This window comes from Calypte anna, chromosome 12 (genome assembly GCF_003957555.1).
Source record: "Calypte anna isolate BGI_N300 chromosome 12, bCalAnn1_v1.p, whole genome shotgun sequence".
Classification (NCBI taxonomy): Eukaryota; Metazoa; Chordata; class Aves; order Apodiformes; family Trochilidae; genus Calypte; species Calypte anna.
In genome coordinates, this window is record NC_044258.1 from 18,296,652 (window position 1) to 18,440,830 (window position 144,179).

At 40.8% G+C, this 144,179-nt stretch overlaps 1 protein-coding gene across 1 annotated transcript; it reads right to left on the minus strand.

Annotated features, from left to right (window-relative positions):
• Window positions 1-24,300: 24,300 nt before the first annotated feature.
• Window positions 24,301-76,690, minus strand: LOC103535134 (contactin-3). Its single transcript, XM_030458670.1, has 20 exons — window positions 76,678-76,690; window positions 73,953-74,048; window positions 60,837-61,040; window positions 60,429-60,531; window positions 59,294-59,478; window positions 51,642-51,778; window positions 49,368-49,497; window positions 48,016-48,166; window positions 38,866-38,993; window positions 37,272-37,447; window positions 34,152-34,269; window positions 33,369-33,527; window positions 33,120-33,269; window positions 32,362-32,432; window positions 31,282-31,516; window positions 31,009-31,124; window positions 30,233-30,419; window positions 26,901-27,013; window positions 24,970-25,138; window positions 24,301-24,401 (listed from the first exon to the last, which is right to left on the minus strand). The coding sequence occupies exons 1-20, from the start codon at window positions 76,688-76,690 to the stop codon at window positions 24,301-24,303; spliced, it is 2,742 nt and encodes a 913-aa protein (XP_030314530.1).
• Window positions 76,691-144,179: the final 67,489 nt, after the last annotated feature.

A 144,179-nucleotide genomic window follows, 5' to 3' on the forward strand; every position in this document is an offset into this window, starting at 1 on the left:
CATTATTGCAAGGATTTTCCTTGGAGAAGAAGCTGAAGAACAACTTCTTTCAACTTTTGGCAGCCAGATAGGTTCCCACATGCAGAGTTCTTCAATAACAGTAAATTATTATAATTAAAAATCCTACAAGAAATTAAGTTGGTATAAAATATGGATGAATATTCTTTTATTTTTAACTCTTTTTTAGGCTAGGTAAGGAAGAGGCTACCACCTGGATCTGCAAGTTAACATTATTTTCATATATATTTTTCGTGGTGAACTTTAATTGCTGTTTCCTTTCTAGAGTAATGCTTTCACATCTTCTCCACCCCCATATCTGCATTTGTATTTGATTTCCCAGGGCCAGCTGCCCCAGCCACATCCCAGACCTTTCTTCCATGGGTCTTGCAGAACAGAGCTTCAGTTCCTGAACTGGCCCATCCATTCCACAGAGGGAGTTTAAAAGGAATCATGGCAAGAAAATTCTGTATTTTTACTGTCCATCCAGTTACCTATCTGAAGAGAACAGCTTTTTTCCCAAAAGCTTTCAAAATAAATTAGTGTAATACTTTAGTTCATTTTTTTGTTTTTAAAGCTTTAAGATTTATAAAGCAACCCAGAGCTGATTCTTTTCCAACAAATTGTCCAACAAATAACCAGCAGTTACAGCCCATACTGAATGAATCATGGACAAAGTCTCAGTGCTTGTGTGTGTGGTAAATACAAAGTTTAATGGCTCGATTGCTGAAAATTATTTGTGGGGCCACAGAGCCATTGCAGTGGCACCAGGGATTGCCATGGATCTATATGGATCTATATGGATCTATAGGTGCTTGCAGAATCAGCTGCCTGCTCTTAGGTGCTGGACACCAAGGCTGATGTTCTCTTTGCTTTCATCTGTCTTTATTTCAGCACATTTATTCCTGATTGACACCATCCTATGGTTATTTCTGACTGACACCAGGCATTGGCTGTAGACCCAGGATTTTTTCCTGCTGCTGTCTGGAGTCAGGGTTCCTCAAGCCTCATGCTCCACATCTCCAAACACCAACTTGAAGGGGATGGTGAGGGCATTTCATGAGCCCTTGAGCTGCCTGGCTGGGAGGTTAAATACCATGTGCTTGCCTCTGCTTCAAGGTGCTTTTCTGTAAGGGCACTGGGAGGTGATTTAGAAAGGTGCCTCTGACCACCCCTTGGTGAGGAGTTGACACTTTGCAATGGTCTTGGTGCCTGAGGGATGCAGTAGCCAGCAGCAGGCAGTGGTAGCCCAGGCAGTAGCCCAGGCAAAGTGCTTCTACAGTTCACCTGAACTGTTCACACCAAGTGGCTGTTCAAAAGCAATTAACATCCCTGACAGGTTTGGTACCACCAGGGAGGTGACAGCTCTGCCCTTCTGTGACTACCACACGGTCACCAGGCTCACAGGAAGGAGCAGTGCCCAGTGCCACCCTCCCCAGCTAACCAGAGCTCCTGGTGTGCTCCATCCCAGCACTGCTGCACATGCAGGTATCAGGGATGTCTCCCTCTCCCTTGCCAGGAATGGGAAAGTGGCCAAGAGGAGCAGAGAATCAGGGAGAGATTTGACAGCCCGTGACTTCCCAGCCACCAACGTGACTGCTCCCCAGTCTCCAAATCAGTGTCATTTCTGGCAGTCCATCCAAAGAAGTGTCTGCCCAAAGAGGAGCTCTGGGTCAGTGGTACCATCTGGTGAGAAAGGATCTTAGCTCCAGTTCCTTGCCCTCCTGCCTGGTTGTCCCAGGTGACCCGGTGACCCAGTGGCACAGGCGCTACTGCGGGTGAGGCTCTGCCTTCAGCTTGCTGAAAATGAAGCCACAAACGGCCTCCAGTTTTGATGGTTCTCCAAAAGACATGCTCTCTCCTTGCTCCTGGGACTGGGGAGCACTGAGGGTTCAAGGGGAGCATTGGTGCCACAGCCTCCTTGCTGTGCAGGGGCTCCTGCCCTTCACGCCCGACCTGGGATTCTTGGTAAAAGCAATGTCAATCAAAGCTGCTTGTCCTGCTGGGACACCTGCAGCTCTATTTGGAAATAATCCACTGACGTGCAAGTCTAGGTTTCTATCTCAGAAGGGAGCAAAAGAAGGAAAAGAAAATTACCTTTGTGCTGGGTTTAATATTTAGATCTCAGACTTTGCCAAATGGGTTTGTTATTTATAGCGAGAGCAGCGCTAATATTCATCAGTTGCCATGGACATTCTAAGCTCACCAAATGCAACAATGAACCACAATCTGCACTGGGGTAATTTTAAAATGCTTTCATGCTGAGTGAAATAGTTTGTATTAAATTTAAGAGTAAAATGCTAGGTTTCTCTAGTGCCATTTCTGGGATTTCAGATATAAAAATGGAAATGCTTTATTGGAAATTGTAGCGGGAAGAGCAGTGTTGTATACAAGAACCCAAAAGAACCTTAGGCAGTATTCAGGATCACAATTTACTGTGCTTAAAAAGCAGAATATATAATGACAACATCTAGAATTCTATTAATAGCGATAGAAGAGCTGAAAAAATAAACGGAAAAAAAATTTTTAGTTAACTCTTAATGGAAACACAATCCTTGTTGCTGAAATATTGAAGAAAGATCTTCAAAATATTGCTAGAGGTGCAAATTTTTCTTTGTTGGAATAATTTTCAGAAAGAAAAGACAGAGCAATTATCCAAGGTCTTATAGAGAGAGCCTGTGAAAAGGGTTAAGTCTGGGCAGGGAGATCTCAGCAGCTATTTAGTGGTTATCCACTGAACTTGGCCTTCCCCAGCCCAAAGAACAAATTCAGCAGTAAAAGAGCAGCTGAAAGCTGTCAAGCTTTAATACCTACAGATAAGGTCACTCCTTAGGGGAGACTTGCTCAAATGCATAATAATATTACCAGGAACTGCAAAAGACATTGAGACAAGTTAGGAGATAAAGCAGAAAAAATTCTAAGCTCTTAGATGGTGAAAGGTGAAGCATTTCCACAGAAAAGTAGAGGCACTTGGGGGAGGAATTGTTAGAAAGAGCTGGGAGGCTGGTTAAATCCTTGGGGATGAGAGTTTGAAGACTTCAGTGATATAGCTGATGGAAGATTTGAGTAGTCAGAGAGGACTCTGGAGGTGAGATGTCACCTTCAGGAGTGGCTCTGAAGTTCAAGTCCTCTGCTGCAGTGGCTGTGGGGTCTGGAAGGGCAGGAGGGACCAAAGCTTTGACCAAGTGGAGGGGCTGTAGGTAACTGGGGAGCTCCCCAAGAGCAACCCTAAAAAAAAAAGCAGCCTTCTATTAAAGGAGAGGCAGGATGCAGGTTGCTTACATTCCTATCCCAGCCCTTTTCCTGCTGCCAAAACAACCCAGGAACTTCTCCTTCTGTAATTGTTTTCTCTTTTCTTCTTCCTTTCCTGAATGGAGGCTTGACAGATCTCAAGCAGACTTACATATACTGCAGAGATTTTATAGTTGTAGCATGTATTATTGTGCAAAATGTATAATTGTATTTACTTGCTGGCAATCAAGAAGCTGTGGGAAGGAGAAAAAAAAACCCACAGCACTTCTGTCTTCTCTTCCTTTTCATTCAGTGGGGTGTTGGAGAGATGATTTTTCCTGAGATAAAACTGCAACAGATGAAATCCCATCCTGAGCACTTCAATGCAATATTTTTACAGGGAAAACAAAACTGAACAAGCAGGAGAACAAAACTCACTGGTGCTTTGGTTCAATGTGGGACGTTTGGGACACCTTTGTTGGCATTGGGCTGGGGGAATCTCCTGGGTTTTCTGCTCTGCCTTTGCATTTGAATGGCAACCAGCATTCCCTGCTCACTAATGTGCATCATCACTCTTTCAAAGATGCTTGATTTCTGTTTGATTCTTAATTATTATAATAGTTAAGGCACTTAACATGCTTTAGTGATTTACTTCATTTAATTGGATGTAGTGATTAGAATATCTTTTATATTACTCTCACTGCAGTTTTAATTTAAGATTATAATCTCATGGTTCTTTTCAGCTCCTCTAGCTTTCATTTAGATACTGGGTTTTCTTTTCTGGTTTCATTTATTTGTTTTCCTGCTGATTCAGTAAACATGCTACTAGGGTGGTTTCTCAGGAAACCTGAGTATAGTTATAAATTCTTTCATTTAGTGCAGACACTAATGAATTAAAAAAAAAAAAAAAAAAAAGTGAAAATAATGCATGAGACCTTACCAAGCCCCTGGAGTTGTCTGTTGATTTTTGCAGTCATTTATTAGAATTAGAAGGAAAAAAAAAAAAGAAATTATTCTTTTGATGGGGCCTAAAGGAGATGTGTGAAATAAGGAGATGTGAAACGATGGTGTAAGATCCAATTTGTGTTCCATGGCCTGGCTTAGTAGATGGGTGATGTACAGATTAAAATTTTAGTGAGGCAGTGTGTGAGATTTTGTTTTTTTCAGCCAGGGGAGGGATTGCTTTGGTGCAGGGAATTGAAGCTGAGGCTGTAGGTTGAGTCCCATTGCCCTGTGCTGAAGGCACCAGGACAGGCACTGGGGAGGAGGGTGGAGAGGAGAGGGTGCTGGGAGCTGGGCTGAGAAACATAATTCTGGGTAATTTGAGCAATGAACATGTACTTCTCCAAATGAGTCTGAAATGGAGAGCATCATGATCTCTTTTCCTCCTGGTGATGCACAGAGTCACACAGATAACCCAGCTGCCTTGTGGCTCTGGATATATCTGTATTTTGTCTCCTTTATAGTGCCAGGTCCTAAGTGTCCCCTTCACTATCAGTGCTCCTTTCAAAGGCACAAGGCCAACACAGATCCAAGCACACTGATGGCACTTGGAGGATTTACAGGTCCTGGAGGAGAGAAGTGGCTGCTTTGCAAGGAATTCCCATTTGCAATTAGGCTAAGAAAGCCCAGAGATCCATTTTACAGGGCACCTGAAATACACATTTTGGCCACCTGAAATACCCAGAGGCAGTGACGTTCTTGATCTTTCTCTTCTCTCCAGCAGCACTGATGTGGTTGCTGCAACCCCAGGCAAGTGGTTTGTGTGAGTTCTGACAAAGAAGTGCCATTCAAATAAATAAAATCCTTAGAGTTAAAATATGAGTGATCCTCTCTAAACAGAATAAAGGGTTATTAAGGTGCAGTGCTCCTGATCCTGCCCCAAAGTGGCTGCTCAGAGAAGAGAAATGGGGCTCATCATAGCACCCCCCGTTTCCTGGGTCAGCAGTGCTGGGGCTGGAGAACAACCTGGACACAAAGTGCCTCTGCCTTCTTCTGCCCAAGGAATGAGCCACAGGTAAATGCAGAGCTTCAGAAACACTCTGGGGTGCCTTATTTCACCATTCTTATTTTATGGGGTGAGTTATTTCATCTCTCCCACTGCACATTTTGTGCTGCTCAGCTCCATCACCTTCCCAGACTGTGCCAAAGCACCAGCCCAGCCAGATCCTGGTGGCTTTAATCCCCAGGAATTGCAATTTTTTTCTGGGAAGTGTCCCAGTGAAATCAATTAAGTTTTGTGCAGAGCAAGGCACTGCTGAACAGGACTACAGGTACCAGAGTCTGGCCCTGGATTACCAAGGATCTGCTCTGACTGGATGAGCATCAATAACATGAAATATTAAGATAGCTCCAGTGTTAGGAGGTGCCAAGTGTGGGGCTGTAAGAGATGTCCTAAACCAGGCAGACTGCTGGTACAGTGTCAGAGAATGTCAGGGGTTGGAAAGGACCTCTGAAGATCATTGAGTCCAACCCCCCCTTCCAGAGCAGGATCAAAACTAGGGCAGATCACTCAGAAATGCATCCAGGTGGGTCTTGAGAGTCTCCAGAGAAGGAGACTCCACAACCTCTCTGGTAAGAGTGCAAAAAATATTATTAAATCATTGGTTATTTAAGTTTAATCATTTAGGACTCATGTGGCTAAATGAGAGAGGAGAAACTGAACAGAAGACTTCTCAGTTTTATGGAGACTCATGGCATCAGCTCCTCATGGGAAGCTCTCAGTGTACAGACCTCGTTAGCTCCCTTGTGCAAAATTCCTTATCTGCCTCTTATTAGTCTTTCATTAATATAAGCAACAGAATTCAAGAATTCAGTATTTTTTGTTAGCTGTTCTCTCAGCATGAAATTTGGCTCATTCTTCTCTTATTGGAAACAAAGCTCAAAGATTGAAGTTTACTCTGTTATGTTCTTGCAGTTATTTATTTCAGATTGCTGTCATGCATGGATGAATTTATATGATGCTCTGATGACCTTTAGAAATTCTTCTGATTAAATGCTGTGCTACTTCATTATGACATTTCTGTACTTGTACTACCAGATTTGATGTGTACAGCTTAATAACACAACCAGACATGAATGCTAATAACTTTACAATTCAGTGCACTGCTATTTTTTTTAACGTAGATGAATTTTAAAACAAGTTTCCCTTGCTGCAGGCTTACATGAATCATATAAATTAGAAGGTAACAAAAGAACATATTAGCATTTGTTAGCCTGAATGCACAAATTTTGTAGTAACCATTTTAATATGTACTACAACTTTTCCAGCCCCAAGTTTAATATGTACTACAACTTTTCGCCCTTGATTTTTCAGCCGACATCGTAATTGAATTGGTTTTCTTCTTGCCTAAGGATAATGATTTTACACTGATGGAATTGTTATTAGATTCTAAGGATTATACTGATGTTGCCTGTTTTACACTGAGCCAAGAAAAAACAAACCCAAAAATCAAAGTTATCCAACTGTAAAACACTTTTACACACAGACCACTGCAAGTCTGAGATAGATGAACTGATTATTATGTTTAGAGTTGCTCTCCATATCCAGCATCCATAACTGGAGGAGATTTCTCCAAGTAGCTCTGTGTGGTGTGTGTAGAGCACTTCTGAGCCAGCCCCATTGCACGTCCTTGAAGTCTGGCAGGTGGTACCTTGCTGTTGTGGAGCTGATGCTGTGAGAGCATGTGTTCATCCAGGTGGGAGGTGGCATCCTACAGACAGGCACAGAAATTAGTTGGATTACAGGCACATCCTCTGGTAGTGGCCTGAAAAGCAGAGGAAAGGTGGAAGAAGGAGAGGAAAAAAGGCATTACCTAAGGGACAAGTGTCTGCTGGTAGGGATCTGGTTGTCTTTTGGGTTTGTGTTTGGAAGATCTGCCTGTGCTCCACCACACCTTCCAAAGGGTTAAAACAATGAGAACCAACTCACCAGCAGCTGCTGTTTTCTGAAAAGAGAGTCCAGGTTAAGGATAAAGTATGAATTTCTGTTATCCTGAAAAAACATCAACATTTCATGGGTAATTACACTTTAGGCTGCAGAAATAGCTGTTGAATTAATTGATTTTTCAATTGCTTCCTGATGTGCTGAGTGGTGGTGGTCGTAAATGTGTCAAAATAACATCTTTCAAGATTTTGGTGATAAAAAGACCTTTTTCCTATTTCCACTGAGCAGTCAACAAGTAGAACACAATGTAATTCCCTGCAAGCTTTACTCAGATAAAAGAGGAAGAAAAAGTTTGTGTTGCCTTTAGAGATCTTAAACATTTTTGCAGTTTTGACTTATCAAGTGTAGGAGTGTCTGGAACTGATATTAAGCATGTAGTCACTTTTTCTCTGACTTTCTTCAAGCTGGAGGCTATTAATTAATATCAATTAAAAAAAGGAAAAAATTAAACCCATGTTTCTTTAAGCATGATTTTAAAATCAGAGGTGAGAATAATTCCAGTGGATTGCTCTTCTTGTGTGATTTTAAACAGGCTTCATGCTCCAGTACTGGGGGAGGATGTCACTTCTAAGGTCAAGAACCATGATTGCTTTCCCTATGCTTTGCTCAGTTTTATTCACTGCATTTCATAGGATTAAGGAGCAGCACCAGTTGCAAACTTGGCTTTACCCAACTAATTGTATGCAGAATGATCAGTCTATAAAATCAAATGCTGTGGTGCATTAAGATATCATCAAACTAGGAAGTTTCTTGGCTGCTTTAATATACCTCAAGGTATAGCACTCCACTCCAGCTCTATGTGGTTCAACAGTTTCCTTAAGATGAGGTATAAAGATGTCTTTAAAAAAAAAAACAACAAAGAAAGCAGCTGACCTAAAGCTAATAGAGCTGCACTGAATTAATCTCAAATACATGTTGGCATTATTACTCTTTTCCTTTAGAAACTTCAGAAAGTTCTTGGCTAATAATGAAAACAAACAACAAATTTTGTAAGGACAAGTCAAGAAAACTCAGTGGCTCATCTGCTTTTCAACCTTTTGTTCCTTGTCCTGGGTATTTGCAGCAAAGGAGACACAATATCCCATCAGGTTTTCTTTTCACCATTGCATGGGGCTTTCTGTTACCTCCTATGCTCAAGGTTTTGCCTGTAACGACAAAACAAAGTAATTAAAGTGGTTCTGAGCAAAGTTAAATCAAGTGAATAGTAGGAGACAAGATCTTTGGATTCCAACCCAGGTTCTGCCACCGATTTATTGAACAACCTGTGCTAAATTGTTTAACATATTTGCTGCTGATTCCCTGGCTTTGAAGTGAAGACTTTAAGCCTTACCTACCCGTAGCACCACGTTTGATAGAGTTGATGTAGACCTGGCTCATCCTCTGTCACAGAGTGACACCGTGGCACCAAATCACTGGGGAGGCACCAGAGGGCTTCAGCAGGCTGTGAATTCACTCACTGGTTTTAAGGTTTAAATCCAGGATGATGCTGGGTGCAGAGCATGGCCCCACTGCCCTGACATCTCTGCTGCTTATAGCAGAAAAAAAAAACAAAAAACAAAACACCAACCAAAAATTTGGTAACTGTTTATCTTCAGGAAACTGGGACAAAAAAAAAAAAAACCAAAAAAAACCCAACCCAAAATTTGGTAACTGTTTATCTTCAGGAAACTTGGACCACACTTGGAGGTGTCCTGGACTTGGGCACAGGTTGTCCCAGTGGGGAGAGGTATCAAGTACTCTGATGGACAGAGATGTTCCTCAGGACACAGGTCAGCATTTGGGAAGCTCTGAAGGTTTTGCTGTGTGCTCTGGCTGGGGTTTCAAGATGCACCAGCTCTGCAGGAGCTGCAGGGACCCTGCTGGGGAGGATCCTGCAGCAGGGCTGAGCTGAAGGCCATTGCAAAGTCCATCTGAGAAGCTGAGAATATCAGGGGTGTTTTAGCAGTTTCTCTGTGCCTGGGCAGGGAGAGGTTTTGCTGCCCACAGGCAATGGGGAGCTGTGTGGAGCTGACACAGATTGATCTCAGGAGTGACTGCAAGACAGATGCATCCTCTGGCTCCCTCCCCACCAGCTCAAACCATGCCTTGAATAATTCGGATGCATTCCACTGGAGCTGGTGGTCTCTTTCCAAAGAGTAGGAATAGGGATCAGCAGTTACAAATAACTACAAGAAAAGGTTTTATTTTTTTTTTCCCTTCATTTTCTCCCTAAACATTTCCTTTGGTGCAAGTATTAATATTGACAAGTGCATTTTATAATTTGCACATGCACATCAGGCTGAGATGGTGCATTGGTTTTTAATGTTTAATGCCCATTGTTAAGATGAAATGCATTAATCATATTCCTATTGCCTTTATTATGGTAATGGGAGGAATACTCTTGGTTTGTTTGGGGGTTTATTTAAAAAAAAGAAAACTGGTTAGATGATTTTAAAGATGCATTCTATACCAGCAGCTAATGAAGAGGAAATAATGATGACTCTGCACTGTAATATGTATTAGAACACTAATTAGACTATTGCAGAATGCTTACAGATGTCTTTTAAGCACCTGCTTGGTAATTTTTAGCCCCATGTGTTACTCCATTTAGCATGGTGAGAAGACAGGGTTAATAGAAAGGTGGGCTTTCTATTGCCAGGCAAAGGGAAAGGAGACAGAAATCTTGTCTTCTAAATTCTTTTTGACCAGACATTGTGGGTTTTAGGACAAGAATCCCTGATTCAGACCATTGTCTTGCCTGGATATTATGTCAGAATGTCATTTATTGCCTCTCCAGCATTTGCTTATCATTGTTTAGTTCTGAGTGTCTCTTTTTGAGACCATTAAAAGCTGTAAATTTATCAAAAGATGTTGGCCCTCATTTTTAAAGCTCTGTTTTGAAGTCTCCTAATAAGAAACCAGAGATATTTCTACTCTGCATTTTACTTGCTTTTATATTCTTGTCCATTATGTAAATAATTGAATTATAACTATGAATTGCATATGTGGACCTGATAGCCTACAATGGGAATAATAAAAGATCCTCATTATAAAAGCAATTCTCATTTTTCTGTGAAGGGCCAAGGCTTCAGCTGGGAGCTTTGAACTTTGCACTAAAAGAATATATACAGAATTTAAGAACAGATAGAAGAATATATGCATAATTTAAGAATATATGAAAGTGTATAAGCCCATATGGAGTTCCTTCCAACCTAAGGCTTAGTGGGTCCTTTGTTAAAGGTTATCAATTTTTTTGGTTTTCATTCCAAATGATAAATGGTGTTTTAATTGATGATTCAGAATTGCCACACAAAATCCATGATGTGCAAATATTTCAGTGGTTTCAGGCTAATGTAGAAGAGCACCTGTTCAGTTTGGGAGTTGTTGGTTTTTTTAAGCTTTTCTAATTGATTAATGGCTCCTGGTGAAGTGTTTTTTTTTTGCTGGTTATGCAGTGTTGAGTTGTACTGAGAGGGACTCCTCAGTATTCCCAAATCTTGAGCCTTTGTGGTGATTCAGTTTCTTTTTTTTTCTCTCTGCTCTTCCCCAAGGCAATCTTCCTGCCCATGCTGTTCATCTGCTGCAAGACACAGAGCTGGTTGTGCCTGAAAGCCTGAGAAGCCTTCAGATGAGGATGCTGAAGGTGAGCCCTTCAGATTCAAAGCTTTTTTAATATATATGTATATATATATTTTTTTTTTATCTCGACCATGAAAATTTTCAAGTGCTGCACTAACTCCTTAGAGAGTTACACATTTAAATGCAGTATGACCACATTTCTCATAAAATAACCCATTTAAAAGCAATAGGGGATATTTCCATTTTATAAGTGTGTCAACGAGAATTTTTTTTTTCCCTGCTTTGAATTTTTTGGTACTACCTCCAGTTTTCTGAAGCCTCATTTCAGGAGGTCCTTGTGAGCTACAAATGTTTCCATCCTGTAGATAAGTTGGAGTTTGCTTTACACACTGAGATCCTGGGGCTTTCTGTGCAGTGAAGCTGGGGGTGACTTCATGCAGCACACACAGAGAGGGCAGAGGTGACAAGGAGCAGAGTGCTGGGGCTGTTCAGGGGGACAGGTTGGTGGCATTTGTGTCCCAGAGTGGTCACAGATCTATGATGTGAGGTAGGAGGTGGATGGCAAAGTAGCATCAGGTGCCATAAACCAGCAGGATAACCAGGGGTGGATTTGTTAAAGGGAGAGAGGAATCTCACAGGGTCCCCAGATGCCCTGAGGATGTGATGCTGGAAGAAGGTGCCTTTGGGTAGGAGGTTTACAGGCAGAAAGGAACAGGAAACTTACTCCAAGTGTGAGACAAAGAAGTTGCCTTGAGACAGACAAAGCAGCAGCTAAAAAAACCCCAAAACCCCAAGCAATTTTGTCATGTTCATCACCAGGGTAAGCAGCAGTCTCAGCACAGCAGCTGCCTCAGCACCATCAGCACTCAAGGAGGCAACAGAGCAAAGCACAAATGCAGCTGTGGAAGCCAGAACCTGAATCTTCCCAAGCCCCAGGTGGGTGTCCTGCTGTGCTGGGTGACTGCCTCCCTGGTGACCCTGTCTCTATCTGCCACTGCCCCCACGTGATGCTGGGGGTACCAGCATCTTCATTCTTCTAAGGTCAGGAGCTGATTTCCTTCAGTTATCTGAGAAATCATCCTTCAGACCCATGAAAGAAGGATGAGGGAGAGTAAGAAAGGCATCTGGAAACAGGACTTTTGAAGTCCCCCCCCTTTGTGCAGCTGTGATAGGAAGTCTGAAGGTTGGGGGGTGTGTGAGAGATGAGCTTCTCCTACCCTTCCTTGGGGCTTCAGAAGTTGGGCTCCCCCTCCAGAGGAGGTGACACCATGTGGCATCTTGTCAGTGTGGGTGAGACAAGTGAGCAGTCCAGAGACACTGAAATACTGGCTGTCTGGAAGGTATCCTCTCCTTTCTGGGATTAAATCAGTCTCTCTCCAAAGGTTCTTCCCTACCAGCTCCCCAGTGCATTTCAGGTGAATCCAAAGATCTTGGCTTCTCTTGCTATTTAATTGCTCAGCTCAATCAGCAGTATACTTAGGCATAGCCCATATCAGTCTAATCACAGACCCAAACAAACCAGCCAGCAATCACTTGAGTCCTTTATAGATTGGCAGGTAAAAGCAAACCTTCACTTTCTACCCATTCTGCATACTTAAATTTTTTCTCCAGCCTTCATCAGCACCAGGAATTCAATAGCTGAGACCAATCCAGTGCGTAGATTTTCCTACATTTTCAACTGGGTGGCCACACCAGTGCTTCTCATTTGCAAGATGATGACAAGAGTCATCATTTTGTTCTTTATCTCCCCCTTCAGCTGGTCCTGAAGGCTGAAGAAAGGGAAGGAAACAGCATCCTAGGAAGCTGGGTGGTGTTGATGACAACCTTGCAATGCTCAACTCTTCAGCAGGGTGTGTTGGGAGGATGAGGAGGAGTGAGAGGCAGAGCTGAGCATCTCTCCTATAGCCTTGGGTGGCCAAGGGTGGGTGCTGCCCATGGGGAAGGTGTAAGTGGGTGTTAGCAAGGCCAGAATTGCCAGGTTGGGTGGGATCCCTTCAGGCTGGTCAAAAAAAAGTTTGATTGCTGCAGATGGGACCTTCTGAGTAAGGTTCAAATGGTGTTGAAAAGGGCCTTGTTTTGTGAAAAGGACAGTGGGCTTCCTGCAGTCCTCTCGCACCACATTTACATGGTTAAAAAGATTCAGCTGTCATAGCCCTGACAAGTGCTAAAAAGCTGTTGTTAAGGTCACTGATATCAGAGAAGTGTCACTTGTACAACATCCCTGTGCATTGGGGCTGATGTCAGACACTGTTTGCTACAGCCAGACCGGTGACCCCGACGTCCCGGCATGGCTGAGCTGGAGCTTCTCCCCCTGCTCTTCCTAAGGATGCAAAAAGCTTTAAACATCCACGACCTTTCCATTCAGGCTTAAGCTAAAAGATCTGCTGCTGACTAAAATCCTGGGCTTGCTATCATGTCTCTGAGCACTGGGGGAATTGCTGCAGCTCACCTGCAAACACGGAGCTGTTCCGCAGCTTTGCAGAGCTCTGGTTTCATGCTGTCACCCTGCCATGTCCAGCAAAAGGAGGGAAGGGTTCCCAGAGTCAGAAATGCAGCTGCTGTGGTTAAAAAAAAAAAACCAACCCTCAACTAGCCAATAATATAGATTTTAATTTTTAAAATATGGGGTGACCAGACCCCACAATCAGCATCTTCTCTGCCGCTCCTGCTTAGGAAACAGCCCCTCCTCCCTCTCTCAGTTTTCTCTGGATATACATTGGATATTTGTCCTCATCTATTTCTGTGGATCCTGAAGTTGGGAGCCAGGAGTCCTGTCCAGCTTTAGTTCTGCAGAGGAAGATTTTCCCTCTGTGAACAGGGATGCTCCAGCACTGTGGCATGTTCAGTTGTGTGTTTGATTTCTCTGTGTCACTGGGTACTTGGCACATAGAGAAATAGATATCCATATCTCTATGTATACATATATACGTATACAAAAGCTTTTTTTATTTTCTTTTCATTGATGAAAAATGCCTGTAAAGCCCATCTACAGCAGCTGTCTGGCAGGTCCCTTCCTAGGAGGTTAGAGGTGGGACACACCACCAGTAGAGCCTGCTTGCTGCAGTGATGCTTATTTGGCTCTTCAAATATCATCCTTAAGCCACCTGGATGTCATCATCCTCTGTCTTTAAAGCAATGTATGATGCATTCTTTTGATGTGTGAAATACAGGAACTGTCTGGTGTTTCTCTGCTACCTTATGTTTTTATTCTCTTCTAATTTCAAGTAGTTCCCATTCTGCGCCACTACCATATAAATCAACATTTCAAGCATATTATTCCTTGCAGTGTCTGCTTATATTTTTGAGTTTGTCTGCCTATTTTGACTAGAGGAGACATCATAAATTATGTACACAATTCCTCTCCTTACAAGCTGGCCCCAGCCCTGTGCTGCCCTGATAAGAACAGTGAGACAGAAGCTGCTTTAGTATCAGCAGGACTCGTGTCCCTGCACTTCAGCTGAGCTGTGATCAGAGCACAGAGCACATGGAGTGGTGGAAATTAATTGAAGCTACACAGAACAGGGGAGAACAAACCAGGTCCCAGGCTGGCAGAGGTCTGAGTCTCCTTTCAGATTTGGGAAGTGTCATTTGTGGCAGCTGAGTCTTGAAGCTGTGGCTGTGGACGTGCCATGGATGCAATGGAGCCAAGTTAGGATGTCAGTCTGGGTCTGGGTCTAGAAACTGGGGTACTTTCATCTCTAAAAACATCCTAGATGTGGAGCTCAGGCAGCTGTGGGCAGTGGTGGGTGTAAGACATGGCTTTAATGCACAAAGCTTCAAGAAAGTCAGGGATGTTGAGTTAAAACCCCTTGGGCAGGGGGGGACCTGAAGCTGTCCCACACTTTCTGGCACATTCCCCAATTAAACAGAGAAGTGGCCACAAGCAGCAGCAGCTTGGTTCTTATTTGAACTCTCAGAGAGCAACAGTCCTTGACGGAAAGGAAAGTGATGTCCCACTTTTCATCTTGGTTCCTGGGCTTTTATTTGTCCCTCTCCATGCTGTTCATATTCAGAGGTCTCAGCCAGCGTGAGGGATCAGCTCCTGACCCTTCAGTCACCTTTTCCATACAAACAATCATCATGGACTAATTGATAATCTTGAGGACTGGCAGCAGTTACTCCAGACAGATGGCCTCTGCTGGGAAGCCTCTGCCTCTGAGAGCTCCAAAACATGACATAAGTCTCATCTTTTCAAGAAAACCTTTACCAGATGGGTCTAATTTAAAGCATCGCCTTTCTCATTTCTTCCTAGAGGATTGCTAATTAACCACAGGACAGATAGCTCTGCTGCTCTGAGGCCAGGCACAAGTGGGTGTTTGATAGCAAAATGCTCCCAGCTTCAGTTCCAGCACATCAGTGAGGAAGGATGATGAACTCGTTAGAATAAATATCAATAAGTGTATTGAACTTCCAATTATTTTGAATTTACCAGAGCTGGTGGACAAAAAAAAAAAACAAAACAACCCAAAGAGGCCAATTCTAGAAAAATATGTTGTGAAATAATGTCTCTTTTATCTCATTTTTATTGTTGCTCTGCAATGACCAACCTTAGGGCAATTTGTATTATTTCTCATCAGTCCTGTTAGCAGGCTGCTGCCAAAAGCTGTGGTCACAGCTGAGGAGCTCAGCGAGCAGCTTAGAAGAGGAAGCTGAAATAAAGCTCTGGTGTTGCTTTCTGAGAGCTGCCTGCATCAATCTGATTGTTTCTGGCAGACATTTCCCAATCAATAGCCAGCTTTGTCATCTGATGTTTGAACCTTTGGCTTCTTCAGCTGAGCTCCTCACATGTCCTTGGGTTGCTGCTTGGAGGAGGCCTCAGCCCAAGCTGTTCTGGGACACTTTGTTCTCTTTTTCTTCTTGTGCAGAAAGAAAGGCCCTGAGAGATTCTTCTCCTGCAGGCAGGAAACCCGGAGAACTCTGGATCTTTTCAATTAGATGTATTAGAAACTGTGCTGCTTGCCAGCCTTGTCTCTCTCTCACATGAGCTATAAAATACCTCCCCAACTGACCTAAAAATGCCCTATTTTTGTATGCTTGTTACAAGCTTGTCTACAGGGTAGAAATGAGGAGTTCTAGCTTATCTTGTGGTATAGAAATACTTCTGTGCTTCTAGAATGAAGTTTTTCTTTCTCTTTGATCTGGCTTTCTTGCAGTCAGTTCAGCCCTCAGAAAAGAGTCAGAAGAGATTCATGGAGATTGCCAGGAGCATTATTCCTGAGGAAAGCTGGAGAGAGAAAAGAAAACTCAAAATTATCCCCATAAACAGCTCATTTAGAAACGGTTTGCTAACTGAAAGGAAAAGGTTGACTTGTGGTGTATTTTTAAGCTTTTTTTTTTTTTTCCTAAAATAGCTTGAGACCAAATGTAAAAATAGCATTTGCTGTGTCTACATAGTGTTAGAAGATGAAAGTGGTGCTGGTGTCCCAGCAGCTGGGAGGTGGCTGTACCCCTAATCCCATCCCCTGGGCTGAGCTGGAGAGATGGGATATCCATGGGACATCCATGGGATTGGATCTGCAGCTTCACCTATGAGCTGGTGGGGACCATCACCAGGCTCTAAAATGATTCTGTTCACCTCCAGTTGTCAACAGAGAAAGGGAACAGCTTGAATCTGGTTGTAAGTGATTTGCTCAACTAAAAGGATGTTCCTGGTGGGTTAAAATGTAAATTGTGCTGCTTTTGAAGTGTGCTGAGAGGTGAAGTGGCTCAGGTGGAGAGAGACCCAGGAGAAGGTGAGGTCTCCAGCATGTTTTGCTCAGTGATGGGGGGGGGCAGTTGGAGATGCTGCTCATGGCACTGAAATGGGTCTTGAACTTCATATTTGGGACTGCCAGTGGGGAGAGCATCTCAGAGGGGTGGCTGCATATGATGGGAAAACTGTGGGTATGGCTGGAGCTAAACAAATCAGGCTCCTGGGGTTGAGTGCTGAAGCTGGCCTTGGTTTGGGCCTGAACTCTGCCCCTTTTTAGTATTAACCCCACTGAAGGTGAGGCTGGAGCTGAGATGTGCCCATGGAGACATGAAGGGATGGGTGTGTTTGGAGGGGTCCAGGTGTCCATCCCACCATTGCAGGGAGCTGTGGGACTGCTCTGAGGTCCTGGGTGTTGGGTTTGTGCTGGCTGTGCCATGGGGACACCATGTGCTGGAGTTTCCAGCTGGATTTTTCCCCAGCTTGCTGCCATGTGGCCACCTCTGAGCAGGGTGGGTGGCACAGGGGGCTTCACCCCATCCCTGTGCCTATTTACAGAAATACTTGGAGTGGTTAAACCCAGCCCAAATCCCAGACAGGATGATCAAAGCTGTGTAGAGATGATGGTCAACCTTGTGAATATGGATGAGAGGGAAATAGTCTGAAATTGAGCTGGAGTTGACAGGCAGAGATTAATATTTCTTGTAAATGAAAGAAAAGGGACACGTTGCAGAGTTCATAAAATGAGAAGGATTCCTGGAGAAAATTAAGAAGATTTTACTGGAAATATTTTTATCCTTCTGCACCTTTGTGGCTGGAGTTTTAGCTGATTGCTTTGGGCTGTGCTGGCAGGGGCAGAGAACAGTCTTTCCAAAAGAAAATGGTTGGACTTCAAACTCCCACAAGGCAAAGCTGATTCCAGGCTTCACCTATTCATTGAGATTTATAGTTAGGACCAAAGAACCACTACTAATGGGAGGAAAAGAAGCAAGCAGTCTGTTGTTAAAAAAAAAATAAAAACTGGTGAACAATTAAAATGATTATACAGAAGACAGAATAGTGGAGACTTTGTTTCTGGCAGTATTTTGAGCAGAAAGAATGGTAGCAGAAGCTCTGGCTGAACTCAAGCTTCTGTCTCAATGGTTGGGAATATTAGCAGGATTCCCTGCCTGGAGAATATGTATATTTGGGATTTCTATAGATGGGGTATATGTGTTTGCATGGATGTTTCTCAGGTCAGCTGCTAGTACTTCTTTGAAAAAGGAAGGCATAGGTTAAAAAAACCCAAAAACCAAAAGATTACAGATTAACAAAGTTCTGGATGTGAAGTCAAGGAGGAACCAACTGCAACCCAGCACTTTGGGTGTCTGCCTAAAGCCTTCTGGTAACTGTTTTGGTAACATGGTCAGAAGTGAAACTTGGGTTCTGCCTGGGTCCTCTCCTTGTGTAGAGAGGCTGAGGGGTCACTCAGAGCCTGCTGAAATTGGGGGGTGGGCTTTGTTGGCCTTGGATCAGACCCTTGGATACTTTGGTTGCTTGAAAATAAGTAATTAATGGCCCTTTATTTTTCCTGTTTCCAAGGTAACACAACCCCCCTAGACATTGTTCTCCATTTCATGAGTAAAAGCTTTTGGCTGTTGCAGGAGAGTTCCACTCTCTCATACGAAGCTGCCACAAAGGTACCCCAGCCATATTTTCTGTCATTACAGTCAATTTACATCCTATCTCCAAAAAGTGATGACAGTTGGATGCAGCTGATGAAATGATCTGTTCTCAGTGCAGAGGAACTCGTTCAATCATCTGAGAGCTCTGCTGTTCAAACAGATAATTAGTGTTGTGACAAGTGTAACTTTTAATGCCTCAGTTTGCGAGCAATGTTAGGAAATGTGACAAAAATTAAATTATTTGTCTGCTTTACCCATGGCCCTCCTTGGATTGCTAATGAGAGGAGTTCTTGTTAAACACTTGTCCTTTTAGAAAGACTCCTTTGCAGGTCTTGGGTTGGGAACATTATTTGTATCATAAAGGTCATGAGAGAGAGGGCTTTCCCTTATTTTCTCTGCCTCGTTTCTTTTATGTCTTTAGCTGATGTAACAGGTCATTGCTTATGTTCCAGCAGAAAAAGCAAAGATCCCCTAAAATGAGCTCGCCAGGGAGAGCAGATCCCCAGGAACACCTTTTCTGCCTGGCAAAATTCCTTTTAAATTAATGAGCACCAAGGGGCTCACAGGGGAGTGTTGGCAGCACCTTCCCTGGAGGTGACAAAAATAAAGAAATCAATTTCCACTTCTTTTGCAGGCTGCAGAGCAATGAATCCAAGGTGCCTAAAAATAAATCCCTATGTGTGCTTTGGGGTATCTGCTTTGGGGGGAGACTACAGAAGGACTGGGGGACCACAGAGGGCCCTTGAGGATGAGTTGGGCTGCAAGGAGCTGGGATCTCTCCTAAGTTGCTCTTTCCTGATAGAAAATTCTGGGATGTTACTCTGTCTCAGGAGTTGCTTTGAGTTTCAATTATCATGAGCTGAATTAATGAACATCTCGAAGTTGCATCCCTTGTCTTGGCTCCTTAATGGGGTGCTTTTGCTTTTCCCTTTTTCAGCAGTTGCCAATGCCTTGATGTTCTCCTCCCCAAAGGAATAATTGCCAAGATGGAATGAAGAGCACAGCACAGAGAGCAGGCATGGTCCAGTCCTCACAGGACTAATTATGCTTTTAAAGGGTAAGAAAATAATCTTAAGTACACTGGGAAGAAAGTAAAGTGTCTGAGTAATGCTCCATAGGGCTACTGGCCCATCTCCTGTATCTGTCCATTAAAAAAACAGTTTCAAAGATATTTCTTGACCTCAAAAAGATCAACAAGGAGCTCAAGAAAAGAAAATTAATATTAAATCAGTTTATCAAGTTTTCTTGATGCGTAGAGGTGGAGGGAAAAAAAAACCAACAAAAGAATGATGCACATGAAGGTCTTCTTAACATCTAATACTAAAACACTCTCATGCACAAATGGGAAAGTCTCAAAACAGAGTTCAAACCCGAAGTAAATGAAGAGCATGGTATGAATGACAATAAGCAGCACGGCAGGCACTGCAACATGGCAGCTCAAGCTGCTGAAGAGGAGTTTTGAAAGGAAAGGTGTTTCTGTGTATTGGAATACAGAACTTTTGGGTAGGAGCCCTGTTTTAATGCACCTAAGGAAAGGAAGGACTGAGTCTGAGGACTGGTACCACACAGCAAGAGGGGGAACATGAAAAAATATTCAAAATTGGTGAGAGGCTGGGGTTATTTTAGACTGCCAGCTGTCTGTCTCAGTGGAAAGTGTACCTGAACACCTAGGGATGCCCAAATTCTGCTGCCAAGGATGAGAAGAGCCTTGGGCAGCAGAGCAGAGCTCCTGGGAGCATTCAGGTCTGTCCCAGGGAGATGTCCCCTGCCAAGGGCAGCCTGGGGGGATGTGCTGGGCTTTGGGAGAGCTGCCAAGGCAGTGTCTGTCTGCATCTCCTTGCCCTGCAGCCAGCTAGTTCTGCTGGACTGGTGGTAAGAGTCCCAGGGATGCTAACAAGGTGTCCTGACCTTGGGAAAGACTTGAAGCCCAAGGCAAGACATTAATAGCACCTCTGAGATATGCACAGGGGTGCAGGGCAACCTCTGCTTGCTGAGGCAAGACAAATGTCTCTCCATTTCTATATTTTTTTTCCACAGGCTGTGCATCCTGCTTCCCAGAGAGAACCAAACTGTTCAGCCACCAGGAAAGCAGGGACCACGTGTGGAAAGGCTTTGCCCAAAAGCTCTTTTCTAGGAGACTGAGAAGCCAGGTAAGTGCTGCTCCATCATGTTGCAGCTTGCACTAGGTAGGCATCAGCTATGAAGCAGTGGCTCTTTTTATCAAGCAGGCTTGATAAAACAAATAGAACATACGTTCAGTTATGCCTCTGCTAAACATATCCTTTTTTATTGCTTTTCAGGAGTTCAGAGCATTAGCATAAAGCAATCGAGGAGGTTGTTTTCCCTAAGAGTGCCTGTTTACAAACTCATTTTATTTTCACAATTTTCCATTGTTATTTATTTCAGACAGAAAGCTGTCAGAGTAATGCACTCCCTCACACAGGACAGCTTGCTGTATTGCCTCTTATTACGATATAACATATAGAACCTGACAGGCACTGCCCATGTCTGCATTCCACCAGTGAAAGGCAAATTAAGTAGAAAATAGAGATCTCCTATATTTCTTAGGACTAAAGGGATGCTAGATTTTTTTTAACTTGTTTTGTATTCATAGAGGATCCTGCATGTGCAAAATGTATCCAACAGAGTGAACTCTCCAAAATAATAAGGTGGGGTTTTAATTCATATACTGGCTGCCTCTGAGAAATTCTGAATTTAGAAGCACAGAAGTCACCAAGTCCCCTCCTCTGAACAGGGCCACGAGAAAACCCCTAGAAAAGAAATCTGGGGGTGGGGGTAGTGGTGCAGGGAGAGACATTTCAAACTCATGCTTAAAATTACCCAGCAAGCAGCCCTCAGCATCCTGACCTCCAAATCCAACCCCCCAGCCTGAGAAGCTCTGGTATTAGCACAGCTTCCAGAGCAGGTCCATGCAGTGCCAACAATCATTTTTTTTTTTAAGCTGTATCAAATTTCTTGATTCTTTGATGTGCTTATCCAGCTGGTGACAGCACTCTCTGATCCTTCCTCCTTTTCACAGTGATATTTTGAGTCATCATCCAAAAAAAAACCAACAAATCACCCCACAGCAAGTCACACAGTGTTGGGTTGCAGACAGAATTTCCAGAGAAATTCCTTGGAAAACTCCATGAAGATGCCACCTGCAGCACCCACCTCTTCCCCTAAATACTGTAGGGAGACAGGGAAGGGGCTGGCTCGTGTCTTGCTCCCCCTACTCCTCCTCTGCTATCTACAGTTCCAGTCACACAAGTGATGCTACTCATATTTTTCATTATCATTGATTTTTTTTTAATATTTAACTTTTTTCTCCCCAGGACTGAGCTGCTAATTCTTCAGCTAGTCACAGAAGCTGGTCTGGAAAATCCTGCAAAAGGTAGGCTGGCTCAAGGACCTCTCACCTTAGCTCTTCCTGGCTCTTCAGCTTTTTCCTCCTGTATTTTCCAACTTTTTTTTTTTCCCCCTTTTTTTTCCCCCTTTTTTTTTTTTTTCCTACTCTTTCTAGTGAATTGTCAGGTTCATTACTGCCAATAACCACTGACTAAATTAACAGCAGACAAGGAACAGAGGTCAGTTCAAAGGAAGAATAAGACTGAACACGGGGAGAAGCAGGGGCCAAGGCAGGAGCTCATCAGCAGCCATGTGAAAAGGCAAAGCTGACTTGTGTGTTGTAACCCTTATTGCTTGAAAAGCTGCAAACACAGAGTTCTGGTTTGCCTGTGTTCCCAACAGGGTGGGTTTAGTGCTAGGAAGTCTCTGTCTTTCTGGGAAGATGCAGTTTGTAAGGAGCAGGTAAGTTGAGGGGGAGGATTTAATGCTACAGGATGATACACTAAATAAATTGCTATGCAGCACTAACTCTTTGTCAACATAGGTTTGGTTTCTTTTTTCTTTTCAGAGGAGAGAAAACAGCCTAACTGGATAGACAGGAGACAAAACCAGAGAGAGAGAAGTGGCTTTTTTTTTCCCCATCATGCTGCACACCTGTGAGTAAAGGTAAGAGTTCATAAACTCAAGCTTATTCTCAGGCTCCTGCCCCATGCACCTCTCCAGGGAAAGACTGAGATGTATTTACAAGCTTATTCCTTTTCTCCCTCCTGCCCTGCTTGCTGGGGATATGAGTTGGGATTTTAGTCTTTTGGCAGCAAAAATACTGTGAGGGAAACTGCTCCTATCCTGGCAAGAAGTGCCACTTAGCAGAAATATTATGAAGAATTTTTAGATGCACTAAATTCCCATGTGTGGAAATATATATATATATATGCAGACAAGCAATATACTACTCTGAAATATTCCAGTATCCCTCAATGTAATAAATATTTTATTAGAGTAATAGAAAAAAATGCATACAGATAACCATAGGATACACACACAACTGGAAGTTTAAGGATAAATTTCAAACTTTTCAATATGAAACAAGGTACTTGGGACATATCTCATGGAGATATATAACTAGAAATTAAATAATACAATTAAATTGCATGAAAATGGCAATACAGGAACATGGACTAGATTTTTGTGAAACAAGAATAGAAAGATTCACCCTTTGTTGCATGAAAGATAACTATATAATTACTAGTAACACTTGTTTTCCACCCTCCCCCCATCTGCAAGTGTCTGAAAACATCACTGGTTAGCCACATTGAAAAGCAACTAGCCATTTATATCTATGTATGTACAGTATATACAGATCTTACTTTCTTCAACAGCAGATATTTTCATCTGGATGTGATACTAATAAGGTAATTTGCTATCTGAATGCATATCAAAGTTTGTTTTTTTTTTTTTTCTACAGTGCTTCTACAGATTAATTTCATTAATCCTGGTTCTCTCCCTTTATATTTCTGTGTTGTAAGAATACAGTGAGATTTTAAACCCCCAAATCAATCTCTTTAAAGAATATGCTTTATTTATGGCACATGGACACTTGCTCTGTGTGGGCAGCTCTTGAAAAGGTGTCTGAAAGGCTGATTTTGTTCAACTCACAACTGTAGAAGTCAAATGTACCAAGTTTAATGGATCTTTTTTCTCTGAATCAGCAAGCCTGAAGTGTCTTCTGTGTAATTTCTTATTCTAATTTATAGTATTGCCATAAACAGCAGTTTATCTAAGAGCAATGGGGTGCATCAGAGAGCCAGACCAGGTGGAATAGTTGTGAATTGGTTAAAGAGGAGCAGGAAGGAGAGTTAGGAATGTAACACTGAATTAAGGATGAGTTTACAGTGCAGAGTGGCAGACAAAAGAGCAAGATAATCTGGGGCTGCATATTTCCAAGCACCACATCACAAGGTAGGGAGATGGTAGGAATCCCTTTTCATAAGGCCATGGTGCAACTGCATTTCAAGTGGGCACTTTTGTTAGTGAAACACACTGAGAGGAGTTCAGAGAAGGACAATAAAAAGCATCCTTGAAGTGGTAAAACTTGGTTGTGAATAAAGGACCTGGTTAAGAAACAGAAGGTGAGGTTATAAGCAAATTAACTTTGGTGGAGAGGAAGGTGCTTGAAAAGGTAAGGGAAAGGTTTGGCTGCAATAAAACAGAGCCATCCTTGAAACACAGCTGTAAATAATTTAAGAGCAGCAGTGGAAGGCCCCTCCTTGGGCATCCTGACATGGGCACAAGTAATTCCCCCACTGTGATTTTTTTCCCTAGCTTTCAACTTTGATTTCTTGCTAGATTTGGAGTAATTTATATAAAGGGCAGTAAGAAAACTGATCCAAACCCACTGGTTTCTGACACTGGCTTAAGAACAGCTGCTTGGTTGATGTGTTCTCATCCACCTGAATTATCACAGCTGGGATTTCATCTTTCATGTATAGAATGATGTTATCCTAACAAGGCAGAACAGACCCATAAAAATTCAGTGTCACAACTCTGATCACAGTGCCATTACTTTGCCTTTTGCTCTTACATTTTATCCTAAGTATGTAATATGTAAACTCCTTTGGTTCAAGTATTAAGGCATTTTAGTTTCCTTTTTAAAGGATTTGCTAAATTGTACATCCTATTTTTTTTTTTACTTCACCCTACAGTGAAATATAAAGAATTTAAAAACACATCAGGATAAAAGAAAACCATGCATTAACACTGCAGTTGTTTTTTTGTTTTTTTAAAAAAAAAAAAAAAAAAAAAAAAAAAAGCACTTTTCTGAAGTAACCAATTAATTTTTTTTTCCCCCAGCAAATGAGAACATATAATCACAACACTGAATTAAGAGCCAAGGAAAATATTGTTGCTAAGAAGCTGGATACACTGAAGACACTGGAGACTGATGGAGCAGAACCTCTTGCATCCATACCTGTGGCAAATGAAAAAGGTAAGGATTAAAGGAAAGCAAGAATATCTGCTCTGTCAAATTATATTCCTCTTCCTAGATGCTAAGCAAAACTTACTGTAAATTTTTATTTCTGACCAGCAATTAAAATTTACAAAATTCACTACTTTTAAACTCCAGAAATGTATTGCAAAATGCTGACACTATATAGACAGGCAGTCCATACGTTCAGGGTTATAATAAAAAAAGAAAGAGGGAAGTAAAAAAAGAATCTAATGTTTTTAATAGCAATTTACATGGTAATTTACCAGTTCAACAGAATGAAGCTTGTCATGCATAAGGGCATGAAGACTCTTAATTGCTTTTCTTTTTATTACCTTATTACCATACAATATACAAGGCTTAATTCTTTTTTTCTCCCCATCAATAAGGACTCAATTCTTGCAAAGACAAGCTGTGACAACTGCTGGGTGTCATCTGCAAATTTAGCAGTGATTCACTGCAGTCAGGTGGCTCTAAAGGAGATGCTGATATTGCTTGGGGACTCTCCATAAAGCCATGACAAAATAATAGGGATTCAGCTTCAACCTACTGGCTAGTCTGGGAATCAAGATCTGCTCACTGCTGGTGCCATCCCCACCATCAGTTGTTGCTTTTACTTCTATAATATAATCTTCATTAAACTGGAGCACTAGTTCAGCAGTTGTCTTGTCCGTGTTCAGCACGTTCATGCTGGGCTGACTGCTGGTCCTGTACAAAACCTGCAACACAAGCAAAGAGCTGCAGTGAGTCATTTCTTCCCCTAGGACCTGCATTATTGTTTGTGTTTCTTAGAAACAAGGTCTCAGCCTTTTAAAGGTTGGGTTGAGAGCAAAAATCTGATTCTTGGTTAATATCATAGGGCAGAATGACATTGAAAGACAAAAGAGAACATCAAGCTCTTTTATTCCAGCTCTAATCTAAAATGGCACAATGTATAATGATAACAGATGAATAATATATTCTGCTTAGTATCTTAATAATGTCATTCTATAAATTATCCCATCATTTGCAATCTGCCATTATCTGGATCAGCTTCTTATGCCAATACGTAGTTTGGGAAGGAGAGAGCTGATCGACATCACAGGCTGTGTTGGGAAATGTTCTGCAAGTGCTGAGTGATTATTCTATCACAAAACTTAATTGCATTCTGTGTTTTCTGTTTTAAAGTATGGGAGTTACACCTGCAGGCCACATCCTGCTGCTCAGCATCATCAGGCAAGAGGGATTTAAGACCACCATGAAGCTCCGCTGTCCTGAAAACCTGATGAGCCTGAAGGGTCCCTGGTGCCAGTGCTGAAGCTTGGCACAGAGAGAGGTACAGCCTGGCAGAGTTTAAAAAGAACAAATGGATCCAAAGCACCCACCTGGCAGAGCTTCACAAATATGGTAAGGTAAGGCAGGTAAGCTTGGGAGTCTCCCAGTGCAAAATCCCAAAATAATGGCCATAATGATGAAATAAGAAAAAAAAATCACTGATTTAAATACACACTGCTACCCTGGAGACACAGTCCCTAAAGCCATGCCTGGCTATGAGGTTCACAGGCTGACTTCCACAGCCCCTGCATTATGGCTGCTCTGCTCTTTTTAATGTCATTTGTTGGCTCTTCCCTTGCTGGCAAACCAGCTTTAGTTACTTGCACTGCTTTTCCCTTCTGGGATCAAACCACTTGCTCCAAAGTGCTTGGCTTCAGTAGAATTAATCAGCATTATTGAGATGCAGTTTATCCTTGTGTGCTTTGCAATGTTTGTTATCCACAGGGGAACCTGAAACTGTAGTGGGAGACAGAGTGTGCAGTTTGAAGCTCTGCTGGGTTTGTTTTTAGGTCAGACACAGTCTTTTGCAACCAGGTGTCTTATCTAAGCTCTAAACACATACTTTTTGCCAATAGAAGCATAAATCTTTTATGCAGGAATATTTAATGTGGGATCCAGCTTGTCATGAACATCCCCAGCTATTCTCTTAAACATACTCAAGATACCTGATACATTTAATACCTGTAACTTGTGAGTAGATGGAGTTATGTGATTTCTATCAAGATAATGAGCATGTCCCACAGGAGGTAAGAAGGTGGTTTAAGAAATATCACTTTGATGTATGTGGCACTTATAAATATACCTGGCCAGCAATGGAAGCTACACCCATCAGCTAAGCCTTTGATTGTATGTTATGCTCTTGGGTGTTATATAGTAGTTTATAGTAGGTGTTTAGAGTAGTGTTATATAGTTTATAGTAGGTGTTTTGCATACTGACAGGTGTTACTCATGTTGTAACACCCAAGTGTTACACGTTTGAGTAAAGTTGTTTTAGAGTTTATGAGGCACTGTTAGAATATGATTTAAATCTATAAAATGGAGACACTACTAAAATGGTTTAGATGTGGTATTACTGTGAATCCTCCAAGCCTTTTTGCCTTGTAAAAAGACAAGAAAAAGCAAACTGTGAGTTGCTTGCAGGCATTCTTCTGGTCTGGTTCCACTTACCTTGTACCCAGTCACCTCAGACTCGTTCTCCATAGCTCTGACTTCCTCCCAGCTGAGGATTACTCTGGAGTTGCTGACATTCCACATAACATTTCCTGGTGGTTGACTGGGTGCTTCAAATACATAATAAAAGCATGACTTTAATTTAATTGGCATTAGTGATTTATTCTACAATAGGAAATAATAGTTCAGGTAATTGACTGCCATTATGGATCGGATACAAAAGCAACTCAAAGGCTGCCTTGTTGTTTGTACACTTAATGGTTCAGAAACTAAATTGGAAAAACAGAAGGCAGGAGAAATGGAATGGCACATAAATGTTATTTCTGAAGTTGCATTAGCTGTTGATGGTCCTTCATTAAATACAGCCCAACAAAAACACATGTCTTAGGACACGGGTGATCAATTAGAACCAACCCTAATGAAACCAGTGATGGGAACAGACAATTTCTGGTCCTAGTATATTGCCAAGAATAAGCAAATACTTTGTTAGAAAAATGGAGTCTTGATGATTATTCAAATCAATGTGCTATGCTGATTTAATTTAACATGTTTCTAAGGTGAAAATATTTGATTTTGTTGTTGTTCTTTTAACTTGGGGCATGATTTTTGAATCACAGTCTGTCCCTTTTCTATGTCTGAACCAAAGGTGGGCTTTGGTTTGGCCAAGGAAATCTATTGGAGTTTGTTTGTTCATCTGATATTGGTATTTTCAAAAAAGAACATTTCTGCTTTAGGCTGTACACTTTAATAGATCTTGAAGCTGCCAAGCTTTCAGGGGAGGTGAAGGTAAGAACAAAACCTCTTAAGATGCCTCACGTTGGTTTCCCAGAAAATGGGCCATGCAGTGACACAATCAACGATTAAAACTTTTTCTAAATTTGTTAAAAGAAAACAATTTACTTTTGCTGTCACCTAGTGGAGGCAACTGCTGCTTAGGTGGATGGACCTACAATTTGATGCTCAGAGTTCCAGTATTAAACAAACACAGACAGAAGCTTTAAACACTCCTAAACAATGTGCTTATGGTGTGAGTTTTTTTCCTTTTTTTTTTTCCCCCTCTTATTTTTTTTACCTGTCTTTCACACAGGTAGCTCCCTACCTTATTTCCATGAGCAGTCAGATCAAAACCCACCTGATCATACTTCTCAACACAAATTAGACACAAAAATTCCAGAGTGAGACTTCAAAGTATTATTCTAAAGTCAAACAACCACTCACAGATGCTTTTTTTGCAGTATTTGCCTTGTTCTATATATTAATATGATTTAACCTGGTGCACTAATAGCTGCTTTTTTAAACCTAAGAGGAGACTCTTGTACTCCTGAGAATCAAGTATTACAGCATGTATGATAGTTTTCACACTGAGATATTAAAGCTGAATTCTAAAAGAAATGAGTCATTCTTTAAAAAGCAACAAAATAATATGACATATGAAAAAAATGAAGAGTAATTATATGTAAAAACTGTAAGCCTTCTACACTTGAGTTACAGAGGTGATTCAGAAGGCTCCAGTTTATTTTGGATACCAAAATCTCCACTAAACTTCAGCGTTTAGAGTTGCAGAACTTAACATTTTGTAATAGGTGAGATCCTGACCCACCACCTCCTGATAAGTAGGTCACATTCACTGGTGTTTCTCTGAATTAGAAGAGAGGACAGAACATTTTATAGCATTTTAAGAAGACCTTCTCAATATGAAATAATTGTAACATCTTGTCTTCTAGGCTTAGGTAAGTCCCAGTTACTTCCCATTTTATCTAGCAATGTTTTATAAAACAAAGCTACTTTGTTTTGAGCTAAGAACATGAATATTTATTTCAGATATAAAATCAAAGGTACTCTAATGGTTAAGGACAAGCACTGAGTTTTCAATCTTGAAATACACTGCCAACTGAAGTAAAGTATTTGTTTCTTGACGTGGTTAGTAAGTACTAAGAAGCACCTTGTAGGTGATGTGTTGAATGTAAATGTAATGTGCATGGACATCCTTCACAGTGGAAAAGATCAATCACAAATACTCAAGTTAAGGTAGAAATTGGGACTGATCAAAATTCACACATTTGAATGAAAAACCAGTTTCTACTGCCACAGTACAGAGAAATATCTGTCTTGGTTAATTCACTTAGAAATGAGCAAAATTCTTCAAAATGCCATTATCCTGTACTGCCATGTTTTTATTCTTTTTTTTTCACCAGCAAGATACACAGACATAATGTAAGTAGTTTTTCTTTTTAACTACTTCAGCAAAGTGATCTTGCCTAAGGGCCTGATCCAGATCCAGTTCAAACCAGGTGCTTGTCCAGTTCTCCTTTAGCCATTGCAAGGACAGTTATCCACTAAAAAAAACAACAGGATTGAAAAGTCACAGCTGACTGACCAGGCTGGCACAACTTCCTCCAGTAAGCAGCCAGGTGCCCCGTAGAAGATTAATTAGAGAAAACTCTTCAGTATCTCATGTCAGGTACAGGCAATGGGTTCCCTCAGTCAGTTCATGGTAACTCTACACATAATATAATTAGACTCTAGCAAAGATGTTAATCTGAGTTGGATTAGTCCTCAGTGACAGTGAATAACACTTGTTTTTGCATATAATAATTTCTGATAAACTACTTTATTTCATAGCACTGATGATGTGACTGCTTTTGGTTGAAGGATGTTAATGACCACTGCAGGGCATCTGACCTTTCAGACAGATTTAATTGAGAATTCTTGTGAGTCTGACAGAAATACTTAAAGATTGATGACCCTGATTCTGAGTTGTATTACAATACAGGAGAATACCAAAAATATTTCCATTTGTAGGAAAATTAGTGAAGCTTTTGACAGCCTGTTCTGCAGCTTAATTTCTCCGTTTATTAGTGAAGTGGCCTCTTGTGTCATTTGTTCAAGGGGAAACAATGGACATGAAGGATTATTTTGCATGAATTCTATGAGGATCATTGCATTTCAAAAGCCATGCCTAGAGAACTTATAAATATGTTATAAAACCCTGAAAAATTCAACAAGTTGCTTTTTTTTTTTTTCCCTTCCAAGAGTAATTTTTCTTCTAAATTTCTTCCAGTCACTAGAAAAATAATAAAGCTTCTATGCAGGAATTATGCATCTTACTTCAGCTCTGCTGGCATAGCTGCCTTTTATTTCCCCATCCCTCTAAAGCAGCAGAGGGTAGAAAATGGAGGAGCTCTGCTTGGTTTAACTGTGGAACTCCTCAAAAATCTCTATGAAAATTTAAATCATTGGTGTGTATTGCAATTCCCTATATTTTCCTTTCCCTCCAAGTGCTAACACCCCCCTATTTCTTGTCTCCACTTTAAATTCAAGTTACTCACGTGTCTTCTTTGTGGTGGCATTGACTGTGGCACTGAAGGGCCCTGCCCCAGCACTGTTGTAGGCACGGACAGCTGTGTAGTAAGCCAAGTTGCTCTTCAAACCTGTTATTCTTATTGATGTCTCATTCCCTGCAGCTTTTACTCTGTTTGAAGAATCTTCTTTCCCACCATTATTCCAGTACCTAACCTAGTAGAGACAGAACAAAACCACTTAAAATCTCTCATTCCATCTCTCTTCAGCCACAGCCCCTCATTTGATTCCTTCAAGCGCAGCTGAAAAAGGGGGAAATAAAAGTTTCAAAAATGTGTTTACTTTGTAAAAAAGAAAAAACCAAAACATTCTTATCTTTTCACACGTGCTGCTCATTTTACTGTGACTGTAGGGAAAAGGAAACTGAAATATTAGATCTTGCTTGAATTAAAAATGGCAAGAGGAAAACCCACTACTTCATCTAAAAAAGTAAAACAAGTTAAACTCAGAAAACTGCATCTTACAAAATAGTTTCTTTGGAAGTAAATGTAATCCTGGAAAGATAATGTCAGTTTGAGAATACTGTTAGACACATGACTTATCAGCACAAGAAGCAAACAGCCATTTCATTCTGTGCTCTTTTCAGAGCTACTTAGAAGAAAATATCCTTCTTTTTGGTGTTGGGAGGGCAGAAAGCAGGACACATGGTGACCTGTTGTAAATGTCCACTGCTGTCCTGCAGCCTGCATGACCCTGCTGGCTCGTGGACCTTTGCAAATAGGAATATATCTCAAATGCACTGTACCTCATAGCCCAGTAACCTTCCACTACTCATCTTCCAGGGAATGGGTGTCCAGGAGACCTCGATGACTGAGGATGACAAACTGGTTGCAGATACCCCAGAGGGTGCTATGCTGGGCTCTGTGTGCAGAAATAATTAAATGAATCAGCAGCCTGAGTGTGGAAATAGAGATGTCCACATTTAAAGTGATCTCATTTTTATGAACTGTGGCAGTTGATGAACATCTTGTGTAAAATATCTGGAGATAACTCAATCAGCCTGGAGATAACCACGTACCTTCTTCAGCTGAAAAAACTGTGGTTACTGAACTAAATGGTCCCTCTCCTTTATTGTTATAGACACCAACTTTGACTTCATATGGTGAAAAGGGCAAGATGCTTTCATTCCTGAAGACATATCTTGGTGTGTCAGGAGAGGTGACCACAGTCTGTATCCAGGTGGTGGTGCCGAAGGGGCGGAAAGCAACAACATAGCCAAATCCTTCTCCATTTTGTAATTCTTCAGGGATGGGCTGTGAGGAAAGGACAAGAGAAGCCTGTGATGCCACATACAGAACTGGGCACATTTTGGAACAAGAAAGTATTAACACACGTGATTCTAAGCAAGTTCTGGTACTGAATTTGGGATCATTAAATCAGCAAATTAACTTTGGTACAGCAGAGCAAAATGTCTTCCATTTGGCCAATTTTTTAAGGTTTGCACTTCAAGAAGAGAACAACTTTCAATATACTCCTCGTTTTCCACCAAGTCTACTGTTTTGAATCACTCTTTGGTAAATACAATTTTTTTCAATTTCAGAATCAATAGTTCATAAAAAATTAATAATTGCTTAGTCAAGCAGTACAGAATCCGATACTCCACCCATGTACCTTCCACAGATGTGATTATAATTAGATAACCACACAAAGTAGTCAATGTTAGTACCAGCCTGCTAACATGTTTTAAACTCATTAAAAAGGGGATAATACAAACTCTGATTCTTTGCACTGCTGAGCACATGCACCCAGAGTTAATGGCAGGAAAGCAAGAACTTTACATGGAAAAGCGTAATTCTTAGGCTGAAACTTGGAGCAACACCCTTTGCTTTCCCCTCCTCTCCCCATCCTCTTGCCCCCTAACATTTGTTTGAGAATAGAAGCAATTTCAGACAAATAAATGTCCTGCTGATTGCTGTCTAGCACAGTAACACATGAAAGCAGAGGGGAAGGGGAATGTGCAGAGCTCAGGGTGTTACCCAGCACAGATCCAGCCTGGAGGAGAAGCTGCTGCAGCCAGGGAAAATTCCTCTTTTTAAGAAGAGTTTTTGCATGAAAACCAATCATCTCTCTGAAGAAAACTGCTTGCCAGAATACTTACATCCCATGTTATGACCAGTTCAGACCTGCTGCCTCCTCCCCCACTGACTTCAGAGGGGGGGATTTCGGGAGCTGTGAAAAGGAAAGGTAGAGCTGTCTGCAGAGGGTAGAGACCAGAGACCACATCATACCATGTTAACCTCACAAGCTCACCCAATTGCATTCATCTTGCTTTTGTAAATCAAGGTAAAGCCTTTTGAGCCAGGCAGATGTTTTTCTGAGCACCTGCAGAACCTCCCGAGCTCACAGGCTGAACCCTGTCTGCTAATACTGAGGACCTTGGGAAGTGTCACATTTTTTAATAAGTAGGGTTAACTTATGCATAGGTATTGGCAATGGCCTTATCCCAGGTAAACTCCTGGGGGTTTAATTGTTGTGTTCTTCTAAGCCACATGCTTGTTATACAGGGAAGGTGTACACTGATCAAACACAAGGAGAAGAAAAAAAACAAACAACTGTTAAAATTAACCTCTTTCCATCTATTAATACCTTCAGACTCTGCAGCACTGCCTGAACTGACAGACTTTGGCATTCTCAATGCAGTTTGAATGTATTTAGATGTTATGCTTCTGTGATGTTCAGTAATGCAACACAAACTTTCTCAAAGCTAAATGGAAAAATCATAACCAAACTCTTACAGCCTTTTATATTTGGTGGCAATTCCAAGCTTGTTTGCAAAGGGCCAAGGGTATGACTGCTCCTTTTTTTTGTTAATATTCAAGACTCTTACATGAAAAACAAATAGAAGAACCCACTAACCTGCCTCTTCAGTTCTTACTTTTTCTGAGGGTAAACTAGGTTCTCCACCTCCTATTTTGTTACTGGCAACTACACGAAATTCATATTCAACCCAAGGATTTAAATCCACTACTGTGGTTGTGAAGGTTTTTCCATCGATCACATCTGGAACTATTAAAAACAAAAATGAGAGAAACAATGGAAAATAAGAACATCATGTCCCTGGTTGAAAAGATTCCAACAGAACCTGGAACAAAAACTGTGTCTTACCTGTGGTAACTCGCTGCCAGCCAACTGAAAAAGGTGTCCTGGCTTGTATGGTGTAAGTGGTTACTGGGCTGTGATTATCTGTCCCTTCTTGCCAGGAGATCTGAGCTGTGGTATCAGTTATTTCATCCACTTTCACGTGTTCTGGGGGCCCAGGTGAGCCTGGAACCAAATTGAAAAAGACTCAATATTTTGTAAAGCCAGGAACCAGATTGCAAAAGACTATTATGTTTTGTAAAGCCAGGACCCTGGCACTCACAGTGTATGGATTCTTGCTTTGTAAGTGCTATGGGAGGAAGAAAACAACCCAGCTTGGCATAAGAACACTTGTAATTTTTGTTTTACCTTCACTAAACTTAAGTCTGGTCCCTCTCTCTTGCCAATGCCTTACTTTAGTCCTTTTTCAATCTACAAGTACATCTCTGTAGTGTGTATCTACAGCTGTTTCACTGTACAATCACTGCAGTGATTTTTCAGCCCAACATCTGATCAGCACCCTGAGCAGCAATTCAGTCAGGGAAGCTTTCTGCTGCCTCCTGAAAAAGCCTGATTCTGGGCATCCTGGTAAAAATGCTGAGTTTTGTCTCATTTACACCAGCAAAGGGGGTTGAAGCAACTCTCATTCCCTCTCAACAGTGACTTGTAGGACTGTCAGAGAGAAAAGATGTGAAGCCAAGATTTTTTTTTTTTTTTTTGGGTCTTGTAATCTACAGCATAATTGATTTTGTAATCTATATACACAAAAGTTAAAAACCATGATTGATGGTAACTGAAGCTGGAATTTACCTCGGACAATGAGGTCAGCTGCAGATGCTACACTGTCTACTTCTGTCTTCACCATGCAAACATATTTGCCACTGTGTTTCAGCTGGATGTTTCTAATCATTAAATCTCCTGAAGAACTCTGTAGAAATACAAAGGTGTTATTAGCACACATGCCATGTGAAAGCAAAGAGGCAGCTGTAAATGGAAAAGGAATCAGTCAAAAATGTTGAAGATAAAGTTGCTCAATAACTGCACTGGCAGCCAGCTTGGAGGATTGCAAGTTATTACTGCAAATTTATTGCAAATTTCTCTTTTGTTTTTTAATTGACTGGAGAATTCAACATCAACTTGTCTTGTGGGTACTTCCAGCTACTCTGACCACGGGACTGATTCTTGAGCACACAGTAGTTGGGATAAAGGGGAAGATTCTGGAGTTTATTTTAATCTCGGTGAAAAAAAAAAAACGTTTCCAACCATTTTATTCTTTTTCTTTTTTTTTTTTTTTTGTGCTCACACCCATTCTTTCAGCATTATGTCTCACTTCTTTCTTCAACACAAGCTGAAAACAGCTCTGTCTGATTCCCTGTGTGTGTAAACACAAAGCCTGGTCTTTTATGAGACCACCACTGTTAGCATTTGCAGGCCAATTCAGCCCTGATTGCCCACAATACCTTAGAAGTTGTGTCTAAGGCAATCTAAAATCCATCTTCTTGATGGGAAGTGGATATTCAGGGAATGACCCACAGCAGCACTGCCTGCTCACAAGGAAATGCTGAATACTCACAAGGAAATGCTGAATTTGTTTTAACAGACTGAAACATCTCAACAAACGCATCTCAACATCTCCAGCAAGGAGAGTAACTGGATGCTAAATAAAAACCACCTAAAAATTAACACTGCATTGAAATGATTTGTGGATATTTTGGGAAAGAAGCCCAAAGAAACACAGAAACTTGCAGCAGAAAAAAGCTACAACACACAAGGGACCCTCAGCAGTATCCACAACTTTTGCCTACCCAGATTAAGTCTTTGTCAGCATGGACAGTGCCAGGTGACAGGAAGGTCACCTCCTTTTTTTTCTCAGCTGCTGAAGTGGTTTTTGCCTCTCCTGACTCTGTAACCACCTCAGCCATTGCTGGCCTCTAGAAGCAGGTGATACCCAGAGCATTTGAGAGGCAATCTGTTCAAAATTTTGGGATCTGCCTGGTTTGCCATACTCTTTATATAAATCATCTGTCTAACAGAAAAATAAAAAGAGCAGTAAGGCAGTGTTACATCCTATATTTTTCTAACCATCTGGAAGTCCAGGTGGTGGTCCCTGTAACATTCCCACTAGTGCTACATGTTGGAGACCTCAGGCATGCATGGCAGGGACTTCCTAAGACATCATTACACAGAACTCCATCCATTCAAAAAATTATTTTCCTTCTGCCCCGTTTCCTACCAAGAAAGCCAAAGTTATTTTTGCACAAATGTTTTCATTTAACAAACACACACTGCAACTGTTGGAAGGCTCAGAACATATTTATGCTTATTAACTTACCATGACCTGCATAGAAGGGCAGATAAAGTTATTTCACTGACCTTAAAGGGATACAAAGCCCATAATATATTTTTGGTGATCTCATGGTAACCTATGAAGTCATCTACTAATGAGCTTCAATCCCTCTTTACATGAATAAGAAGACTTTTATGTCTATATTCCATAAGGCTCCCAAATTTTGTCCTTTATGACAAATTTCCAAGTAAAATGGTCAATATTCAGAGCTCTGAGTTAGCAAGTACTCACTTGGATTCTTCCTCACCACTGACTGAGAATTTCTTGTTAAAAAAACTTGTTGATTTTTATTTTTCTTTCTTTTTTTTTTTTTTTTCCATCACAGGAAAAAAAAAGACACCTAACCATGGCTTTGATTTGGAATTATGCCTGTTGTTTCTTTCATGAAAAAGCTGGAATTTTTAGTGAGAAAAATTACTGCATTTTCCAGTCATCTTATGAAATCTTAATTGAGCCAGTAAAACTGTCAGGTTCAGGTTTTGGTATGTTTTTAACCTTTCCTTTCTAATACTACTATTTGCCTATACAACCAGAGTACAGCTGGGGGAAATAATCCTAAATAAATAAAGTCCATGTAGCAATACTGGAAGGTAACAGGCTATGAAATCAGAGCTCTCCCATTACAGCATGACAGATGGTCAGTTCCTAATTCTCCAAACATTTCTGTGCAAATGTACATGATATATGAATATCTTATGGCCCCTACAAGGAAACCTCATCATCTCCACATGCACTTGTATTTAATCAATTGCAAACTGCAGAACAGGCTGTGTGTTTGGTGCCTACTGATTAAATGCTAAATCTTTCAAGGCTTCAGAGGCAAAAAAAGAAAAAAGGTGCTGAAATGTCTGTTCCACAGGCAGTAGTGTCTAACCCTCTCCTACGCCTCTAAAGCAGGAAATCTGGCAAGAATATGTTAAAATGAAACTTTATGAAGGCATATAATGGCCAGTTTCCTGCTGATGCTCAGCTGTTTGTTTTGTTACCACTTGGCCTTGGCTTGCACTATAATAAAGGCCGTTTGCTGTAATTGATTTCATTCTCTTGATACAGCCTTCATCTGTCTGAATGCTTTGCTTTTCATGTTTGGATTAGAAGGCTAAACTCTGAAAAGCATTAATGTCACCACCCCCCCAGGCAGCATCTCTGCAGAGGAAATATTTAATGAGAGAGATGGTTTGTCACCCAAGGAGGCACAGACAGAACGTTGAGGAATACAAGTGCAGGGAGTGTGAGGAAAGATGGGAGGATTTTGTACAGATTTAGGCTGAAGCTCACAAAGTCTGCATCAAGATAACCTTTTATCACTGGTGTTTTTGGGTTTTTTTAATGAGATCTTGGGGGAAATCATGCTGAACCAGATGCACAGATGGAGGTAGGAACTTCCAGTACTTCAAGTCTAAAATACAAGGTGCCTGCACAGTGGTTCCAGGCAGCAACTGGTTCAATGGCTGATTTCCCTCCAAGAAAATCTTACTCAAAAGAGAAGGAACATCTCATTTTTACCATGGTGAAAAAGAAAAAAAAGAGTAAGGCTGTCTGTGCTGCATAAGGCAAGTGAAGGGAAGGTGTCTGCTACTTACCCCTCCCACCTTCTCAAAGTGAGAAGCATCTCTCTTGAAGTCTGTGAGTGTTCCATTGAAATACCAGGTGAAGCTGATGTCCAGGATGGGGTCATGCTGAACCTGGCAAGGCAAGACAACACTTTCTCCAACAGTGACATCCATGTTGGAAGGTGCCAAAATGATCCTGGTTGGTTCTGTGGAGAGCAAAAATATCAGTAACAGGATTCCAGTACTGCTGTGATTTCCTTGCTGCTAATGTTCTACCAAGTTTTTCAACTCTGATTGATGATGACCACTTCAAATTATGCAGTTGGACTAGAAATGCCCAACCCCTCTGGTGGGAGCACATTGTGTCCTTGCACATTTCCCAGTGGGAGCTCCTCAGCTCTGAAAAGGTAGATGTGAACCTGCTGTGTGCAGGCAAATAGGCTGCACACAGCTAAAGGCAGTGCAGCAAGGAAATTACTCTTCTAGCAATAACCCCTGTGTTTTTGGAGCAGGAAACTGCAGTAGCAGCCACTGGGAAGATTAAGAGGTGGGAGTGAGAAAAAGAGCTGGTAAATCTGGAAACTAGAAGAAATTCACAGAGGGTAGGATAGGATAAGTTGGGTATTTGCGTCCGTGTATCACAGAGAACATAAATTGTGGCTTTAGCTGCTTATTCCAGAATTATTCTGGATTCCAGAATCAGGCTAATAGAGAAAAAATTCTAGTACTGTAAATACTGTAAAAGTAAATTTTCATTCTAGAAATCCTTTGTCTATAATTCAATTATTTGTATGTAGAAGGGCCATGAGTCACCTAGGAGCAGAGGCTGAAAATGCAAAGCTGTTAATTCACTGAACAAAGTAATTCTGTTTGGGTCCATGAGATACAGAGGGTATGCATCCCAGTATGAGATTAGATAACTCTTAAGTTTGGAAAACCTTTCAGATAGTCTTTAAAAAGAGAATATCAAGAGAAAAGAGTTTTCAGCTACACTTCACAGACCACTTGTCCTTTTAATCCAGTATCTTCCATTGCAGCTAGGAATGGATGGCTTAGAGGAGGGACAAGAACCCTTTTAACAGCAATTATGTACACAATTCCCTTTTGAAACACTTTATATTTTACTGCTTGTGAGTCCCTCAATGCTCCTGCAGCTGGAGTTTCTGCCATATCTTTTTTCCATAAGCAAAGTTAGTTCCTTAGGGCAAAACAGACTGGATTGAAATATAAGAATACCTCAAGGATTTTTAATTCCCACAATTTTTTTCTCCCACAAATTTAAAAAAAGCAAAAAAAACCCAACCCTAAACAACAACTTAAAAGCCTAATTGGATTATTTAGTATTTAGATAAGTGAAAGAGGGGAGGTAAGTGTTCATCAGCACTCCCTCACATCAGAGGATTATCTCGGTCAAAGAGACAAAAACCCCCTGGGTTTTCTTCATCTACTGAAAGATCTACAACACATATCCTTTTATCTTCAAATATTATTAAATATGTAACTTCTCAAGCTTTTTCCTTTCCCCACACATGGTGGTACATTATTTTTCAATAAGAAACTCAGAGCTTGCACTTCAATGTGTGTGGACTCCCTGGTGCTCCTTCCTTCCTTCCACCCCACCTACCTGTAACTATTAAATTTGTTGAGCCACTGGCTGTCCCAAACTGGTTTGTTGCCAGGCACGTGTAGCTTCCAGCATCAGCTTTGGTCACATTGGCTATCCTTAGTCCTCCATCCTTTAAGAACATGATTCTAAAAATATTAAAAAAAAGATTTCAAAAGTTGCAGAATTGCTTGGTGGACAAAAAGCTTTACTTACTCATCCTGTGACCTCAGAAAATCCATCAGTTACCAACCTGTCTGAAAATCATCTGGCCACATACTGACAATATCCAAATTTCAACCCACCCACAATATTACTCCCCATTTGGGACACCTATGTGTGGAGCTAATGTTCAAGATAAGTACATGTGCACATGTATGTTTGTGTGTGTTGTGAGAAATCCCATCTTAGCTCCATCTTTTCCAGCTGCACTAATTGAAATTAGAGTGATTTTCAACTGGAATATGTTGTTTACCTCATGCAGTCTTGCATGGTGACTTTGGAATAGGAGTTGATCATTATTAGGACAATGCAATGGGGGTTTCCAGGAGCAATCCACATTTTGCACTTCCCAGGGCTGGTGTGCAGAAGCCCAACACTGAGCCAGCAGCTCACTTGCACAACTGACTCTCTGGAGCAGGATTCAGCCCATCCAAGTGTCAGCTCAGGGCTTGTTCAGCAAGCAAACAGAGCCCTAATGCTGTCACTGCCTTCTGTCTGCATTTATCACCTACAGTGAGCAGGAGTGACCTGGTGGAAGGGCTTGGAGGCAAGAAAACTCCCTCCCATCCCACACAAACCCCACCAGTGAGAGTTACATCTAATGGCCAGGTAGCAGGGAACAAAGCAGAAAGGTGTCTGTAAAAAGTGTGGACAAAACCCAAGTTGCATTACTGATGGAGACAGCCTGACCCCTGCATCCCAGCAGCAGGGATGACAGCCTATAAGGCAGCTCTGGTGAGATGGAAAGGTAAGGCAGACCTGACTCCCTTCTTTCTGGTTCTCCCATCTGTCATACCCTGAGATGCAGGACCTTCTGCCAGGTCCTAAGATAACCTGGGGCAGCCCTAGAAGATAACCAGCTCCCCTAGGATAACCTGGAGTAACCATTCAACTCCAACTCACTGTGTAAGCAGGGTGCTTGCTTGAAAAAGAAAAAAAGTTTCTTCTTGTTTTTGGCATTCACAGGCTGCATCCACAGCTGGGTGTGTGAAAGCCCTGATGAAGGACATTGCAAGCTGAAACCACAGCACTGGCTGCAGGAGAAGTCCTGGGAAGACTTTTAGGACTGCAGGCAGGAATGGCTGAGACACACCTGGTGAAGGCACCATCTTTAATTGCATTGCTGGACCTGAAGTTGGCCCATAAAAGGTATATGCTTCAGTAAGTAACTGTCATTAATTATTTATATTGATTAGACTATAAATAATACAGTGCTGCTATAGCTTGTTGGTTGGTTGGTTGGTTTGGGTTTTTTAAGCCAGTTTATCTGAGTCCATATTTCAGAGAATAATTCAGCTGGCAAAGAAGGGCAGCAAAACCTAAGTCTGGCATTGGGTTGGATGGGTTCACTGATCTTAATCTTCACCTTTAACTCCTCTGATCCTCCCAAACCACGTTCCCTGCCCACAGACCATGGTGGTGTCTACCATGGCTCTGCAGTTATGTTGCTCTTAGCAGCAAATTCACCTCATCCACATGGAGATTCCATTGAAATGCCTGAAAGCAGGAGTCTGGATTCCTTCCACAGCCCCACTGGGATCACACAGCTCTTTACAATGAAACATACTCAAAAAACAAGCACAACTTTTGATTATTTTCCTTAATTATTCTCAATTGCATTTTATATTTCCTTAAAGGAAGTGTTGCAACACTCAGTGCTGCCTCCACAATCCATTTCCTTTGGGTAAAGGTGATGCAACCACCAAATGAACAGGTAAATTAGAACAAGTCACCTTGTTAGGATGACAAAAACATCTTATATTTGGGGGATAAAATGAGTTATAAAGAGAAATACATCTGGAAGTAACCATCTCTGGTTACTCTTTAGTTGCCCTCTTCCAGAGCCTGAGCCAAAGGGGTTCATCCATGGGTTCTGTCAGTGCTGACCCTCCTGAGGTTTAGGAACTTGATCTGGAAAATCCAGAAGGAGTATTTGGCTGTACTTCATATTAGAGGGAACATTTATAATTAAATCTGACCGTGTGGTTTGTAAGTATTTTAAATGTCTTATGGACATGACTAATACATTTTATAGGTAATTAAATGACATCAATAAAAGGTGTAAAAATAAATCAGTTCTGGTTGTTGGCAAGCTACTGAGTTGTTGGACTCTCTGGCTGTGTATTTTGAAAGGTTTGTACTGCATCATCTACTTTGAAGCAGTTTCCAGTAGAAAAAATGAAATACCAAATAAATACCCTGCAGTGCTGACAATGCCAGAGATCAAAACAAGGAAAAAATAGGATTGGGGTTTAAACCATTAAATGTCTATTGTTTAATTACAATAAATCATCTTTTGAGTGCTCTGAGCTACCTGTAATTCTAGCTTGCTTAAAATAATTAAGCAGTAGGCTTCCTAAAACCCAGATATAATTAAGAATGAGGGTTTTTTTTTTTCAGAATTCAAAACAACAACAAAAAAAAAAAAAAAAAAAAAAAAAAAAAAAAAAGTATTGTCAAAATAAAAGCTTTACTGGTAAATTAAAAAGAGAAACCCTTTAATTTTTCAATTATAAAACAGTAAATGCAGCACAGCCTATGAAAACACTAAAGCCAGAAATAGCTATACCCCTTCCTGATGAAACATCAGGCAAAGTAAAGCTTTTAGTATACTTTAAATGATTAGATACTCACTGACTGTGATAAAACAAATGTCCTGAGGCTGATCCATTGCCAGGAAGGGATCTGGATCTCTGACACAAAAGAAAACCCCACATCCTTGGGCACACAAGAGCTTTTCCAATACATTTTGCTGAAGGCTGACAATTTTCAAAGTGAGTTCTGCACACTTCTGATGCACTGGCAAATGGCAGAAACTTGTAGCCCCATCAAAATAGAGAGAATGGGTGGAATAATGCTTTGGCACATACCCATTTACACAGCTGAGGAGTGGTTTAGGAGCTATTTGGTCATTAGATCAAAACATCATTGATAAAATCATCATCTCTTGAGCACAGAGGGATTCACTGACTTCAGGGTTCCTGTCTTGAGAAGTCCATAAAGGCAAAGCTGAGAATCTTCCTGTGCCACCCAAAGCAGGAGGGTGCATTTGGCATTACAGAGCTCCCAGGCAGCTGAGACACTTCAGTGGGGTCACAGCTTCCATTAATTCTGCCCAGTATGTCAGGTTTTATAATGCCAGCCAATTTTGCTATTAGTTATCAGAGTCATCACTGACCATGGAGAAACCCAAGTGTGAAACGAGCACAGGTACTTCTTACACTGATCAGTTCTTTTACTGCACCAAATTTACATATTTACAAGGATTGAAACAAAGATCACCTGGACAAGTGCTGCTCCAGGATGCCCATCTGAGATCTGTCAACTTCAGTATCTGTGGTGTAGAATATCCCAGCTATTCTGCATTCACTGTCCCTGTACCTCCTTGCTCAGAAAACTGGGATAGAATTATCTGGAGGTTTTCAGAGTTTTACCTTGCTGACCAGGATCTTGTTAAATTGTAAAGTTGGTGCTGAACAATCACACCCAGGACTAAGGACCAGAAAATGCCTGAGGATGCTGCCTCTTGAAATTTAGAGTCATTAATGCAACTGTTAATGAATGCAAATTTGCTCTTCTCCCTGTAACAATACTTGATTACTAAAATAATAGAAATAATCAAAGTAATCACTGCCTTTTATATTTGTTAGATTACTCAGCAGAAAAGCCAGCTATTTCAGATCCTTATAGATATGATAATAACCAGACACACACTGCTTTCCAGTTCACATCATTTCAGTACAAAGAACAGTGGAAAAGTGCCTCAAACCTGCCTCTTAAAATATCAATCAAATTCCAACTAAACCTAGATTAATTAACAGGAAAGTCAGTGGAAAAAAAAAACACAAAACCAAAACTCCTACTGAATACTTATAAGTAGATTTGCTTCTTTACACATCATGGCATTTCTAACTGCAATGTAAAATGAAATAAAAATACTTAAATCAAATTGTAGTGAAGACAAAACCAGTACTGCTACTTCTCAGAATCTTGCAACATTTCATCAGGAATTATTTCTCCTCTTTCCTCATGAATCTGACATCACTTTGCCACGGTTAAAGATGCTGAAACTGGAGACTTTCAAGAGAATTGCACTGGAATGTCTTTTAGGGAGGATAAGGTTTGCAGGATTTTTTCTAGTCTGGGTGAATCTAGAAGCATCCAGGAATAAAGGTGGATTTGCAGGTGAAGCCCCACTCCATGTGATCTCAAAATCCCTGGCATTGATTTGTTTCCAGGCTGTTTCTCAGCCAGCAGCACAGGACCCAACCTGCAGCAACTCTCTAGTACTCTATATCAATTAAAAATCATATTGATATATACACCTCATAAACAAATCTTTAAAGGGGTTATTATCTCATTTGCAGCATATTTTGGTAGGTCTTCTAGCTTTGCTGAGTTAAACTAGTATCAAGTATATTTAACCTTGGTTTAAATACTGAATTTTGCTTTTTTTTTTGAGGACAAAAGAGAAGTAAAAGCTCATCTGATCTGCCAGTCTTTAAAGACAAGGATTCTTGCTGATTCTTTATTATTATACTCATTGTATCACCCAAAATTATTACTTTCAAAGATCCAACACTGCATTCTGGTAGGAAGCATTTCTTCCTTTTGTACATAAAGAATTTCATTCCTATTTTCTGTCTCCTGCATATTTGACAGTGCAATGTGCTTTCCTCTCTGCTTTCCACAGCTCTTTCCTGTCTTTCCTTACTTAAGATTTTCTAATAATAAAAAGCACACATTTTGCAAAACTATCAGGAAGCAAGATTGCATTCTTCAGCAAGGGATTTCCCAGTCCAGAGCTCATGAATCCATTTTGAATTATATTTTCTTCCCTCCACAAGACAAATCATATTCAGCTCATTTGATTAAAATTTACTGAGTCATTATCCAATACTGAAAATGCAGCACCATTTAAAAATAAATTCTGAATACAGTGCCATCAAAATGAAAATCTTTCAGGCTTTACTAAAGTGATGTGGTCAGTGCCTCCAGAGAAACATAAGTTGTGTTAGCAGGAATACACTGAAATAATGGAGTATTTGTGCTTCATTTTCACTATTCAAGTTTGAGTCCTTTTTAAAACATTGACTTTATCCATGGTGCTGCATTTCTGTGATGTTTTCACTTTTAGAGCTGACATTAACAACGACTTCCACCCTCAAGGAAAAGCCTCTGAGGTTTCCAGAAACCTTCCCAGTTCAGGTCCAGCCCAAACCAGCATAACCTTACTCTGGAATCTCTAAGAGAGTGCTGGAGCAATGTGCTGGCACACCCCAAAAAGAGGACACATTCCAACATTTATGGATATTTACATGAAAAAAATAAAACCAAACTACAACATAATGCTGTTCCCCTTCTCTACCAACACTGAGTAACCCCACCACACCAAAGAAAAACCTACCAAAATCATCATGACCATGGATTTAACTGTGAGCCTGAACCCTGCTGGAGCTCTGGAATCCCCCACCACTCCAAGAGGCAAAGAGGATGCTGGATCCCTCTGGCCAGCATCACCTCTTTTGGGGAGCTCATTCCTTCCTTTTTCTGCAATTCAGACACCCTCCTCCCCACCATTAGAAATGGTTGAAAAAATGTCCTGCTAATTGGAAACCCCTTCCTGAATTGCAACAATTGTACAACTGCAAGAAATTAATGAATTGCAATTATTCATAGCAGACAGTAATGAACTCCAGAGCTTTCTGCAAAGAATTGCATTTCTGCTTTTCTCTGAGGGTGAGTGTACTTCATTTAGATAAATTCAGGATTATTGGCTTGTTATTGTGCTGCTTCTGAAAGCCATGCACAGTGTGCTGTCACTGTGTAGTAGGAAAGACTTTGGGTCACATTTTGGAAATCCCTGCACTTTGCAGAACTAAAAGCCATAATTTATGTCCATAAATCCAGGCAGGCAGCACTGTGCATGCTCAGTGCATTTTTCAAAAATTAACCATTGCTTCCTTTGTCCTGATACCATCACCACAAATGAAATATCTGGGTGCTGCTTCTGAAGGGCAACCCAAAGCAACCAGTAAGAGCTGATCTGATCCCTACCCAGAGGGAAGCTCCCAAAGAAGGGCACGAGTGGTGGTGGGAATGCTCTTCTCCTGGATCTGTGTGGAGCCCTTCAAGGTCCAGACATACCTGGCAGCTTTGAATATGATGAATCAAACCTTCAGGGTTTTGGTTTTTGTTTTGAAGGCTGATGACAGGCAGCTCCAACAGGCAGGAATGGGAAGGATGCCATTCTTCCTGCCTGATTTTTTATAAAAATGGCATGTGGACGAAAAAAAAAAAAAAAAGAGGAATTTTCCAAAAAGGAGAAAATCAGGTGCTATGAACTCCTGTAGATGCTTTACCAAAAGCAAGGACAAAAAGAATCATCAAAAAGAAACAGGTTTCACAAAAGCTTGAGAGATCCCTGTGTTACACACTTATTTATCAGTTTGATGATGTCAGATGATGGGAGGTTTCATGTATAAAGAAAACTGAACTTTGTTCTTTTGAGAGGGGTTTTTCTTGCTTGCAGATGCACAGCCAGTGAGCCAGGCTGTGGTACCACGTCAAGCTCTATAATGACAGATGCCTCATCTTCTGCCAAAATGCTGCATTTGACAATACTTAACACTTGAACACATGAAAAACACTGTGTTCCCTGGGAAGAAAGAGCCAGAGATGTACAAATCAAGATGACAGCAAGTGCCCAAACCTTTTGGGTACCAGGAGAGAGCTCCAGTGTTAGGATGGAGTGAGTAATGGTCTCAATCAAAGCCTCTCAAAATTTCACTTGTATTTGGTAGCATCTTCTGTGTTTAGAAATGTCCAAAGAAAAGCACAAGGTGATGCTTTACAGGAACAGGACTAGAAGAGTTTCACCTGGTTCACACACTCAGCTTCCTAATGATAGACTCAGCTTTGTACCAGCTAACCCAAAGTCCCAGAGAAGGAGGGATAGATCCATGAATCACAGCACACTGAGTTGGGAATCCACCTTCAGAAACAAAGGTTCAGTTTCCTCAGTCTCATGTCTGGACTTTTGGATGCATCTGTGGTGCCACTGTCCCTCTTGTCACTAGAAGGTGACACCAGCACTGCCAGAGGAGAGCCCAGCAGCCACCTTGCCCTCACTGCTCTGCAGCTCTTGCTGGGACTGCAGTCTGGATCTAACTCAAGATATTCCAGCAAGCAGCTGCAGAAAGCCTGACCTCAGGGCACACTAAAATCCCCAATAGTTACTCTGCTCCTCAAAGCTTTTACAGCCTGTACTGACTGCTGCAGTGCTGCAGCTGGAATGTCCAAAATACCACCCTGCCCACTTTCATGCCAAACCAGATCTGTCACTGCCTGTATTACACCTTTCACCCAAGGTTGGTTTTTTTCCCCCTTTTTCCAGTTCATCACCTGCAACCCCCAGTCTATGCACATACTGGCATGGGAAACAAAAAGGTGGAAAAGGCAGTAATCCCTAATGCTGGAGGGATGCAAAGCAAGAGAGGGGGTAGAACACTCCTGTACATTTCAATTATACAATTTAATCAGTAGCCTTGTGCAAGTTTAGCTTATGACTAATTCAATAATGCTTTAATGGGTACTGCTGGAAAAGATGTTTACATGTTGCTGGAAGTGAAGAGGTGAGAACAGAGGTGATTCACAAACTCTCCACTGAGAATTACCAACACCAAGACACCATCAGGTAAGCACTAAAGAAACTGCAACCTGCATTAACTGGTAGATGAACTTCATGGTGCTTGAAAAGAACCTAAAAGTGTGTTTTAATTTTCTTTTCCTGTTTTAATCTCAACAACAGGCACATAAAATTAAGTTTATGTATGAAGAATACATTAATAATAAGTACATATCTCTCACTCTTTTGCACACCTCTTGGTTTTTCCTGAACTCATACAATCATAATCTTTTCAGTTGCTGCATATATTCCAGATATATTGGACTCCAGATATATTGGACACCCCTCTAAATACTTTCACCCCCATCCCTCACATTTACCTCTACTACATGTTTCTGACTGGAGATGATCAGTGCTTGATACAATATCCCAGGCAATTAATTTTTGTAATGGCATAACAAAATTTTACAAGGTATTTTCTGTTCTGTCCCATCCATATCACCACTCTATTATTTAATCTGCACACCAAGCAGATGTTTCATTGAGCCCCCTGTGCTCAGTGATGCTCCTGCCACCTCCCAAAGTGTTCACAGTTAATTTGCAACACTTGGATACAAGCAGTTGTACAGTTTTGCTTTTTCTTTCCTAGGTGTATTACACATTTGTATTGATTTTTCACCTGTCATCATTCAGCTCAAGTGTTTGGGTTTATGAGGTCCATTTTGCAGTCCCTTGGAAAACCTTTTTTTTTTTTTTTTAATGTGCATGTGTCACCTATGATTTTGAATCATCTTTTTAATAACTTTTCTCATAAACTCAGTAATAGAACAGTAAAAATCAAAGTATTAGAATAGTAAAAGTGCTCCTCTGGACCTCCCAATTATTAACTTTGGCCAACTGCAATTTTTTTTTCTTTTTAAATCTCCTGTTTTCTCTCAGGGCCATTATCACCATGGCTTTACCATGGCTCATCTGCCTCCTTGCCAGCATCTTCAGAAGATTTTGTTGAAGTATTGTTTTATAAGCTTTACATTTCCAGTTCTTTATGAGTACCTGCTTCTCTCTAAAGCAGGCCAAACTCTACATTAAGCTGAAAATAAAAGCTGGCCCTTGACCTTAAGGAAAGATAATATGCATGCAGTCTCAGCGCTCAGACACAATGACAATTAAAAAGCAATCAAATAACCCCCTTCAGCTAGACAGATGTCAGAGGGACTTTACAACTCTTTGAATTTACAGACCAGACTATTACATAAAAGGACATACATAAAAGGAAGATTTTCTTTAGAGATGTAAACAAATAAACCAATAGAACTTGGTACCTTTCATTTTCGCGTAGCTGCTCACCTCCCTTCTTCCAGAAGCATTTGGCCTTAGGGGAAGCTTTGGGTTTGCACTCAAAATCAACTGTGCTGCCTATTTGTACCTGGATCAGTTTCTTCATTGGATTCTTGGAAAAATCTGGTGCAGAAGCTGTAACAGAAGGGATAGTAATAGTTAAATGAAGCACCTTCAACTAGATCAATTATACTGCTATTTACCACTGACATGATGCTTCTCAGCTTCCAAACATAATTAGGGACATGAATTTGTTAATTCAACCAGATCATCTATTGGACAATTGTGTGTTTTTCCTCCTTACACTGGCAGGGAAGTGAAGGCTCAGTTGTGCAGAGCACATCACCTAATGAAGCATACACAGAAGATGACAGTGACTTCACCTGAGCTGAAGCTCAGTGAACCCAAGGGGCGTTCAGCAGATGCCTGACTTGGAGCTTTGCTGAGATGTGTGCACATGAGTGGCCCAAGCCCAGGGAGGGCAGTCAGCACAAGCAGCCTCATTAAAACTCAAGGAACTGCTTGGCTTCTAGTTTTGTGTGAGAGTGCAATGTCAGCTCAGATTTAGGTGACAGCATTACAGCCCAACTCATTCTGAACGGGCACGGTTCACATCAGGTAACCACGTGGCTTCCATCCATATTAAAACTGAGCTTCTTTGGGAGGAAATTCAGTATTTTAGGAGAGGAAGGTTGAAGGAACAGTCTGCTCAGCGACTGTAACCTTAGCTATAGAAAGAAAACAAAACTCATGTCCTCAAAAGTGTTCTCAGAGGCTTTGTCTGGAGTCTCTTTGCCAGAGGTAGAAATCACACAAGCGTATGAGCTCACAAGACAGTCATGAGTTCAGTGCTTCCCTCAAACAGTTCTCACTATTTCAGACTCCATCAGAAGCTGTTCAAATGGCTGAATGACAATTCCTTGTCCCCTCCATCAAGAGAGACTGCTCACAAGAGCAGCCCATTGCTTTTAAATGACTTGGCTCCCCTGGGTGCAGGAGGTGAGAGCACCTGAATGATGTGCTGAGCCAGGGCTGCCTCCAGCCCCTGTGAGCACTTTTATCTTTGGGCCTGTGTCCAAGCCCCCATCTCTGCTCTCCCTCTAATTAATAATTTAGCTGTGTACTGTTTTAAAGCAATAAATGACTGGGCTGCAAATCCTCTGGAAGAAAATGTGGCAATTCCTTGGCACTGCAGGTAAAGATGTGAGGTCGACAAAAATGTTTGGTTTGGTGACAGCAGCTGAATGACTTAAATTTGAGATCACAGTGAGGGGAAAGGGGTGTGGAGAGGGAGAGTAAGGTTTGTGTTTTAGTGACAAAAAAAGGAAAATCTTACCTACAACCCTGAGCTCTGCACTCGAATAGATGACACCATGTTTATTTTCAGCTATGCATTGGTATCTGCCAGAATCTGTCAGATTTAGATTTGATATTGTGAGTGCACCATTTTCAATTTGGATCCTTCCCTGAATATTAAGAAAAATATCTTTATTGATGATATATTTCCTGTGAAAAATTTAAAATAAGTAAGAAATAGAAATAGGACAGCATAAACACAAAAATGGGGTAAATGTAGCAGCATAGTCATGAGAACAGTTCTAAAATAAGTGGCAAGACTGCATCAGGGTATGGCAACAGTGATCAGATATGGAGCCTTGTCAACACCACGTATGAAATCTATTCTCCAAACTTGCTCTGTTTCACAGAGGCTTTATAATCTCAAAAATCTTTGCATTTCCCCAGAAAAATGAACAAAATTGTCTGAGGCTGCTCATGGCAGAGGAGAGAATCCAAACTCTACAGATGGCACTGGCATTTCACACGAGGCAGAGATTTCACAAATGCCATTTGCTAATGAGCTCTCTGTAATACTATGCAGAAAAAATTCCAAGAGTCATTAAGTGGAAGACACACATTTAAGTGCTTTAGAGCTGACAAAACTACTGGAGTACAGGGATCTTCCCACTTAGCCTATTTTTGGAAAGCTCCAGGAATGCAGGAAGAAGTGACTAATTTGAAGGATGGAGTGGCAGGAACTTGTGAGAAAAGAAACCTGGAGAGAGATTAACAAACCAAAAGAACAAACTATTTGCTCAGAAACATTTTCTATTCTTTTTTTTCAGCAGAAGTGTTTAACAAACCAGTGGGACATGGCTCAGTACCCTTTTCTTAAGGCTATTTAGGGGCATCCAGGACAGTTTAGCTTCTTCCTTGGTAAGTCCCTTCCCAGTTTATTGCAAGGTGCTCAACAAGTTAAACAAAGCACAAAATCCCAAAAAGGAACCAACCTAAATCTTGATTTTCTCTCTCTAGCATCCCAAGCTGCTCTTCTTACTCCTCCTAACAAAAGATGCATTTCTGGAGAAGGCATCTAAGGGAGGAGAAGGGGAACTAAGCAGATTTTGGGGGGGATTTTTTGCTGGAAGATTTTCTTCTTCCAGCATGAAGAAGAATTATTGCAGGGAAGGAGCTGAAGGCACTGATCATAACAGACAGAGAACTCCTGTTGTCTCCTCAGCACTGGCTTTCATAGAGTAAGTCCTACCATTTACAGCCCTTCTGTGTTTCCAGAGTAAGTCACCCTTGTGCTGTACATCATGCCAGGAGGCAGGACACCAATGCTCAGAAGTGGAGAAATGGGCTGACTGAATGAGAGAAGGTATTTTTGTAGTTACTGAGCTAGAAAAGAGTATTACCTGAGTGACATTGTGTGATATGGTAACAATGCTCTTAAATCACTGAGATGAGATCTTGGACTCCCTCACTTAACCTGTCCACAAAACAAGGCCATTCCTTTTAGTGAGCACATAACTATAGCCCTCTGAACACTAAGAAATGGTTTGCAGTGCTTTGATCATTTCTCATTGCCATTCACTTCAGCACTCACTCTTTCTTCTCCAACTCTGGGTGCCAACAAGGCATTGGCCAAGGGGAAAACCCCTTCCTGCAAGGAGGTAGTGCCCAGGGTTTACATTGCTGATAACCTCAGGTGTCAGTTTTCCCAATGAAGCAGTGAGAATTCAAATCAAACTGGGTTTCAGATGCCTTTCTGAAGGCATCTGCATTTCTGGTCTAGAGGACAAAAAATCTCACCTTTTTTCCTCTTTTTCCTGTCACCAAATCCATTACTTTCCATTGAAGCAAATACTTATGATGCATTGCTGCTCATATTTCACTCTTTGCACCAAGTAATGGTGTCCTGTGAAGATTTAGGATTTTTGTCTTTCTTCCTTTAGAAGTTCAAAAATGTTTTCTTATTGCCAGTAATGAAATGCCAGTAGCAAGTATAACAGAATAGTTTTAAGTTCTCTCTCATTTATAGATGTTAATGTATGACTTCCTTCTCCAGTATTTCCTTATATATATACTTATTGTGTGGTTCTATCACTGCTTTTAAATCTCCTTTTAGCTGGGGTATTTTTGGTCAACCTGATTTCTCTCTGTATTTCTGGTGTTGCAGCTTTTGAAGTTTCCTTCTGGGTGCTCTTGACAAGCATGTGAAAAACATACCAAAGATTCCTCATGACTAATTACATGGATTTTTATGAACTGCCATAGTTATATACTGTTGATTTTATATAGCATCATGTTTCCCAGACTGGAACATTACCTCTATTGACAGCTGGTCTCCATTCTTCAGCCACCTATATGATGGTTTGGGCTTCCCACTTGCTCTGCAATCCCAGTATAAGGTGTCTTCTACAGCAATCTCAACATCTTTTATTGTCTGGATCCAGTGAGGTTTTGCTGTGGATAAAACAAGCATCAACAACTCAGATTCCAACATCTTCTTGCTCCACATGAGGATCTAAGGGTTAATTCCTGTGGCACAGAGATTCTCCCTGGTTCTGCATCACATCCCCTGATGAAAGAAATTCCTCACTCATCCTTCTAAACATGTTTATTACAAGCAGTAAACCAAAAGAGAATTGAGAGTAGAGATCACTAAAGCTGAACTAGTGAAACCAGGATGGAAATCAGCAGTGATTAAACACAGCTCTGAACAGGAGGGAGATGTGAGATAAAGAAATTAGTGGTGATGCTGGAAATTAAACAGTTCATGCAGCTACATAATCAAATTAATACAGAAATGAATCATTTTAAGTCCTAAAAAAACATAGTTTTTTTGTCAGCCTTAGTTCTGAATACCACTTGAACTGTTCTGTAATTCTAGGCAATACTTCACCCAAGGAACACCTGGGGATGAGACTGGTTTGAAAGCTTTAGTCTTACCATTTGAAAGATGCAAATTAGAATACAGCTTTAAGAAAGTCCATAAAAATAACTATATTTTGATGTATTAACACCTTCTATACTTCAGAATTATCGAAAATACAATTTAAACTGTAAAAAGAGAGTTTTTAACAGCTGTTACAGCTTTCAGAGGGTAAAAAAAGAATAGCTCACTTGGCAAATAAACATCACTGCATGAAGACAATGGCAGTTAATTCCTTTTGTGCTATTTCACACAACAGCTTTACAGCTTATTTGTGTGAATTTTCTTTGCATTTGTTCAATTTGCTATAAAGTTTTAAATCTTAATATAAGCTGTTTCTCCAAGAAAAGAGAGATTCTGGGCATTGCATGTGAAGAAAACAGATAAAAAGTAAACTTGGTTGAAAATATATAGCTAAGGCAAAGGAATTTTCCAGGGCTGACTCCCTTAAAGATATTCCTAAATCCATAATTTAGGAAACTCCCCTAAGACACTCAGATCAAAACAAGTAGATTAGAAAAGAAACCCCAAAAAAAACCTGCCGTGGTGATATGGGCAATTATTATTACTTAATAGATGAGTTCTGGAAGCACAGAATCTGAATTCCTATTGAATTCCTCCTACAATGGAGTTACACCAACCATTAATTCAGAGCAGGGAAATGAATAACTTGGTGGCCACAAGGGAAGAGTGTGGGACAGCCAAGAGCTGAGCCCATTCCACAGCCACGGGCACAGGACCAGCACATCAAGGGTTGGATGAGAGCTGCTCTTCATTCCATTAAAAAAGAAGCTTTCTTTTCTAGCATCCAGATTTGCTCTCCATCACAGCTTCTGCAGTACAGCAGAGGATCAGCACAATAAAGTACAGCACCAAATCTTTTATGAGAGCAAGAATTAATACTAATTATGACTTCTTTATAAATACTGAGGATTAGCTTCTCGCAGGAGAGCTTTACTACTGTGTATTCATTGAGGTATTAGTGTAGGAGGTCTTGGAATTCAACCAGTATTTGCTAACAGCAAAACCTTGTGTTACTCCTTTGGTTTTGCACATCCCTTATACCCCACGAGGATTAACACCTTTCCCATCTGGGGATCATAGAATTTTTACACTCTCTTTATGAAGCTCAGCTCTAAAAGATGGGATAACCTGATCTTCGTGTCAGACAGATGTCCTGTCTTACTGATTCTCATTTTGGTTGCATCTTGAGAGTTCACGTTGTAACACTGGGGTGAAGGAAGAGCCATTGCTTTCTCTCACATTGGCATTTGGCACAATTGCTCCACGTGTGTCAAGGGGAGGAAAGCTCAGGACTCCACCTCCATGTGCTTCCTGCACTTCACACACCTAAATATTTATGCAGCAAGAACAGGCATTGAATTATTGATGGATCCACACATGTGCAATATTTCACATCTGCTGCCTGTCTCCCCTTGAAAGGAGGTTAAATACAGACTATTTTCAAGTTCAAGATCTTGCATTCAATTCCATTAATGAAAAAAACCAATATTGTCTACACCATAGATCTTAATTTTAGGACTTGTTATGTCAGACATTTTTTACAGAAGGGTTTCCCAAGTCTCCACAGTTAGATATGATGAAGTGGGTCTCTTTGGAAAGCATGGGAGCAAGACATCCACTCCAAACAGAAATGAACTGAATAGAGCTTCCTAACCCTCAGTGTGAGAAAATCATGGTGCTTCTTCATTGGCAGGAGATGTAATTTTCTATAAGATAGCTCCTATTTTCCTTAAATTACTGAAGAAGAAATTCAGCAAGAAAGAAAACCACCCTTCTCAATCTGCCATGTCTCAAAGTTTTTTAAAAAAAGGCTATAAAAAAAAAAAAACCTGTCTGAAAATGAAGAGTTCAACCAACCAGTTCAGAATTAAAAAGACATCTAAACAGGGGCTATTTCCAGCTGGAAATATTCCTCTTAATACTCTGAATTTTGGCCAAGGTAAAGATAAACCACCCTACAGCATCTGCAGACAGCAGGCCCTGTATCAGGAGATCCAAACACCCTCAGCATCATGTCCCAAGCCCAACACTGCCCTTTTTATGGAGCTGTGCCTGGCTGGACCTAAATGATTCAATATATGGCTTGGTTCCTCTGAAGGTCTCATCACTATTAGGCAAAAATACCTGCTTAGAACATCTGGTGCCACCAGCTCTGCCATCTCTGTGCTTCTGAAGAAGGACTGGTGATGATGATGAGAACAAAGCCTCATCTCTCCTGGGTCTATTGGCATAGTGGGTAACTTAGATCTTGCCAAGGAGACACCATTCCTTCCTCCTTAAGCAAGGAATAGGCAACTTATGTTAATTAAAATGAAAAGAAAAAAAAAAAAAGGTGATGTCCCTGTAAGGTGAGGAGCTGGAAGTTAATTTTAATGGAGTCTGTATTGCAGGGTTTGAGGCTGTGACAGGAATCTACATTGTGTGATCACATTTACAATTCTCAGGAACTTGCTTCATGAAAGATTCATCTGAAACTCCCTCAGGACAAGATACTTGTAGGTGAGTGATTTTCTGAAGAAGGTCATCTGTCAGCCTCCTGGTCAGTCACTTGGAAAAGCACCAGCCTGTATTTTGCTCCACTTGCTTTGGCCTAAAATCTTCCTTGCAATACTCATGGTCCCACAGGCAAGTGTGTAACTTCAGAAAACTCTTTATCCCAGTGAGAAGACTCAGTTATATTTTTATTTTCTTTTTTTTTTAGTGGCTACAATCACCCTTTTCTTCCAGCTAATTAGGCCAGGCAGAACTTCCTGAAGAAAAGAAGAAAACAACTAAGGCACCATTCTAAGAAAACATTCCAGGAGACCTCTGTAGGTCTCAAGGAAAGGAAGAACCTTTTTTTTAGGCTAAGAAACCCTTCACTATGGGTTCTGGGGGTTGAAGTGAAGAAATCCAACTGCAGTGGGATGAACTGGGGGAACTGGGATGAAGATCTTGGAAGCAGTGGCTTCTACTCTGGATCTTCCAGAACAGTTCCCATCTGGAGCTTGCATGGTAAGATCCAGTCTGATCACAGCCCTGTCTTTGAAAATTACTGTAAGAAAACTGGGTTGGAAATCTCCTTTGAAAATACCTGGGAAATAAATCAGAGCCAAAATAAATTTTTTTGAACTATGGAAGCTGGGGTTAAAAAAAAACCAAACAAACCAAAACCAAGCAGGAAATGTAACCTTCATTTTTCTAGGTAGTGCATCTGGGAGTCAGGCTATGACATTCATACTGATGCTTACAGCAATGATGAACCTTATTTTGTCTCAAAACTCCAAATGACTTTAACCATGATTTATTTTTTTTCTGATAAAACAACTGGACCTATAAAAGCACCTAACACATCCCTGAAGATGTCCATGACTGATTTCCATTCAAAAATAAAAATGCTCACAAGCAAGAGGCAAATGCTGCATCACAGGGAAAGTTTTAGTATGTGAAGAAAGATGAAAAAATTGTCTTTGAAGCAAGGCAATTAAATTATTAGACAGAATCAACAATTAAACTCTAGGTTGATCAAATTCAGCAGCTCCTTGGTATTATTTAGTCATGTATAGTTTTATAGTTAATGAAGACATCTCCAGGATAGAGTCAGGATATCAGGCAAAAGCTTTAAACAGTGAATGTCTTCCATGTAGATGAATAATGGAGTTTTTGGAAAAAAATGGGTGGTACATGATTACCAAAATAATTAACCAAATATCCAAATATTTTTTTAAGCACTTATGTAGACTGCATGTATTATTAGCAGGAGATTTGCTTTTCTGGGACAGACCACCACTGCACAAGAAAAGGTTCATTTTACCATGGTACCACCAAGCAATGAGCTCCATAAAATCAGCATGTGCTAATTAAAAATATATTTTTTCCAAGTAATCTTTAACTACTTCCTTAGTGTCTGTCTACCATGCTACATGTTTAATTGCATCTTAAAATACAAAAATTGAATTTTTTCCTCTCTTCTCATTTTTCCACACCATGAAAAACCTGCATGAATCCTTTCTTATCCTATTTTCTCCTTATGGAAAGGGCCAATAGTGATGATGAATGAATATAAAGTGAAAGAAGTTATTTATATATTCATGTTTTATATTAAATCAAAGTTAGATAATCTTGTCCTATTTTTAGCACATTCTGAAATTCCCTGAGGAGAAAAACAAATGCTGGAACTGTACAAATGACAATAAACTGAGCATTTGATGTTGGGCTTTTTCTGAGAAAATCCATCATGGGGAAAAAGGAAGATTAATAGTCTGTTAGTAATGCTAGGAAAGAACCCAGAATAGCTGGTTTAGAGTATCTATTTTAATTATCAACTTCAGCTAGGGGTTGAGAGTTATATATCAAACCCACAGTGAATTTTTTTTTAAAAACAGACCAATTTTATTTTTCATTAAAAGAGTTACATCTGTGCACAGAATTTCTACACCAACCATTTCCAAGCATTCTTGAGCAAGTGACTATGGACATGGTTCAAGTTCCAGTGCTTTGTGGTTCCAAGATAGCATAGAAAATATGTTTGTTTGGTGGTTGTGGGGTTTTTTTTTTTGGTTGGTTGGTTGGTTTTGGATTTTTTTATTAAACCATTTATGCACTGAAAAGCAAATTTCAGATTTAAGAGTTTCAGCTCATGAAACAAATCAGGAGAGTGAGAATGCTTTGCTTCAGAGCAGAGCTATGAAATGGTTCACACTTTTGTTTAGGGCTGGCTTTATGCTTCACTTCCAAAGAATCTTGAAAATCTGCTAAGGAAAACCTGTTTTTCAGTGACAGGGAAATTTTTAATCTATTTTTCATCCTCTGAAGGTTTAAGTTTCTCACTGTTTCACTATGACAACGTGGCAAATGTTAACCCCAATTACTCTTTTTTTTGGCTAAGCCTGAAAAATGCTTTGTTCTACTAAGGAGAAGGGGAAAAAAAAATATATATATATATAGTTATTTGTCCATTTGTAATGCTTATATTTTTCTGGAGTAGCAGACACACCTTACACTCTACCAATAAAGTTCTTTAAACAGCACCCAAGATCTCCCAACATTACCCCTGGTACTTCCAGGCAGATGGGTATTTTTAATTCTAAGTCTTGAGTATGTTGCATAAATTTCCTCCAAATCCTCATCTGCTTTTAGAACAACTTCCTTAAATATTGATCTTTTATTGGAAGACTGAGTGGCATATGGTTCCATTTCTTTTCCAGACAGATTTCTGAGCCTTGATACCAGGCCCAGCAGTGAGCCACGAGAAGATATTCCAGTTACAGAACATTATTAAAACCACAAACAGAATTAAAATCCTCCAAATTATCAAAAAGTGTTAAAATGATCCTATCTGGAACGCAAACTTGTTGACATTCTCTCTGCAACAACAAAGCAAGTGACAAAATAAGAAAAATTGCTTAAATCTCCTTAATTCTGCAGAATGGGTTTCATTAAGCAGAGCAAATGAAATGGAACAGCTGGAGTGCCATTAATGCCATTACAGGTCTCATTATTCTTCTTAGGCTAAACATCCATATTAAGGATGACTCTAATATGGGCAGACTTTTATACTGGAATATGAACTCTATTTGAGGCTTCCAATCCCTCTCAGGATGTGTAATGGAAATGTTTACACTGATTTACTTGTCAGAAAACTTTACCTTGCTTTTATTGATTAGCAACATCTTTTTTTTTTTTTTTTTTTTCAGCTCTGTGTCATTTAATGAGCAAAACAAAACTTGGGAAGCAGGTCAAATATGTCAAGGTTACCCACTATTGTAATTACATTACAAGGACTAATGAACACATCTTTATTTTGTATGTAGTTTACATTGATCTGCTTTACAACTGCCCTGATTTAAAACTGGAGTAAGAATCCTGAGCCAAAGCAACGGAGAAACCACAGCTTGTTCCAAACTTCCAAGAAAAGAATAAAAATCCCTTTAGGAAATCAGAGGCATAGGGCTGAGTTTGGGATGACAGAAGACACTGCCAGATGGAGCATCTTAGATCTTTTGCCCCACATTATTCATAGGATTTCTCAAAAAGTCCTAATTACAATCACCATATGGGGAATTCAGGTTGCTCAAAGCCCCTCATCCAAGCTGGAGTATTTCTAGTGGTGGGGTATAATAATTTTGAAGTGGAGAAGTCTCTTTTTTCTCCTCATAAAATCTGTTGTGCCTTAAACTAAAAATCTTCATAGCCTAAAATCTACCTTGCAGCTTCTTGTACAGGAGTAGTAACTGGAAAGGTCCCTTGCCCAGAGTTGCAGAGTAGCTGTGCTCTGTGGGGTTTTTTATACAACTTGAAAAAAAAAAAAAAAAAAAAAAATCTCTGCTCAGTTATTACTGCATGAGAAATAGCATTCCAAAGCTGTCTGCAACACTCTTTAAATTGCCATTTACCTAAAGAAAATTATATTTGCTGAGATCTGGCTTTAACAAAAATTGTCAATTACCACTTTGTTGCAAATCACTCCAGCTTTAAACCACCACCAATGTGCTTTGCTGATATTCATTTCACTCTACAGCCTTAAATTCACAAGAGACTCTGTCTGTTTTCCAGCTATTAAATTTCATATTATTTCATTTCCCATGCTAGATTATATTGTCTCATTTATTTACTCATTTAAAAATAAAATTGGCTGTTTTGAAAGAAAAGGATTGACAATATCCATCAGTAATCTTTTCCTAAAGCAAGACAAAATTTGCATTTCCTGTAAATGTGAGGCCTAAATGATCCCTCAAATAAATCCAATTGACTGAAAAATCTAAGGTTTCACCAGTGGACCAATAAGAACTGTAAAAAAAAAAAAAAAAAAAAAGGTCTTTCCATCATAGGAAAATAAGCACAAGCACTTTCTGCAGCACTCTTAGCAACCCTTTTGAGCCTGGACATTTATTAGAAGTGTTATGCAAAAAACCTGGCACACAAGTTCTCATTCTCTGCAAGCAGTTAAGATGCCATGGATTTTTAAACACAAGCTGTAAATCCCAAAGTACCCTTGAGCAGTTTATATTTCATGAGTAAAGAAAGGAGAGGAAGTTTCCTACCATAGTAAGTGAGACGTCCTCTTGCAATGTTTTTCCCTCTGGAGTTTTCAGTAATGCATTCATACAGCCCTGCATCCTCTTGCTGGAAATTTGGTATTTCAATCAATCCATTGGATTTCCTCAGCTTGATTTTACTTGGGAATGGCATACCATCAGTTCTTCTCCAGTTAATCTGAGGTACGGGGCTAAAAAAAGAAAATAATGTGATTTTAACAAGTTTTGCCTGAAATACTGGATTGGCAAAGTTAGATATTTAACTAACATACAATAAAACACAGAATTGACTAAAAGCTTGTGTGGAAGGGGTATTCATAGTGTGTGTGACATGCTCAGACACTGTGACAACTGATCTGCATGTCCCATTCTGTTCCATACACTATGAAATTTCCCATTACCTGTCTGAATGCCCAGTGACTGTAAAAATTCCTGTAAATCACCCCTGGCTTTCCTTGAAGATGAGTGAGATTTACCAGTGACTTCCATGCAAGCCTTTTGGAAATTCCCATCCTGGAACAGTCCTTTATCCTCCAATTTTAAATCTTTCCCCCTCACCTAGCTGGGAAACCACAGCAAGAGGATGTGATAAACTTATCAATCTGGCACTTCAAATTATGAACAGCTGACACAGCTCTCTGCAAGTAAACTGCAAAGTGGTGAGTAAATACATTTACAGAAATGTAAATGGTTTGGGAGATCGTTTTTGAAAGAGGAAATACATCAGTGGCGTGTGAAATATCCTTCAGAAGAGCAATGTGGTTTAATCCTTAATTCAGCTATAAAGGGAGAGCAAACTATGAAAGCTTCAGGTACATTCACCAGCACAATTCAGACAAAATTCTCTCTGACTTCAACCACAGTTCCTTCCACACAGAGAAAGCAAAGCCAGGTTAAAGGATATGTGCAAAACTGCACTAATCTAATTCAGGATAATTGGAAATGCAAACTAAATTCCTATGCTGCTGAGATACATCAATTCTAAACAAACACCCAAAATTACTCCAAGACCCTTTGCCCTCTTATTATTCCAAGGCAATAATTGTGATGATGATGAAAACAGGGTCTTTGGAAAACAAGTGCCAGGACAATGAACCCTCCTGGACTTCAACTTTCAGCACAGGGGAAGCAAAAAACTTACTTTCCTAGAGCAAAGCATTCGAGCTTCACAGTGGAGCCTTTAGCTGCAGGAAGTGTCTCAGGAAACTGAACTTCTATTTTGGGTTCATATTCTCCCATCACACCTACAGGAGGCAATTAGAAACAGCTCATTTTTTTTAAGCCTTGTTTATTTCTTTAGCACTAAATCACATTAAGTCCAAACCTTTTATATATATATATATATTTTAATCTCATCTCTGACATTGCATTTAGCAAAAGAAGGATCTGCCAGTGAAATCACTGCCAGCAGGAGAGGAAGAGGAGAACACAACACAGAATTTTTTGTCCTCTTGCAAAGCAACCAATATTCTGAAGGTTTTGGTATAAGAGATAAAAATGGCCAAGTAAAGGTGTTATTTTTTTTCCCAATGCAGAAGGGAGGTGATACCATCTGTCCGGAGCACCAGAGGAGTTGGAGACCCAAGAACTTGGGTGTTGGTGAGGGTGCTGGTTACAACACAGGTGTAGTTTCCAACATCTGAGGGCTCCACCTTGGCTATGTAGAGGTGCCCAGTCTCTTGGGAGACAAAACGCCGCCTGTCCTCTTGTACAAAGGATGGGTACTCGTTGAAGATCCAAGCAAATGACAGATCTAAGGGGTAATAAAGAAAAGTGAAACTGTTTGAGAGGAATTTGCACGTTTTTCTGTCTTCAAAGAGCAGTTTATTTCATGATTACATTTGTGTTTTCAACACTGTATTGGATACGATGCTGCAGAAGCAGAGAGCCAACGGTGGAGGGAAATAAAGTGAAAAAGGTGACAGAAATAAGTAAAACAAACAAAAAAAGCAAAACTAACCATTTTCCTACCAGTCAGATCTCCTACAGCAGAAAGGTGAAAGGGATGCAAAGCAGTTTATCCAAGGATAATTTTAACTACCTTTTTTTTTAAGACTTAATATGCACGGGAAGAGGATTAGACAGCAAAAATGAGACCAAACTTTGCCAAAATGGAAACAATATTCATAAACTCAGCTATATACTTAGCAGATAGAAACAACACAGGTGTATGTAAGAGAAAAGAATATCAAAAGCAACATAAACCCCCAGCAGGGCTCACCCCACAGCAAAACCATGGTTTTCATTTAAATTTCCAATAAAGCTCCATTAAAAAAAGCTCTGTATGGACTCATAAAATCCCCTTCCCTACCATTCAGTGTGGTCACTTGAAAGGAAAACTACACTTCCACAGGTAGAGATTTGGCATAAATTGTATTTATTTTTTTTTTCTGAGCTCTGTGTGTCCTATTTTAATTGGCAAAATCCCCTTTCTGTGTGAGGCCAGGTGCATGTCTCATTCATATCCTACAGAACCAAAGGAAATTAATTTTTAATGGCTTTCCAGGCAAGAAATAATTTTTCGCCCTAGTGCTGCTTAGCTGAAAGTTTATAAAAAGATTACAGCTCCTGCAAGTGCTAATTAGAGACAATTATAACTTGATTGACCTGCCTTCATGTCACAATATCTTGTAGAATTTGCAGTGCCCCTACAAAGTGGAGAGCAGCCCTTTTTGCAGAGGTTTAATTGAGAAGTGGATAAATTTGGATGCAGCCATGAAGGGGAGAGCAGGAGAGCATCTCCACATCCCTCCTCCTGGAGCTTCAATACACACCCAGGGGAGTAACTTAACACAAGGGTTAAATTTAACACCCAGGGATGATTTAGCACAAGGTAAGATTGTGCAGATTAAAAAAAAAATAAAATCCTAATAAATGAAATTATTAAAATATTTATGGACTGGTTAATGCAAAGAGGGCATCAAATTAAACGGCTGATCATCATTGAGTTTTATTTTATTCTATTAATATTTAAGCTCCTTCCATTAACATAATCTTGCAGTGTATGAACAATTAACAATTTCAGGGCTTTTCTCAAGTGTGAAACCTTTGGTATATCTGGAAATATTTTATTGTTGAAAACAGCCATCTCTGCTTCTGGACTCACAGTGTCTCCTCATGGGAAACCACAGCTTAGAGGTGCTTTTAGCATGAGGTGTCATTAATTTATGATAAGAAATACCCAGATTTGCCAAGATAAAACAGTCAGTGCAGAGGCAAGGACAACCCCATGATCTGTCTTGACCTCAGCAAGACTTTTGAGATGTGCCATAACAACCTCATCAGACTGAGAATATCCATAGAATCTTCAAAAAAAATCTCTGTAGAGTCTTCAAAAAAAGGTTTTTACAATAAAAGCACCAAGATGAGAGGCACTGGGTTGCTGGAGAATTGGGCTCATTGCTCACCAGCACTGGAGAGGAAAGGAGGTGGGCAGCATTCTGGTTGTGTTCTGGTCACCGCTAAACCAAAAATAATGTTTCTAAATGGGAATGACCAGAAAATAAAGTATAATTCCTTTCTGACAAAGCAGCTGGATGAAGGCAGTGACCACCAGGCTGAGGGAAAGGCTGTAGATTGACTTAAGAATCAACTCAGGAACTGGAAGAAAATGAAAATTTACATTTTTTGCTCTACATCAAACTCAGACATCCACAAGGCAGAAAGGTGTGGGAAGCCAGGCTTTATTGGTTCTGGTATTTATTGAGCTACTCATTTCCTGTACTTCAATTTTATTCCTAAAGAAAAATAGCAACGAAGACAATAAGGAGAAAAAAATACATTATTCAAAACATTCAAAGGAGATGGACAGATTTGGATACACAGCAGGGAAATAAGCAGCTTGATTTCATTCTTATTATATTGGGTTAAACTCATAGAAATCAGTCATTATAATTATGGGATCCACACAAAGTGTATTCCAGTTTAATTGGCTCCTTCAGCAGCCTATGCACAAGCACTCCTGGAAACCCAGTTCCCCCTTCACCAGATATTTTCATCAACTCTCTTAAAAAAGGGAGCAGGGCGGTTTTATACCAGTGCCCAACAGCCATATCTCATTTTATATTTATTATACTTTAGGAAATTGTATTCTTATTTTAAGAAAAAAAAAAAAAATCATGTTGAACAACTTGTTCTGTGATTTATTATGTTTACACCATTTGCCTGGTGCTGATCCTAGGGCACCTCCAGGGACATAAACTCACTCCCTTTCTGTCAATTACAAGTTCTCACTTGATTTTCTGTTATAAATGGAAGTAATATATCTCTCCTGGGCTTCCTTGGAGATCTAAGCCTTTGCTTTCCAATGCATTTTCTTCCTCACTTGGCAACCTTACATGGATAAGGTATTGGAAATTACAGTTATTACTCAATTTTTATTTGTTTCCTGCATCTCAGTTGGTTTGTCCTCTTTATTTTGCATTATTTGATTATTATTTACCACGCAGCCTACAAGCCCCAACACACAGCACACTTCTATTCTTCCAGGCACTTTGTGCCTCTTAAGAGTTCAATTAAAAATTGATTATAGAAATTGCCTGTTGGTTTATAACTTAAATTTTTACAAGATTCAACAATTAAATCAGTAGGGACTTGGATGACAGCCTCAGAAACTGCATCATCAGTTCCTGGGTAAATTCAGTGTTGCTAAAGGAATATGAGGGGATTTAACCCCACAGTTTTAGTGGGTTTTAATTGGGGTCAAATTAACACTTTAGCTCCTTTACATGGGTGTGAAATTGTGGTTTTCAATCATGCTGCACATTTCCTCTAAGAGAGGCTGCAACGTAGCAGTGGGAGACCAAAGAATAGGATCAGGACTATTTTATTTCTTGCAAACAGAAGTTAAGGGAAAAGAGGAGTGGTGGGAAGCCAGGGTGATGCAGGAAGCCAGCAAAAATTTGAAGAAATAAAAAGGGCATGTAGATCTATGAGAGAAAGGAAAAGGATAGTTTATAAAGTTTATTTTGTGCAGAAATTTTGAAGGTCTCTTGTGCTCATCATCCCCCAGCAACTCTGGCTGCTTTTGTTCTAGACCACTGCTCCTACAGACCTGCTTAATATGTACCTGCAAGCCCTGTAATGCACACCTCAATTTCTAAATTTAGATTTCTAAAACATCCAAAAGCAAATGAAGTCAATGACATTGTCCTGAAACAGATTTAGAGTTCTTATGTTCCAAAATGAGTGGATTTCAGCAAGTGAAGTGGAATGGAAACAGCTGGGGCTGAGTGCATCAAGTTGACTGAACAATGTCTTACCCATTTTATTAAAAAAAAAAAGATTAACTTCAGTAATTAATACCCAAAACTGTATTATTTCTTATTAGTTCTCTAATTTCTATTATTAGTTCTCTAATTCAGATTATTTTCTCTGGTATTTTCTCTTCCACTGGCACTCCACCTAACCCAGAGGATGGGATATGGCTCTTAAAAACTTGTTTGCAAGAAAGTAATCAAGCAGAATTTAGCAATGACAGAAACTGCAATTAAAATACTTGGAAATTCCTACCAACCAGCTATTTTGAATTATCTACCTTAGAGTTACAAGCGATGGAAAAGTAACACTGATTTGGAGAGGATAATGACAGGTTCTATAATTAAGGAAGGAACCAATTAGCTCATCATTTGGCCCAGTTTCAGCTCAAACTGTGCAGAAATGACAGAAAATGGAGAAAAAGCATCACTCAGGAAGGAATAAGCTCTTACAGCACAGACCCAAGGAGATTCTGTGGTTTTGTGGGGCAGACAGAAAGGTGAGTCTGTCCCTACACACAGGTCAGCTCTGTCCCAGCTCTCCCTGGGAACCCCAAATTTCTTGGAATTAGGAATTGAGTCTGCTTGAGGTGAAGTGCATTAAAATCCCAGAGCCATAAAGCATCCTGAGGTCACTGCAGCTTCATCCCAGAGGATTCCACTGGGATGGGTTCAGGTTTGCTGCCCTGAGTGCCCCCAGGGCTAGAACACATTTTACCTTCCATCCACTGCCTTCAAACTTCTCATCCCTGCTTTGCTATCCTCACTTGGGGAAATTCCTACTCAAGTTTTGGTTTTTTGTGTGCAAACCAGCACAACTATCTGCAAGGGTATTCTTGGGGCAAGGCATTTATCTGCCATAAAATAAAAAGCAAATTTCAGGTTTTTTTGTGTGTGTTTTTTGGGTTTTTTTCCACCAAATGTTAAAGGTTTTATTATAAATAAAAATCTTACATACTGCAGTCCTAAAATAAGGTGTTTACCTAGTGGGAGGTGTCCAAAGGGGTTGGAACTAGATGATCTTTAAGATCCCTTCCAACCCAAACCAGTCTGGGATCCTTTGATTCTATGTACCCCAGAATGGGATCCCCCAGCATAGACATAAATAGGATATTATAATGTCTTTAGGTGCCACTATCAAAAATTGTATCAATTTGGCAAAGAAAATAGAATATTACTGGAAACACTGAAATACTGTGAAATACTGAAATACATCTCAGGGGCTTCGGGTATAATTTTGAGCACATTAAATGCCCAGAAACTGAAAAACTGTATTTAGTGAGCTCAGCTGGGAAAAACAAAATCCAACTCAGGCTGTATTTCCAAAGGGATCTTGAATGGTTTGCATGGAAGTGGTTATAGCACTAATAATGCAAAAGCCTTGAGCTGCAGTCCCACCTCAGTCTCTGTATAAATTGTAAGGTAGCAAGTTCACTCCTTAAAATGTTTCTTACCTAAAGGTTAGTTTTGTAATTGTCATTATTTCTATAACAGAGCTTGAATTGTGGTCACCAGGCGTAAGGAATGAATAATTGGTTTAAATACATGTAAACCTATTTATTTCCCCAACTTGGAGAAAAAAAAAAGTGTGGGCATCTATAAATGCTTCTAAATTTCCCTCCATCCCCCAAACTCTTTAGAAAAACTCCTTCCCTTTGCAAGAAGCTATTTTGTACAAAATGTAAATTACATGACAGAAATTTGAGTCAGCTACAAAAATAAAAAAAAAAAAAAAAAAAAAGAAAAAAGAAAAGAGAACATATCCTGAAGAAACTCAGGGCATTCCAGAGTATAATGGAAACACTCTGATTTGAAACTAATGCATACCATTAATCGTCCTGGCATACAAGGTGAATTACTTTGGAGATAAGATATAAAGGATCAATTTTCAGCATGCTGTGCAGGTAATTAGGCATGCAACTTCTGTGGGGGGAATAGCTCAAAACAACAAGAGCAGGGTGAGAGAGACCTGTGTAATATCTTGCAATTTCAATCTACACCTTTAATGAGAATATTGAAATGTTTTAGGCTTAAGTAGGAACCTTGCAGTTTCAGCTAACACCCAATTTTCAGTTTAAGTGGAATATGGTTAAGAGTCCCCCTGTTCTAGTGAGAGTTTCAGTGAGCCAGAATGATGCAAGAAATAAATAAAATTTGCAATTCCTTTGCCATAGTTGCAGCATAAATTATATTTTTCTCTTAGTTCTCCTGCCCCAAAAATGCAGTGGCCAAGTAGCAGCTGCACACAGCAGTTGGTCCCCTTTTAGTGAGCCAGAATGATGCAAGAAGTAAATAAATAAAATTTGCAATTCCTTTGCCATAGTTGCAGCATAAATTGTATTTTTCTCTAGTTCTCCTGCCCCAAAAATGCAGTGGCCAAGTAGTAGCTGCACACAGCAGTTGGTCCCCAGCTGTCCCAGGTGATAAAGCTCCAGAGATGCAAACCACCCCACTCAAGGTCATCTGTAGGATGTTTCTAAGTCTCTCCAAACTGTATTAAAAGCAAAGCACTCCATTGTAATTAAAATGTAAACACTTCTAAGCTTATCCTTGGGAAACACAGATGTTCAAGGCTGGCAGCATTATTTCCTTATTAATACCACAAAAAACCCTCAAGTTAACTACATTTCCAAGCAGCACATCTGCTGGAGCAGCAGCTCAGCATCACAGCTCTGCCTCCTCCCTGCCTTTTTACCCCCTTTTTTTCTCCTGTCACACATGGGCTTTGACCATTAAGTGTTCAGTTTCAAACCCACCATGACCCTGGAAGATCCCAGTGCTGCTGAACTGGCAGGTTAAATCTTCCCTGGTGCTCCACAGGAAGCCCAGATGCTAATGGGGGCAAGGCTAGCAAAATGCTTTTCTACATTTGGGTTCCAGTGCTGAATAAAAACCCAATTACCTTCCCCCTGTAGCTGTGCAGGATGATGGATTAGTTTCTCTTTATCACATTTCAAACTAATTGTTTCAGACTAGCTGTGTCATTCAAACTCTACCAGCTCCCATCAAATTGCTCCTGCTCCAGAACTGTGCAGAAAAGTAAGAAACTGCTTTAGGAAGCAATATTTAAATACATAACCATTAGGCACATCCATTTCAAATGACAAATTGTTCTTTTAATCACCTCCTCAGAACTTTCTATGTAATTGCTCAGAGCATTTCTAACAACTCTGTTGTGCTTTTTCAATAGTTGAAACTATTTTAAATTGCTTCCTGCCTATAATAATTTTGAGGATAGTTTAAGATGATAGTTTTCAGCTTATTTTCAGCTCAACCATATCTGATTTTGATCTGAATGTTAACTATTAGTGAGATAAACTCAAGGAAACTCATGGAATCACCCAAATCTAAATTTTAAGAGGAATGTACTAATGTTTCTAGGCAGAAGGAGTAATTAATGACAAATTTCACTTGGTAGTCTTGGGCTCATTTAGAAGACACTCAATAAAACCCTGTAAAAAACCAAAAAGTGTTTCCAGGACTCCTGTTAAGAGTGTAATGATCAGCTCTGACTGTGGGCTGGGACTGCAGCCATCTCCCTCCTGTCTCCTCCTGATCAATTACCCTCTTTCTTAGGAAAAACTCAAATATTTTAGTACAGAAGATAATAAAGAGCTGGAGGAGAAAAACCCCACAGTAACAATTTAGGGATAAAAATAATCTTGGTAAAGGGCCAAAGCCAGTTGGCCCATTTTCTCCTCTTTTTCCCAGGGCATATCTGAGTTGGGGCTGGGGAAGTGAAAAGGCTCAACCTGAACTTTTTTTCTACCTGATTTTGTTCTACCTAATTTATCTCCCTCATTCTTTCCCTCCCCTTTTTCCAACACATTCCCAGCAGGCAGAGTCCCATTAATACAATCCTGTCCCATATTGCTTCCTCTTTCAGTTTCTTTAGGTTCAGGATAAAGGGCTCACATCCCATCATCTTTCCAGGTATCAGCACATCCCATCATCTCTCCAGGTCTTCTGGGGTGCTCACATACATTTCACTGATGAAGCCTTTATCTAGCATTGGTCCCAGCAAAGTCTGCTTTGCTCTTTGCTCTCTCCAGCACCAGCCCATGATATATATGCTTGTACTACAGGTCCTAAAATCTCTGTGTAGCTTTAGTGGAAACCAAGAGTACTGCAGCCAGCAGGAGCTGATCTTGAGCAAAACTCCTTGGGCTTTAGGTGAAATTGCATCCCTCAGTGCACAGAGGTTCTGACATGCTCTCTCACCTCACTAATGGAAAATAATTAACTAGCTTTAAAATACTGAGATTTAAAAACCCTGGTTTGTTCCCTGATTTGTATACTTAAAAAAAAACCCCAAAAAAACCCCAAATACATGTGGAGGGTTGAAGGCTAGAATCTTTCCCTAAATAGAATGATAAAAAGCTACAATCTTTCCCTAATCATTTAGCAATGGGTATTCAAGATGTAGAGCAGGATTTACAAGAGCCAATATTCTCATAAATATCACAGCTCCCAGATGTTTCCAGGCTTTATGGTCTGCTGACTCCCTGGCTCTGCTAAGCCTTCCTTCACCATCTAGATACCTCTCTTAGAAATTAAGAAAAGGAAGACAAAACCAAATATCTAAGAAATAATAAGAGAAATACTGATACATTGCTATGTTTGGTGTCACTGGTGTACAAAATCAAATATGGAATTTACTGAGTTCAGAAGAATTTGGAAGAGTGATAACTCACTGGTCCATCTTCCCCCTTCCCAAATCATGAATCTCATTAAAAATTTTCTTAGGGCAGTTCTACACCTCTATTCCAGCTTTAAAACATGGTAGCTGCAAATGTTGCACAAATATATAAATAAGGAGATAGTCATTTTATAGTCTGGTTTACTTCAGCCTGGAACACAGCTTTGTCAAAAGAAGAAGTGCTTTAGAAAGACAGAATTTGATAAAGTGCAGGACAGACAGTGCAAAACTTTTTTTTTTTTTTTCCTGCCAGTGAAAATAATGCTTTGACAGATAGAAATCACTGTAAAATCCAGCTGTGAAGATGTACTATTGTCCCTCCCATGGACAAATCTAAGTGTCTCTGGGGTACCATTTGATTTCAAACTGTCAGCTGAAATTTGTGCAGATGATGATGATGGCACCAGCAGGACTACTGAGAAATATATTTTTAAATAAAAATACCATTTCTCCTTGGCAGATTGAGAACACTATGGAACCATTTTTAAGGTCATTGCTTTTGCAATACTCAAAATGCTGTTCTCCTTAGAATGCATTTTTCTGCAAAAAGCTCAGAACGTGGCTACTGCAAGGATGAGTTATTGCTCGTGCCTAGATGAGCACAATCTGCAACAAAAGCAAAAGGTAGAGATGCAAAACCAGGATGCTTTCCACCTCCTGAAAACACACTGAAGGGCAGCAGAAAAGAAACTGTATTCTTGAGGCCTATCAGGTTGGGTTTTGATTTGTTTTAAGGCTATGAAATGCCCTCAAAGCCAAATAAAAGTAAAGTCAACTCAATTTACAGTTCCCTGAAAACCAGCACGTTAGTATTCAAGAGCTGTGGAAAAGAAATAATCAAAGCATCAAAAGAATTCTGGCATCTGAGATCCTTCCCATGCCACGTTATTCATGAAGCACATGCTGGAACTTGCAGGTCTCCAAGTGGCAATGCAAGAGACACGAGCAGAAATCTGCAAGTCTAAATACTAATTTGCAACAGACATGACATTATTCACTGAAACATTTGTCATACCAAGCAGTGAGCAATAAATTGGAATCTATTTTTCCATGATCTAATGTAATTTCCTATCAGCCTGTCACAACTTTAAAATAATAAGCTGTAAGCTAAATTGATCCCTATCCTTCAAACACAGTCTCATTTATTGATTAAGTCTACATCTATCAGGGCAAGGCAGCAAGATGAAGGACATTCTTGCTCCTCTATTTATGTCAAAATAATCTTGGCATACTGCATGAAATTGAAACACATCTCACAGGAGGCTAATCATGAGTATAAGTAGAATTTCCTTGCAATTTCCAAAGCAAGAGCAAGGTTCTTGCCATTTGCTTTAGTTCTCATGGGTTATGGTCACATCCCACACAGTAACAAGATAACAAGGAATGTATCTGTCAATAATAAGATAATAAAATAATAAATAAAATAATAAAAAAATATGCCTAGTTTTTCCAGGCAAGCCTAGATTCTTTGAAAAATCTGGAAAAAAAAAAAATGAAGCAAATCTTTACTTCTACCATTAAAAATCATCTTTTTCCTCTGCTTAGGAAGCAGTCCTGAAACCACCAGAGGCAACGTAACCTCATTGCTTCCTCCTCTCTCAAAGAACAAAATATACTTCATAAATTAGTAACACCTTCTGACATCCCAAAATCAGTGTCAGATTAGTAAAACCACCTGCACTAAACAAATAAAACCCCCAGTGATCTAACAAACAGGACTGAGAGCTGAAGACAATCAAGATATGATAATCAAGATACACATTAAGTAATATCACAATTTAAAACCCTCAAGGAATGTGCAGATTTGCTTTACTTGAGGCTTTATCCCTCTTTAGGTACTTTAGGTTTTTGGAACAAAAACAATAGTAGAGAAAAATCACTTTTAGATCTCCATATGTCTGGTCTTTTCCATTCTGCCAAGAATGGCAAGAAAAAAATCAGCATTGCATGAATGTTTTTCAGCCAGCTGAGTGTGTCCAATATCAAGTTTTGTTTTGAAATGCTGGTTATATTGACAGCCTTAAAACAACACCCCTAACAGTAGCATCATAACAAGTTATAATGGCTGGAGAGAGGTCAGGAGAATTTCCTGGTTATAACAACTGAAAGAGAGAGCAGGAGATCTACATAAATCAATTTTAGATGTAATTTTTAGCCCTTGAGTATGTGGGGGAGATGATTTACCAATCTGTGCTAGAAACAAGGTATTTTAACAGGTTCCCTGCAACAGAATTAAAATTATATACAGAAGCAGAATGATGACAGATAACATCTTAATTATCAAAACAATCACTGCTCAATTATAATACAGCTTACATTATAAAACATTACACTATAAAACAGATGAATTAATAAAATATTAGAGGGAAAGTCTTCATACACAAAGCCAGTCATTCAATCAATCTCCCTTTCAGTAAATCTCAAGCAAGATTGCTAAAAAAGGGCATGGCAAAAAAGGGAAAATGTGCTAACTCTGAAGAAAATACTGGGGTGGTTTGGCAATCCAGCTCATTTGATGACAGAAACACAGAACTGATCTGTGCACCCTCAACTGGAAATACTGAGATAAAAGAGAAGCTCAGTAGATGAGCCAGTGCATGGAGTTAAATGGAATTCCATTGTTGGATTAAATTGCAGATGTCCATAACCTGATGGAACTGGAATTGCAAACTGCAAAAGGACAAAAGTACTGTTAAATTCATGAATAATTTGCTCCCCATTGAAAGGGGAGTTGCATATTATTTATGTAAATATCTGTGGTTAAGATAAGCAAAGAAAAAAATAATCTAACAAATAGAAGAGAAGCAATTTCCTTTTTCCATACTATGGGAACTGGTTTTTCTTTTGGGATGAACATTGGTTTCTATTGTAACTGGGATGCTCTATATGGAGGAATAATCACAATTTAATCAAGTCTTTTTCTTGAAGGCTTCTCAGAGAGAATTTAAGAAATAAAAGCAACTCTCCATCAAGCCAGCAAGAACTTAAACATTGCACAACATGGCAGAACACAAAAGAAGAGTATTTTGGGGGCTAAAAAGGGGAAAAGAAAACAAGGTATTCGAGAAGATTTTTAGCATTAGTGTTGTCTGAAATTGACAGCTCAGTGCAACAAATAAAGAATCAAATTAAAAAAAAAAATAGTTAGATCACTGATCTGGAAAGGGCTGAGTAACCCTCAGAAGCCTCAGCCCAGGTCAGCTGTTCCTAAACCATCTCTGCTATCCCCAGCTCCTTCTGCTGAAAGGACAGATATTTTATCTAAGGCTTCCTGGCCATCTCTGCAGACACTGTGCCCTTGGTGCCACTCTGCTGTATCTTTATTCTAGTGATGAAAGAACCATCATTTCCACCTTGCTCCATGATGCCTCCTGAAAACTTGAACAGTTAATTCCCCAACTCTCAAACAAACCCAAGGATTTTAAATAATTCTGCTACCAATTCACAGTTCTATTTGATAATTCAGGGAACACTCAGCTCTCTTTTTTTTTTTCTTTTTCAAGAATATCACAATTAGTGTGTGGGATGCCAACCACATCCCATCTGCTGACTGCAAAAGGAATTCTCACCTTGTCCACGTCTTGATTTTTACCACCATTCTCAGCAGCATGAGCCTGCTTTGCAACACCTCAAAGTTAAACACTGCAAAGTTGTAGTGTTTGGCAACCAAAGCACCTCTGGCTCTACAGCCATGCTCAGGATGCAAGTATAGGGAATGTTTGGAGTAATTCAGACTTTAGACTGCATATAGAAGCAGAATTTAATCATTCTAATTCTTATAGATAGCTGGGAGGATGACCTATTTTCTCTGCAGTTGAAAAGACAAAGCTGTTGTAAGGCTATAAAGATGATTTAAGAGTGTGTATCAGTTTAGAGAGAGAAAAATTCTGCAAGCTCAGACAGTTGTAAAATTGCCACTTTATGGCTGTGTCTGCTTGTACTCTGCCAAATCTAAGAGTCCACAATACCTATATTATTGTAGCAAATTTTCAGCTTGTATTACCTTGTCTTTGCAATCAAATCTAATGTTGAACATCACAGCCCTTTAATAACGAGACTCCATATCAATTAAAAACAAATAAACCCATTTATTGCCCAATATTACTTGAGGCTCAATAGCAATTAGTCAAAGACTGAAGATGCAGAATAAAACATGCAACTCTTGGCTCACCAAGAACCCACAGATCCAGTTTTCTCCCTCCCCTTGAGACAGTATTTTAAACTATGCCAGCATCATTACATCATGTGCTGTCAAATGCCCTGATTGCAAGAAAACAGATATTACAATAATTAAAGACAAAACTCTACTCTTTTATTGCCTAGTCATAGAGAAACCTTGATTCATCGAGGCTCAGCAATTGTGAAATTGGGCAGAATTTAACTCCAAAAGATACTCAATTAATTACTGGAAATATCATAAAAATCAGACATATTAAGTGCACAGAAATTGCTAGGCACTAGAAAGGCATTTAAAGATAGAAGTAAATCCTCTCAAGCACTTCCCTGCCCCCTCTTTTGGTTTTTCTCCCTCTCTCTCCGTATTAACTTTGGAAAGCAGAGTTTATTCCCACTCTTCCTCAAGGATCCCTTCTCTCTATTAACTTCAGAAAGCAGAGCTTATTCCCACTCTTCCTGAAGGATCCCTCCTCCTCCTCCCATATCCAGGGAGACCCTCCCAGGGGCTGAGCTTGGGATGGATCAGGTCCCTTACCTCCTGCCCGGGGGGTTGATCCGCAGAGCAGCACCACTCCCTGGCCCTCTCGAACCGACACGGCGCTCCTCATTTTTGTCCTGGAGTTTTCAACATCTGTTTTGGGGTTTTTTTTTAAGAAAAAAAAAAGAAAGAAAGAGGAGTTGGGTATTAGGAAATGGGCAAAATGGAAAGGTTAAATACACAGTGAGTTTTGAGGTCTCAAAGCCTGGAATCACATCTCTCAGCGATGTGATGCGCAAAGTTCAGCGAGTTGAGTGGGTCTCTTGTGAAAGAAGTGGCTGCTCCACGTGAGGGAGGAGGACAGAATTAGGACTGAAGTGAACTCATTTGCAAGAATATAATTAAACAGATCCTACAGCTAATTTATGCTGGGTTTATGCTACCCTAAATTTTCATAACCAAAAAGGAGCCATAAGCACGACTTAAAAATAGGTCCTTAAGCCGCTGTTTCTGCTGAAATGAAAGCTCTGATGAAAACAGCAACATGATCCTAGTGACTTCCTTTAACCAACCTTAAAATAATGCTAACACCACAACTATTCAGGAAACAGAATTCTTTTCAGATAGAAAGAAACCCCTCAGTGCCATCACTAAGCTCCAGCACAAGGCAAGAACTTGGTACCTTGGGGTGCTGACCCACTGCCCTGCTGTGCCTGGCTGTAGCTCTTTCTCTCTTTGAGGTGTGAAAGAGGGGAAAGAAATGCTACCAAAATAAGAGTTTTAATTAACTTTCCCTCTTAACTGGTGACTTGAGTATGGTCTCATTACATCCTGGCATTAACCTACATATAACGTGCAATACAAAGATTGATGTACTTAGGAAAAAAAAAAAATCTTCCATGAGCAAATTAGGAAATGTTCCTTAATAAAAGCAACCAGAAGACAACTTAAAAAAAACCCCATTTGTTTATAACCTTGTGAGGACACCAACAGTCTTTAAAAGAAGGCTGTCTTTATGATCCAGCATAAGAGTAGCAAGTTGATCAACAGCAGCTATTTCCCAAAATTGAGTATTTTTTAATATTTGTAAGCAACAGTGTTTACACACAGAGCACTGAACAAGTGACTAGAATTTCAATGCTTCATTAACAAAAAAAATACATTTAATAACAATAAATTATTGCACTGTTCTTTGTTACTGCACCTTAAGCTCATAAAGGGATTTCTTGAAAGGGCTTTGAAGCCTTACAACTGAATTTTATGTGGGTACATTTCAGGGCCTACATTTTCACACAGAATAAGTTTGGAACTTCCAGATGGACACATTGGGGAGGTCACCTGCAACCACAGCCAAACCAGTTTCACTGTGAAATGCAAATGGGGTGTCCTGCAATTAGTTTCAAGCCTTTTAAGCATCTCCCTCCTCCCCTCATAACAATTAAAGGTTCATCAGCCACAGTCACCCCCCTAATACAAGTCCCCAGAGTCATGAAAGGACTGTTCTGTATTAAGATGAAAACAGCTTTGCAATTAGGACTTTAAAATACACATTCTCCACTCCCCAAATATCTCTTTTGCATATTAAGAGAATTTAGGTCAAATTTTGCCTTCTTGCACCACAATCACTGCGAGTCATAAATCTTGGGCACTATGCATAATTTCTGTAATTAAAATCTACTGGTTCATGCCTGCTCTCTAAGCACATAATGTCATTTATTGCCAATTCAGAACCTGGGCTGCCTTTTATGCTGGCCAACACACCATGGGGCAGCTTGGTACCCAGCAGGTTCCCACCTCAGCTCTATAGCTTGGTCTGTAGCAATGCTGAGCTGCACAAGGTATTCAGCACTGATTGCAGGTGAAGTCTGCTCTCCCAGGGGAATAGTTTGGTTTTTTGGGGGGAACAGTGCAGAATCCATCAGAAAATGAGGAATAGGAGCCGTACTACAATGAAAGAATAATTTTTCACTAATTAGCAGGAAGCCCTCCATCCCACCTTCTAGAGTGGCTGAAGGAGCACACTAATCACACAGCTGCAGAAATCTCACCACTTCATTCACTTCTATATTCTCTTTACACATTGTATGGCACCACTTTGAAAAGAATTAAAAATCACTGTACAAAACAGTAAAAGATTTCTTTAGCAGCTTTCTACAATTCCAAGCCTTTAACCTTGGAAATTATTCCCTGCTTACAGACCACAGACTTGCAGGTAATCTCTGTAGCATTTTCAGACTATTAAAGGTCAAAGCTAGTCCTGTTCCATGGAACATCAAGACAGATTGGTTTGCATTGGGTTTTTTTGGCTTGTTTGGGGTTTTTTTTGTGGTATTATTTTTTGTTTGGTTAGTTGGCTGGTTATGGAGTTAGTACACTAGGGAAAAGTGCTGTGTCTTCTAACAAAACTTTATTGAGAAGACTTTTTATTCTGCCCAGAAAGAACAACGAAATGTGTTCTTTCATATAAAACCAGCAAGGATATGAAAACTGTTTATTCCCCTGGGTTCTCTCCTGCCATTTAAGAAGCTGTTTTAAGGACTAAGATTTCAAAATATGGAGTAACAATAACATGGGCATCATCCCCTTGAACAACTGTTTGATGCACTTGCAACAGAATCATTTAGAAGCTCATGTGATAGTCATGACAATTAAAAGCCATGGCTTTGTGATTTCATGAGGGGAAGAAAATACACTGCCTCAAGCATCTGTAGAAGGTAAAACAGGCCTTGTTCTCATCTGGTGGCAGCACAAAGAGTAAAAAAAAAAAATCTTAAATCTTTACCTGCAGAATGCATCCCTGTTGACTGCACTGATTGCAGTTCCCTGCAAGTGCTTTCTAAAATACTTCTGGTTTCTATGATGTTGCATGCTTAAAGGAGGTAAGCAAAGAGATCATTCTGCTGTTACACCTGTGCTTTGAAATGCTACAGAACATGTTGTTAAAAAAAAACAACACCAACTTCCAGAGAATTTTTTATGTTAAAGCTTCTCCAGAAACACAATTCCCTGCTTACAGCAACACTGTTATATGAGACTGTGCCCAAAACCTGGTTGATGCTTCACCCCCAGTCACACAAATCTGTACAAAAGTTCTTCATAATATTGGCATGATTTTTAGTAGACTCTAATTCATATATATATGTAACTTTTAATTAAAAAATAACAACAACAAGCAAAAAGAAAACAACAAGGGATACATGCACTCTTTCTTGAGAGGAACAAGATTCAGTAGCTTCTACCTCCAAGCCCAAGCATTAATATCTTATTACACTTAAATCAAAATGTATGCACTGCCAACACAGGTTTATTAGCAATGTTACCATGTTTTGATCACTGCAGGACAAGGCTTCCTGTTCTACAAACATAATTGTCCCTTAATATCCAAAAAAACTATCCCATTACTTCATTAGACTCTTCATTAATCCCAGCAGAACTTTACATATAAATCTGTACTAGTAGGATGTTCAAGCACCTAAATTAGCTGTCAATATAACCAAATCTTAGCTGTTTCCTTGAATAGGCTGTTTTGCAGTGGGGACTGTGCTCGATGGGAGCACTTAATGAAGAACTAATTCACAACCTGCTCGCCCTGCTAAAAGTCATATTATTAAAAGGAAATGAAACACCAGTCTCTCAGCTCTTAAGGAAAAATAACACCCTCAGCCTGCTGTAATAGCTATATTGGTAATGACACCTTTTGGAGAAAACAGAATATGACAAATTTCTTTCTTCAAAATGAAAAAAAAAAAAGGTAACAAACAGAACCCTGCCACCTAAAATGCCTGTGTGCATAAAAAAACCCCACCTTTCCCACTCCTCTACACCCCAAAATTGCTATACTGAGACATTTCCACAACCATTTTGTACTTCTTTAGGTAAATTCTAGAAACTGAATGTATAACTTGCTAGAATTTTATGCTTCTTAAAAATATTTGCATCTGCTCAACAGAAGAGCTGGGATACACAGCCTGTGAACACACACACTGCCTGAAGACATCCAGGACTTGGAAAAAGTACAACAGAGCTGCACATGGAGAAAGTGAGACCTTCTGCTGACTTCCTCAGGCTTTGCATCAAACCTGGGAGACTCATGGTGGGGTAGAAGGGAAGGAGAAGACCAAAAGTTACTGCTGGAATCATCTATTATTGTTGGAGATAGAAAGGAGAGATGGAAAACATTAACAGGGCACAAGTGAACATTACTCAGAGCATACAGAGAATCAGGACCATTTGTCACTCCAGAAGACATTCCCTGGCTGGGGGGAACCATCTCCACAGTTCCATTTTTGTCAGGCTGATATTGCAGGGAAATCACATTATTCCCCACAGCAACCTCTGCTGAATCTCTTCATGCTGTGACACACTGCTGACCTGTCAGTTCATAACAGGACGTTTACCTGCTTGAAGGTAACAGTACAGTGGGTCACACACACCCTAGAGAGAATTTTTCAAAGCCAAAAGGAGCAGCTGGGACCCCCCCAAAGGAAGGGCAGAAGCATCACTCGACCAGCCAGTGGTACCCTGGGCACTAAACATCCTAAAGGCTGCAGGAAAGGGCAAGCAAAAGCCACCTCCCACCCTCAAAGCAATTTTTAATTCCAATTCAAAACACTACTTAGACAATTTTAAGGTTTTTTTTTAGTTTCCAGTCCTGCTCCTGCCTCATTCAGTCCATTTGAGTTGCTAATATCCATAGAAATCCTGCTAATAAAATGCAAACTTCTGCAGAGAGAGAACAGCTCAGAGAAAAGACCCTGGAAGTAGTTCTGTTGCAAGGAAAGTAAAATATCTAGTGACAGAGTCCTGCAGGGATTTACAGGCTGTGGGAATAAACAGCATCAAAATCAAGCTTACAAATCTCTCAAACTCTTCCTCACCCTGTAAGTCACTTGGGGTGCAGCAAAAAAATGCAACAGAAAAGAACTGAATGTTCCTACCACAATTAAAGGAGAATAATTTAGAAGTGATGCTAAAAAGAAATTGGCAGGAACATATTTGAGTGTGGCATGGAAAGAGGCAGAAGAGTCTGAAGTAACAGGGGAAAAGGAGGGAGAGACACGAGATGCTCCTGTGGGCTGTGTAGAACAGAAGGCACAGATCAGAGACAGCAGGATAAAAAAAAATAAAAAAGCATTAGAGGAACATTAATAGCATGGAAGTTGAGTCAGCATCTAATGAGGAGGTGTTTGTTTTTTTTTAAATAAGCTTTGCATTGGTAAATATGCACTGAAAGAGCTGGAAAAATAGTGCTGTAAGGGAAATGCATGCTTTGAAGGAAAGACATTCTCCAATAAATATTTTAAAAAACATGCCTTCCATGAATTCATATTATCTAGGAACTACCACTGAACTCAAGGCAAACACAGCACTGAACAAAGCATTTCAAGTAATTTAAGCAGTATCTCAGGAGGGAAGACTGTTTGCTCAAGAAAATTATCCTACAGCTGAGCTCAGATGCAACACAGATTTTGTCCCCTTAATGCTTTCTCAAAACAAAGCCTAAGAATATCCCATCAGTCTATAAAGCACTTCCATCACCAACTGCTCCTATCAAAGCAGGTGTAGCTGTGAAGAGCACCAGGATATTCACATTTAATTACCAGCTGGCTAAATGCTTTGCCAGATTTAGGTCTAATTACCTGAAAGTTTGTTTATTAAATTAGTGCGAGTGCTTCCAAGAAGACTTTCTTTAAATAAATCTATGAAAACCATCCTACAGCAGCTCTGTTTTGAGACACTGGGAGCATGCTGATGAAAACAGGTTGGGGTTTTTTTATTTATTTTTTTTCTGCTGCTGACTTGACTCCCCAAGACAGTCACCTTCCTTAAGGAAATGGACTCATCCTCCTGGACATATCACAAAATAGAGCTGGGTTCTCACCAGGGCATATTGCCAAGATACAGGTAGCCTAAAATCAGTCCTTTTCCCCATCTCACTTGGTATGAAGCACCTGGCAAAAATCCCCCCAGCTTTGGTGAGGCCACATGGACTCCAGCAGCTGTAACCATGACAAAGAAGAGATGCTGCAGATGAGTCCTTGTCCCATCACCAGACGTCTGATCCCAGCTGCTGCTTCCCACCTAAAAATACACTAACTTGTTAATCAACATTAAAATCCAATTGTCACAGACCTCCCAAATATTGGCAATTCTTATCAAAACTCACAGGTTCAGCAAATTAATATGAAATGAGCAACTTTATACAGAGCTGCAAACATCAGGGATGCCATGAACTCCAACACAGATAATTAAAAACATAGACCCTGGAGGAGACAGTAATGTCTTCATGGAGCTGCTCCAACTTTCCAGAAAAAGCCTCCAGCTTCCAGAGCCTGTGTCCCACCTCTTTGAGAGAGGGTGATGCTGCAGAGAAGCTGGGAAGCTTCAGAGAGCAGCACCTGAGAGAAACCTTTCTTAAACAGCAAAGGAAGAATCAAATCAAGCAAAACAGCCCAAAGGCCATATCAAGGCTATCTGGTCTCATTTTGGAGCTGCTTGATGGCTCCTACCAGTTTCCTGCTATTAAAGCAGGGAGTTTCTTGTCTTCTCTGGAAATATCTGCTTTCCAGAAGTGCTGCCCAGGATATTTAATTAGTTTTTGAGTGGCTGAATGCTCAGTGGAAGGTGTCAAATTATTTTGCACCTAGGGCAAGCTGCAGCAGGCATGAAGTCCATGGCAGCTCCTGCTGAGCACCAACTTGATGCTCCTGGGAGGATGTTGAAGGGAAGTGATGAGCAGGGACCCTTCTGCTGTTGCACCAATACCCACACTCAGACTCAGTGCAGCTCTGCTTATCCACCCTGAAATGTGTTCTCACTCTAAGCAACTTTTTTATGCTCGTACCCTCCCATCAGGAGTTTCTCAGCAGTCAATAGATCAATGGTTTGCATTGGGACCAACTGAAGGCTGGAGCCAGATAAATTAGAATTAAAACTGGGGGCAGTTCAGAAGCTGCACAGGGGATAAGGGTTTGAGGCAAAGGTTACTGAGTAAAACTGTGATGTCAAATCCAGGAGATCAAAACAAGGTCACCTGGCAGCTCCTTCTTATCTTGCATCTTAGAAACAAGTGAATAATCTCTGGCACAGCTTTATTTTTATAGTTCTTAAGTACTAAACCCACTACTTTTTACCCCAGCAAAACACTGCTGTTGCTCCCAGCTCCTCAAACACTCATCAGCCTGACTGCAACTTCCAGACAAAATCCATCCACTGCAAGTAAGCCAAAATTCCATTTCCTTTGTCACTCCCTAACCTCTGTCCCTCCTATTTTAGTGCATATGTCAGAGCTTCAGTCGAGTTACGAACCCTCTTTCCTGGTATTAATTGTTGCTCTGACCCAGATATAATGAGACATTAAAAAAAAAAAATACAAGCAGAGTAATCCCCAAGCAGATAAAAAAAAAAAAATCCCTGTTTTGGTTTATAAAAGCAGGAACAATGATTGTTATGCAATTAAACAAAGGGATAAACAGATGATAAAATTGCATTTGGCCTCACTCAGAATGAATCTGTATCCAATACCAGCTGTCTGGAGGAAGAGCAGGAGACTCTTGCAAGCATGACTTGGAATAAATTAAATTCATTACACAAAGCAATGATCTGTAATAAGAACTCACTCTAACTTGATCTACTGTGACACCTTATCCAGTGACAAATCAGTGTGATTCAGGGTGGATGGACAAAAAAGCCCACAGTGTACCCACAGTTTAGACACAAGGATGAGAACTGGAAACTCTGGTCAATTTTTTTTCAGTAAAGAAGGATTTCTTACGAGGCAAAAAGGCTTCTAACAGAAACACAACAGCAATTCCACTGAATCCCCATTAGAAAAGTTTAAGGAAAGACATATAAATGATGGGTAAGATATTAGTGGCTTAGGAAAAGGCTACAATTACTTTAAATGAAATCAAACAAAAGAGTTAAACACAAAGAAAAGGGTAAACAACAGCAGCATATGTTAAGATCTGAAGTTAGGAAATATTAAGGAGGAAAATGCTAGGTTTCTTCTGAAAAATACTCTTAAATAAACCCAGAAAAAGGTATGTATTAGGAAGTCAGAAAGTGAAAAACAGCTGAATGCAAAGGAATGTGATCAAGAGGGAAACTCCAATGATAACTTAATATATTATTAATAATAGTCAAAAAGATCATGATGAACACTCAGCTTTGGTACCTGGGGAATGAGTGAGGAAACTTTCTGGGAAATCATGGACAAGAGTTTAGAAAGCAGCTGAGAGGCTGTGTGGAGCCTCTAAACCAAGACACTCAGTAAATCAATGACTTATTTGGTTGTTAACTCCATTCCTGGGTAAAATACTGGCACATCCAGGAGGAGTAATAACTTTACAAGCACTAGGAAGATACAAATCATTAGACATTACAATAAGTTCATGAAGGGAAACCCCAATGACATGACAAGTGCCTCCTTACACACCAAGGTTTCAGTTTTAAGTCTCCAGACTCCAGTTTCAGCCCATCAGCTCTGCAAGATCAAAAGGCTCTCCATATGTCCTCAAAGTACTCATTTAATGCAAACATTAATAGGAAATTGAGAAGGGAAGGTTGTTTGGTTTTTTTAAATGATCCAGCTCATACATGACAAGCATTTATGGACAAAACACCAATTAAACCCAAGTTATTCCCACGTGTCATTAAAATTTAAACGTGGTTTGGCTGGTTCTGGGTGATGTTTTGCCTTGGTTATTTCCATGGTAAGGAGTATGAGAGAAACTTCTGTATAACCTTTTAATAAAAAGCTACAAAAATAAAAGGAAACAAAGGAAGGTATTTGAAATTGGAGTGGTAAAGAGTCCTTCCACCTAACTGGTAGAAAGCAAATTCCCCCTTTGCTTCATCCTCAAAACCCAAATGCAAACACATTACACAGAGCACTTTCTTCTTGCAGCAAGATAGGGAATAAAGAAAATGCAGGGATCATTTGAGCACATTAACCTCCTTGGAAGGAGAGGGAACAAGACAAGATCTTTAGAGAATTGCATTCTGTCTGCCTCTGCTGTAATGGCATTACACTTGAATGAAAGCAAAATTATGTGGCAGACTGTTAGTTTACTGAAGGGTCAAAGAGATGACAGCTGTGGCAGGCAGCAGTAAACCTTTAATATGCCATGATGTACCAATGTGCACATCCTTCAGTGGATGAATATTTGTGGCTGAAGGAGGGATCACACCTGAACAAGCAACTGCATAGATTAACAAATTCAGCACAGTTTGACAACAGAAGCTGTGGGAGTGGAGAGAAAGAACTGCCCAGAAATACCTACCTGCTCCTCTGCTACTCCATTTATAAAAATAAATACAAACCCAGTGCTACAGAGTTTAGTAGATTGAGACATGTATATAAGGAAGAAATCCCTAAACCCCAGTGGGACCTATAATCTTTTTTGTTGGTATCTAAACTGAATGGTTAAGTGACAGATGCTCTACGTGCAGATTTATCTCCTACATCAAATTGCTCCACGTAGAGTGATGTAATCCTCAAAAGTATATTGTTAACTACAGCTTAATGAAAAGCCATGGGCTAAAAACATAGAGATTCATGAAAAAGAAAGATCTCTCACTGCACAGGGCTGAGAGAGGTAATAAGAGGAAAATGAAAAGCAGGTATTGCACCTCTTCTTGTAAGTAGAGAGAATATCTTTGGTTATTAAATGAGACTCCCCACATTTCACAGCTTTTGTTCTCTGTCAGCACTCACTACCAGATTCTCCCAGAGACACATAAACACATTACCAATACAAAAACAGAGAGGGAAGGAAAGAAGCATGATAGGAGTAATGCTGCAAGTACCATTGCTTTGGTGCTCAGATTCCTTTGCTTAGCAAATAGCTGACACTAAACACCAGCAAGCAGAGCAGGCTGGCAGCAAATCAGAGGATATTTCAAGTAAGATACGCAGTGAAGACATTTAAATAGTTCCTCTCAATCCCTCCTAAATCTGACATTTATTGTCCTGCAGCCCTGGGTGACTTACAGTGAAAACTTACTGTATATACTCACTATATATTTACCTATCCAAGGAGTAGCAGTGTAGTTTGCTACACCACAAGGCAACTCTGCTTCTTACACACCTTTTAGCAACTTAATGTTTTCCAACTTGTTGCTGTAAAAGGCATTTAGAATTATTTTAATTATTAACTTCAGTTTAAGGAGGCTCTCGATCCAGCAGTGTTATTACCCATGAAGGGTGAAGTACACCACAGATAACACAGAAGTGTTTATGGCAACCAAAACATTTTTTAATGTCTGATTTTCTAAGTTGTAAAATTGCAGCTTGAAAGATCAAAGCATTAAATGTCTACTGAACATTCTTATCAACTTCAATGGGCTTTAGATAAGGCCCTTAATGTGGTATTAATGTTATACAATGTCTAAGTATTATCTTAATATTATCTGTAGTATGCTAAAGAGGCTGACAAGACCCCTTTGGGGTAGTTCTGACAAATAAAACAAGGGCTGAAATTCTCTCCCTAGCAATGACTTGCTTTGATTTTTTCAGTGAACATGAGGCTGTTTTCCTTTCCATTTAAGTCATAGTTCAGAGGTTTAACAACATCCCTGAAGTGCAAAAATTCTAAGGAAAGGCAAAAAAAAAAAAAAGGAAAAAGGATAAAAATGAAGAACCCCACCAGAAGTAAAATTAAAGCATTTCTTGTTTAGTGTTTTACTTGGCAGGGAGAGGTGCGACAAGAAATGCCAAAATTGTTGTTTATAAATATTCTTACATCTACAAAAACTGAAGCTGGCACTTCAAAAGTGGTGCTTGGTAAAAATAATGCAGAATTTAGGCAAAAAGACTAACTAAAAACATGATGGATCATACTGGTTTAAGCCTTATGTACATTTTGTGATTAAAAAAAGTTTTGTTCCAAAAGGCTTAAAAAAAAGCCAAGCAAACACAACTTCCACCCCTTCCACCCCCCAAAAAAAAAACCAACAAACAACCCACAAAAGACCAAACCTGCCCTTACTCACCACAAAAATCAGCAAGAAAATTTATACTGCAAGATCTAGACACTACATATGCTAAATAATTTCTGCACACTAATTACTGCCCCCCAAAGAATATGTAAGTTAACATAATTAATGCTTAAGTCCAAAATAATTATTGCCAAAACGTAGATAGCCAACAGAGAAATGAACAAGAGGGATTAAAAGGATGAGACATGAACAGGCTTAGAAATAAAATGCCCATTCTTCCCCCACAAATAAGGTTTGAATCCATATAGAAAGTTTGGGAGCAAAGCTGCTCTCTGCAGGAGACTCTGGCAGTAGCTAAAAAAAGGTGGTGGAACCCCAAAACCATGTCAAGACCACAGGGCATGGGAAATTACAGTTCCAAAAAAGCCTTTTTTTCTTTTTGTCCCCACAGCTCTGCCACAAGCAGGCTCCAGCTCCGAGCAAGCTGTGCCCACCAGGGCTGAGTGAAAAACCCTTCCTCTTACAGATACACAAGAAAAAAAATTGACTCCTATCAATTTACAGAACTATCACTGCAGTGGAGTTCAGACAGTTATTATCCTAAGCAAGTCCAATCGAGTGAAATAACTAATATGGGGAAAAGATGTACAGAGATGAAGCAACAGCTGCTTTTTTCAGCCTCATTTAATGCCTTAAAATGGCAAAAAAAAAGATGCAGCCAAGAGTGGAGAGGAGCTCTGCTGCAGAAAACTGGTTTTACACTCTGACCTTGGGGCTCATCCCTGCAGTTTTGAGGATTCAGAGTCTTTTCCCATGGGGAATTCCCAGCTGGGGGTCAGGGGCCAAGGGAAAGCGTCCCTATGGTTAGGAAATCTAGTAAGGGAGCTAGGAGACCAGCATGGTTAAAAAAGGAACTGCTGGGAAAACTTAAGTGGAAAAGGAAAATCTACAGATCATGGAAGGGGGGGCTGGTCACTTGGGAGGAATATAGGCCTGTTGTCAGAGGATGTAGGGAGGCAATTAGGAAAGCTAAGGCCTCCTTGGAACTTAACCTTGCAAGTCAGGTTAAGGATAATAGAAAGGGCTTTTTCAAATACATAGCTAACAAAACTAACACTAGAGGCAATATTGGCCCACTAAGGAATGAGCTGGGAGCCCTGGTGACAGAGGATATAAAGAAGGCAGAGGTGCTGAATGCCTTCTTTGCCTCTGTCTTTACTCCTGCAGGGTTTCCGCATGAGCCCCAGATTCATTTAGCCCCAGAAGTAGTCGAGATAGATGAGGAGTTAGACATAGTAGATGAGGATTGGGTTAGGGATCAGCTGAGTAATCTGGACATCCATAAGTCGATGGGTCCAGATGGAATGCATCCAAGGGTGCTGAGGGAGCTGGCGGAGGTCATTGCTAGACCACTCTCCATCATCTTCAGTAAGTCATGGGTAACAGGAGAGGTGCCTGAGGACTGGAGGATAGCAAATGTCACTCCAGTCTACAAGAAGGGCAAGAAGGAGGACCCGGGTAACTATAGACCGGTCAGCCTCACCTCCATCCATGGAAAGGTGATGGAACAACTTGTTCTTGTCACTATCTCCAGACATATCAAGGACATGGGGGTCATCAAGAGCAGTCAGCATGGTTTTATCAAGGGTAAATCATGTTTGACTAACCTCATAGCCTTCTATGAGGAAATTAGTAGGTGGATAGATGATGGAAGAGCAGTAGATGTGGTTTATCTTGATTTCAGTAAAGCATTTGACACCGTCTCTCACAGCATCCTTGTAGATAAGTTGATCAAATATGGGTTTGGTGATCAGGTAGTGAGGTGGATCAGGAACTGGTTGAAAGGAAGGAGTCAGAGAGTTGTAGTCAATGGGGCAGAATCTGGTTGGAGGTGTGTGACTAGTGGAGTCCCTCAGGGGTCGGTGCTGGGACCGGTGTTGTTTAATATCTTCATCAACGACTTGGATGAGGGTATAGAATGTACCCTCAGCAAGTTTGCTGATGACACTAAGCTGGGAGGAGTGGCTGACACACCAGAAGGCTGTGCTGCCATTCAGAGAGACTTGGACAGGCTGGAGAGTTGGGCAGAGAGAAACATGATGAAATTCAACAAGGGGAAGTGTAGAGTTTTGCATTTGGGGAAGAACAACACAATGTCCCAGTATAGGTTGGGGGCTGACCTGCTGGGGAGCAGTGTAGATGAAAGAGACCTGGGGGTCCTGGTTGACAAGAAGATGACCATGAGCCAGCAATGTGCCCTTGTGGCCAAGAAGGCCAATGGCATCCTGGGGTGCATTAGAAAGGGTGTGGTTAGTAGGTCAAGAGAGGTTCTCCTCCCCCTCTATTCTGCATTGGTGAGGCCGCACCTGGAGTATTGTGTCCAGTTCTGGGCCCCTCAGTTCAAGAAGGACAGGGAAGTGCTTGAAAGAGTCCAGCACAGAGCTACTAAGATGATTAAGGGAGTGGAACATCTCCCTTATGAGGAAAGGCTGAGGGAGCTGGGTCTCTTTAGTTTGGAGAAAAGGAGACTGAGGGGTGACCTCATCAATGTTTTCAAATATGTAAGGGGTGAGTGTCAGGGAGATGGAGTTAGGCTTTTCTCAGTGGTGACGAGTGATAGGACAAGGGGTAATGGGTGTAAATTGGAGCACAGGAGGTTCAAGTTGAATATCCGGAAAAATTTTTTTCCTGTAAGGGTGACAGAGCCCTGGAACAGGCTGCCCAGGGGGGTCGTGGAGTCTCCTTCACTGGAGACATTCAAAACCCGCCTGGACACGTTCCTATGTGATGTACTCTAGGTGGACCTGCTCTGGCAGGGGGGGTTGGACTAGATGATCTTTCGAGGTCCCTTCCAACCCCTAGGATTCTGTGATTCTGTGAAAGAAAGGACCCAGCTACACCTCTGCTTGCACCCACCCAGCTCTGAAGAGATTCCAAGTTACAGAGGGAACAAAATGACAGCAAATTAAGACTCATCTCTATTGGAAGTGACACTTAAGTTGTAGAGGCCACAGAGTTGCAGGTCATGAAGTTTGGATTTTTGGCTGGGCGTGTGGGCTGGCCTTCAACTGGCTGAAAGAGTTTTGCCCAGATTATCTATTAGAGCAGTGGGAAAACTGTAGAAAAAGCTCCACTGAAAACAATAAAATAAATAGCTTTAGGTAAAAATATGATGTTTATATTTATGCCTCCAAAATACTCTTTCCCCTCATTTCCTATGACAAAATCTCTGCTATCTCTCCTCATCACAGCCCCCTCCTTTACAAGCTATTCATGTGCAGGCTTTGAAAGACAGCAAGAGACAAACAGATTTACATCAAAAAAAGAAGAAAAAGATAAGGTTGCTATGGGAATAAGAAGACAAAAACTGTTACTTAATCCAACATAAAAAGGATGAGAACTGGAGAGAACTCAAATGGAATTCAATCTGTCACCCCCAGTGATAAGGTTATGATCTGCAACAACTCCTTTTTCTCCCTCATTTACTCTTTGCTTTCATGTAATTTCATTTTCTCTTCAGATACTATATACAGAATATAATAATTCAAGTTAAGATAAAAAACTTTAAAGAAGAGGCAATATGTTCCACTCTGCAGTTGCTCACTTGTAAACTCTTATAAAAGTTAAATATTCCTGTTCTGCATCAGTGCTGTGGATGGAGATCTGGAATTTGAGATGAATCTTCACATTTTACGAAACATATTTTCAAAAAACAGAAAATTACAAGGCTGATTCTATTCTTTAAACTCCAGTCTGTGGTCTGCAGCAAAGTTTTGCATAGGCTAGTGAGCAAAATTCAGATTTAGTTTTTCCCCCACAGCTGCAAAAGGCAATTATTTTAAATTTTAAAAGCAGGAAGAAATGCCACACCACCCTCTCCCCCTAAAAAGCCAAGGAACCATCTATGTCAGTAGTTTATCTCCAGAGACACAGTCCTCTTCTCAGAGCTTGCTGGAATTGCTTCCCAGCTATTGCAAAACCTCTCAGGAAGGAATGAATCTGCCCCATTTTGAAGCTGTTGATATCAAATAAATGTTTCCTCACATTTTGGAAAATGTAGAGAAAATGTATTTCCTTCCACTACCTTCCCCCACAGCTGCCTTGAGCCATTAAATCACCTGACATGAGACCTTCCTGCACAGTGAACCTTAAAAAAAAAAGAAAATGAGAAATGTGATGAAACCTTAAAAGGCCCAATTCATAAAGTCTCTACCACTGGCTGACCTCTGGCAGCACCAAGACCAGAAAGTTATCTAGAATATACAAGCAAAATGAACTAAAATGAACTAAAAAATTTCTGTAGCACACAGTAGAGTTCCTAACCAGTTCTTACTTGCACTTTAACCATTCCAACCTGTGCAAGAGCATCCTAAAGTGACCAAGGAGCTGATCTGAAGTTCCTTTAAGGTTCCATTGCATGATTTATATTGGGGTACATTTGCATCAGTGTGGATTGAATCCCACGGCAGGTTCTCAGGGAAGGTACCTTCCCTGGTACCTTCAATGTCAGCAAATTCGCCATTCAGTTCTTTCCCAATGGCAAAACCTTTATCTGCAGCCTCTGAAGCAGGAGAGAATCTTCCCAGAGTCCAACACTGAACTATTTGGGGATTTTACAGAGAGCTATAAATAGCTGCATGAGGAACCAGGATGAAATAGACAGTAATTACCCTCAACTATGCAAATTAAGCTGCTTTTAATTCAGGTTTAAAACATTTTGAAGTTCTCATTGCACAACAACCCCCAAAGGCAAATGAACACTCCATTTTTCTTTGCAGTCCTTTGCTGCAGAGCACCCAAGGATGCACTGAATGATTCTGCAAAGCATTTCAAGCTGCAGGGACAAGGTGGCCTTGGGAACCTCTCAGATCTGCCATGCTGGAGGAGTGGCACAGGAAGGGGGAAATTTTCTTTTCATTTAAAATAAATTCCTGACACAGCCCACTGCCCCTTCCCAACCCACCAGTTTCTCACTCTTGGCACTTAAAATGACAGAAGATGGGACCAAATTCAGAACAAAGCAGAAAGTCTCTGGTTTGTGACTCTTTTCACATAGATCCTTGCAAGAATCATGAAGCTTTTTCTTGGCCATCTGAAGGGAAGCTGCTAAGACACCTAGACAAGGTCAAAGCCATCGAAATGCAAAACCACGTCTCCCTATAACCCCCAGCCCTTTGTGTCACTGTTCTGGGTTTCTTCTTTAACACCACAAGGCAACATCCACTTGGCTTCAGTGCACATGTACATCACTGCATAGTTCCTCCAAACCTTCCCTTCTTCACCCAGGCTTGCTCTGTTCCCCCCAGTTGGGTTAAAATACTCCAAATACTTCCTGTGACTGGTTCAAATAAAGTGGTTTCTCCACCCAAAGGTTTCTACTCTGACTTCACAGCACCTGAACACCCAACCCTCACCTGTACAGGAGTAAGAAGTAACCAAACCCAAACACCTACAAGTTATCTCCTTTCTCTTCCAAGAGACACCAAAATCCTTGCCTAGCAAAAGGACATTCCTGTCTAAAGGCATGAGCTTGAAATGCTTCAGACTCCATTACAAGGCTGCTAAAAAGTCAACAAAGTTATAAATATTTGTTCCAACCAAGAAGGAAAATATATCAATGCTATATTAAACAGCTGTATTTTAATATTCTGTTTATAGTTATGGAAATCTGGTTCATTTTAGCATCAATAAGTTCTGATTGTGCTAACCAGACAAGAATATAAATGAGCTTTTATTTGCTTAGGTTTTCAAACATTCAGCAATAAGGCTGAAGTTAAGCTTCTGCTTTACAACTTTGTAATTTTTTTTTATTGAAAAGCAAGTGTGAAAATTGTGTTCTAGTCCCTGATAAATGCTGACCCCTGAAATCTCATCACTGATTATGTACATCCAAGTACTGGAAAAGTTAAAGGGTAATATTATCTCCTTTGTTATTAAACAAGAAACTGAAAGGTTAATTATGGCAAAAATGAAGCTTTTGTCCAAGAGGCTAGGAGCAGCATATTTAATATTATCAAAATAAAAAATCTAAAGCATTCCTTTAGAACATCATCTTGAACAACAACATCAGAACAGTTTCTTCTGGAGGGCATTTTAAAATGCAAAACAAAGTATTTATTCTCAGTTCTGTTGTCTTCACTGAACATCTGCCAAATTATTCAGCTTTAGTTTGCAACCACAGTGTCACCTCCCCTTTTCTTCAAATGCCATTCACAACCCCTTTCACATCCATCTTTCCCCCTGCTGTGTCCTGAGATTCCCAAATAAGGAGCTGATCCACCTTCTGTTCTGCACAGCAAACTTCTCCCAAAGTCCTTTCCCCTCGTGTTCCCCCATCCCAAAGTATTTTATCTTTCTCCTTGCAAAGAAAAGGGTTTTCCCTCCTGCTGCCCTTGGTATTTCTGTAGCAGGAGTCATCTGCAGAGCTCCTTCGTACAGCAATGAGGTTTATTTTGCAGGGAAGAAATAGAAGATTAAAGGTACTAACCAAGACCTAGGGATTTATCACCCCATATGAGATAACTCATCCATCTTGGTCATCATTTGGTCAGCATTAGCAAAGGACAGAGACTCCAGAAGGTATTTTAATCAATGAAATGGCTGAAGAGAAGCCTGGAATGGTTCTGTCTGGTTTGCTATCAAAAGGCAGAAAGAACAGGAGGGTGGCTTTTCAGTAAGATGGCTATTCAGGTAATGAGTGAAAGCTTTATCTTCATTTCATTACACCAACCAGCAGAAGAAAGGCAAACCAGTCCAGCTCTAAGCTTTTATCTCTTCAGCAGGGACAGCCTGGGAAATAAAGAATGACTTTTAATAGCTGCTGCCAGGGGACAGGGATGAAGGGATAAGGGAATGGTTGGAGAAGTAATCCCAAGTTGCCAACTGTCCTGAGACAACTTCAAGACCTCACTTCTTCTGAAACTCTGCATTGCCAACACTGGATCATTCTAACCCAAAAAGCAGCTGGGGAGAGGCTTCTGTTCAACCCACAGCACATGGCAGGAATGGCTGAGAACCTTCCAAAGCAACTTCCCCAGGCACAGGAGACTGCAGCCATGCAGGAAATACCCAGATTCTAAATACCTGGAATCGAGCTACCTCTGAAGAAACTTAGCAAAGAGAAGCCCCAAGACACTGGGAGTTACCATCATTCTTTATTAAGTATTTAGACTGTAAATTTAAGCATTCTGTTAGGGGTTACTATTAAATGCATCCAAGCTCTGCAACCCTTTGGAAAGAAAAAAAAAAAAATCGGAATTACTTGCTCTATTCTACCATCTTTTAAACTGCACTAGACAGAACTGTACAAATAGAGGTGTGCAGCCTTGGTGCTCATTAATATTTCCAAAATTTTAATGCAGGATAAAGCACTTGAAAATTTCTTCTTGGTAATTTATGTAAAAATCAGAATTGCCGCTGGCCACAACTTCTCCTTCAGATGTAATAAAATCTGTGATGAGTTTAATTAATAACAAAAACCCCAGCGTTTGTCTTGCTGAAATGAAGCATTAATTGTCTAGAGGTGAGGCTTCAGCTTTAATGTTAGAAAAAGCAGCTGCTTTCCAATGAAAGGTTTTCTGCAGCTTGGAAGACAAAGAAGAAACTGAGGAGACTCCTTAAAGATATTTAAGCTCTCCCTTCAAGAAGAGTTTCAATATCATGGCATTTTCCACAATTAACTAATTAAAAATTGTAACTGACAAGAATATGCCCACCATCAAAACACAGACTGCTGCAAAGCCACGGAGCTCAGAGAAAATCTGTTAAACCAACACCACTCTTTTTACCTTTTCATATTTACAAGAGTGATTTGTCACCAGAAGCCCCCATGACATCAAACAAGTCGCAGAAAAGCAGGACTCGAGGACTGGTTCCTCATTTTGCAAGTAATTTGATAAGCAAATAAGATTTTCTATCAGTGTAATGAATCTTGTTAGCAATACACAAGCAATCCAAGCTAAACAATCCTGACAGGCACTGTTGGCATAAGATGCATTTTAAAATCCTGGGCATCCATTTATAATGTACAAAAAGGATATTACTGTTAAAATGCAAACCCATCCTGCTTTATGATACAGACTGCTCCTGTCTGAATGCTGTAACTCTTAATGAAAACTGAATTTTAACAAGAGCAGCCTCATACTCTGTGATGATAGCCATTTTCTTCCCCACAGCAAATGGATCCTCACCCTTATGAAACCTCCAAAGAGCAAAGCAAATCACTGCAAGTTTCCCAGATCTGTTTTCCACAGGAGAAGGTGCTGGTGGCATTCTGCCAACATCCAAGAAACCTACGCTAAGAAATATTTTTATGACTGCAAACTTATTCCTACATGGGATTAGTTCCAGGAGAAGAACTCACCAGGAACAGATGAGTCATTTCCTCATCTACATCAAATCAACCTGTTGATGTTTAGTACATCCCTTGTTTTTAAGAAATACTGAAGGAGTCTTGTGCCTTCAAAAGATGTTTAGCTACAAGGAAGCAGCTTTTTGCCACAGATGCACATAACAAGAAGAGAAGCATCCCTGGATATTGGGTGGGAGATTGTACATGGAAATGCAAGGCAGCATAGGATGAAACCACATCCATTGCTTTGGTCAGATCCTACAGCAGCACTCAAAAAAGAAATCAGATGCCCCAGACTGATGGGAAAGCATCTGTTCTGGTACAGATCCGCCCCTAGGCACAGGAGCAAGGTACTGGCTTTCCAGATTAGTTGCCCAGTAAGGATTTGACAAAGGCTCAAGCCCATCTCCAGTGACACTGGATGCTAGAATGGACAGGAATATTGTTTACATCTCATTGGTCTTCCAAAATCCCTATATTTGGGATCTATGGCAAGTACAATGGTATTAAAAAGTGACCATATCCCACTGTTTGCAGCAGGATCCCCTTACTGCCTGTCCAGATCTCCATGGGTTAGAAGATGGTTCAGTCAGATTCCTGGTTTGATGCTCTACTCTGCAAAGAAGACACCTCATGAATTGCTATCCCAGGTGCAGAGACCTAGGCTTTTCCATTAAAAAGGAGATTTCTGCTTTCTTGGCATGACTTAATAGCAACAATAAATCAGTATGAACATGCAAAGGGTTTTTTTCATGCTCTGGAAAATAAAGAAAGAAGAAGAATTATGATTTCCAATTTCATAAGTCTCCTAAACTTAATACTAATAAAGAGTTGTGGATCTAATGCATGACATTGCTGAGCCTGAGGGTTGAACAGAACCTTTTATGTATTAGACTGACAAAAAAATACATTAAAAAATGAAAATGGAAACAATGAAAACACCTGAATTGACATAAAGAAATACATAGAACATGATCTAGTCTTAAACTTAAATGGACTATTAAGTAAGGAATTAGAAGGAAAACCTCCCTGGTGGCAAATTTCAGTGTAAAAGAACAGAATAGGAACCAGGCTTCAATGTCTAAATAGCTCCTGTATCAAAAAGAGTTGTCTGTGGCGTGGTATCTGGTTTGATTTTTTTTTTTTTTTTTTTTTGAGGGGTGGTGGTGTAGGTGTTTGATTGGTTTTGTTTTTAGCCAAGGCTAGAGGAAAAAGTTTAATGGTAATTTTTTGTTCTGTCCTATTTAGATGAAGTGCAGTCAAGACAATGTTAGGACGAACTATTTGAGGTGGGAACGAGCTGGAAGCAAAAATAAGCAGGATTAATTAGTCCAAGACCTACAGGTCTTGAACACAGTGTTTGAAATGTGCCCTCTCATCTCCTGAAGCAGACAAATTCTATGCCTTTAGACACACTGTGCTCCTTGCTTTATTTCTCTGAACTTCCTCTTTATTCACAACTTTCTTTTTCCTTCAAATACCCTTCCCCTTTTTGGTTTGGTTGGTTGTTTTTTTTTTTTTCCCTTCTCTCCTTTCTCTTAGCTCTTCTCTCACTTTATATTCATATAAAATATATTCATATAATATATTCATATAAAATAAAGCTTTCCAGGAAGAAGGGAGCAGTCAGTTTCAGCAGTATAACACAACTGAAAACAGGGGAAAATAGTCAGGAAGCAGCAGTCAGTGATGCTGGGGAGGACTAGGGGAGCAAACACCCCTGGGCTGATGGATGCCAAGCTCCCCAGGGAGCTTTGTCCTTCCCTCCAATAAACTGCAGCAGGAAAATGAAGCCAAAAGCTGTGAGAGCAAGAAGGAAAATCAGGTGCCAGGCAAACTGCAGAGCAGCAGTTTACACACTTAAGTGATTGGTTTGTACCTTAATTATCTCAGATCTTCACCATAGGCACAAGAGCAACAAATCCCAGTTGGCAGCACAAATCCTCCCGTTCTGGATGAAAAGGAACTGCTACTCAGAGGTCACCAAAGGAGTCATGTTAGGGGTACCTCACCTGGGAGGGGTGGGGAGAAGTCTATAGAAGAGCCAGGAAAAGATAAAATATCCAGAATCAATTCATGGCTCCACCACACCCCATGTCTTACTTCTGTTCATTTTGTTTTGCATCTTTTATTCATTTTTGTCTTTGAAGTTGTTCTTCAGGGTAATTTAAACATAATAACACTAACTAAAGCATGTGGCTTGGAATTCCTTTCCTAACAAGATAGACATTTTCAAACTCCAGATATGTATATGTACTGCTAAGTAATCACCTTTTTAGTCCCTGAGGTAAAATGGACAAAAAGACAGCAGGATCATTAGTCATACAGATATAACCATACATCAATAAAAAAAAACAACCCAAGGGGCAGTGGTTTTTTTCATTAGATCCTCTCAGTTCCCCACTCTGATGAACTGTGAAGATTCACACAGGCTAAACAAAAAGCAATTCAATATAGGACACTGCAATAAGGGAACCAGTTTCCAATACATTATCTGTAAGGACAGAGAATAGCAAGGTTTATAAGCCAAGATCAGCAGCATCTCCATTTCTTTAGCTATGATGTTACTTCCTAACACCAAAGTGCAGACAGTTCTTAAAAGAACTGCCTGTTTATAAGCAGAGCATAAGAAAAACTGTTTTCTAGAGACAGGCAGATTAGCAGCTGATCTATCTTAAAGATAGGTTAAAAGTAATATTCACAAACTTGTTTAACAACTTGTTTTATATTTACAGTGTGCTCTCACTAAAATCCATCTTGAAATAAATTCAACTACAAGTGGATTTTAGAAGCATGCTGTTCCACTCATAATATTTAAGCCATTGAAGCAAATAGGTAATGTTAACATCAAACATCTGCCCAGGCTTCAAAGAGCTGGAGATCTGTGTGTCAGGATGGAGACCTTTTGAGGGCTTTTGAGTGAGATGGACTAAGCAGCTGGAAATGCTCAATTCAGTCTCTTCTGCAAATGACACCTGGCTCAAACTTGTCTCCCAGCATCACTCTTAGTGACAGCAATAAAAGGACATCAAGTCAGGGGTTTGTATCACTTATGGGTGCTCAAGGCTTCCAGGAAATCCTGCTCCACCAAACCACCTGGCTTTCTGGCAATGGGAAAAACAGCTTTTTGCTTGGTAGGTTGCTGGTCCTCCAATCTCCCAACTCCCAAACATTTGGGACATAAATAAATGGAAGGGAGATGAATGGAAATAGGTGCAAAGAAGGGCTGGCAGAATGAACAGAGGAAGGGGCCAGTCTTACACAAGATCAGAAAGCACTTGCACTTCAAATATAAGTAATATTTTCCTTGTTACTGCAAAGGTTATTGGAAATTAAGTGTTCTAGTAATCAGCTGAATAACAAATACTCCTTTATGAGCAAATTCAATGACAGTCAATGCCAACTTCACTATTAAAATATTGAAATTAGCTTCAGATGTGATCAATTTGCAACTATCATCATTCCTTTCATACTGTGCCTCTTTCTGCAGTTACATTTCCTTAGCACCAGACATTCATTACCACATTTTTTTCAGGAATTTATTTCATGGACCTGGTGTTAATATGGCTTAACACAAGAAATCTTCCCATTCACCCTGGATCCTCAAGGCTACCTCTCTCCATAGGACACAAAAACAAAAGTTGCTTTCATCTAAGTTGCTTTTAAGTATGACCCAAAAGAACTGAGATGACATGAAATAGAAATGTAAGAAAGATTAAAGGATAAAAAAGTCCTTCAACAGAATGAGGGAATAAATCTTTCATCCTTGTAGAGGGTGGTTATGCACTTCTCCACACAAACTGCTACCAAGGTCAAAGTATTCTGAGGAAAAAAACCTGAGGGTGTCACACCAATTCCTCCACAGATGTTGTGGCTCATAGCCCAAGAAGTTGTTCAGAGGTCTCCAGCTCGGGATGATTGCAGCTTCCTCCTCCATGGTACTGCTTAAACACATGAGCAACACCTGAGACATTAGAACTCTGTGTTTCCTAAGAGTCAGCCTAATCTCCTGAGTCTGACTGTCACTTCATGGATTATACCAAAGGGGTTTTTCCACTTAAAAAAAAAAAAAAGCACATCATTGCAATTCAGCACCTCAAGCCCTAACAAGCTGCAGTGTCAGGAATGGAAACCCCAGCACACAGCTCAGCCACAGGACCAAAGTCTCTGCCCATCCCTGCATTAGGGATGTTGCAAATAAAACACACCTAGTGATAAGACAGGACATTTGATTGACAAGTTTCAATCAGAGCACACACATACAAATTACCCTCCTTCCCAAGGCAGAGCTGACTGGGCTGAAGAGGATGCACATTGGTCATCTGGGCAGTTTGCCTGCTCTGTGCAACCCTGGTGATGCCAACATGTACCAAAAATCACCAAGAGTCAACCCTGGAGTACAGGACAGGGGCTTCTCCTCTGCCCCTCACACACCTTGGGATGCTCAAGCAGGACCCAGGCTGAATGAGGAGATCACCAAGAAAAGTGAGGGGCTTCTGTGAGCATTGACCTTGGTAACGTAAAGAAAAATTACTCAGAAAGGCTAATAGGGAAGGAAGGAAAACCAGAAAAGCAGCCCAAGTTCCAAACAGTGAGAATTAGCTGGGTTATCCTCTGGCACAGCAGGAAAAGCAAACCTCTCAGCACACTGAACTGGTGCAGACCACACAGCACTACTCCTCATGAATAAACCCATCCTAAAGCAAATCAGGTTTTGAAAAAAAACCTCAGCAATCAATCCCAGAAACAGGAAGGATTTAAGCTTTCCAGTTAAAGAAAACCAGAGTGCACCAATTAAATCAGCAGACCTATGATACCTGCATTGCTGATAACATCCTTCAGGCAGCCAACTAGCTTTTCCCTGCTTTGAAAGTATAGCTTTTATTTAACTTGGGAGGAAAAAAGTTATTTTACTGTTAATATTTTCTATAATTTAAGGTAATTATTGTGTGCTTGGTTTCTAAACTTTACAGGACATTTGCAACTCAAACCCTGTCATCCAGCTCTCTAAGGGCAGCTGAAATCTGGAACCTGGAGACTTAAGCATGGCTCTAAACTGGAAGTAGAGAAGTTGTATATTATTACCTCCAAGACAGCCAACAGAAGACAGCAGGAAGAGCTGTGTCCACAGCAGCAGCATCTTGAGTCACCCAAAATTCAGTAATTCTGGCTCAGTCTCAGGTGAATTGTATGTTTAATCTTCCAGGTGGCAAGGATAAACCTGTTAAAAGAACAAACAGAAAACTGAATGCCATGATGATCCCCAAGAACTGGCTTCCTTGTTAATACACTTTTTAATAAACACAAAGGTGACAGAACCTCATGTTCCACTTTTTTCCTATGACTTAACCCTCACCAGAAGGGCACACGCATGGGTGTATAAGATGAGGAATGTATATGAGGGTTTAGAAGCTATAGAAATAAGCAGCAGCAGAGCTTACAAATAAATTGGTTTTGTAGTTCCATTAAATTTCTTTGTAATAAAACAGTTGTTTTAAAGGAAGAGAGCACATGAGGTGCAACAACATGAAGTGGAGCAGTTTAATGCACTTGTAACAACAGCTTGCATTGTACTTGCCTCACACACACCCAGCCAGCAACCATCTGAAGATGTCCAAGGACTGATTTAATTAAAGCCACATTAACTTGTGACTTTCTGCTTTCAGTACTGGATCTGTACTCCATATGCATAACAACATTCTAAGGGGCTGAAGAGGAAAACCTAGAAACCCAAAAACCCCAGCAGTGAGCCCACTGCACTAAGTGCAGCTGGTACAGTGACAACTCCAAACTAACAACTTCCACACTTCCATTACCACCTTAAATGATCAGTTTGCCAAGCTCTGCTAGCCTGGGTATACCATTGTTGATTTATTTTTTTCCCTAAAAAGATCTTTACAATGAATGTTATGAAGTTGTAGGACACTTGGCAGTTTTGTTTTGTGCATGACACTTCTGCAGCATCCTCTTTGTTAAAGGAGAAAGGCAGCTGGGCAAAGTCTGAGGTTCTGCAACACACAGCCAGGACCAAATGGTTCCATCTAAAAGTAGACTCCAGATCATTCCCAGAAATATTAAGGCCAAGCAAGAAGCCATTAACTTTGAGAAGCCAAATCCGAGATGTCTGAACCTGATTTTTCCATGTGAACTGTTTCACTAACAGCTGAAAAAGTTTGATAAGAAATGATGGAAATGATAAATTAATTTGATTTTGTTCTTTAAGAGCTCTGGGCAAAGCAGAACTTGATAGATCCCTTTCAGATGAGAAAAGAAAAAACAAAGTGCTTTGGTAGAAACTAAAAAAATGAGAAGTTCTGTATGTGGGCATAAAAGTGGTAAAACATCCCAACTTCTGCCTGCGTTGTGTTTTTAATAAATATTAATATCTAAAAGACAGAATGATATTAACCACCTAGCTAAGTTTGAGAGTTAAATTACTTGAAAAATTTCATTTTCTCTCTGTTCTCTAAGATTTTGCTTATCTAGGATTTATCCTTGGATACCAAAATTTATTTCTTAGAAAAATGACACTTAAGTGTTCAAACTTACAGCAGAAGTAAAACTTACCCTGATGCTAACAGGTCAGTTCTTCCCAACAAAGAGGGAAATTCAGACACTCATGGATTTTACACCAAGCAGACATCAAAGTATAAAATCCTACAAGTTTTCTCTCAATTCATAGTGAGCAACAGCCTCCCCCTTAAAGAACAGAAGCTAAAAGAGGTTTTATTCTGCTGACAGCATCCCCGGGTGCTGCCAAGAGGTACTCAGTGGGTTGCAAAGCCCAGGACCCACCAGGAGATCCTTGTCCTCCCCTTGGACACCTCTGTGAAGCTGGAGGATGGCATTAGGCTCTTTATAGACTCTCAGTGAATATTTGTCACTGCAGGAAACTCATGGCTTTGAAACTGCTAAAAAATAAAAAAAACAAACACCAAAAAACCCAAGCAGTTTTTTTGTTATTCATTATTTTTAAAAAATTGATCCCCAAAGGTAAAAGACAAAAATCCATTATATTATTCTATTCTGTTCTAATAGAAATTAGAATCCATTATATTAGAAAAAGAAACATCATATTGCAGTGAGTTCTTTTTCACAATATACAGATGCCAATTATCTAGCATGTGGAAATAATCCCCAAAGCTCTTCCCTGCCAATGCAGGATTCAAAAAAAAAAAATCAAATGACAATGCTGATTTTGGTTTTGACAGCACTCTTGTGTTCAGAGCTCCTGGATAACACTTCTTTTTCAGATCATCCACATTCAGAAAGAGGTAAGAAGAGAACCAAAAAAAAAAAATAATCCAGTTCCTTGGCATTTGATTGTAATTTTTCAAGCATGTCACACTTTAAAAAAGCAAGAGTATTGTAATATTTATTGTAATATTGATGGCAAAGAATGATTTTGCCTTCCTCTCCATTTTGCAGAAGCAAAGGAGCAGATCCAAAGCATTATTTTGGTGCATTTGGAAATAAATGGACTTAAACTCCTTCCACAGAAATTCAGCACTTTGTAAGGAAAGGCCAGAAAGAATAAAGACATGATGGCAAAGGAACAAAGGGAGTAATACCCCCAGAAGAGGTAAAAGCAAATAAAAAACTTCTTTTCTAAAGCAGCAAAGTTTTCAGTATTAGAGAGTGCTCTGGTTTCAGGAGGAGCCAAAGGTATATTTCAAAACAGTAAGAAAGAAAGCCTCTGAAGTGCTGTGAACACACCAGGAAAAAACCACCAACAGATCCAGTTCCTTTATTACACAGTTCTTTGACTTCCAGAGAAAAGTAAATTCTCCTGAGTTCCTCTGAGAACTCTGTTGAAGACAACCACAGGATAGAGGAGAAAAAGAAACCACCAGCCAAACAAGCTACAGAGGATGAAAGAACACAGGTATTAAAAAAAATAAAAATAAAAATTGATGTTTTTCCCTTCAAAATTAGCCACCCAAACCCAATGCACTGTGAGATAATATAATTTAGCAAGTGATGGACAAGAAAGTTGGAAAGAAATAGGAACTCTGGGAAATGTAACTTTACTCATTGACCTTAATTTTTACTACCCAGAACCTAGTGTAAGAAGCAATATTTCCCCAAAGGTGAAATCTCTACAATCTCTCTACATAGAGAACTGGAACTTGTCAGATCTGGCTGACAAGTCCAAGTGAAACTGTGAGTACGAGTTGGAGGAATTTGTAGTGTGACTGAGTGTAATTTAATCAGATTTCTGTAACTCAGGAGAGCTCCAGAAACTCAGAACTTATTTTTCTCTCTGATCACAAACCACAGAACAGAAAATAAACTGATGTACTGACACTAGAGGTCAGCATATCTTAGCAAAGGGAAAGAATTATTACAACCTCATCTTGATAAATTATGGGATTAACACTGTACTTAATGATAAAAGTCATCTCCACAGGGCACTGTAAAAATGAGATGCACTGATTAGTGTGCAATACCCCTCAGCAAATTCAAGTAATTCTTTGTGGGGAAAAAAAAAAAAATCATTTGAAAATATCCCTCTCATTTTCCTCAGAATGAAATTACTCGCTGGGGAAAATTACCCAATTTACTTTGTTTCAAACAAGCACACCTACAGCACTGGGAGCTCTTTGCTTTCACATCACTAAACCAAGCTTCTGTCTTTTTTAGTCCATCTAGCCTGACAGCAACCATGAGGAAAATGGTCTTGTTTTGGAAAAATTATTTTAAAAAACAATTCTTTTTTAAAAATGCTACAGTCGTACCCCTTTGAAAATGAAAAATAAAATAAATTAAAAAAAAAAAATCAAATCAGGCAACTATACAATTACTACACTTCCACATAATTCATCCTGCTCATCCTTCTGGAATACCAGCTGGTCTGTAGATTTGGCTTGGATACCACAATAGTCCAGGTCACTGGGATGTCTCTCTGCTGAGATGACTTCAAATAAGAAGTCCTAAAGTTATATGGAAACATCAAATCAAGGGCAGACTTATTCAGTGCCAGAGCTGACCACAGATTTGTAATATTTTTTAAAAGTTTTCTTAAACTAAATTCCATGTTTTAGTTGTTCCACTGACACACCTGTGGGGCCAGCTGAAGATGAGCATCTCTCCTTCCCCAGCTGTCAGCAGGGCTTTGTGTCACTTGCAGGAAATAATTACTGCATCTCTGACACCACCCCACAGCCCTGTTTACCTCAGATTAAGGTATCCAAGTAATTTCATTTTTTCAGACTGGAAAGGCTTAGAAAAAACAACACACAGAGGAAATATTGGATATTTCAGAGCCCGTACTGGCAGCATGAAACAAATACAAATGCATGTAACATCCCTGAAAGATTGTGAATAAATAAGAATTGACCAGGAAAGAACAATGACAGAGTTAAAAATCCTGCTAAGCAACACTGGGGCTTGTTCCAAAAAGTTAAAATGGTGCTCCAAGGAAAACTGTGGTTTCTCTGGGTCCTTTGGGGTCTCATTAGGTCTTTGTTCCAGAGCTCCATGGTAGCACCACTCATTAGCAAGCAGAGAGCAGTTGTGAGGCTGCCTGTGGCTCTTCCTCAGCCTTCCCTATCCCTACAGGAATACCAACAATAGAACAATCATCCTGATGAAGTTGGACAGGAAGCAGAAAAAGGAGGAAGAAAGTTTTAGAGAAACTTCATCAGTACCAAGCACTAAGCAGGATTCAAGTCACCCAGAGTGTCATTAGCAGAGATTTAGTTAAAAGCAGCATTTTTTAACAATTAAATCACAAAAAAAACCCAACAACCCAACTTCAAATAGAATAGCCAGCACTTGGTCTGTGGGCTTTTATTACAACTCCTCTTTTCTCACTGCATGTATTGACTCTTTCAACCACAGCCCCCTGCTTCAGCTGCCCATCCACCCTTGGCATTTGATCTAAATCTCTCAGGAAGACAGAAAACACATGAGGTTTGGGCTCAGAGAGCATCTCCCCCAGCCCTGCAGTTATTTCAGGCCCTCCTTTTCCCACTGGAGCAAAGAACATTTGTAGTAATTGAATAACCACTCTCCCTGTATAATAATCTTTCTACACTGTCACACAGCATCTCTGCTCTCTTATTCCTCACCACACCGAGGTCCTCTCTGAATTCACCATCAGTTTCACTGAACTCAGCACCTCCAGTTATTCCATTTAAGTTATAACCACTAAAGTAAGCTGAACCATTTACCACAGGGAGCTATTTCATGCCAATAAAAGATAAAGTTACAAAAATAAAATAAAAAAAAAGATAATTAAGGAATGACATTTACCTTGAAGTCCTCAGGAATGCTGCTCTATTTTAAGTGGTTCCATCTCCCAAAAATCTTGATTTCAAAAGCTTGATTTTTATTATATTTTTTTTAATCCTTCCTGGTTCCCCAAATATAACTCATCCCTTTCCATTGCATACATAATTTCACTTTGATATTCCTTGGCCAGAAGCAAACTGATTTGTACATCTCACCTTGTCCCAGCCAGCACTTACATCACCTCCTGCAGGCCATGGGGGGGTTGAATGAGGAGGCTCCAAAGGTTATTTATCCACAGCCATTTGTCAGCAGCTCTCTCTTCATCAAAATTTTAAGAGCCTGCAGAATTTCCAATAATCCCATAGCTCAGAGTAATAACATCCAACTCAAATAGCATTTCGGTAGCTGGATGTGTCATTCTCCCTCAGCTTTCTCCCCTGCAGAAGTGCAGTACCTACATAAAATCCCTGGATACCTGGATTCATGACACCCATCCTGCCCTTGAGTAGGCTTCAAATCCCAGAAACTGGAATACAGGGAGTTTCATTTACCTGAAGTGAGGAATCTAGAGAAATGCCAGAGTAATAACTTGCTGTATTCTGCACCTTCAGAAGCAAAATTAAAAAAAACCAAAAAACCAAACCATAATCCCCAAACATTTCCTGAAGTCTTAGAATCATAGAACTGGCTGGGTTGGAAGGGACCTCAGAGATCATCCAGTCCAACCCTTGAACCACCATTGCGGTTGCTAGACCATGGCACTGAGTGCCACATCCAGTCTCTTTTGAAATATCTCCAGACACGGAGAATCCACTACTTCCCTGGGCAGCCCATTCCAATGCCTGATCACCCTCTCCAGAAAGAAATTCTTTCTCATCTCCAACCTAAACCTGCCCTGGCACAACTTGAGACCCTGCCCTCTTGTCTTGCTGAGAGTTGCCTGGGAAAAGAGCCCAACCCCCCCCTGGCTCCAACCTCCTTTCAGGGAGTTGTAGAGAGTGATGAGGTCTCCCCTGAGCCTCCTCTTCTCCAGCCTCAACATAGAATCATAGAATCATAGAATTGGCTGGGTTGGAAGGGACCTCAGAGATCATCTAGTCCAACCCTTGACCCACCGGAGCAGTTGCTAGACCATGGCACTGAGTGCCACATCCAGTCTTTTTTTAAATGTCTCCAGGGACGGAGAATCTACCACCTCACCGGGCAGTCCATTCCAATGCCTAATCACCCTCTCCGTGAAGAAATTCTTTCTAATATCTAACCTAAACCTCCCCTGGCACAACTTAAGACTGTGTCCTCTTGTCTTGTTGAAGGTCATCTGTGAAAAGAGTCCAGTTCCCCCCTGGCTTCAACCTCCTTTCAGGTAGTTGTAGACAGCAATGAGGTCTCCCCTGAGCCACCTCTTCTTCAGGCTGAACAGCCCCAGCTCTCTCAGCCTCTCCTCATAGGGCCTGTGCTCGAGTCCCTTCACCAGCCTGGTTGCCCTCCTTTGGACCTGTTCCAGCACCTCTACATCCTTCTTAAACTGAGGGGCCCAGAACTGGACACAGTACTCGAGGTGTGGCCTCACCAGCGCTGAGCACAGGGGAAGAATCACCTCCCTGGACCCCCAGCTCCCTCAGCCTCTCCTCATAGGATCTGTGCTCGAGTCCCTTCACCAGCCCAGTTGCCTCCTTTGGACCTGCTCCAGCACCTCAATCTCCTTCCTGAGCTGAGTGGCCCAGAGCTGGACACAGGACTCAAGCTGTGGCCTCACCAGGCCTATTGAGGCCCACTGAGGTCTTACCTCAATATAGAATAAAAAAAGTAATCAAATAACAACCCCAGCCACAGACAGACCATTAAATGGCCCCAGAAAAAACCCAGCCAATCCACTTTCAAAGTTGTGAAAATGTGTTACTCTGTTACAACTCAAATTAACATAAAACAGCAGGGAAATACTCTCAACACCAAACACCACCAAAGTTTGCACTAACAAGTCCCTGTGTTTCACTACCTGGAACAGATTTTCAACCTTTTCCATATAAAAACTTACTCTGCTTTAAGGAGCTTCTTGTAACCAATATTGCTGCTCTTAGTCCCCAAAATTATTAATGAAAATGTACATTCTAGTCCTCCACACTAGAGGGGACAGTCCATAAATCCCATATTTTAATCCAAATAAAATGAGATTTTAAATTGCGACATAGAAGAAAATCCTGGAAACATAAAATCACTTCAGTTGGGAAAGATGAGAAAGCATTCTGTGTCTGACAGCTTTGTAGCTGAGAAAATAAACAGTCAGTACATTCCAGACCTGAAAAAAATATAGATTTTTGTAGGTTAAACAGTAAATGTTGCTCCCTCTGTGTGTATATACACACATCTTTACACACAGCCATACCTACAGCTACCTATATATGCACAGAGCTGAAAGACAGATTTATGTAACAATCTAATGCTGTATATTAAGCAGACAACTGCAGAAAAATCCCTCTCGTGTGCCCACAGGAGAAATTATTCTATTTTAGTGGCATTTTTATCATAGACATAGCTCAACCAGGCAAGGAAGCCTCAATGTATGGCCATGTCTGTTAGTTACCTACCCCATACTTACAACACAGCCAGTGTATGGCATTAATCAGACATTTCCCAGCAAAAGCAATAGATTTACTGTTTTGGTTCTGATGGAGGAGGAAAAAAATTCCTGGGAGAGAGGTGAGGACAAGAGCCTGGAAGTGCTCAGGCTCCACCTGCACCGAGTGCCATTAGGATCTTGTGGCTTCCCAAAACCCATCCAGACCCAGCTTTGCTTTTAAATGGAAAAAGCTTCCAAGATTTTGTATTTTAAAGGCTTTAATTCCACATTTTAATGCAGACTTTCCTGGCCAGTTTACTCATAGGAGAAAGGGAGCCTTTCCTATAGTTTCGGAAGTCTGATGAGCAGACTCTGAGGTTTCTTTTATTTGGTTTTTATTCAGCTTTTTATATAACTTATCCAGGGGTCATTGCAGAGGATAAAACATCAACCCCCCAAACAAGCAACTCTCTCACATCATGTCCCCTCCATGGGTCTCTGGCACATCTGCTCCCCAGCACATAGGGGTGGATTTGGTATTTCACTACTACAATAAATAATTGTTTCTTCTGGACCCACACACCAAGGAGAGAAACTGCCCAGACCCAAGCTGGCAGAGAACTGATGCAAACTTAGTGATGAAAACTTAAGAAGGAAAAGAAGGTTTCATCACAAGCCTTACACATGGGTTCATTGGGGTTTTTTTTCTCCCTCTGAGCAGAATCAAACCAGAAGGAAAGGATGAGCTCCTGGGTCAGAACCCACAGGCTTTTATTCTACCTCTCAGCCAGGGAACAGAGGAGGAAGCCTAGAGGTGAACACAGGGGATGCTTTCTTGTTTGTTTTTTTTTTTTTTCTCCAGCTCTTACCATGGTGGGCAAGGGTGAGGGGTCCCAGGTATTGCTGAACTCAAAGTAAAATCCTTGTTTTTCAAGTCAGCATCTCTTGAGCACACCACTCTTCAAAGCAATCTACACATGCCAGACAGATTTTGTTGAAAATTCAATGCTAAGCACTTCAAATGAAGAGGTTTGAGTGGGGAAGCCAACAGCAAACAGGTTTCTCTGGAGAGTCTGCTGACCCAAAGCATCCTTCAAGCTGCTGGAGATGCTGGGTCAAAGCTCCCACAGGATTTGGATCAAACCATCTCACACAGATGAAGGTAAAAAAAGAGGGAAAAAAAAAATCAGTACTGGGGGAATGTGTCCCTGATGCCTTGGGACATCACCCCTGAGCTGAAGGAACAGCCCCATCTCCCCACATCCTTCAGCCAGGACACAGCTTAGTTGTAACAGGAAAACTAATTCCCAAGAAATAAGGCTCCAAAAGGGGAAAAAAAGGCATCCATACTTCAAGTATACAGGTAAAAAAAAGGGGGAAAAAGTTAAAAAAAAAAAAAGGTGAATTTTAAATTTTATATACAGCTTTACCAGCCTTTTCTTATCCTTCCAAAATATCTACAGGCTGGGAATAGGGGAGCTAGATAGAAGAGTTCAGCAATTTTAGCAAGGAACTGAGCTCCAGGAGATATGGCCACAGGTACCCTTAATCTATCCTGTCTGTGATTATCTCACTTGAAGTCACATGCAAGAAAATAATCCCCTGCAGCACAGAGCACTGATGTGAAAGGAAACAGAAGCTCAAAGTCACAGCTGAATGGTTAGAGCTGAACCCATTTCAGTACTTTTTTTCCCCCCCCCCCCTTTCTATTTCTTATTTGAGACCAAGGCAGCTTAATCTTCATTGATGTCTATGAAGTTTCACTTTTAAAGTTATTCAGCCCAAGAGACTTTCCTGTCTTATGAATAGAAATAAAATGCTCAAATATTTTATGCAAAGTTTTGGGGTTTTTTTTGTTAAACAGAAACTAGGGGATGTTGCCTGAAAACCTGAATACTGCATTTCAGCCAAATTTCAAACTAGTAGAGGAGATATTAACTCCAAAGTGAGATTATAACAGGAAAAAACACTTAAATTGAACTAGCAGGCAGAGTAGTGCCCCTTGGAGAATATGATAAAGCTGTTACAGATGTTCAGCTGATTAGAATGGCTGATTAGCTTGTACATGAGTGTGCTGCTGAACAGAATCAAACCATTTTATGGTTTCTATTAAGACCACAGAAAGTGATTCTTTTAATTATTATATTTATTTTAATAGAACACTTCTCCCCCTCTTCCCACTCCTCACTTTCTCCCCAGTTAATGTGTGCAAGAAGTTACTGCACTTGACCTCTGGCTACAAAAAGCAGTAATGAGGATGTGGTGGTTTGGAGCCAAAAAGCTGGGAATCCTCTGTTGTCCTTCCCATGGACCAAGGCCTCAAATGCAGGCTAAAAAAAAGAAAATAATTTAAAAAAAATAAAATCTTCAATTATCAGTACAAGGTTAGATGTGATAAAGACAACATTGGCTTCACTGGGTAAGTTTGACAGCTTTGGTTAAAAAGAAAAAACCCCAAAAAACAACAACCCTAAGAAACCTGCAAGGAGCAGAGAGCTACACAGAGGTAACATCCAATGGCCATGATCCAGGAGTATCTCAAGTACTGAAAAAAAAATTAAAAATCAATTTTTTGACTTAGGAACTGAATTCAAATTAGGAAATCTGTCTGACATAGGTTCCCAAAACCATGGAAGAAGATGGTTAATTGGTTTGTAAGGTATTTAGAGAACCTTGACATAAAATGCCTTTGCAGGAAAACAAACCTGCAGAAGAGTTATACAGAGAGAGAGAAAACACAGAGTTTGCATAATGGAAAGGGATGCAGAAACAACAACAAATTTAATTTTTGAGGTTCCAGGAGTCTTATTTCATCCTAATTATAACCTGGCTTTGAGATCACTCATGGTGACAAAGCAAGTTTGAATTTCAGCTTCAAATAATCTACACATTAACTAAACTTGAAGCTTTGCTAACAGAAAAGCTTCACTTCCCAAATATCACCTCCCCTTTTCTTCAGATAGAGGAATAATTCTTTTCTGCTGTCTCTAAGAAAGAAGCAACAAGCCCCAGATGCCAAAGATGCTGTTTTTCTTTTGGATCTCCAAGGTTCACTTCATGTCTTAATGCACATGGCATTGCTCTCACTATTAATCCTGTAGTGCAGGCCAAAAGAAAGCACCTTTACAGAAATGACCTCAAACTGGATTCATAATTCTTTAGGAACCAATAAACCCACTGGACCTGGAAGCTCAGCCCTTCTGCAGTGAGCTGCAAGCAGCCAAGATGCTTTTATTCCCTTGAGCAAGGCTGCCTTCCTTATTTTATTTAAAGTACCAAGTGGAAACTGTTTAGGTAGATTAACAACATAGCTGTGTTTTGAGACAGAAAAGGGAAAAAAAAAGGCAAGAAGACAACAGAAACCTTTTATGAACAGTTAGGGGCACGTTGTGGGACTTCTATCCATGACTGAGTTGGTTTCATGTGCTACAGACCAAGGAGCAAAGGGTTCTGGACAGTCAGAATAAGAGTTTGGGTTTTTCCTATTCCTCCAAAAACCTAGAGGAGCATCCCTTAGCACCTTCCAAATGTCCCTCCAAAAAGGAAGATCTTTTGGATGATGTTTTTTTCTGAACTGACTTCTCAACAAGAGGAAAAATCCTCTAGGAAGAACGAAGCAACAGGTACCCGACAATCATACCAAATGGATTCTTACTCTTCCTCCCAGGGAGAGGTTATTTTAATTTGAATGTGAAATTTAAATAGTTAGATAGATGACATATGGCACAAAATACACTGCAGGAACTGCAATATTTGTGACACCTCTGCATCCTTCATTATAGAGAACAGGGAAGGTGAAAAACTGGTACTTATGCTGAAAGAAACCCTTTTACAACATATTTTAAATGCCTTTCAGTGCTTCCATTAAAACAAGAACAAAAAATACAAATCCATCTACATCTACTACCTGGATCTGTGCCTGCAATGCACATGTTAAACTACAAAAAGAATTTTAATTCTTCAAGGGATTTGGAGCCTTTTTTGACTAAGACCATTACGTTCACCTGACCACACACAATGAGTCCAGGAAAACAGAATTTTTCAAAGCTTAATATTCAGAGGAGCTTTCAAGACTTCTTTCATATTCCAGTAACATTAATTGCATCTACTTATATTTGAGGTAGTAGGGAGGAAGAATACTGTAACACAACTTTGTCAGTTGAAGAAAAAGTCTTGCTGGGGTTTTTTTTCTAGAAGCACCAGCTGTTTTTTAGTTAGAAAAGTGTAAAGTGTGAAAAATATATCCCAGTGTGACAAAAGAAGGGTTGCTTAAATGTCTATTACAGAACAGAGAGAAAACTTGAGGAATTTATAGGAATAATACATCACTCAGGAGGTTTTGCAAAGGAACCAGCTAAATAACACGAATACAAAGCATGCCCAGAATTATTGCTGCCTGAATTTGTAAATTAAAAAGGTCTGGAGCCAACACATAGCAAAGTAGCTGGGCCAGGCAGAGAGAGGAACCAGCTGCAGAGACACAGAACCCACCAGGTTTGCTGCTCCATCCTCTGGGTTACTGGGACATCCATCCAAACAGAATGGGACTCTGCATGGGAACTCTGAGACTTGGATAGGGATGGCAAAGGCACTTTTAAGATAACTGAGAAAAAAATTCACTGCTATTTCTGCTACTGAAAAAAAAAAACCAAAAAACCAACCAAACAAAACCCCCAAAAGCAAAACAAAACAAACCACCAAAAATCAACCCAAAAAGAAAACACGAAAAGAACCCCCAAAACACAGCGACACTTTTTTACTACCCCCAGTCTGTTTTGGGTTAAAATTAACATTTGTAAGGTGTGAGTTGCATCACTGCAACCTTTCATCTTGTGCAAATAAAACCTGACAATCTGCTCCCTGCTCCAGCATCTCTATCTCAGCTTCTTTTCACCTGCTACTCCAGTCACTATGCAATACTTATTTACAGGAAGCACAGGGTAAATTAAGCCAAGAATCTTTCTATTATCACCTTAATTAAACTTATTGGACAAGTCACCAAGTCTGCTGGAAAGGAAAAATGTGAATCCTTACAAATAGAGAATTGAGGGAACTTTAACTCAGAAGTGCTTATTCCTCACACTGATGCTCTTTACATTTTTCTGCAAATGTGGTGCAGGGAACCACAGGCTGGGGGAAGACTCCTTTATGTTAAAGCATTGTAAAGGGTCATATGGATCAAGGAGATTTTTTTTTTTCTCTCTGCAGGCATCCTAGCAAAACAATCAGGAGGAAATAATGTGATTATACCCTTTCAGCTGACGTGGCTTGCATCAACTACACACTCCAAGCCTTGAGATTCTTTAAAAAAGGCACTTTAGAGTTTTCTGCTGGGAAGAAAATATTCTTGAACAAAAAAGGGAAAATATCTTCATGTCCTTTGTGATATGTATGCTTAAGACTTGCTTGTAATTTTTACACTATAGTGCAACAAGCTCCAGGGAGCAGACAGAAACTTCAACCACAAGAGTATCCAATGTTCCCAGAAGGGAATCTTTACCAGATGAGGAGTTAAGGGGATCCAAGGAACCAGAGCAGAACTTGTGCCTACTCTGTGTTAAGCCACTGAGATTCCATCTCAGGATGAAAGCAGAGTGGGGAAAACTTCAAGCTGAATCTCACCAAACATCATCATGGTTTTCTAACAATTTCACATGGTTTATTGATTTATTTTTTTTTTTTTATACTAAGAGTATAGTCTGGGAGCTTTTTGTTCTTCCAGGGTACCATACAGCCATGAACAGTTAACTATGCAAGTTCCTGAAATCTTTACCATTAGGATGTTCAGATGCTGGGGGAAGAAAGGATTGTATGTTAAAATAGCTGAAAGGTGCTGGAGCTTCCTTAAGCTTCTTAGCTTCAGATAAGGAGCTTATGCAACTTTCTCAACCCTGGAGTACCTTCAGCAAGTGATATCAAACCAGTTTTAAAGTTACACTTGGAACAGATGCCTCTTGAGTACTGGAAGTACTCTCATTCTGCCTTCTTACCAATGAAAGAAGCCAAAAAAATCCTACAACCCCTCTTAAAAATAATAATAATACAATCATTAAAAAATCACACACCCCACACTAAAAGCCAGGGACACACTAGTACAGGAGGCAAGTCCCACACTTGGTTTTTGTTGATATTTAACTAGCATGATATAGAACATCTTACCAATGAAAGAAGCCTAAAAATCCTACAACCCCTCCTAAAAATAATAATAATCATAAAATCATTTGAAAATCACACACCCCACACTAAAAGCCGTGGACACACTGGTACAGGAGGCAAGTCCCACACTTTTTTTTGTTCATATTTAACTTGCATGATATAAAACATCCCCAAAGCCTCTGAGCTTTGGCAGCACCAGTAAAAAATAGTTTTATGGTATCTAAGTGTAGCCTGACTACAAAGAAGCTGCTCTGCAGTCATCTGGAAATCATTGTGGGAATGAATACAGCTACAGCAAGATATTCTAGTCAGAAAGCAGCCTTACAGCAAGTTGTTAGGATTTTTCATCTGAACATAAACCAAGCAACCCACATGGAGCTAGTCAAGAATATTCTTGGCAAAGCACAGGCACAAGGTCAAAACTCTGAAGGTTTACAACCAGACTTGATTAACTTGCAGCAAAGCTGGGACTTGTATTAATACTGATGCACTAGGAGACACAGCACTGCTCTTGGAAGCTGCTGAAGAAAACAGAGAAAGCTGAGAAAGAAGCCCAGCATCCTTTTCTGGGCCACAGTGCCTTCTGGGGAGTCATCAGGTGCCCCTGTCACCACTTCCAGAGGATACATAACAAGGATCAAACACCAGGCAAAGGCACAGAACCAGAATGGATGCACAGGAGATGAATCTCAGTGGGGCTGGAACCCCTCAACTCTCCAACCAGGGACTCCTGGGGCTGTGCTTTTGAAAAGGATGGTGGGTTTCTGGATGACACTTTCCTCATTTCAGCTGTTTTACAGAAAAACAGACTTGCAGAAGGGTCTTCTGGTCCACAAGTGCACCTGATGAAATATCAGAGCCTTCCATCATCTGCATTTTGGTGTGCAAGCCACAGCTCCATGCTAGGGAAGAATTTACAACAAAACAAAATGGCAAGAAAAATCCACAATCTTTTGTTACTCTCTGAAAAAGAAGAGAGAAAACTTCACTTGTTCTTCATGTAGTAGTCACAGAAGAATATCATGGTTTGACATACCACTTCTGTTTGATTTTAAGCTTATCAAAGAAAAGGATGCTCGAGTAGACTAAACTACAGCTTTTAAAGCATTAGAAATAGAGCTCTTCACCTGAGCCAGACAGATTTTTATTTTCTTTAGCAATACAGCAGCAAAGATAATCAACAGGAGAGCCAAAATTCAATAGCAGCAACAATTAAAGTGAGAAATTGATAAACTGCAAGATCCATAAACATCTTAAGCTAAACATCTAACAGGATATATACAGCTACGTCAGGAATTGTCTTCGATTCTACGAAGAGTTTTCCAGCTCTCTCTTCCTTACTTCTTCCACTATCATTTCAACATAATTTTTAGAACAAGATGTGAGAGAATCAACACAAGGAACAGCACTACATGAGGAAGCAGAACCTCAAAAGTAAGGGGGGGAGGAGGAAATGAACACTGGTTCATTTATTTACTTCTTGGACAAAAACTAGCTTGTTCAGGTGTAGAAAAGAAACAAGCAAACATCCAAGAATGGGAGAAGTCTTACATATAAGCACCCTTTATCTTGTCAAGAAGAAAGCCATCTCAGAGCATCTCCATGGCAGCTGATGGGAACAGAGCTCACTGGGGCTGGGTACCCCAGCACTGGGCTCCAGGCAGGCCCAGGGAAGCTGTCACCCATCCCAACCCAACCCTAATGACAAGATCTTCAGCCTACAACCTCAAAAAGGATTTACTTTTCATTGGTGGGAGAAGTTCAGCACACAAATAAAGGGCTTTTCAGATGTCACTAAAGATGCACACACAAACCTGTTCCTGAAACCATCACTGAGCAACCAATAATCTTTACCCAGAGAAGATGAGTATTGCTTAAAAAATACATATTCAGTGCTTAGAGAGGGAATGCACAGTTGGAAACCTCACATGGGGAACTCCAAACCTAATGAGCTCCTGAGTTTTCCCTGCACTTCACTGCTTTGAAACCTGAGGCTTTGGTTCCCTGGCTGCTGTTTCAGCAGCAACACTGACTTCACCTCTGCCCTCAGCTACTTCTTCACTCCTTGGGTGATGCCAGCACAGTTTTGTCAGAGCTGCAATGAAGAAAGTCAGAGAACTGATGCAGGCTAAATTAAAAAGGTTATTAAGGAGATAGGTGACTTGATCCTCAGTGTGTCTCCTTAACTCAAGGATTAGAGCTTGGAAAGAGCTGTCACTTCAGCATCTCTGTTTTTACTCATTATCCCAGAAAATCTTTCAGCCCTAGAAAGGATTAAACAGTTTATATAAATTACTTCTAGTCTTAACTCTCTTTCCTTCCTTCCTGGCTGCTGCATTAGTTTTGTTTATCCACGTTCTCTTCTGCAAGCTTTAACTTGGCTTTTTATCCTGTAAACCTTTGGCTACACATAAAGGAGACTTAAAAACTTCTCTTCTGCACTACAAGTGGCAAAAGCTCCAAGTGACACATAGCAATGAAGCACACAGATCTGCATCAGAGCCTTTATAAAATTTCACACTTTATCTACCAGTTAAGCTACACATTAGTTACTACAGGAAGTTTTTTTACTTGTAAATGGGAGAAAAAACCTGCAAAAATAAGGCAAATCAAGCTAGGAGTCTGTCTTTGAATTTACTTGGTGATTCTGTTTGCTGAAAGCTGATGGAGATCCCACTAAGATCCTTCCCAGATGCTCCCACTACACATCCTGGAGGTATTGCTCAGCAGTGTTTGTGGATTTAAACTACTACACACAGCAGCCCAGTTCATCAGATCCAGGTGTTGGAAAGTACATTTGGAATAGATAATCAGATATTAATATTCACCTACTGGCTTGAACTGTGCTCTGAGGGAAAGCTTTAATTTCCTTTATCTTCTGGCTTCAAAGTCAACAAAGCACTTAAAAATCCTGAATAAATTTCACCCACTACTCTTTACAAGCCACTGTGCTAACAGATGAGTCAATTCAGGTATTTCCATGGCCTCTCATACAAGAAAGGAGAGGAAAAGCTACAAACCCCACCCTTCCCACTGGACCACTCAAAACAGATCCTTATTTTCATACATCTTATCTGTACAGTCAGAAAACACACTCCATGTATTTAGTCAACACAAGCCAAAATTAGGACAGATGGGAAGGAAAAAAGTTGGAGCAGGCACTAGTGTATAACAAATGCCAATTCCTGTACAAAAAACATTAGTTTTCCTAAAAAGCCAGATGCAGACCTGGATGGCCTAAAGTCAGGATCAGTGCTGAAACCCAGGGCTCACTTACAGGCATCTTTTAAAGGTGGCAAAGCCACTCTCATCAATCAACATTTAAATATATTCCCCTGTGACACAGCAGAAATGTTTCCAATGCAAAGCTTGTCTTTTTAACCACTCTAAGGCAAGGCATTATTAAATCTCAAGGTTAAAAGGAAAATTTCACTGAGATCATTAGCAGTTTCACTGTATGGACCAGTGAAATGAACCTTAATTTAGTGCAGCTCAATGCCAGAGACATTATTAGGGTTTAATAATTTCACACATTTTTCAAGACCATCTATTTATAATAGTGTGCCCTTTAAATTGAAAAAGGAAACAGTGGACTCCTGGTTACTCAGGCATACAGTTCATTGTTTAAAAAAAAAAAATAAATTAAAAAACCCAATAAAATGCCACAGGATCCCAGCCTGAACTCAGCACTGCTCCTTCCCTCCAATCACAACCTTATGCAAGCAGAGCTGGGTTGGAAACAGGGAATCCCAGCACCATGCTGGATGGGCAAAAGGTCCCTCCTGCACCATGCTGGATGTTGAGGACAGGCAGAAGGTTGCAGGGGAGATGAATCTCCAGTGAACATCCTCCTTTTTGGGACCATGCCTTTGATTCACCCTCCTCCTCAGACATGGAGGGGAGGAAGAGAAGAAATGAAGTTCCTCCTCCTGATACATGTCTGGTTTTCCTGCAAATATCATCTCTGAGTATTCAAAGGGACCAAATTTCAGAGGAGATGGGATGGAGGAGAGGGAATGGAGGGACTTCAAAGCCAAAGCAAATCCTCTCAGTTCACAAGGTACTGAACCTCTTGAATGAAGCTGTTTTAAGCCCTCTTTTCTGCTAAGTAAGCAACAATAAAGCTACAAAGCAATTTAATAGCTTTCTAGCAAGAGAGAAATGCTCCTATCACAGCCCAAAGATCCTGCCCCACCTGCAGAAGTGGGATTTTCCTCCCTGGCATCACTGCTAAGCATCTACTCCAGGGTTTGGACTACATCAGAGAAATCCTCCTCATCAGCCAACTATAACCTTCCAAAGAGAAACATATGGTCCAGGAGACAAATCACTGCCAGCAGGAATTAGGGAAGATCCTGAACTCATGCAGCTCTCTCCCATCACTGTGGAATTGCCAGAAAATTCCACCTTCAAAGCTCTAGTATTTCAATAATATGCAATAATTATCTATATAAGCATTATCCTACACTACTCATATCATTACATTTCTAACTCCTGATGCAGTGAAACTCTGTATTGATTGCAGCAATTCCAGTCTATCTTCTTACAATGAACACTGTAATTCCCTGCAACAAAATATTTAACTGCAGACAGAAGACTCAAGAGAATAACCTGAAAGATAAATATATTTTCCCTTCATGTTTTTGAAAGACTGAGTCAATGTTCCCAGCTATTTCCCAGAGCATATGGATACGACTTGAGATACTAAAGGCAAGGACATAAAGGGGATTTTACTGACACTGAGAAGGGAAGGGAAAGACTCAAAGTGTGTGCACGTATGTGACAGCACAGATGACAATATCTTGAGCACTGGGCTTGGTTTCTTTAGAGCCTTTAAGTGCAACATTTTACTGTTCTTATTTAATTGTCCAGCAGCACAACACACCTCAGTGGGATGAGAGGAACTCGTGGTCAAGCACTGACCAAGCAGAGCTGTTATCAACCTATTTTCTGCTTTCTAAATTACCCTCCTAAAACATACATGCATTAGAGCCTCATTTTTCTTGTCATTTACAGCCTACATCAACATGCTTGGCCAAGATCTTAAATAACTCAGGACACTGAAGACAGTTTTCCTCCCCCTCCTAACCTCAACTTTGCATGCACAACAACCTGCTCTACACTTGGACCAAAAAAGTTTCCATTTAAATAAAGAAAAATAAAGTCATCACAGTAAACACTGGCTTTTCATTCATGAGCTTTTGATGTAAAAACTGCACATTTATGTTCTACCCAAAAGTCCCATCAGCCCTGGACTAACAGAACTGGGAACTACCTGCTCCAGCATCTAATAAGCATCAAGCTCAGCCTGATGCTTTGTTGCTCCCTTCAGGAAGGGGCTGGGTAGCAGCAAAAAAAGACCCTGTTTTCATTATTTTAGAAACAAACTTCTCAACCATCAGGACAGACAGATAGGCAGGACAGGCACACACCCAGGTGACTGCAAAAAGCTTGAAGAAGTCAGGATGAAACAGAAATATTTGGTTATACTCAGGAAGAATAAGTTATGCTTTCTGCATCAACCATTTGAAACCCAGTTCCCAGTTTCTCTACGCAAAATATCTCCCCAATAATAGGCCATTAAAACAGAATTTCCATTTTGCCCATGTAACTGGGAATGGTGAGAGACACTGACATCAACAAATGGAGCATCTTCAAACACAGAGCTGCACGAGCCTTCTGTAAATGAACTGTGAAAATCAGCATGCTTGCAAGCTAAACAAAATTTATCATTTACTGACCTGCTTTGGATTGGATTAGACAGGATTGCTCCTTATGCAGTCAAGTAGTGCAATATGCTGAAAATGATTGTCCTGACCTCAGTACAAGCAAGAGGGACACTGGCTGAGCTTTACATTAAGTCAGATTGTGGAAAAGTAGCTGATTTCCCCCCCAATTTACTCCCAAGATTGGTTTACAGCGACAAACATCTGATATGCATTATATTTTAAATTACATAAAAGACCCAAATATGTTGAGCAATAATACTCTTCAGAATGGTCGAGGCCTACTGAACTGAAACACACTGCCCAAATTGGGAACACAGCACTGGGAGTCCTGCTGAGGTAGAAAAATAATCTTTTTTTTAAAAAAAAAAAAAAAAAAAGAGCCAGTACATAAAAAATTGCAGTAGCAAAAAGAATTTTTAAAAACAATTAATGCTGGGTGTCCCAGAACTGTTTGGGCTCATATGTAGATGGTAAAATAATCTGTATTTCACCAGGTATTTTTAATGAAGCTCAAACTGCTGTTTTAGAAGTCCAGCCAAACTCAAGATTGCTCAGATCTCCATGATAACTGAGCACCCAAGTGTGTCCTTCCTCAACTATCCATCTAAAACCCCCCAAAACAGCATATAGCAAAAAACCTACAGTACTAGATACAAAGTCTGACCTTACCCAGTGCCTCCAGTGCTTCTTGTGCTGTGTCCCCCAGTCCCTGCTGGAGCAGAAGAGGTTTTGACCCCCCAGTTTCCTTGGCACTATGCTACACCCCAGACTTACTAAGATGAAAAAAAAAGCTTCATTTAGTTTTCTCCACTTATTTTCTCCCCTTTTCTCCACTAATTTGTAACAGCTGGACCCGTTTAATCATTCATTTAATCATCCTTTGCTGCAAATCAGCTGCAATCAGGAAAGCAGAGAGACATCTGCCACCAGCAGACACACACCTGGGAACAGAGCTGCAGCCCAGGAGCCTTGCTCCATCCTTAGCTCCTGAAATTCCAACCTCTTGGACAGCACACCAGGCCCTGGGATGGCAGTGAAGTTGGTGGCACTGCCCTGGAGCTCAGATGATTTCACTTTCACAAAGATTTTTATTAAAATCTCACACTTTTATAAAAAGCTTACACTTAGCTCCTTGCCACAATATGTTTTCCCCCCTCTCCAACTGCAGCTGAGAAATTTCAACACCAAGCACATACTGGAGAGACTGGGCTGCCCTCTGCCCATCCCAGCAGCACAGCAGAGGAATCAACCTTTAAAATAAAACCATTTCCACTGGATTTTCTTGCATTGTGGCCACCTGCATGTGAACACATCAGAAGTCACAGGAGCATTGCACACTAAGTGAGCTGATGTTGAGGATGGGTTTTTTGGGTTTTGCTGGTTTGTTGGTTTTGGTTTTTTTTTTAGCTGCAGGTTGGTGTTTTGTTTGTTTGTTTGTTCTGCAGCTACAGGATTTCCAGACATGAGAAAAAAAGCAGATAAAAGCTCAGGGTAAAAAAAAGAATGACAATTCAGCCCACTGCTAAATTTCAAAAGCCTGCTCTTCATAACCATAAATGTCAGCCTGTCTGGAATTAGTCTCTCTGACAACAACCTGCTTATTTCCAATATTTAAAGAAAAAAACAAACCAAAAAAACAAAAGAACCCCAAGGCTGCCTTATTGCTGGATACCTCAGAGCAAATCAGTTAGAAGAAACACCTGCCTGACTTTGGTGCATTGGGTGTGAGTTAGCAGAATCTCTCATGGAAAACACCTGAGGTTCATTCCTCTCTTTTTCAGCACCCAGTAACTGATCAATAAGAACCTCCCAGACAAGCCTGGTAATCTCTGGTTTTCTTGTCTTTTCCTAATCTGAAGTATTTACTCAAAACTCACCCAGCCCATGTTGGGGTGTCCCATTTTCTGGGGTCTCACTCTGCAGAATGTGTTTTAAATCCTTCACAATTCACAAACAGTGCAAACACAAGTTTCTCTTGTGTGCATTGAGACTGAGAGAATACTAAAATACCTGTTTCAAATACTCATTTCAAATACTCCATTCTCAAGTAGGAAAGTTTCTCCAGGAGAGCTCAAGCAGGCTGCAGACAGGCTTGCTGAGGGCTGAGCAGCTGGTTTGCTCAGCTGGAAATGCAGCAATTTTGCCAGTTAATTATTCTTTCATCGATCAACAGATATATTATTCAAGAGAAAAATACTTAAGAGTTATAGTTAGGAGAGAAACCTGACATGAGCTGTTCAAAATGAAAGTATCACAGCTCTTAAGGAGGAATATTATACTTTATTGCATTTAAAAGAGTATAAAACTCCTCTTTCAAATAATACTGATGCTTTATACATTGAGATATATTTTAATTGATCTTTTCTCAGCTCAAATGGCAACATGCATATTTTAGCTAGAAACAAACAAAAAAACCCCCAGCTACCTACACTATTTCATCTTCCTCTATTCATTCAACCAAGTAAAAGACTGAAAATTCATAAGATTTTCTGAACCCCTGCCACTGTATTCTGTACAACCTTCTCTCTGTATTAAGACAGGACTGAAATGAGTAACAACTCAGGTATAGTACATTTATGTTATAGTACATTTAAATTTACTGCAGTTGAAGCCTTTTTTTTCGCCCCCTCTCCTATCTGTTAACCCAACAGTAGCCTCCTGGATACACTTTCCTTTGGAAGCCCCTCAAATTTGATCTGGTTTTCATCTGTCTTAATGGAAAATGGAACAAAAAAATGTTGCCTTTTGGAGTTCTCAGTTTCTGCAAACATGGAGCCTTTCCCCAATTTCTCCCTATGCTTTAGCCCAATACAGGGCACCACTGATGATTCTTTAGTTTCTTCCTCTACTGCACTCTCCTACACAGCGTGCTATAAAATATGGATATTCAAATTTACAGTGAGAATTCAGGGCTATGACTCCAAAGAGGTTCACTAAATTAAAGGTTCAGGTGTTAGTATAAGTGAAGCTTGCAACCCTGCCATTTTTAATACTTATTAATTGTTTTTAACGGGAAAAAACCAGACTGATCGTTCCCTGGCTTGGCCAGAAGAGGTTCCCTCTGAAGGAAACAAGCTGTAGAGCTGCAAAAAAAATCAAAACCAAAGCCCAAACCAACAAGAGATGGGAAAGGACTTAGTGTCACTGCAGATCTGATTTTTAAGGATTACAGCAACAGAGCAACCATTTCAGAGAGCAGCACCAAAGGAAGCCTCCTCCTCCTCCATTTCCAGAAACAGCTTCTAGGGCACACTCAGTTTTCAAGAACCAAGCCAGTAAGTTTCTAAACCTTTTTAAACAGAAGTTGATTAAAAAGTATTTTGCCATTTAATCTACCTTGGCATCACCTACATACAAGAGCTTAAGCGATGCATTAATTCCAGAAGTCCCTTGAATAAGTCATTTCCCATCACTTGTGATTTTAGTAGTGTTCAGTTAAAAGCATTCATGCATACACATGCACCTCAGGTGACTATATTCCAGTGTTCCCTACTTTCCAAATATGAACTAGAAGACTACATATTTGACATCAGAACAAGACAGACCAAGCTACTAAAGTCAGCACCAAGAGGAACAAAACCTAAAATACACAGAAAGTAACTTTGCAGAGGAACAGACTTCCCCATTGTCCTTGCATTTTCTAGTAAATCAAGCCTCAGCTCATAATTATTTCTTGTGTTATCCAAAGGGATGATTCACCACCAGCCACAGTCATTCCTCATCACTAATAACTTCTTCCCTCTCTCTTGCTGGCTTCTCAGCCAGCAGCAACACAACACAGGGCCTTTCATGGTTTCAAATGAAGGAAAAATTTTTCACAGATTGCAGTTAATTTGTGTTTTCTACTACCAAAGGAAACCCTGACAATCACATCCATAAAAACCCGGTGGCTTATGTGCCTTGTAAGACTCATTCTCTCCCAGGAAGAAAAGTAAAAAGATTGAGCCCACCTGCAGAAGTTTCTTATTACAATGCCACAAGAACATAAATAAAGACATGGCACAAAATGAAAGGCAGAGTCTTCCTGGAACAAAAAAAAACCAACAAAACCTAAGCAAACCCAAACCCAACACCACTGAACAAGTGGCTGGAAATGTTTATTTGAATACAAACATTAAAGAAAAGCAACATCACTGGTGGCTACACTGACTTGCCCTTTTGTAACTTAAAAAGTTGTTTTCTAGGTCTATAAGTCTCTCATCCCTAAGTCCCCCAAGTTCAGGGCTTTGCAAAGCGTTCAGCCAACTGGATACATGGATTTCTGCACCAGACCTTAACTAAGGTCACTGTCATGGGACCTGAATGACTGCCAGAGCCACAGGAGTCATGTGCAGGGCCAGAGATTGCCACTGCTCTGCAGCAGCCCTCAGGGTTCAGTGTGTTCTCCAAAAAATCTATTATTCCTACTCTTAACGTAAAAGGCACCATGTTGGAGATGAATTTTGCAACCCCTACCCGACAGCAAACATCTGCAAAACCAACTTGGGAAAAATCCTGTAGCAAAAGCCACTGCCAACCTGCAGCTCCTCTGCTCTGACAATGCAGACCCGAGCAGCAGCTCTTCCTGCTTTACACCCCCAGAAAACGCCAACGCCTTCAGCTCAAAGCCTGGAGATCACTCCCAGGGAAAGAGAAGGCTGAGAGAAGTAGCAATATGGTACAGAGAAGTAAAAATGTCACCAAGCAAAGCCTGGAAGAGCCCTGAGGAGCATGGCAAGTGTCTGCTGGGTAGGGGGATAGAGTTTAGAGCACAGGGAAGAATCACAGGGCATCAACCTGACTTCAAATTGCAGCCCTGACATCAAGTCAGAAGTTCTTTTAGCAGAAATCAAACACCTTCACTACACCCCCTTCCTCAAATGCTTTCACAAATTCATTTGCCAGATAATTATGGAAAGTCTCCTGCATAATAATTAACTTTCTGGAATAATTCCACGTGAAGTAGCAATACACTTTCAGTGCTTGAAAGTTAGCTCTGCATTGCCATTATTCATTTCAAGATTTTTTTCATAACTTCCCCTATTTTAAAACATGGTCTCGCTGCACAAACCTGGCACATGCAGCTTAAGCTACAGTTCAAGTTTCTCTTGCAAAATCCAGAAGTCAATAGTTTGCATGTTCTTCACAAGGTCCTGATTATTATTTTTGTATTTTTGCACTCAGAATAAAACACTGGCACTGTTTCCCTGGTCTAAAACACCCACTTTGAGGACAGCTAAAATCAGCATGCTAATGATTTTGTGTGTGTACCTGGAAGGTAATCAAGTCTAACCAGTTAGTACCCAAGGCTACTCCTGGATCATTTCACATCAGAAAACGCACTGAGCTCTCTCAGAAACCTTCAACAAAATGGTGCTTGGATTTCTGTTAATCACAGCCCGGCACCTCACTTAATTGGCAGCAAGGTCATATAGGGAAACACCCGCAGCTCATACTCCGCAAACTCCGAATCATGAAATCAAATCAAAAAGTTCCGAACGAGAAAGCAAATCACTAAAGGCTGAAGAGCAGAGCTGCCAAAACCTGCAGGGAGAGCAGAGTCACGGTACCACCGGGAACACCGAGGAGACCCGGCTGGGACTTGGATTGAGCTCCATCCCACCCCCTCCATCTGACGGGAAAAGTTCGGCTTTTGCCAGAATTCCGCGGAAACTGCGCGGTCCCGAATGAGGCGCGGAACCGGCAGCCAAGAGGGAAAAGAAAAAGCTTTTCATCAGTAAGAGGGAACTGGAGAGGTGCGGGGTTTGTTTGGGTTGGTTTTTAACCCGACACGCGTCCCCGCCGACACTGGAGAGAGGAGGAAAAGATCATTCACTCAGTCTGCAACCTCCGGCCGTTATTAGCGCTTAATTAAAAGCAAAGCCCGAGATGGAAGGCGTTAGAACTTTAGGAACTGCAGAGTCGCTTAACACAATTTTCGGGTTAAATAAAAAAAAATAATAATAAAAAAACAAACACCCAAAAACGTGGAAACGTTCATATTTTCGGTCGTTTTTTTCGCCTCGGCACCAGGCCGAGCAGACATCCCGCAGCCTTCGGGAGCTTTCCCACCCCTCGGGCAGTGCCCGGGGCCGTTCCGCGGAGCCCCCGCGGAGGCGATGCCCGAGGGGAGGAAAAGCCGCGCAGGCAGGCGGGAGCGGAGCCTGGCCGAGGCAATGAGCTGAAATCCATCATGCGAAGCGCAGCGGTGTGTGCGCACCGGCGCTGCACAAGCACGTACCGAGTGACCGTACCGCACCTTACCTGCAAGAACCTGATTTTCCGCACCGGGCTGCGGAGCGAGGCAGCACCCTGACCCTCGCCCTTCTTCCTCCCCGCAGAACCAAGCAGGGACCCCGCTCCGCGGCGTTCACACCCGCACCCGCCGGCTGCGTTCCCCCCGATGACGGCGGAGCCGCTTCCCTCGGTAATGCCCGGCTCCGCTTCACCCCCTCCGGATACCCGGGGCTGCCAGCAGACGGCAGTGGCCGCGGTTCTTCCCCTTCCACCCCAAGCATCGGGGCAGGGCTGAGGGGAGCGGTGTGGCGGGGACCGGAGGATTCCTATTGCCCTCAGCTCCTCCCTTAGCACCGCCGGGCACACAGCCCAACTTTGTTCCCCGAAGTTACCTACCTCAAGCTTCCCCTCGCCGGAGCCCTTCCTTCCCTCGTAGCCACCCGCCGTAATCCCGCAGCTCCGGCGGCTGCCGGCGCCTCTTCTGGAGCAGCCAGAGCCGCGCTTCAGGCGGCGGAGCGGGGCGGAGCGCACCCGGCCTCCCGCCCACCCCCTCCCTCACCGCCCAGGGACCGCGCTGAGCTCCGCCTGGCCGTGCCGGGCCCTCGGTACCGACGGAGAGGAGAGGGGAGGGAAGGAGGAGGCAAAGGTTTCTCTCAGAGCTCCGCTGGAATGTCTCCCGAGAGGGTGAAAAGCGCTGAAAATGTGGGAGGGGGCCGCGCCGGGCTGCACCCCCCCGAGCTTGGTGGTGAGGAGAAAGTTAGCACGGAAATGAAAACTCCCGAGTGATGGCGGGGCTGGGAGCTGAAGGAGCTGAAGGAAAACTCGGGGTGAGGGAGGTCTCGGGGCAGGAACCGGGGGGAAGCTCCAGGCTGTGCCCGCGTTATGGCTGCGAGGCGGTGGTTAAGGCTGAGAGAACCCCAGTAGGTTGTGTAGCCAAGAGTCGTGAGGTTCCCGAAGCCTCTGTTACCGTTCGGGAGCCCAAAACGCATCCAGGAATCCATTTAGAATAAAGTGTACGCCCGGCTGCTCTCCTGCCCCCCTTACAGGAGGGGGGGTTTGGCTGTGAGGCCCAGGGATGGTGGGGATGGAGAGGGAAGGGAAGGACTTGGGGAGCATCCTGGGACAGGGGTGGGGATGCTTTGCTCTGCAGGCATCGGGAGGAAGGATGAGGAGAAAACTGCTTCTTCAGCGAGTAAGATTGAAGTTGCTGCCACCTCTGTTTCCCTTTCTGTCCGTTTTTTTTCATGGAATTGGGGTGTTTCCAGTAGAAACCCAACACAGCATCTGTTGAGCCAGACCTGAGGAGACCATCCTGAGTTTTCTGTGTATGTGTGAGGCTATAATTAAGGAACGTCCAGCACTGCAATACAGTCACTTCTGTAATGAGATGTGACACTGGTATGAAGAAGGGATGTCAAAAAATAAATTATCTCGGAAAAACAAAATAATTTTTAATTGGCAAAGTGCAATCACGTAGGACTCATGGAGGTGATAGAATAATTGTGATTTAATGAGCTGAGCACTGCTACTCACATTAATATGGTTCTGCTCACATTTTGCAGGGAGCAGGAGCTTGTACTCATCCTGTGGCTGTAGCTCAGCTGATGTGGTGCAGTATGGAAACCCCAGCACATCTCAAAACCACCACTTTTGTCTTTTGCCTCCAAGGTAATATTAACTTTTTGTTATTGTTACACGAAGTCTTGTGATAGGACTTAGAGTCAAGCCTTAGTTTTGCAGCAAACCCTAATACAGGGAGGAGGAGGGGGGGCTTTGGACACCTCTGCAGGGGCATTGAGTGTGCACAGACCCAGGAGCAAAGCCCAGAACGCAGACTTGGCTGCCTCCAAGGTCTGCTGCTGATGTATTCACTACACCCGATCCACTTGGGCTTATGAGAGCTGACAGGGTCACAGACCTATGGCACACTTCTCTGCTTGGAAATATTAGTTTTAGCAGTGCAAGAGAAGGATACCCTCTGTTTTTATGCTTGACCGACCACAGGAGCTGTTAAAATTTTCAAAATGCATTTTGCCTTCCCTGATGTCCTTGGTCACTTCCAGCCCAGCCCCACCTTTTGACTACTTTTGGCCAAACTCATACATTTTTTCAGTTGAAGTTAAGGCAGGGACTTCAAATTCCTGTCATGGGTATCAAGTTACACCATGTAAAAGCTGCAGGCTTTTTTAAAGTTTGTCAGACAGGCACTTTATGAGATTGTGAGGTCAAAAAGATGACTCTAATCTTTGAGATGACAAGTAAAAAGGGACAAAAGCACTCTTCCCCTCACTTATTTTGTAACAACCCAGGCTGGTAGAGATAGTAGGTTTTTTTAAGTGCTTTTACTGTATTCATTTCAGAAAACACATCAAACCTGCAGTATCACCATATACTTTCTGAAAATAATCAATTTGTAGATGGTGAACTCTCAGAGGCTGGATGGAATGTTTTCACACAGTACCTGACACCGTGCTGCCCTTCTGCCACCTGGGTCTTCTGGATTTACTGTAGTACACATGTTCAGTATTAACAACTTAATTGCAAGTCTCACACTGCCTCCAGCTTAATGATTTTTTTCATTTCCATTTGTCATTCAGACATGACTGTAGACATGTCTCAGAAATCACATGAGAGCAGGGGTGCTTCTACTCTAGCTTTTGCTTCTTAATGCTTTCTAAGGATTAAAGTGGAAAAAAACCCAACACCTCACTTGAATTTATGAGCTTGGGTGTAAGCAGGTAAATGAATATGATGGTTAAACTTCTTAATTGATAAATAATTTGATGGGGAGATCCAGCTTAGCCTTGTTCATCCTGATGTCAGCTGGTGTAGACCTAAACTCTAAAGTGAGTGCTTGCTTCCATTAATTACACCCCCTTATTTCTCTCTGCCAGCTGCCATAGTTGCTACATCTATTTCCAGGTAATATTTCTCTTGTTTTTCTCCCAGGAAGTGCCTTTATGTCTGTTTTGTGCACTGCTGTTTTCCACTGCCTGCTTTGACAAACTTGGATTTTCCAATTTTAGATGGGAATTTAGCCACCAGTAGCAAGTAAACTCATATCCACCATTCCTTCCTCCATGGAATCAGTTATGGCTTTTCTCCTAGGGCTTTAGCTTTCAAAGAATTCCTCTCACCACTGCCAGAAATACCAACTAACTCACCTCAAGCTTAAATTGAGGATATTGTCAATTGGGATATTGTCAAAATGGGATGTAGTCAGTGGGACTTGATGGACCATTAGTCTGGTCTTAACACTGACCATCACACCTATCAGTTTCTTTGGAGGTAGATAAATCAATTATTTTCATCAGACACAGCCACTAGGAAGTAGAATATTAAAAACAAACAAACAGTAAGAAATTTAGTTTCCTGTCTTCTTGTGTTTAAGGGCTACAACAGCCCACCTTTTCCAATCACACTTTCAGGCATAATAAGGATTAAAATATATGGACAAAATATGTGATACTTTGGATTGAGTTAAATGAGTAGAAAATCTACTTTTTTTTTTTTTTTTTTTCCCCAGTAATACATATGAGACTCTTACTTAAACAGAAGTGTTTAATGTAACTTTAATCCATCTAATTTTGAAGAAGTGCTTCTCTCCTTAAGTCAACATAGATCTCATCTTATCTGAAGCCTTGATCTGCAGGCACAGTTAACAGATTATTCATGTCTTTCAAGACCAAGGTCAACAGTAACACCTAGATGGTATTTTGGCTCTCACAAGATAGTGTGCCAGTTCTTCAGAGCATGGGGAGAGTCCCTGTTGTGGCAGTGTCAGGGGACAAGCTGTCCCCTGTCCCCAGGCATCTCACATCCCTGATGTTGCCAGCACTGACACCAGTACCAGACATGCTCCTCATGCCCGTGGCCATCTGTATTTTGTCACCATTTGGTATAATCCTGCTCCCTGTGGGTCTGGGAGGCAGTATGTTGAAAAGGATGGTGTTTTCAGAAGCATCCAGCAAGGTGGTTGTCCAATTTCACTGAGGTCAATGGTAACACTTCTTTAGGCATCAACTGCAATTGATTAAACCCCCAGCATCTTAAAATTTCCATTTCATTGTCTCCGTGAGCTCCTGCTCCTGCTAATAAATGGAAAGTGTAACTGGTGTCTGGAGCAGCAGGAGGGAAGGACCAGGAGGGGGAGGCTAATGAGAGGCCCTGTCTATATTAAGGAAATTAATTATGTGACTGGATTAAGCTGCAGCACTGGAAACCTCACTTTGCCCTGACACAGACTCTGTGCATTAAAGGTTTGCTGGTGTAATAACCACAGTGGTGGGGTTATATGGATGCAAATTTCCTTAATGCAGGACCTAGATCAGACCACAGTGACTTATAGAAAACTGCAAAAGTGAGTTATGGGCAAGAGTGCTGGAGAGCATGAGACAGAAAAAAAATGATAATAGGAAGGTTAAGTGCCCACTGAATGCAAACTGATATACAGGATCTTGGAATCAAAGAGAGAGAAAATTAAAGTGGTGAAGTGATTTCACATGTAGGTAGGGAGAGGCATAAAAGCAATCTGTGAACTATGGGAGGTAGAGCATGATATTTTCAGATCTACAGCCTTTTGCCTATTAGAAATGAGGGAGTGATTGAAGGCTAATTCCAAGAAGCAGGCAATTTTAGTTTTGTTTTTATTTTGGGTTTTTGTTTGGCTGTGCATTCGGGTGTCATTGAAATCTATGGGTATTATTAGATACTCATTTTAATAACATCACAGTAATCTGAACATCTGCAGCTACTAGGCATTAAAATATGATTACTTCCCTATATATCAAGTAATTTTTGCAGTGCTTCTGCCTGATTTTGTCATATCTATTAAAAGGCAATGGATTGGTTCTTACCATTACCTATTGACTGGCAACCTTGGGCTGAAGTGTTAAGCAGGAACAAGCCTGGTGCCTGGAGGCCTGGCTAGCAATTCAGAGGAAGGCAAACACACCTTCTGTCTGTCCTGAAAGCTCAGTGACAGGCTGTGTAACTTTCCTAATCAAATAGAATTAAAGAGAAAATTACATTCCCACCATCCCTGCCATCCCTTGTTCAAACAAAGTGCCTGATCTACTGTTACACAGCTTCCTAAACACAGGACATTTTCCAAATTAAAGGGTTTTATTGTACCACGGGCTCAGTTGAGTTTATTAGAGAAATCAGGCATTTCATTTAGAGTACAGAGTCATGAGAGCTCTCAGAGGCTGAGGGATAACACCTCTCCTGGCCTCAGACTGCATCCTAAGCATGGTTTCCAAATCCAAAGTTTGCTTTCAAGGGCTAGCAGACAGGAACCAAAGTGTAGGCAGATGTTGTAAGTAAAGATGCAGTTATTAAATTTTTGACCAGCAAAGAAATACTCCTTAAAACCCCTCTGAAATGGGAGCACTGTCACTGCAAGGCTGGGGTGGGAGAGGAGGAGCAGCAAGCTCCTGCTCTTCTTCTTAGCCTGCCACTGATTTTTCATTCTACTCAAAGGATTTTACAAGAATCCATATTTTCAAACTATTGTTTTGAGGGTACAATATTCATTTTCCAGATATACTGCTGAATTTTAGTCATCTCCAAAGTTCCAGCTGGGTAATTAATGGCAGTCGTGACACAAAAATATTAGGAATTGTCTTCATCACATCAGCCATCAGGATTTTTATTCAGCATCCTCCATGCATCCATAGCGTGGTGCCCCAGCAATGCAGTTCTGGATGTAGAACTTTAATAATCCCCTGACATTTTAAATTTTAATATGATGAACTAGTTTCAGGCTTTAATATCGTGCAGCTTCATCGATGAGTTAGCTGAAGCACCCCAAATATGTCTGAGGGAAAAAAAATGTAAGTGCATTTAATCCTAAACTTTGTCAGCAGGATGAGATGCAGCCAGATAAAACAATGAGCATAAATAATGCTGACCTATGAAGAAACAAAATGAAAAATAGCATACCTGAAAGATAAACAAACAAGACAAAAAAAATCACCTTAAGAGCTTCAATTTGGTGAAGTATTGCAGTATTTATAGTTGTCTCTAGGAAAACATATGCTTTAATTCATGTCTAGGTTAAGAATACTTTCCTAAATCAAGTACTAATAGTTCAGAGATCTATAAATACCCTGATGGGAAAACTCTGCATCTGTAATGAATACAAATGACCCTGTGCAAATGCACTTTGAATAGGAACAATAAAGCAAGCAGCATGTCAATGACCTCCAACCCACAAGTTCTTGCATCTCAATGTGAGGGCAGCTGTGGACCTTAACATGTTGAAAGCAAATTTAAAACTCTTTTGAAAATTCTAACCTAGAAATGAAGAGTCTGAGAGCACTGGGGTTGCTAAAATTATTGACTACCTGTCCCATATCCCTAGCTCAGGGGAACTGTGTTGAAAATCCTCAAGGATAGCATTGCCATCAAACTAGCACTCCTCCAAATACAGTGCAAGTTGCACTCTTAAATCACCACACAGTTATTTTTATATATATATATTTTTAATTGCTAGTTGCTTTGCCTTCAATGCTTTACAGTTTTATTAGTTTCAAATTAAAACTTCTATAAAGTGAATATTAAGGATGAGCAGAAGGGCTGCAGATTGGATGTAAACCATTATGTCTGTTTAAGTAGAAAGTCCTGCAGCTCCTGCAGGGCACATGGTGGGGATTTTTATTGAACCTAAAGCATCAATTCTTGCAAAATTAGATCCTCTCTGGGAGCAGGGACCTGGTTTCAGATACAGGGAGACTACAGCTAGTGGCTCTCTCAGCAGAGATGTTTCCCAACTCTTCACTATCCTTCCCAGCTGGTCTGTAATGAGCTGGTGGAGGAGGATGCTCTGCTGATCCTGAGGGATGGAGGATTCTGACAACCCTGCTGCTTCAGCCAGTTTCTGGTTTGCTAAAAGCATTTCCAGGGCTGAAGAGATGCTCAGGTCACTGTTTCTTCCTGTCTTTGAGCTGACAGGTGGAAAGTCATTGTAGCTTTATCTTGTAAAGACATCTGAATACTGAGGGAACTGGGAGATGCTGGAACTCATGTTTATGAAGGATGCTATTGCTGCCTCTAACTTACCCCCCTGCTCAATAAGCTATACAGAAGATTTTAAGAGTTCCTACATGAAGCAGGAAATCTGCTTCTCATGTGCAGCACATCAGCAAACAAACAAACAAACAAAAGAATGACAAGACAGAAGGAATCAGATTTAAACTGTGAAAGGAGAAGGTTCCCAAACTCAGAAATTGCTTTGAAAGGTTTGCAGGGTCTCTGCTAAGGGCAGCTCTATTCTAGCAGATGCATTACTGTCCATATGTGATTCTTATTATCCCTTCTAAGCTTACTGCAGAGCCAAGGCTCTCTGGCTGAGTTCTTGGCATCATGCTGAATGGTTCAGCCAGAACCTTCCCTGGAATGGTTTGGTGTGGTGTTGATGCTCTTATCTATGCTGATCCTTCTTGTGGCCTTATCACAAACCTTGCTTCTGCCCATGGCTGGTACTTTCCCACATTCTTCAATAATTTTGTCAAAGTTTTTTGACAGCAATGGGCTGGTTGGCTGGAAGATAACATCTCTGACTTCAGGGTTAGAATAAATCCAATAAATCCAATAGAAGTTTTTGTACTCATTGAAATCTTACACATAGCTATCTTCAAAAATTTACAGACATTGCTCAGAAAGTGGAAGAAAATAAGCTACTGTTTTTTCCCCTGTATTTTATTAAACTTTGTCCTGCTGCATACTTTTCCTCTTAATTAATTTTTCCTTTACAATTTCAGGTAAACTAAAAATCTGTTGAATTGAGGACTTTTCAAAGCCTTTCCAGAAATACTGAAATGAAGCTAAGGTAAGATCTGCATGAAAAGCAGAACTGTTCTTTTGTCATTTTCAAGCCCAAGGTTTATACTGAGTCTTTTCTCATTCTCATTACATGGATGTCAGATGGAATAATACAATGAAAAATTATCCCAAGATTTGTTTTCCCACAACAGTGGTGGTTTTTCTGAATAAAGTTTAGCAAGTTTATACATAATTTAAATTTAAAAATTCCCAAACCTTCCAGTGCCTGTAATTAGAAGCAGCTAATTCATGTGTTTGGTGTTAGTTTTGGGGTTTTTTAGTTTGACATTAATATTGATTTTAATCTAGTTATGCACTACCAGCTCTTTATCTTCTGTTCCCTTAATCCTGTTGCCCAAAATATTGTTTTCTGTTAGGGAACTCTACAGCAACTTAAACATCTCTTGCAGTTCTGGAATGTAAAATAATTTAAATAGCCTTCTCTTTGCTATTAGCCATTTGTGGGTAATGCAGTCAAACTCCACAAAATGTTCATTCTTGGAAATAGATGTACATTCATTTTTCCTATGAATATTTAAAATGCTTTTATTATGGCACGTGTATGTGTATGAAATGGATGTGATTTAAGCAGTTGTGCCCTCTACTGGCATAAGGAAATAATGAAAAACAGAGAAAGAAAGAACTGTATTTCTATATGCTGTTTAGAAATGGAGAGCCATGTAATATGCTTTATCACATTGGAAGGATAGATTATTTTCAATATTCAATTGTATCCCATTTGTTGCTTGCAGATTTATTTATTTTTTTTTAATAAACAGGAGCATTTTTAGTGCTAAGGCAGCATAAAATGGCCTTGTCATAGATGAATGTGATGGTCTGGATGGTGTGTTAACACAGTGAAGAATAACTGTATTTTTCTGGGAGCTGTACTATCAGTTAGAGCAGATGAGAACAAAGCTGGGTGGCAAAATCTCCCACAAAGTCCATAGCAACTTTGGAGCATTCAGCTGTTTAAAAGAAAAGCTGTAGGACTTGATGCATAATGTGATGTAGAATATAGAATTTCATGTAGTTCAAGAGAATGAAGACCTCACCTCTGCTGAAATGCCTCTGTCCAGCCCTTCACCTTCCATCATCAAGAAAGTTCCTAATTCCCTGTCCTGTCCCCCACTACTGAAGATCTCAGCTGCATTAGAGTTGAATTACAAAGAAACAAAACAAACCCCAAACCCCCTTTGGTAAGAAACTTGCATACTGAAACTTCCCAGCATGGGCAGGATTAGTCACAGATGCTAATATTAAATATTAATTGATATTTAATTGGTTAACTATTAATTGATATATTTATACCATCATGTAAAATCCATTCAACAGAGTGGCAATGCTGTTCCTATCCAAAATAGCTGCAGCATCCACATGGAGAAGAGTGACTGAGTGGAAGTCAGCTCCACACTGTTCTTTTACCCTACTGGGAACATTTCAAGTTCCTCATTTTTCACCTCTTATAAAACATGGTAGCTGTGGCCTGCAGATTAAATTGATCCCAGACTACATTGATCAGAGCAGAAGGAAAATAATTACCTTCCAGAAAACTTAATAATCAGCATATGAAGAGGCCAACATAATCTTACCCCTTCCTTTGGCTCCAACGTTGTCTCTCTGTAGTGGAAAAAGAGTTTATTTACCAGTGGAAGCAAAATCATTCATCACAGAAATAAGTTACATGTACTCTATGACTGGTTTTATTCATAAATACCTGATTCTGGAAATGAGGTAGGGCCAAACAGCATGGGGGCTGCCTTTCAGAAATCTCAGTCCACTATTGCTTCATTACCAGAGAAAGCTACATCACCAAACTGAGCTGTAATCATCCAGGAAAGCAAAGGAAAGACTCGTGCTCACAACACAATTCTTGCTGCCAAATTCTCTGTACAGAGCTAGGGTATAATAAAAGTAAATATTAGTATCTCAGGCATGACTATTACTTGGAATTGCTATGTGTTTCCAAAACATTAAGCTTTGTTGTGAAAACTTTCTCTTCTGGACCCAAAAAAGCCTTAATATTCCAGGTTAAGGATTATTTAAAATCTATTCTGTATGTTTGCTGAATCAGTGGAAAGCAGAGTTTTTATTTCTCTATCACATGGATATCTCAGAGACAAAATCCCAGTTCCATTGCCATGGAGCTCAAATGTGTGACAAAGGGAAAGATGCAGCTGTGTGGGTGGGTAAAGCAAAAGGCTCAGAGGAAACAGGGGAACAAACCAGTAGAAAATACATCCAAAGAGGCAGATGAAGGGATTTGAAATGGTAGAGGGGTGGGGGGAAGGAAAAGGACAACATCACAGTGGTACTCACAGAGTCTTCCACCAAAGTCCTGCACAGAAATGCTGCAGCTGGACGACTTCCTGATGTTGTGCATGAAACTGCAGGGACAGTTTTAACTGGAACTTCAATAAAATGAGAAATGAGAAAAACAGGACCAGGAGGCACACAGAATCACAGAATGGTTTGGGTTGGAAGGGACCTTAAAAGCTCATCCAGTTCCAACCCCCATGGGACACCTCCCACAGCCCAGGGTGCTCCAAGCCCCATCCAACCTTCACCACTGCCAGGGATGGGGCAGCCACAGTTTCTCTGGGCAACCTGGGCCAGGGGCTCAGCACCCTCACAGGAAAGACTTTCTTCATAAAATCTCAGCTGAATGTCCCATCTTTCAGCTTGAAACCATTCCCCCTCATCCTATCACTCCACAGGATGTGTAACCCTTGTAAGAAGTTGCTTTCCATCTTTCCTGGAGGCCCTTCAGATACTGAAAGTTCTCTAAGATCTCCCCAGAACTTTCTCTTTTCCTGGCTGAACAACCCCAGCTCTCTCAGAGAGGTCTCCATCCCTCTGATCAGATGTTTTCTTATCTCCTTGATAATATATCTGTGATTTTATGTCACTCTGGAGGGAACCTGTTACCCTACCACCTCCAGCATCACCCACACTTCCGTGGCCAAAGAGGGCAGAGAGGTTGGGTTGGCTCCTCAAAGCAGGGAGCTCAGATGAGCCTAAAACCTACAAGCAAAATAATTTTGTGAGGGTCATTTTGTGAGCACCCATATCCACCCTTGTGATTTCCTGAGTGGTCTGACCCAACACCCTGGGGGAGCTGCACAAAATGGGGCAGCTCCTTGGGCCCCATGGCAGGAGCCTGGAGTTCAGCACAGCATCCCCTGGCAAGTTGGAATCTGCAACTGGTGAAACTTCATCCCTCAGCAATTTAATTCAGCTACTCTCACTTGCTGCTGGATTTCTCCCTCTTTTGTCTGGCTCTTGTTTTATAATTCTTTTCCCTTTCTGTCGCTGGGATTTTGCTTGTTAGGGGAACTGCAGAAGAGAAAAATAAACAGATCAGTGTTTGATGTCTTGCTTTCTGTTAGAAGTTTGTTTTCCTTTCTTCTTCTTCTTTTACATCAATATTAACATGTTGATTCATAAGCAAAAATAAATAAAATCTGCAAGTATATTCTTTCCTTTTTTAAAATCAGGAAACCTCAAAGTTTTGGTTCCCACAGCAACTGCTCGATGTGCACATACATTAAAAGCAGCAATCAAATATTCATGAAGGACTTCCAGAACTGGGCAAGTTTGAAGCCCCAGAGCCATGAAGCACCTCAGCTCTGTCTGTGTCAGTGTGTCAGGAAGAAGGGATCCTGGAGGTGACATTCCTGCTGGGCACAGAGGGGATGGCTGGTGCCATTTGCAGAAGTGCTCCTGGGAGGATAGGGTGGTGTTCCTTCCACTGCTGAACCAACTGGCCTCCAAGATGTGAAGTCACTGCAAAGATAAAGGTGCTCTGGACAAAATAATTACTGTTAATTAGCTGGAATCCACAGCCAGAAGGTGTCATAACAACCAAAGCATTATGAGCAGAAATCATTGTTCAGAGTCCTGATGATTCTCAGATGCTATGAATGAATTTCTCATGGTTTTATTCAACAGCGCTGAAGAGTGCTCTGCACATTGCTGGAGAAGTTCATGCCATCCATTCACTGAATCTTTTACAATCCAGGAAATTATCTCATTGAATAAAATGATGCTCAGCTTCAGCTTCCTGCATCTCCACCACCAACTGGCTCATAAGAGTTCATTTTTCTTGGTCATGAATTGGGCATCTCAGCACCTCAGCATCCCCAGCTGGGATCAAAGTTCAGATGCTGACTGATCCCTTGTAGCTGATGATCTCTTGCAGTTTTAAGCTAAAATCTTTGAACTCTGTATGCAGTGGTGTCATTGTACACCTACCCAGGAATTCTGGCCTCTCCCTTAGCAAGTCTGATGTTCCTTGGTACCCAAGTGCATCCCCCCTGCTGGCTGCTGACAAAGCCCCCAGAGACCTGGCTCTTTGTGGGGTGCCTGGAGGGAAGAGGAAATTCAGATTTTAAAAATGAACAGTAGAGATTAGAGATTTTCCTTTCCATGGACTAATTATCCCCAAATGTTAGAAATTGGAGGCATCAAATCTCAGTGATAAAAAGAGAAGCAGCATGCCATTGAGTGACTTGTTATTTTTAATCTCTTGTAATCTCATAATTAAAAGGAACTGGAGGATTCCAGATTTTGAAAAGAAGAGCCATTAGGATGTTTATCTCTAAGCAGCTGGATACTTTATTGCAAGAAATGGCCAAGTGGTTCACTGTCAAGATGGGCCTTTCAGTGCTCAGCTGTGTCCACCCCAAGCATCTTCTTGAACTTCCTTAAACCAGGCTGGTCAAAGAGTGATTTCTTTGTGATTTCATTGAAAATTTGGGAAGTGGGAATGAAGACATCATATGTACACAGAATTTTAGCCAAGATAATATTTTGGTTATTTTTGGATCTGGCTGTTCACTTGATTTGGTAAAAAAGCATCACTGTCTAAGTCTCAAAAAAAAAAAAAAAAGTATTTTTTAAATTTTAAAATGAAGGAACAAAGGAAATTAATTTAAAAATCATACTGGGTGGAGCATTAAGGACTCTCAGTTTGTCTTGGTGCTGTAGCTGCCACTGTGAATTAAGTGCAATTTCCATTTTCCTCTGTTTTGAAATGAAAGTCTGGAAGGTTTTGTGGAGGCTCTGCCTTTGTCTTTGGGACTTGCAGCAAAGTTTTTTCTCTTCAGATGGAACATTGAAAATGCTGCTGGGAAAAACAAACAGCTACACAGAATTCACTGGTAACAAATTTGCCCTTTTTACACACACAAACACTTTTTTTTCCTGGCAGACACCAGAACAGCAGTGAAGTCTCTCTCTACATTTTCATGATTGATTTTTCAAATTATCAGTATTTAGGCACCAGGTGTGCATTTGCAGCCCTTCTCAACTGCCCTATTCCTCCAGAACACCTACAGGAGAGAGGATTTATGAGCCAAATCTTGAGCTCTCATCTTCAACTTCCAGGTAAGAATGAGGTTTTGGATGATCATCCAGATAGATTTAGCATCAAAATGTGAGACGTTTCATGAGAATACAAAATCCTATATATAGTCCATTTCTGTAGAGAATGTCTCAGATTGTTTTGTTAGAAATGAGTATGATAAGCACAAAGTTTGCAAGTAATTGTATCAAAGCACCAACATTTGTGCTCTGTGAAATATGCTTTTTTTTCTGTTTTCTTTTTTTCTTTTTTTTTTCCCCTCTCTGAAAAGCAGCAGGTATTGCCAGCCAGATAATTTTTCAAAAACATTCCAGGATTTCTTGCAGATATTAATTTCTGTTTAAGCCTCTCCAAACTTTGGCAGGAAGACAAGTTTCATTTTTTCTTTAACAAGTCCTTTAGTTGTGCAGATGTTGTAGCCAGATTGGCAATAAATTTTGCTCTAACAGTTAACTAAACTCAGGGAAAGATTTTGTTACTTAATATTCTGATTCTGAATCACCTTTTGAACCTTAATTTATGGGTGATGTATTTCATAGTTAGCATTGCACAAAAGCTTGAAAAACCTATTAGATTATTGTATTTTCTGCCAATGAATGTTTGATTGTTGTTCCAAATATCTTCAAAAGTATCATCATTAAACAGTGTGTAAAGCAAAACGTCCATTTTATATCCCATTTCCAAATGGATACATCCATTTTGATTACACCTCTTTAATTTCCATCAGGCTGCTTTTGTCTCCCTTTTATTGCTCTGATTAAAAGCCCACTGAAATGAGTGGGAACTGAAAAGTCTTAGTGACTTAAGTGGCTTTGAAGCAGTTTTCAGATAGTTACTTCACACTGGTTCCTTATTACACTTGAGAAAAGTGGCATTTCCCCCCCTCTGTCCCTTTTGTCTTGTCACTAGTGTTTTATCTAAAGATGGGGAATCTTTACTCCTCCATCCCCTCCAGCATTTTCTAGTTAAACCCTGTGAGCTGTAACAGTTCATTTGCAGGTCAGAAAAAGACTTTCTGACTTCTCAAAACACATTTGATATTCCTGTGAACCAGACTGTGACTTTTTACCACGGGCAATGTATGTGACCCTCGAAACCAAATCCTGGCTCTGTTTGGAGCAGTGTGCAGGACTTGCCTGGTTTGTTTTTTAATTCTTTTTCCCCTCCACCTGCTCAGCAGATCACTGAGCTCAAACATTTTCATCATCTGTCCCACTGACTGTTGTTGGAGGTTTTTGCCATGACTTCAAAGCAGGAGACAAACCCAAACCTGCTCCCAGTGTTTGGCACTCCCTATGAAGGGCTCTGCATCCTCCTTGGGACCTATTTGGGAGATCCCAAAGCCCAACCCTGGCTCCAGTCTTGCTGCTGGATTGCTCCCTCCAGGCTGGGCTGATGGAGTTGTGATATTTAAGATGCCAGCCCTGGCAGGTGTCCCCTGTCATTCAAAGAGAGACTTTGCATTTCAGATTCCAGGTATTTGAGCAGCAGTAGCAGGAAATGACAAGCCATGGGTATAATTGTGTCATCGTGCTCCTGACAAGGAACATTTTCAAAGAGCACAGCAAAACCTTTACACCTGGAGCAACTGGGGGGCATCTGAGTTGCAAAGCAGGCTCAGTGTTGGTGGCTGGTTTGCTGCAGCAGCCAGAGACTTCCCATGAGCCCAGGGAATTCAGTTTGACTTCAGCACTTCAATAAATACAGAATCCAGCCCAAACATGGAAAAATAACATTCCTGCAGCAGACTTCCTTTTCTCTTCTTTCAATATCATTGATATTCCCATTCCAAACCCAAGCCTTGCTGCCAGTGGAAAGCCCTGTGGGATTTTCTGGGGTGTGAAAGCTGGAGTGTGAGAACCATGCTGGAGGTTGCTACCAACCAGTCTGGTTACTACCTGGTTACTGCCAGGTGTTAAAATCCCAGGCAGCAGAGCTGAGGGAAGTTCCCTGCTCCATGCTTGCTCTCCTGGGATGGGTACCTTGTTGTTTTTTTTTGGCTGAGTGGCCTCCTCTCCTCTTCCTTCTCCCTGCTCAGTCTTGCACCTGGTTGCAGCTCTGGCTGGTGGTCCCTGCTCCTCTGCAGAAAAGGACTTCACAAAACTGTTCATCAGATTCTGGCATCTTTTGACTGCATCTCTGACCTTCCCTACAAGGCTGTCAGGCATCCCTGGATGATCCTGGGACACAATGGGCACTTCAGCCAACATCAGGGCTGGGTTTGGGCTGAGAGTCAGGTGGATCCAACACTCAGGATATTCAGGCTGTGAGAACTCCTGGGTTAAGAGGTAAGCTGGAAGTTGATATTCCACTGTTTGTAGCAGAGATACCAGCAAAAACTTGCTCAAGGGGAACGAGCAGACACAGTTTACACAGTCCGTGTAAACAAACAAACTTTCAGCCTTCAGAAATTACCAAAACAACCCCAGAGCTGTAGTGCTGCTGCAGTCCCCAGCCAGCCCTCACTGCTGAGGCTCAGAAAACAGCAGCTTCTTGCCTTAAATTCTTGCTTGCTCTTGCAGAGATTTGGAGAAACTCCCATGCAGATTCTGAATTGCCCCCACTATTCATCTTTACAAATGTTAGGAAGTCCTTTTAGGGAGCCAAGCCGAGAGAAAAAGAGCTGAAGGTTTCTTGTGTGGCAAATAACTTTTTGTTGCACTGCAGTAAAATGGTTGGCACTCAGTGCAGCTAAATTAATAAACTTTTTAATGATGTTTTTAAGTTACAGCTGCTGTATTCTGGAGCAGGCAGATAATTGGAGTGGTCAGAGCTGTATCTGCAGTGCTGTGAAATGGATGTAATAATTCTGGACCTGAAATTATCTAAATTTAGGAGAAAGCATGAGCACATGCATAATGTATCTCCCTGAGTTTCACTGAGACCTCCAGGGAATTGGATTGTGAGCTAATAAACTGTTAATTAAAATTTGCATGACTAGAAAAAAAAAATTCATTAATTAGGTCTATTGACAGTTTCCATGATAAGATAAACAACAGTCTGTAGTGATTACCAGATCATGAAGAAATCTGCATGGGTTTGCTTATCCGAGTTCTAATAAAGCCAGCGAAAAAGAATTAGAAACACAGGCAAAAAGAACATAGTTCTCCTGTGTCACTTTTTATGGTGTTGATTTGTATTTTGATTCCTTTTGCAGTGAAGGTTGCCAAGAGTTATGGCTGTCTGAGGGTCAACAAATTTCAGGAGGAACTCAGAAGCCCTCTCCATCGGGCTGAAACAATCCCAGAACCTTGAGCTCTGAAATCTGTGAGGCTCATCCAGAAAAGGATCATTTGCTGTGATTTATTCTGACAGTTACATTATTGGGTGCATGTTAACCAGGACAAAGAGCTGTAGGGGAGAGGAGTACAAGGAGCTCCAAATTACACTTTTAGCAGCTTGTCCCTGTGTGATATGGTGGTACCAGAGTACAGGCAATGGATGCTCTGAAGGCAGGATCTCATCAGCAAGCTTCAGTCTCTTTGTGAATAACCTGACCATACCCAATACCTGCTGCCAAACCTTTGCACAGGGCTGTTCCATCAGGCTCCTCCAAGCTTTAACTCCATAGAATGTCTGCATGCAGAGAGAGCAGAAATAGCCAACATTAATGTGGTGTCACTGTAGTCTCTCCTCTTTCATGGCTTCACCCCTCAAGGCTATGGTGTAGTCTGGCACCATACAATACATGGCTTTACCTTTCCTCTTGTAAGAAATGCCTCTTTCTGTCAAATGTGGTTTTGCAGACTTAAAGGCACAGAGCAATTCCTCTCACCCAGGGAAGCAGCAGGAGGGTGTGAGGCTGCTGGCACATCTCCAATAGCAGTGTTAACAATTATGACATGACTGTCAAACCTTATTATCAGCTTTTAGGAATCTCTGGGAGATCCTGTAAGCACAGCTGTTTGGCTTTTCTCTGCAACACTGCTCTTGGAAGGCAAGAGAGGGAAGGGATGTGCTTTCCCTTTAGGAGAAATCCCCGAGTGCTAAATCAAAGCCACAGGAGTCAGGTTTGGGTTTTATTTTGGGGGGTGGTGGTGGTGACCACTCTTCCTTCTGGCCATACTGAGGTCCTGGAGCTTTGTCCCCAGACCCCTGGAGGAGATATTTTAGCAAGCAGCAAGCCAGGAAAGGATACAGCCCCAAAGTGAAACTTCTAAGCTGGAATGGAGGGGAATTAAAGAGGAGGAGAGGGTCTGGAAAGGGCTGTGCAATGTTGGGGTACCCTCCATTCCCTTTTTTCAGCAAAACCAGGCCTGATCACCCTGTGCTTTCCATGCCATGAGCCAGTACCAGCTTCCTGCACTGACTGAAGGGAATCCTTCCTTGCCCTCAGCATCACACCTGGTTTCATGATGTGGAACACTCTCACTTTGCACAAGTTGCTTGTCCTCTGATGAAAAGTAACTGGAAGGTGTCCACAGGAGCACACCTACTGCCTACCATGAGGAAACAGGACTCAGCCCCTGGGATGAGACTGGTTCTATTTTGCAGTAAAAAGCCCCAGAAATGTGTCCCCCAGCAGCTCTGGACCTGCTCCTCTTCATCCTCTGGTGTAGACACAACCCTGTGGACCAGTGCCAGTAGTGCTTAGCACAAGGAAAACCAGATTTTGTGGTGAAAGAATAAGAAAATTCAGATCCTGACTGTAAGTGGTGCTTTTGGAACATCAGCAAATTTATGCCTTGCCATTTTTTTTGTCACATTATGTCCAAAGGGAGTTTTGACAAGAGATTTGAAAGGCTGCAATGAAGTAGTTACCTGCTACCAGTTACCTGCTGAGCAGAGACAAACATCTGCAGATGTTGCCAGAAGTTGGAGAGTGATTATCCTACGGATGCTTGAGGTCTGCTTCTTTGCTTTTGTATCCCCACTGCTAATCTGCCACGGGAGAGATGCTCTGGAGGCTCAAGATAAGATGGCAGGCCTGTGTCTCACACCCCCATGGCACAGGAAAAGAATGGATATTACGTTTCCCATGCTGTTTCTTGGAGTCTGGAGCATCCTTCTCCTGCTGGCCTTATCAAAACTCCCATTGTAATTGGCAAGTTTTCATTTCAGTGGGGATCTTTAGGGGGGAAGGTCATTGATTTCTCACAACCAATTCGATCTTTTTACACGCCTGGCTGCCCTAAATCACTACAAGTAGGAAACCATTCTCAAAATTTCTCAAGAGCCCTGAATGTATTGATTGAGTCTAACTTTGACTTCAGACATTAAATTCTTTCTGTTCTTTGAAAGAAAACAACCTCTGAACCTCTATAAAGCTACTCGGTTCCAGCTGGCAATCTGTTCTTTCTTCATTTATTTATGTTCTTCTCAATAGTATTTAGATTAAACCTTTGATAGCTGTTCAGAATATCCTGATTGTCTTTTACACTTCTGTCAATGAAAGTTAATTTTCTCTGAATTTAGTGCTTTTTTGTTGGTTAAACTACTAACCCCAATCAGTATTTTTTGCTAAATAGTTGCAGGTTGCCTGTGTACCCACATTTATGATTCTTTTCCCTCAATTCCACTGCCTGCAAGAACTTTGAAACTTAGAAGTTACTTGTTGGGGAAATCATCACTGCTGGATGAATCTTTTTGGTAATATCCTTCCTTACCTTTTTAGAATCATAGAATCATAGAATTGGCTGGGTTGGAAGGGACCTCAGAGATCATCAAGTCCAACCCTTTTACCACTGTTGCAGTTCCCAGCCCATAGCACTGAGTGCCACATCCAGGCTCTTTTTAAATATCTCCAGGGACGGAGAATGACATCCTGAGACTTAGTGCAATTAGCAAAGATCAGTAATAATGTTTTTTACCTAATTTCCCCCAATCAATGAGTAGCTCTATTACAATTATAGGTGTGGGCCAGCACAAGGACCTCCAGTGTGGATTTTAAGTCCTGCAAGTGCTCAGAATGTAGAAACACACCTGGAGTTTGCAGACTTCCAGACTTCCACAGGCTCAGATGTGTTCTGTGAGTAACTTTTAACTCCGTGGAGCTTACCTGGAGTAGTTTGTAACAGGGCAAGATGGCAGCTAAATACAGAGGGAAAGCAATTAATTCTTTAAATAACACTGGAAAACCCAATCCTGTTGCAGTCTTCATCAGTCAGAAAGTTGAAAACTGTTGTCCAAGTCTCAGTAGCTATTTTGGGGGGAAAAGGGGATGTCTGCTGCAATGCTGCAAGGCACCATCACTGAAGAAAAACCTCCACGCAGAACAGAGAGCCTTGTGTTAATCACAATAATGTTTTTGTCTGCCCACTGTTTTCAGTGAAGCTAAGCCCAATCACAACTATCAGCTTTAGATGCAATTTTTAAAAGCAGATGTGCTAAGAAAGGAATATTTTTTTAATTTTTAATGAAAGCAAGCACAGGACAGACCAAGGCTTCTTGCAATTTGACAGATTATAAAATAAAGATTCGTACACCACAGCTTGAAAATCTGAGGAAATACCAAGCTGTTTTAGCAGGTAGTACTGGGAATTTCTGTGGCTCTAACTGAACTACCTGGTACAAAACAAAAGAGTTCTCATCCCTGGCCAAGGGTGCCAGTGCCCATTGCTATATTGCTCCAAAAGCTCCCCAGCTTCCTTCTATCCCATGGACTCAACAGGGATGTAAACTGGGATGTCACTTTTCTTCTGCCAACAGCTGGTTAAAGCTACCCAGAGCATACCCAGTCTGTCACCTTGCCAGCACCCTGGTGCCACCCTCCTCCTTACAGTCACATCTCTGACATCTCAGAGCTTCTGCCACCAGAGCCCAGGGAGCTGGCATTATCAGCAGCTGTGATATTTGAGCAGGAGAACTGTGTCACCTTCTGGCTGACAGCTTCTGCATGTTTAGCTGTGGGGATGTCACTCCTTCTTCTTGGTACAGCAAGGCTTTGGTGACAGCTAATGATCAGCTCTCC

Bases quoted from the DNA above. Each gene is read 5' to 3' on its own strand.
- LOC103535134 (XM_030458670.1), bottom strand. The intron at 49,498-51,641 runs GTAATGTTCCAG...CTTAATATTCAG, and splicing joins GAGACCAGCTGTCAATAGAG to GGAAGGATCCAAATTGAAAA. The intron at 32,433-33,119 runs GTTAGTGGGTTC...TCCTTTTCACAG, and splicing joins AGTAAGAACTGAAGAGGCAG to CTCCCGAAATCCCCCCCTCT.